Source organism: Lacerta agilis, chromosome 5 (assembly GCF_009819535.1).
Source record: "Lacerta agilis isolate rLacAgi1 chromosome 5, rLacAgi1.pri, whole genome shotgun sequence".
Classification (NCBI taxonomy): domain Eukaryota; kingdom Metazoa; phylum Chordata; class Lepidosauria; order Squamata; family Lacertidae; genus Lacerta; species Lacerta agilis.
This window is the reverse complement of record NC_046316.1, coordinates 34,857,262-35,001,440: the sequence shown is the minus strand read 5'-3', so window position 1 is coordinate 35,001,440 and position 144,179 is coordinate 34,857,262. Positions and strand designations below refer to the sequence as shown.

At 41.8% G+C, this 144,179-nt stretch overlaps 1 protein-coding gene across 1 annotated transcript; it reads right to left on the bottom strand.

Annotated features, from left to right (window-relative positions):
* Positions 1-41,692: 41,692 nt before the first annotated feature.
* DNTT (DNA nucleotidylexotransferase) lies at positions 41,693-141,759 on the bottom strand. Its single transcript, XM_033148094.1, has 11 exons — positions 141,469-141,759; positions 136,564-136,732; positions 128,296-128,412; positions 112,568-112,738; positions 111,831-111,902; positions 104,940-105,063; positions 101,534-101,666; positions 69,647-69,749; positions 60,643-60,906; positions 59,049-59,132; positions 41,693-41,822 (listed from the first exon to the last, which is right to left on the bottom strand). The coding sequence occupies exons 1-11, from the start codon at positions 141,669-141,671 to the stop codon at positions 41,736-41,738; spliced, it is 1,527 nt and encodes a 508-aa protein (XP_033003985.1). The 5' UTR covers positions 141,672-141,759; the 3' UTR covers positions 41,693-41,735.
* Between the last annotated feature and the right edge of the window lie 2,420 nt (positions 141,760-144,179).

Here is a 144,179-nt window from a genome sequence, read left to right as displayed (position 1 = left end):
AAGGTTTGTGGAATTTGTTGTTGTTGTTCAGTCGTTCAGTCGTGTCCGACTCTTCGTGACCCCATGGACCAGAGCAACTCCTAGCCTGATGAGGACTGAGAATATATCTATGCTGTGTCGTCAGCTGTAAAAGAAAAATGGGAAACCAGAGACAGGGATGGTATGGAGGGTCCTGGATGGCAGCATGGCTGGCTAGAAACTTGCACAGAGCACATTTTGTTGCAGGTCTTGATTGTCTGGCAATAATCTGGATATTGGCTACAGTAGCATTCTCTCCCTTTCCCAGGAAAGAGGCACCCTGACCTTTACAGAAAATCTCTTGTGTTGTTGACAAGAGAGAACATGTTCCTGTACACCTTGTCCTCCTGGACTGCTTTAACAGGCTAGGCAGAAGAGGTGTTGTTAGAAAGCAGATGGACCAATCTGATTTACACCCGGTAGGAAAGAAGTATTAATCAATAGGAGGAGAGGTGAGGGGAAATGGAACGGAACGTTTTGCCTCTGGAAGACAGAATAGTTTCCTGAGGATGTCAGGAGGAAGGGTTCAGTCTAGCCTTCTCCCTAATATGCTGCAATTGATTTTCTAGTAAGTTCATGGAGAATTCTGTGCAACATCCTTCCCACACCCCTAGTTCAGTCCAGGGAAGATTTTCCCACTTGGTTTTGCTGACTCTATTAAACAATTCATCATTTACACATTCACACAAAGTTTAGAAAAGATAGGGAATGCCTTGTTTTCAAAGTTATGTCTGAGGCATCTTAAACTGCCTGATCTTAATAATAATAATAATAATAATAATAATAATAATAATAATAATAATAATTTATACCCCGCCCATATGGCTGGGTTTCCCCAGCCAATCTGGGCAGCTTCCAAGAGAACATTACAATACAATAATCTATTAAACATTAAAAGCCTCCCTAAACAGGGCTGTCTTCAGATGTCTTCTAAAAGTCTGGTAGTTGTTTTTCTCTTTGACATCTGGTGGGAGGGTGTTGTTGTTGTTGTTGTTGTTGTTGTTGTTGTTATATTTTATTATTTGTACCACACCCATCTGGCTGACCCCCCCCCCCCAGCCACTCTGGGCGGCTTCCAACAAATATCCAATACATTAAAATGTCACAGATTAAAAACTTCCCTAAACAGGGCTGCCTTCAGGTATTTTCTGAATGTCAAGTAGTTGCTTATCTCTTTGACCTCTGATGGGAGGGCGTTCCACAGGGTGGGTGCCACTACCGAGAAGGCCCTCTGCCTGGTTCCCTGTAACTTGGCTTCTCGTAGTGAGAGAACCGCCAGAAGGCCCTCGGTGCTGGACCTCAGTGTCTGGGCAGAACGATGGGGGTGGAGACGCTCCTTCAGGTATACTGGACCAAGGCCGTTTAGGGCTTTAAAGGTCAGCACCAACACTTTGAATTGTGCTTGGAAACGTACTGGGAGCCAATGTAGGTCTTTCAAGACCGGTGTTATGTGGTCTCAGTGGCTGCTCCCAGTCACCAGTCTAGCTGCCACATTCTGGATTAGTTGTAGTTTCCGGGTCACCTTCAAAGGTAGCCCCACACAGAGCGCATCCAAGCAAGAGATAACTAGAGCATGCACCACTCTGGTGAGACAGTCCGCGGGCAGGTAGTGTCTCAGCCTGCGTACCAGATGGAGCTGGTAGACAGCTGCCCTGGATACAGAATTGACCTGAACCTCCATGGACAGCTGTGAGTCCAAAATGACGCCCAGGCTGCGCACCTGGTCCTTCCCCTGAAGGCACAGTTACCCCATTCAGGACCAGGGATTCCTCCACACCTGCCCGCCTCCTGTCCACCCCCAAAACAGTACTTCTGTCTTGTAAGGATTCAACCTCAATCTGTTAGCCACCATCCATCCTCCAACCTCCTCCAGACACTCACACAGGACCTTCACCACCTTCACTGGTTCTGATTTGAAAGAGAGGTAGAACTGGGTATCATCAGCATACTGATGAACACCCAGTCCAAACCCCCTGGTGATCTCTCCCAGTGGCTGCATATAAATGTTGAAAAGCATGGGGGAGAGGACAGAACTCTGAAGTACCCCACAAGTGAGAGCCCAGGGGTCTGAACACTCATCCCCCACTACCACTTTCTGAACATGGCCCAGAAGAAAGGAGCAGAACCACTGTATAACAGTGCCCCCAGCTCCCAACCCCTCTAGACAGTCCAGAAGGATGTTATGGTCAATGGTGTCAAAAGCCACTGAGAGATCCAGCAGAACTAGGAAACAGCTCTCACCTTGGTCCCTAGCCTGCCGGAGATCATCGACCAGCGTGACCAAGGCAGTTTCAGTCCCATGATGAGGCCTGAATCCCGACTGGAAGGGATCCAAATGGTCCGCTTCTTCCAGGCATGCCTGGAGTTGTTCAGCAACCACTCGCTCAATCACCTTGCCCAAGAATGGAAGATTTGAGACTGGGTGATAGTTGGCCATATTGGCCGCATCTAAAGATGGTTTTTTTAAGAAGCGGTTTAATAACCGCCTCTTTCAGTGGGTCTGGGAAGGCTCCCTCACCGAGAGAAGCATTCACCACCCGTGAAGCCCATCACCCAGCCCTTCCCAGCTAGCTTTTATAAGTCAGGATGGGCAAGGATCAAGGAGACAGGTGGTTGGTTTCACTCATCCAAGAAGCCTGTCCACATGCTCGGAGGTAACAGATTGGAATTGATCCCACGCAACTGGACTAGACAGGACTCTAGCACTCTCCCACCCCAGCCCTGCTCCCACGGTGGAGTCTACCTCTTCCCGAATCTGAGCGACTTTATCTGCAAAAAACTTTGCAAAATGAATGAAGCAGGTGGTTCCGCTAAATTGAGAACCACCTGAAAAAGTCTCCTGCTGTTGTTTTCTGCAGATGCAATAGAGGCAGTGAAGAAAGTCTTCTTCGCCACCGCTACCGTCACTTGGTAGGCTTGACATGGAGCTCTAACCCATGTCAAGTCAGATTCAGAATGAGTTATCCGCCACTGGTGCTGTAGCCGTCTCAGCAATTGTTTCATTGCCTTCAGATCCGGGGGAAACCACGGGGCTGTCCGGGCTCCATGCAATTGGAGAGGGCACTTTGGACCCAAACAGTCAATAGCCCTGGCTAACTCCACATTCCAGCGGGTCACCAGGGAATCAGCTGAAAGGCCATCAACATGGGATAAAGCAACCCCTACCACTCTCTGGAAACCATGAACACATCCTGGCACAACAGCAATATGTATTGTGGAGAGGTTGTTGTTTTTTAAACCACTCATAGGAATAAACTCACAAGTAAACTGAGAAAGGGGCAAACCATGACTGTGTCCCCAGCTGCACTACACACTTAAAGCAGTATCATATCACTTTAAACAGTAATGGCTTCCTGCAAAAAAATCCTGGTGGGAACCATAGTTTGTTAAGGATGGTGCGAGTTTTTAGAGGATCCTTAGTCACCTCACAATTCTCAGAGTTCCCTGTGAAAACGGATTGACTATTAAACCACTCAGGAAATTGTGAGGGGAATAGAGAACTCCTAACAATTCTCAGCATGCTTAATGAACTACATTTCCCAGGATTCTTTGGTGGGGGGGCATGCCTGTTTAAAGCAGCACAATACTGCTTTAAATGTACAATGCCAACAGGGACCTGTTTAAGCCACATAATAATACTTTAAATGTGTGGCTTGGATGTGACCCAAGTTAACAGGGTTGCTTGAATGTGTTTCCAAAGTTGAGCTTGCAAAACAGCAGGAGGAAAACACCCAGGGCCCCAACACAGCAGGGCTGGCTTTCCACATTTGGAAGTAAGTGAAAGTTCAAATAGCCAGGATCATAGCATCTGCCCAGTGAAACCTACAGACACAAGGATCAACCTGCTCGAGGACAAAAGCAGAAAAGGAGGAACTGATGCGAAAATTTGAGAACAAAAGAAAAAGTTGCTTCAGGATGTTTTGCATCGTTGTCCATTTTTTCCCTGTGTAATCTGCTTTAAAAAACTTCTTGTTGAAGAGTGGCATGTATTTATTCCAAAAGAAGAAAGAAATATGTGGACTATCCTGTGGGTGCCGCCCAAAGTGGATGCCTCACTCTGCCTAATGTTTGCGCTGGCCCTGGCTATAATTAATAGATCCATTCAGTGAAAGTGCTAGAATAGTTTGATGTGATTGGGCATTTGGCATACAACAGCTTACTCATGGGCATAAAAAAGCATCATTTGTCAATACCAACGTGCTCATTCTTTTGTGAAAATATTGAACATTGTTTTTTAAAAGAAAATCTCATTTTCTTTGAAAATGAACCCTCTTCCTCTTTTATACAGAGGTCTTTATAGAGGTTCACTAGCATGGAAAAAAATAGCTAATGCACGAGTCCTGATGTGTGTCAGCTTGTCATAACAATCGCGCCGCATCAGCATGTAGGATCTGCAGTTGATTGGGGGCTGAAAGGTATGACGCACAGGGTAGTTTTGTGAGATAAGCGGCATGCATGCTGGAACAGGGATGGCATTGATACTGGAAGTGGGAAACAAGATCAGCAGGAATATTGCTTTTCTAATCATGCAACATTACCAGGATGTGTGAAGCATTAGCCCTGTAAGTAGATATCATGTGTTATGTTACATTCCAGTACCAGTTTCTTGGTCTCTTGAGGCCAAGCTGCTTATTTCTATGGAAGCTGCAAGACCAGAGCATGCACAATTCTTCCTTCTCTTCCAGGCTATGTTCAAGGAGCAAATACTAGCTCAGTATTTTTTTTAACTGACTGGCAGCAGTTCTCTGGGGTTTCAAATAGGACTCTCTCCCAGCACCTACCTGGAGATGCTGGGGGTGGAATCTGGGATCTTCAGCATGCAATGCAGATGCTCTATGATTAATCCACAACCTTTCCTCTTCCTGTTGTTACAGCGACTACCATACCTTAGCTGAGAGCTTATAGAGTGTGATCTCCCAGAACCAGCTGCAAACACCACTTTAAATAGTCATGGCTCCCCACCCCCACCCCACAATTCTGGGAGCTGTTGTTTTGTTAAGGGTGCTGAGAGTTGTTAGGTGGCCGTATTCACTACAATTCTCAGAGATTCCTGTGAGGAGGGGCTGGCCGTTAAACCACTGGGAATTATAGCTCTGTGGGGGGGGGGGGTCTCCTAACAGCTCTCAGCACACTTAACAAACAACAGCTTCCATAATTCTTTGGTAGGCAAAACTCCCAGACAGGCCCAATTTGTCTAAAGGCAAATTCCTTCCTGGCCCCGAATTTAGTGACCAAAGATTTCCATAGCAAGGTCCTCTGTGGGCCTGCTCACATAAAGAGCAGGGTGGGTGGGGAATCCAGTATCAACCGAAGCCAGGGCCTGGACATGAAGAAGTCTTCCCTCTGGTCCACTCCACAAACCACACCCCCTGGCTTGCCCAGGATTGGCTACAACCATGGGTGAGCCCCAGTAGCCAGCGCACTGGGAGGAGGAAGAACCTATGTTCTCCCCCAGTTGCATTTGAACCTGGAGGCCACCCCAACGGCTGGCAGTAAGCAGGTTTTTTCCCCTTCCAGAGAGATGGGCAATCACTCGATCCCTGACATTACATTTTCAGCACCTGAACTATACTTCAGCTTGAGAAATGCCCCAAGTGCTCTGCCTGAAGATCCAGCCCGCTCTGCAGAATAGTGACAACAGCGGTGTATTCCATTACTCTGTCACTTTCTTCTGAATGTCTAAATCATGCCCACAAATAAGCAAGCACTTTTCTAATTGAAGCATTGGGAAGAAAAGCAACTTTTGATTGACCACTGGAATTGCTAAATTACCAAACTGGCAGGAAACCAAGTGGAATTACATTGTCATAATTGCTCTGGTAGAACATTGACTAGCTAGAGGTGGTGGCGGGTGAGTCAACAAAGCAATTATAAATGAACACCCAACCTACAGTATGCATGCATATATGCCACTCAAACCTATGATTATAGGGGGAAAGCAACATTTTACTGTTGCAGTTATTCATGAAGTGATCATTTTAAAAATTATCTCTATTTTTTTTAAAAAAAAAGCACATACACGCTCATAAGTAAATTACCTAAAGTGTCTTCTAGACATCCAAATGTCTGAACTGAGAGACATGTTGACTCAGAGAACTAAATGATATATGTGATCCAAAAAGTAGCACAGCTACTGCTGCCGTTTAAAAATGCATATACTATACTAGTAGTCATAATTTGAGAATAATTTGGCGCTGTGGGTTAAACCACAGAGTCTAGGGCTTGCTGATCAGAAGGTTGGTGGTTCGAATCCCTGCGACGGGGTGAGCTCCCGTTGCTCGGTCCCAGCTCCTGCCCACCTAGCAGTTCAAAAGCACGTCAAAGTGCAAGTAGATAAATAGGGACCGCTCCAGCGGGAAGGTAAACAGCGTTTCCGTGCGCTGCTCTGGTTCGCCAGAAGTGGCTTTGTCATGCTGGCCACATGACCCAGAAGCTGTCTGCGGACAAACGCCGGCTCCATTGGCCTATAGAGCGAGATGAGCGCCGCAACCCCAGAGTCGGACACGACTGGATCTAATGGTCAGGGATCCCTTTACCTTTACCTTAATGAACACTAGACAATGGTTATGGAGTGTGCAGCACATCCTCCATGATGCTTTCAGGTCTGGTGTGTTTTGCAGGTAACGATCAGCTGATTGGCATAATAACCCACAGGGAAAATCTACAGTTTCAATACTCAAGTGTTGTTGTTGTTGTTGTTGTTGTTGTTGTTGTTGTTGTTGTTGCATTTATACCCCACCCATCTGGCTGGTTTAAGATTAAAGCAGTCTAGCAACATCTGGAGAGAGAATTTTCTCACCCTCGGTGTAGAGCAGGGTTTCCCAAACTTGGGTCTCCAGCTGCTTTTGAACTACAATTTCCATTGTCCCTGACCACTAGTCCTGCTAGCCAGGGATGATAGGTGTTGTAGTCAAACAACAGCTGGAGACCAAAGTTTGGGAAACACTGGTGTAAAGGATCTAGTAAGTTTGGAAAGCTTCCAGTTGGTTTCAGTGCTGAAAGTTTAAGCTGTTTTTTGCCCCTTTTCTTATTATGTAAGGGCTACCTTTCAGTTAGACTGCTGAGTGTAAGCAGCTGAAGGGCATTGTTGGCAGGTGAGAAAAGCTTCCATGGCTACACAAGCCGCAAACTTTGTCACTGAAAGTTGCTGTAGCAAAGAGGTGGCTCAAACACCATCCTTCCCCCTGCCCCAGCCATAACCTTCCCTGTGAGCTCAGAATCAAATTGACTTGTTTTCAGAATTAATAAGTATGGAACACTTAACTGAGAAGCAGATCTCTGCATTAGCTATTTCTTCCATTTCATGTTCCGTAGCTCAGCTAAAGATTGAGCTGAGGAAATGAGATGAATAATACCACCTGCATTTACCGAGTGCAAAACATTTCGAAGGATATTATGTTCATAATGAACCGGCTGATGGAAAATCTCCCCATTTAAGGGACCCCCAATGTAAAGCTATTTGTTTCGCGAACGTTATAGCTCTATAAATGAGAGCAGGCCCATCAGCATTAACATTGCATCTGTTTAATCAACATGATTAAACAAACTTAATCAACACTGTGAAGCAGGAACAAAGAACCACTTGGGACACTTTTTGTATGTGAGAATCCAAGGTCACAAGGCAGAATTAAGGAGCAGCCCACTGGATCCAAGTGAAATGCTATTTCTCACCGACAGCATACAAGTGACCTAACAGATTTACTACCACAAAAGACTCTGATGACAGTGTAGCTGCATTTGAGGAAAAGTGGTGCGACTAGATGCAGGTGGGTAGCCGTGTTGGTCTGCCATAGTCAAAACAAAATAAAAATTTCATTCCAGATATCTGAAGAAGTGTGCATGCACACGAAAGCTCATACCAAGAACAAACTTAGTTGGTCTCTAAGGTGCTACTGGAAAGAAATTTTTATTTTATTTTGGTGCGACTAGAGTTAAAGAAGGAGGAAAATAATGGTGGTTGTCCAAAATAATCTGAAAAGGCATCTCTTCAGTGTGGTGTAATGGTTAAGAGTGGTAGACTTGTAATCTGGTGAACCGGGTTTGCGTCTCTACTCCTCCGCATCCAGCTGCTGGGTGACCTTGGGCTAGTCACACTTCTTTGAAGTCTCTCAGCCCCACTCACCTCACAGAGTGTTTGTTGTGGTGGAGGAAGGGAAAGGAGAATGTTAGCCGCTTTGAGACTCCTTCGGGTAATGATAAAGCGGGATATCAAATCCAAACTCCTCCTCCTCCTCCTCCTCCTCCTCCTCTAGAACCTGGATATGACTGATGGAACTGACTCAAGTAAACCCTGTGCCTCAGCAATAAGTTGCTCAGACGAAGGGTACAAGCCAAGATCAGCAGATTTATCGGGTCAGACGCCTCCCAGTACAATTTGATCTTATTACTGTATGTTGATAGCTGCAGTACCACCCATTAGCCATCAGCACCAATCGTGCTGAAAAACTCTTTCTGGCAAGTTGCAGGTGCTACAGTGGAGAAGGCTGCAGTCCTATAAGGAAGGAATGGAGAAAGCTGTGGCCCTGTAGTTGTTGTTCAATTCCAGTTCCCATCAACACCAGCTGGCATGGCCAAAGTTCAAGGATCCTGAGAACTGTAGCTCTACAACATCTAGAGGGCTGCAGATTCCTGGTCTCTGCTATAAACACACATATGGGATTAAACACACATTAATTGGATATGTCCCATTAATGCGACTCACTTCTGTTTAGATACATATAGGACCCACAAAAAAGTAGTATAAACACCGACAACTGGGAAACACTGGCCTGTGAGCACTCCAATTGGAAGGCATGCTTGGTAAGCCCTCACCATGATCAACTCCCGCCCGGAAACCTATGTCCCCACTGTGGAAGGACGTATGTATCCAGAATTGGCCTCCACAGTCACTTATGGACTCACTTTCTAAACCGTGTTTATGGAAGACAATCTTACTCAGCTACAAGTGATCACCAAAGAAGAAATAGGACTACACCATAATATATCTCTGCCCTGCTGCCAGCATTCTGATGTGGAGACCCAGTATAATAATGTGCATACTGGGTGGGTGGGCTTCACCTAATAAGCTCCATCAGCTGAAATACTGCACAAGGACTTCCACTTGTGCAATGGGGATTTCCCTCTTCTCCTTCCCAGGTGGGGGCTTGTGAGAACCCCCAGAACAGTGTGTGTTGTGACGATAGGGGTGACCATCCTGTTTGGCAAGCTGCAATGCTTATGCAGATGCAACATTCATCATGGCATGATATTGAATTCCACCCACTGTCCATAGAAAATCAGGCTAAGTGAAAAGGAGCTGGATTTTGCAAGGGGCAGTTCCTATGAGGCAAAAACAGCCTGATCCCCTAGTTCTGAATTTACCTTCTTGTGATTTAAGTAGGTGTACATTCCAGTATTTCCCCAGGATGAGCATGGAGCAAATAGCAAATCAAACTGAATGGTGTTCATTTCAGCTTTGTTTTCATTTGTCCTGCAGGAAATGCTTTGCTCAGAGGAGAACAAATGGGCACAAATGGAAGTCCACACATGGGCATAAATGCATAAATGCCCATTTGTTCTATTTGTGAGATGAGCCAACTCAGCAGTGGCAGAAACAGAAAACACTGGTTGCCAATTGACTTCATTGGAGCCGACACAATGTTACTGTAGCTGAAATGCCATTTATGAGAAAGTTGTGTTCTTATTCTCATATTTTAGGATTCTTGGTTGGCATTTTATTCCATTTTGCACACCCCAATGGCATTTTAATGTTATTTAATATAGGCACTTTTCAGCTAAACAATATTTATTGTCAGGTTAATAAATAGTTATTGCTTCTTTGTTGCTGTAGTCATTGTGCAGTGTATGTCTCATTAGCTTCATAATTGTCCTTAAAGAAGATAGCTATAAAATGTAAATTGAGGCGAGGAATGTAACACCGAGTTTAATATATGCATATAGATATACTCATTTCTCAAATCTAACTTGCAGTTTCAAATAAGTCTCTGTATTAAGGTGGTTAGGGGGGCCCACTCCGAAAGCACAGCCTCTTGGAAGCTGGGTAAAAAACAGAGGGCTTCTTTTCATGGGAAAGCGGTCAGGATCTAGGTGCCTATCCTATTGAATATAATATATAGTCTATTAATATTATTATAAATGTTATTTAAAAAATCAAAGTGAGAATGACTATGACACTAGAAGCTTTTTCTGACATGGTTTTTTGGGGGGAAATAGAAAAAATATTATCTCTCTTGGGGTAGGTAGGAAGCGTTTGTAAATCTTGACTCTATTAAATGATGATGATGATGATGATGATGATGATGATGATAATGATAGAAATCTAAAAAAGACACAGCACACACGTTATGGTATTTGTTAGTTCCCCAAAAGGTCATCCACATGCATTTTATTGCTATATTGAAATATTGCTTTTTCAATAGTATTTCTGTGTCTTACTCTAGAAGTCCATACATTTGCTTCATAGATGTTAAGAGTCTCAAGATTTTTATCTCCTCTGGGTGGCATATGAAATAAGCCTCTAATTGCAAATCCTTTATACCAGTAAATGCACAATGGTTATTTTTACACAGGTCCCTTGGTTGACAGCCTTTACAAATCAGAAGCATGATCTATTGTCTCCTTATGCACAACAACATGAGAATCTCCACAGGACTCCTGCTGAGCCGTTCCACCTCATGCCAAGGTAAAATGGCTATAGTTTCCAATGGCAGGTGTGACGAGGCGAACTGTCAAATTATCTTGATCTCAGGGGTGCTTAAACAGGTTTCTTGAACCCAAATGAATAATTAGTGCACATAAACAATGAAGAAACATGAGACCAAACTACTTTTTGTCAGTCATCCATCATTATCTGGATAGCAAGCAGTCTAGCCCATTCCTCTCAGTCTATTAGTTTTTGTAGCTTTCCATTCTACCCTTCAGATTCTTTCTGACATCCTATCTGCTTTCTTCTCCCCTTCCTCTCTCTTTCTTTTCTCTGTCTCATTTCACAACAACTTCTCCTCCTACAGTTGTCACTTGCTGAATCTTCATCCTCTTGCTGTTTCTGAGCTCTGCCTTTCTCTCACCCTGCATTTGATCATGTCGCTGGAGAAGATGTTGGTGTACTGCAACATCCTAAGCTTGTTGCCGGTCAAGGATACCTCTTCTGCGACTCACATAGAGGGATCCACTAGCATGTTCTTCTCTAGGCCCTTGTAAATAAACCCAGAAAAGTCACTACCCTGCTGGGAACAGAGAAGGGACATAGTGTGGCACCTCCATACTGGGTGAAGAGGGGGCTTCTCTTCTCTAGCAGTCCATTTGGTTTTTGGGTGCAGAATAGGGATGGAGAGCCCCATTGCTCTTCCACCAACCTGCTCACTCACCAACATGGCACTCCTAGTCATCTATGACTACCAGGCTAGTGCTTAATTACAAGGGTGGTTTTCAGTGGGGAGACCCCTGTTGCACCCAGGTCTTGCTTGTAGGTTACACATTCTGGCTGGGGCTGCAGGTTCCCCATCGCTGTTGTTGCCAAAAATTGAGATTTGCACATTAGATTGTTTCTGAAATTTCTGATGTTAGTAAAACTGTGTGCGGTTTTTGTGCTGCAGTAGTTTCTACAGCAATTCTTGTCCTCACTCTTGATTTCTGGAGGAATGACACCTATCCCTTCCTGTATAAACTCCAAGTCATGTTGGTTTCTATAGCTCTTAACCGTGTTAAAAACAAACAAACCCAAACTTCTTCCCTGGCTTTTGATTACTTAGACTTCCAGCAATCAAAACAGTGCATCATCCACTAGAGTAATGTGTCCTTGATACTTACATTTACTGCCTTTCACACAAATAGTTCCAACAGTAGGTAAACCATGTGCATCTGGCAGAGTAATGCTTTCCTAGTCAGACCTGCTTACAGAGAGAGAGAGAAAAAAAACAAGCACGATTGTGTGTTTGCCAAGCACTGAAGTCTTGTCAAGTGGCCAATTCATTATTCCCATCTTTGGCAACTCTGCCAGCAAAAGCTGAAGATTCAGTAAGAAGACTGCTTCTATTTAAAAACTGAAGGAAACAGGTGAGACTTTAAGAGGTTCTCAACCAAAATTCTTCATTGCCTGCAAGGGAGTTATTTGAAAGAAGGGCAAATATAATGTAATGAGGGCTCATTTATTAAAATATAGAGAAGTAGGATGAGCTCTTGAGTCCCAATAAGCAATGGTTGTATCCTTTATGCTGGCTTCAGTGCCATTTAAAAACTGCCCCATAATGCACTACATGAAGCCCAGAGTTCAAAAGCAGGTGATTTCATGGGTACCATACAGAAATATATTCACAAAAGGGGAGATTTTGAGAACACAGAATTGCACTTTTCTAACATCTTTCTGCAAAATTGTGTTCACCCAGCAATGGAAGAAATCCTTAAGTGCATGCTTAATGCTTTTATTTAAAACCAATTGGACTTCAAAGCATGGAGAAAGGACTGAGGATGAAGCATCTGCCTCTTAAAAAAAATATTACTAGCCACATTTGAAGTATTTTCCAGGCACATAGACAGGAAATCTTCTCTGAAAGTTATGTGAAACAAGAGTAGATTGGAAAGCTCAGCCATTTCTCACCTTGTACTTCCAGCTTCATGGGTTGCTATAAGGTGCTGATGGGCCATCTCCCTGTGTATATGTGTTATGATCCAAGTGACTCCTCCAACATCTGGGGGGCAGATGTTTAGGGCTACAATTTCCATAAACCACAGTCAGCATAGCCAATGGGAGCTATAGCCTAAACATCTGGAGGGCACCAGGTTGGTGTATATTCACCAACATAAGCTCAGGCAGAGGCAGTGATCGGCACACATTGTTGTGGGCCCTTGTGCAAAATACTGGGGGGGAGGGGCCTCCCAATTTAGCATCCAATTACACTACATACTTTCTGATCAGAGATGAAACATTATTATGAGTAGAAATTTAGCTAAGGATGGACTACAGAGCTTTAGAATGTCTATCTAAAGAACTGCACAGCTTTTAGAAGACATCTGAAGGCAGCCCTGTATTGGGAACTTTTTAATGCATGATATTTTACTATGGTTCTATATATGCTGTAAGCTGCCCAGAGTGGCTGGGGAAACTCAACCAGATGGGTGGGGTATAAATAATAAATTTGTTATTATTATAAATAATAAAAGTATTACTATTATAAATAATAAAATTATTATTGTTATTACTGCTACTACTACTATCAATTATAGTGCATTTTTATATATAATATTAATTGACCTGAGACAGTTATGTTAGAATATAACAATGATTTAATTTATGATAATTTAAGATTTTGGGGTTTGGTGGGCCATCTAGTCTGTGGGCCCTCTTGTGCCACACACACACACTCAATATCACCACCATTGGACAGAGGTGGGTCATGGAGGCCCTTCCGAATATCTTATGGGAAGAATCATATGGGCATAAACATTCCTTTATTCCTGAGATAAGATTCTGCAGATATAGGGAAATGGTCTTTCTTTCCTCCCTTAATCTCAAAAATAGCATCATCAACATTCCATCAAAGCTAAAATGTATCCAAATTAACATAATGAGATATAAATACTGAAGCCTATTGAACATGTCTCCGCAGATTTCTCATTTTCATGTGGTTCTCCCCCCCCCACCAGCAGATTTTAATTTCCCTCCAGCCTAAGTGAGGAAAAATAATTTTGACAGTTACTTGCTGTTAGGCAAATACAGAACCTGGTGTAACAGTCATATGCATTTTGTCAGTTTCTTTGGACATAATTATGTTAATCTGCCAGGGGTATTTTTCCCACAATGATTTGTCACTGGTGGGATCAAGCATCCCTTTGTTATCTATGAACTCAGTCACATGCAATCAGGCCTCCTGCTGAAGTCAGTTGAGCTTTGCTGCTTTTACCAAGGTCATACTCTGCCCCCCTAGCTACACATCAACCTTTCATTTCAACAATATTTTATTTTGCCCATATGCCAGGATATAGATTTCAGAACAACTGCCTCAAATAAGTTAACCTTCATTTAGCAAAAAGGAAAAGACATGGATTGGAAGCATGGAAGGTCTTTCGAATTAATCCACTGAAAATGTTGCCTGATTTCTTCTTGTTTGAGGTTCATGTTTCCTCCTGAAAGCGTGTTAATAAGTATGGTCAAAATATGCTTGGAAGTTCTCTTGTAGAAGCCCCAGAGAGATGAATGGGAGCCCTGGGCAGCTCAGCTGTTGTCAAGAGACTTTGAATTTTGAACTGAGAACCTCAGAGTGAGAGTATGGGGTCCTCACTTAATGGGCTCCCATTGTGTCAGGAGTCCAGGTTCCGGGCTTGATAACACAGTAAGCGTAGGTAATTAAAAAGGAGGATTTATTGCAAAAACAAACAGATAGCTCTGGACAGCTCCAATGAAGCCGCCCATATTATCATTCAAGATGACTCTTCTGAAGACTCCTTCCGGTTCCTACATAATATATTGAACCATCACCCCTTATGTCTCTTGTTTTGCTTCCTGTCTAGCAGCCCTCCCATTCGCTGACTCTTTGGACTTATTGGATCAGCTCCAACCACTTCCTGTTACGCCAGACTGTCTCTGTGTCTGTTCGCTCCTGTTTGAGCTTCCTGAGAGCTTTGGCTGTGTTCCAGCCTGCTCTCAGTTGTTCCCTTGGCAACTGGCAATCCAATGTCTGGGGGAGTCAGCACTGGCCACTGTTCCACCTGCGTCAAATCTAAACCACTCTGTTCTGCTGCCAGCTGTAAAGTTCCACTAGGAGCTGGCTCATTCCTGACACATTGGCTGCATATGCTTACATGCCAGAATCCTCTCTGGGAGCAGAAGGGATGTACACCCAGGCATGGCATACTTCTGTTCAGAGTGTCTGGGTGGTCAATTCATAACTCTTTGTGCCTGGTTTTCTGGTTTCTCAGCTCAACAGGAGGTATCAATCCTATGGGTACAGGAAAAGCCACTTGTGAAGCCATACCCATGCAGGATTGGATCCCCCTTCAGAAGAAACCTTAACAGCTGTTAAGCAGGAGCACCCATTCCTGCATGATACTGGCTGCTGCTCCCTCATGGGTGATTTCTGTTGCATGCAGAATATATGCATATTATATGGTAACCCATCCAATGTCACAGCTGTCGAGATGTACTCAAACAGCAAATATGGCAATTGTTCGAGAAAAAAAATGTAATTACCTTTACTACATTCTATGTTTCGTGTAATTTTGCATGCATACAACTATGGTCAGGTGCACACTCTCATCACAAAAATATAAACTCATCTCTGCTAATATTAATACTTGGCTTATCCAACATGAAGCAAGAGAATTTCTGCAGGGGAAAAAATTAATTGCTTTCCTCCTTTCTATTTGGAGTTGTTGAGGTGCCCTTTCTCATGTCTTTCCCAGAACAATTAACCTTTTGTCACGTGTACAAATGTTTGATGGCAGCCCCATGAGGTTCAGCATATGATTTGCAGGGGGAAATGTACAAAGTTAATTAGTATAAATTGTAATTTGTATATTATCGCACACAGCAGCTAGGTGATACGGCTCTCGGAGAACTTGGATCACGCATTTGAATGTGATCTGGATTGCACCAGGCCCATGTGTCTTATGCCTTAGAGGTTTCCTGACTTCATCTCCAGGGAGTCTGTGAGTTCAGTTTTACAAAAAAAATATGACTAGCCCAACAGCTGGCAAAGTGATACTGACTATAGTAAACAGGAGTCTACATTACAAAGGATGTAGGGCATAGTCATTGTATGCTGAGTTCAGAAAAGGTGGAACAATAAATGTTTTAATCAAGAAAGACAGTCATACTAGTGAAAGATGTTAGCTGTTGCTTGGATTACACTTTCTTATGTTCTATAGGGGCACAGGAACTCCCCTAACGCCAGCTCAGATCATTGGTCCAGCTAACTCAGTACTGGCTGCACTGGCTGTTCTGGGTTTCAGGCAGAGGACATTCCAAAGCCTAGAGGTATCAGGGACCTGGGGATGCCAAGGATGGAAGCTGGAACCTTTAGCATGCGAAACAGATGCTCTACCACCAAGCAACACAAAGCACTTGCTCTGCTCTTGCTGCTCTCTCCTTATTTTTCTTCCAGTTTTTTCTTTCTTTTTCGGATTTGGATAGTCTTCTTCTATGTATTATTGTATGTGTCCTATAAATGTTTATGTAACACCCTTTCCCAAGAGTTGTGTTTGGTTCCTTCCTGGCTTCATTTTAGGGGGCCCCTATTGAGTTTTCTTTTCCAATCTGCTTTTGGTTTAAAATAAGACAGGGTGGTTGGTATCCTGTGCCCCAATTGGGAGATGGGGACGCTGGTTTTACTGTCTGTTCCTTTTGTTTTGTGCTTAATGTATAGTTGTTTCAATTGTATAGTCATTTCATTGTATAAGTGTATATGTTTTTACTGTGTTACTTTTGTGGGATGCTTTGGGGAGGAGCCATGATCCTGAAAAAGGACATTGAAATCATTTTTGTTTGGGGACTGGAAATTGCAGGGTGCATATGCTTGGGAGAGTAAGTTTGTCCTACTCTTCCACTTGCCAGTTGTAATCCTGTTACAAAAGGATCCTGCAATAGTTAGTTAGTTAGTTAGTTAGTTAGTTAGTTAGACAGATACATACAACAAGGTGTTTCTTGCCATGCCCACCACCACCACCTCTCTGCCCTGTGCTGTAAAACAAATCAGCACTGTGATGATGGAATGGCTGTGCCAACCAACAAGAGTGTGGGAAGATGTAGCAGCCTGAGATTCATCATGCCACCAAATGCTATCGCAACAGCAGCAATTGCACTTTGTCCAAAGGACATCTCCATTGGACCTGTGGCAAAAGTTTGTGAGGTCCAAAACTTTACTGCTGTACATAGTTCATGATGTTCCTCAAATTGTACGTCAGCCCTACCTAATGTGTTGTCCCTGTTTAGCCACTTATTGCATGTGATGTTAAGCACATGATTTAACATTGCTAGTATTCTGTTTTACTGTAAATATGAAAGTTGTGGGGGATTAGGGTTGTTATTAGGACAATAGTGCATGGAGAGGAAAGATCTGAACCTTTACTCCTGTTGCACCTCCTGATGACAACCCCATACTTGCTATCAGGCTTGAGAGGAAAGTTTCCATTGAGCCCAATAGGAGCTTCCCTTCTGTGTCAAATACTAGCCCCCCCCCCCGTGTGTGTGTGTGTGTGTGTGTGTGAGAGAGAGAGAGAGAGAGAGAGAGAGAGAGAGAGAGACAGAGAGACAGAGAGACAGAGACAGAAAGAGAAGTTCTCTGATCTGACTCTTGCACACAAATAAATCTTCTTTAACATAGGAAATGAGTTTACTTGCAGAAGTTTGTTTTAATTGTTACAAATGACAAAATATACATTGATTTCACTCTTGCAAACTTTCTCACACTGGTCCGAATGTGAGCCTTTAAACATCTTTACTAAAAAGTAGCCTTTCAGCTACAAATCTAAATACAGTTACTCCCTCTTCCTCCTGCTGCATACTGGCCAACACCCCAAGACAACCTGCTCTGTGCATTTCTTTGTGTGTGCGTGCCATGCAAGCAGCTCCATTTGCATACAGAAACACTAGCAGAGACACTCAGGTGACAGCTCCTCTCACTACTGCCTTGGAATTTAACTTGTGACCCAAACATAAGACTCAGTGGCGTGCCACACCTTTGAGTGGAAAAACATCAGCCGTATTGGGAAGGGGGTGGCTGCTCAATGCATTCTTTATAGCAATTTGACTACAATGCAACTAAAAACATTAAACACAATTCCAACAATTACAGCATAGGCTGAAATGGTTCGACAGCCCTCCCTGTGTGCTGTGATCCCATTCCTGATTGCACTAGCCAAGAGTCATTGATCATAACAGGCTAGGCCAGCTTTCACAAACCCTGGACCCCTTCAGATGTTTTGACTGTCAACTCCCATGAGCCCCAGCCAGCCTGACTAATGGAAAGGCTGGTCTAGGTTTTTTTAAAAAAAATGCTAGAAGTTATTACAGAATTACAGTTCTATACAGTTAAATGCAGTTTCCTAAGGGACCATGTTGCTCCATATAACCCCACCTGGCAATTACACTCCTCAGATGGGGCATTGCTGAGAGTATTGCATGTCTCAGAGGTGTACTTGTTTGTACTAGTAAAGGTAAAGGTAAAGGGGCCCCTGACCATTAGGTCCAGTCGCGGACGACTCTGGGGTTGCGACGCTCATCTCGCTTTTTTGGCCGAGTTTGTACTAGTAGCCAGGCTTTTAAAGTTGCAGTTCCAGACCTCTGGAATCAGCAACCAGCTGAAATTATATAGGTACATCACGATGTTCAGGCAGCTCTTTAACATGTTTTTGAGCTTCTGGCTTTATGTCATCATCCTCATCCTCATTGAAACCCAAATATTCAGCAAAAGTTGAAGATAGAGGGGAAAGTCAAATTTTTGTTTCCAACAAGCAGATTGCATTTCTCTCGCTACTGCCCATGGGTTCCATAGGAAGCTTGTGAGAGATGTTTATTTAATAGTTCGCAGACAGCGGGAAAACTAAACATTGCTTTGTTCAAACTGCATTAGCTCACACATTCCTTTCACACCTCATGGAGTCAGTTTCAAGACAGTTGTATGTGGCAAGCTTTCTAAATTACCTGTCAAAAGGAAGGAATGTAGATGTTACAGCGAAAGCCAAAATACATGATGTGACGTGACACAACTGGAGTGTTGTGCAGTGCTTGGTAGAAGACTGAGGGCCAAACAGCAAACATATCTATTATCTGGATTAAATAAAATATTGGTGGTAGAATCGCTATTCCTCCCATCTCAGTAAATTGGAAAATAAAGAGTGTGTCATACTGATGGCACAATTTATGTTCCTTCCATCTTAGTGACTTGAAAAACAAAGGGTACTAGAGATGATCAAAACCTGAAAATCAGCAAGCCAGAAATGCCTTTAAAAATACATTGTACAATGTTGAGAGTGTATTTTATGAATGGCAGTGCTGGATAGAGGTATGCATCTACTAAAGAATTAGGGACAGCTAGTACTTCATCATCAAGCTAGCAAGCTGGTTGTGACAACCCTCCTCCCCCCCCAAAAAAAAGAAATCCAGTGTGACGTAGTGAGGGTGCTGAAAGTCCCATACGACCTAAGACTTTGCGCCTGCCCACTAGGGGAAATAGGAAGCGCCGAACATTTATTTTTTAGATGCCCCTTGTATGACGAGGTACGCAGAGACACCTTCGCCCCCCTACTGGAGAGGACTTGCTGCCCTTCCGGATAAGCCTAAACTAAATGCCCTTCTCTTAGGCAAAGATCAAAAGACAAGCTGGATGGTCACCAGATTCTGCACGCAGATTTGCAGGTGCAGTCTACCCTCCCGGAACAAATTAGTCTGCGGGGAAAATAGTTGAAGTGAGCCTCCCGGGTGATAGGGTTAATCTGCGCGCCTGGGACTGGGCAACCGGGGGGGGGGCGTCGGGCGGATCTTTGCACCCCGGCACCACATATGCTGAAGACAGCCCTGGGAAGAACTGTGTGTGCTACCTTGAGTTCCTTGGAAGAAAAGTGGGTTGGGGATTAATGATAAAATAAATGAGCAATAACTTGTATAAAAAAATCATATTTGTCCATATAGCCCAGTCTATCTGAGCTAGCTCTTCAGAGACTGAGGCATCTGTTACTCGGTCCTTCTAAATGGAGATGTCAGGTACTGAATATATTGCTTTTTCCATGTTGTAAGCCACCTTGAACATGGTTTGAACTGTTGAAATCCAACTATCCCAACTAAGACTCAGGACATATAACAAAAATATCAGGCACGATTCAGCCAAAGTTAAGCACTTTGGACAAGTAAGTACGTAAATATTTGCTTAATTTTTCTGTTAGAGTCAATCGGCCTTGGACTTATTTTTCTATGGCTGATTGTGCCCAGTATATGTTAACAGTCAAATTGATGCAACAGGGAAATGTAGGGATTGTTTTGGACCTTCGTTTCGTGGCCGGTAGGTGATGACCTTTTGCGGTAATAGAAGTGAGCTGATTTTGTTCCCTCTCTGGGAACAAAATAATGCCTTCTTGATAGCAAGATTCACATAAACACAACCGTCAAGGCCTTGTTATTGATATATGTTTGTTCTGCAAAATGCTCCACATTACACTTGTGGCTAAAGGGAATCTATCCCATGATTGTTTGGAATACTTTTGTGCACACTTCAATATGAAAAACATTACCATATAGTACCCAGATTTATGTGTCAAATTAAAAAAAGAAATGGAGGAAGAAAGCAGCTACACCAAATAACCAAAGCACACATACACAGAAAGATCATTTAATCAATTATATTTCCCTCCTTTATGGTACACTTGTGAATTATGTTCCTTTTGCATTTATAGTTAGGAACCGCAGAGCAGATGGTGAAAGCTTAGCTGAAAGTGATGCATCTATTAAAATAACCTCTGCTGCCAAGTGATCATTCATCTGAGCTGGAGGTTCTCTCTCTCTCTCTCTCTCTCTCTCTCTCCCCCCCCCCCATGCCTTTCTTTCTCTCTCATTAAGCTGTGTTGTGACTACGTTCTAATACACTGGGCAGTAATGACACTTTAAAAATATTACTCTCAAATGATGCATTATAATAAGGTTGGCTGCAAAGAATTATGGAACAGGGACAGAAGACAGAGGGCCTTTCATTCTGAACACACTTTCCCCTTCCACCCAGCTAAGGATAGGGGAGAAGTCAGTTCATGCTTAAAGGCAAACATGCAGAATTTGCAACTGAACAGTCATCCTTCAAAATTTGCATTTTTATCAGTTTTGCAAGGGATTTCTCCATCCAAGTAATTAATACAAGAATGCATATATATACCCAGGTAAAGTGTGCACACAAATGCATGGGTTGGTGAAAATAACATACAAGCATGCATTTTACAGTTTGGGAATTCCTCCTAATGTTTAAATGTTACTTCGTACTCTCAAACAGTAAGTTCTGGCTGTAGCCTCACATTGCATTTAATAATAATTGCTTATTGTCTTCTCCTTTGAGAACAGATTTAGCAATTCCCTTTTTGAGATTATTTTTAGTTTTTGAAAACTTAATAATAATAATAATAATAATAATAATAATAATAATAATAATTTATTTATACCCTGCCCATCTGGCTGGGTTTTCCCACAATAAAAGATCAAACATTAAAAACCTCCATAAACAGGGCTGCCTTCAGATGTTTTCTAAAAGTCAGGTAGTTGTTTATTTCCTTGACATCTGCAGGGAGGGCATTCCACAGGGCGGGCACCACTACCGAGAAGGCCCTCTGCCTGCTTCCCTGTAACCTCACTTCTTGCAGGGAGGGAACCACCAGAAGGCCCTTGGAGCTGGACCTCAGTGTCTGCTTACATCCAGTTGCTTTAGACCACACCCTCATAATATTTGTGTCCTCAGACCTTCATTTTGATAGCTCTCTTCTCAATCTTTTGCAAGATGCATTTCCAGAGAGGAAGATTGAAGGAGCATAAAGAAAGAAACATCAAGGCAGCAGCTGGAAGGAACTCATTCTATGTACACAACATAACACAACTCAAGAGATGCATCTAATGAGGTCTTCATCACTGAGCAGACTCTTGTGGCAGAGAACTCCAAAGCATAGCTGTCAACCTTCCCTTTTTTTGCAGTGGGAAACAGCGCTGGAATAAGGGAATTTCCCACAAAAAAAAGGGAAAGTTGACAGCTACGCTCCAAAGGTAAATTCTACCGGCTAGGATTTTCAGGTAGTGAAAAGCGGGATATCAAATCCAAACTCCTCCTCTTCTTCTTCTTCTTCTTCTTCTTCTTCTTCTTCTTCTTTTTCTTTTTCTTTAGTGCAATGACACAATGTTTATGTGTTACTTCTGTATGCCTTTTACATGACATGATTATCTGCTGAAAGGTTTACCACAGCTGAAAGCAGAAAATTTGAGAACTCACTAGCTGCTTTAAAATAAGTTACTTAACTGTTTTCACCCGAGCTAATTGCATGTCAGTCTAAGGTAGAGGTTTTTAGCTAAAAAAGGAATGCATCCTTCCAGTGCAACCCACAGCAGGCAATGTTGAAAAAATGAGGTTCTGCAATACCAAGGGGGAGTTGGTTGACCCCATTGTTGGTAATATATTTAAACTAATTCCAATTCCTTTTACAAAGGGAATCTATATTTAGTAGGCTGGAGCATAAGTGGGCCTCCCTTTATTGCTAGATAGCTCGTGCCTGTGAAAAGAGGCACCTCTGTTTTGATGACGTGTTGTTGGAGGGCAAAGAAACAGGAGCAAAAGTCTTCGCCTCCTTCAGGATGACTGTTGCTACTTTAAAGGAAGCCATCCACAGCTCTCTCTCTCTGTGTAGCACAGTCTTGCCCATCTCAGTCTTGACAAGTGAGAAGGGATGTGTGTTGCTTCGGATAGAGTGCCTTGAAGCAGCTGCTGCAGCTATTCCCAATGTCACCCCTGGATGCAAAAAACAAAACTGACCGGAAGAATAAGAAATCAAAAAATCAACAAATGTTTTATAAAAGAATGGAAATGGCTTATTGGATATTTACAGATAAATTGTAAACAGATAAGGACATTGGCAAGATCATTGTCATAACCTGCAGTTTCATAACAGTATATATTTAAAGTAGATGAATAAATGAGCAAATTAAGTTAATTTGGATATGCAGAAGATAGTGAAAATAAATCTAAGGAACTGCAGAAAGAGGGGGGAGGAAGTCAAGTTTTGAAATGTTAAAATGATTGTAAAATTTGTGAAATGTATAAACCTGAAAAGCATAAATAAAACTTAAGAAAAAGAAAACTTATGAAAATCTGGCTCAGCCTTACAATTAAGCAATCTCTGCAAATATAAACATTCACTGGAAAAAAATAATACCATGCCTTGCAATTTGAAGTCTTTATGGATTGTCACTCACAGACAGCACAAAGGCGGTGTCACTCAAATGTGAGAGAAACATGTGACCATAAATAGCAAATGAATCCATCAATCCCATAGCATAAAGGATCTTTACTCTCCAAGCCTGTTTGATTATTCCCTCCTTAATCTGTACTGGCTGATGAAGTCCTCACATGGGAAGACCATTTATCAGTTTTCGTCCACGGAGAAAATCTCTAAGCGTAAGCAGTAATACTCCAAAATGTAGCTCCTGCTTTTGAAAATGTCAGTTTTGCCAGAACTCTTCCCCCCAAAAAGATAATTCCTCAAATCAGAAAGAAAGCTTGGGATCACTGGCTTTAATATCAAATAAAACATAAAGATTCACAAGAGATAGATGTGTATCAGCTGATTGCCTGGCAACCTGCAAGGGATTTGTGGCTTAGAAAAAAGGTAAGGAGGTCTATAAAATTAAGCATGGGTAGACAAAGGGATAGGTAGATACTGTTCTGCCTCTCTCGTCACTTTAGAATTTAAGGCCATCCCATGAAGCTGGAAGAGGAAGTGCTTCTCCACGCAGTGCCTAGTTAACCTCTGGAACTCACAGCAAGATGTGGTGGTGGCCACCAACTTGCATGGCTGTAAAAGGAGGTTAGGCTAATTCAAATAAGGCTTCCAGTGGCTACCAGCCATGGTGGTTATGTTCTGTCTCTGGTATCAGAGGAAGTCTGTCTCCTTATACCAGCTGCTATGCACCAAATGACATAACCCAACATTAGGGAATGCAGGGAGACTCTCTAAAAGCCAAGCACAATGGAACAGCAAGTAGATTTCTTGGTGTCTTGGTAGCCCATTTCTAATGTTGGAGTGGAAGCCTAAGCTCTCATCCTCATGCTGTCAAGGAAGCTTCTTTTGGCCTAAGGGCTCTCTTTGCTGTCACAGTTAACTACAGGTAAGAAAATGGCCGCCATAATTGTTAAAATCCACCTGCCTTTCATTTCATTGACACTTCTCTTTCATATATAGTTTGTTGAACTTTGCACCAACTTCTTTCTTTACAAAATACTATTTTTCCAGGGCCATGTTCCTCCAGCCCTTTTAGGTTTTTGGCTCTCCTGCCCTCAGGCACAGAAGCCAGGCACTTCTCTCGGTCTGTCAACCGCCAGCACTTCTGCAGTCTCCCAAGAGAGCAAAGCTCTTCTCTTCAGACATTCTGTTACTTCTCCCAACCCCTTTTCCAATTCTGCCTTGCTTCTCGAGCTCCATTTCTTTGCCTGGTTTATCAAGTATCCTAATGGGTGTCAGGCAAGTTTTGTAAAAGAGGTTTTTTTTGCCAAAAATTTAAAATGAACCTGCTCTATTTCACAGTTGCAATGACCTATTCCCTGAACTGACTAAAAATCCTTCCAGAGAAACTGTCATACAGAATGTTTGAAGCATTTCTGAAATTTCATCATGCACTATTTAGTAAGGGAGGCACAAAATCTTTTTTTTTTTAGGGCAAAGTAATTACAAGATAAAATATGAGTGTAAAGTACCGGTAACCATAAAGACATACATAACTATGACACCTCGTATGAAGGGATGTCGGAGAATTCCAGCGTGATTCCTCCACAGCAGACAGAGAGATACAAAAATGTAGTTTTTGGCAGAAGATGAACTGCAGCTGCGTAGAAACAGTGCTACATGCAATCAATACAGGGCAGAATCAAAAACGATGGCTTCTTACATCAGAGAGAGAGAGAGAGAGAGAGAGAGAGAGAGAGAAGAACCTAAAATGGTACAAGCAAATAAGGTGAATTTGTAAATTGGGATGGGGAACACAAGGACCTCTTTATGTTACTGGATTTGGTTCCCATCATCCCTGGCCATTGGCCATAGCAACCAGGATTGATTGGGATTAGGAACCAACAACACCTTTTGTTAATGATACAAAGAATTTTAATTTTGAAATTTTTGGCAAGAAATCCCATCAGCCCCCACGATTAGCTGACGATGACATCAACCAGGTGCCCTGACAGGAGACTCTGCCCCAGGTTTCCCATGGCAACACCAGGCTACAACAGCCCCTGCTGTTAAGCAATTTTATGCTGATTGCATGAGTTATTTCACTGGCTTCTCAACAAGGCCAGTATCGGAGTCTGAAAATGGCCTGAAAACAAGCCCATTTCTGAAGCATATTTCAGAGGGGAGACTACACACAGAGGTCTGAACTTACACAGAGAACAAACTTTATTTAACTTAATTGCATTGTCCAAATGCCAAAGACAGGGCCGGATTTAGGTTTGATGGGGCCCTAATCTACTGAAGGTAATGGGGCCCTTTATATGTCCAGCTGTCCTTTGTCAACAACAAGTTTTCACTGTTTTTTGTGTTGAATATATGTTATATGGTAATTTATGGACCTACAAAACACTGTTGCTGTATGTAGGTTTTATTTTATTTGTTTTTATCTTATATTTTGGAAACGTACATCCAGTTGTTTTTTCCTTTAAATTTTTTTGGAGGGCCCAAGAGAGTGGGGCCCTAAGCTATAGCTTGTTTAGCTTATACGTAAATCCGGCACTGGCCAAAGAGCTATGTTATACTCCCCCAAAGCTTGGGTACACAAAGTGGGGTTTTTTGTTTCATATTTTTTCCATTGAACAATAGCCTCCACCCCATGCCATGTCACTAGTTGGCCCTCTTAGTTGCCCTTTGGCATGGAGGCTTTCTGTGAAACACAAGTTTCCTTGGGCCATGTCAACAAATAAATTAAATAATGCAAAAACACAGTAAAAGAGAACACGACAAATAAATCAGCAGTGTTAAAATCATATCAGATATTAAACCGTTCTTTCTTCCCATCTCATAAAGTAGTTCCATGATTTATGGTGCTTTGACACTGCTAAACATCAATCAGGACAAAATGAAAGCATAGAAACATAGAAAGCAGCCCTTTGGTCTATCTAGCTCAGTATTTTCTACACTGACTGGCAGCAGCTCTCCAGGGTTTCAGACAGGAATTCTCTCCCATCCCTACCTAGTGAGGCTAGGGATTGAACCTGTGATCTTCTGCATGCAAAGCAGATGCTCAACCCCTGATCTACATCCCATCCCCATAAAGAACCTATTGTCACACAACCATCTCAGTCCATGGAAGCATCTAATGTTCCCACTTGCACCCAAGGCCAATGCTGCTGAATTTCATGCAGGTCTCCCTCTTCACAGAAACATGTATAGCTTGCAATGAACTATGGTGGCCATGGACCAGGGTGACCATATCTCCAAAGAGCTACCATTGGCTGAGATGATTATAACTAGAGTACGCTGTGTGCTGTGTGGAAAGTGGCAACCTCTCACAGTAAACAGATTATTTGTTTTAATTGATAGCCTCTGCTAATAGCTCTGGATGGTAACTAACAACACATTTGCAACTGCATATAAAATACCTCATCACAAATACTCATTTTATACTTAGGGGTAACATCCAACAAAGTCATACTTAGAGTAAGGAAATGTAAAGGACCCCTAGATGGTGAAGTCCAGTCAAAGGCGACTATGGGGTGTGGCGCTCATCTCGCTTCAAGCCGAGGGAGCCAGCATTTGTCCACAGACAGCTTTCTGGGTCATGTGGCCAACATGACTAAACAGCTTCTGGTGCAATGGAACCCTGTGACAGAAACCAGAGTGCACGGAAACGCCATTTACCTTCCCGCCACAGCGGTACCTATTTATCTACTCATGTTGGTATGCTTTCAAACTGCTAGGTTGGCAGGAGCTGGGACAGAGCAACGGGAGCTCACTGCGTCACGGGGATTCAAACTGCCAACCTTCTGATCGGCAAGCTCAAGAGGCTCAGTGGTTTAGACCACAGCGCCACCCGCATCCCTTTACCATACTTAGAGTTTATTTATTTCAATGGGTCTGTTCTGAGTATGAACAGTGTTGGATATTGTAAACATCTGAATGAAAAAAAAGCAGCCCTTTACTCTAACCCTGATGTTCAAAGTGGAAGATAAATCCATATTGCGAGAGAGCAGAGGCTGCCACTAATACAGAATCCTGAGGCATGTCTGCCCTCTATTAACTCTACTATCATGTCCACCATGTCCACATCAGGCCATTGTATGTTTCTCCATCTCTACCGTTGAAGTTAATGATGTGGATTGAGTGGATGTTCGGAATAATGACCTCATGCAGTGTGGGAAGTGATTGTACAGGTTGCAGGGAAAGAGGGCATAAATTGACATGGACATGCCTTTGTAGCTGCCCCCTCAAGATTCCCGTTTTGTTATAAAGCTTTGTCTTTATAGCACTGCTCAGGCTTCAGACAAAATGCTCTGGACCTGTGGGCAACTAGGTCTATACCTGCAGGCAGCTATTCAAAACACAGCACCTGGTGGCTTTACAGAGCTTTACACTGGAACACGGTAGGGTTTATTGAAATTGTATGGCACAATGGCACATATGGCACCAAGTGAGGAAATCTCTTTGGAAAATTATACTTAATCTTAGCAAACAGTACACAGACTACAGATGATGATAAAAAAAATGATCTGCTAACATCTAGAATGGACACCTATCTCCACTTAGTGTGTGCTCATTCCATGACCAGCAAAGAAACATGGCAGGAAATCAGACCTTAAGCAATTCCAGGAGCGACGCAAAGGCCTTTGGAGTCTCTGTATTGTCTTGCTCTACTGCAGACCACTGATGTCTTTGAACACTGAGTTCCATGCCAAGTAGTTTTGTATAGCTATACTGCATGCTGCTGGTGCTACACTGGTCTTGCTGTGTTTTAATCTGCAGCAGAGTGGTCAGTTTTCTGACCTTGGGCTATTTTTTCTTCCGTTTCCTGAGCATTACGCTTAGCTCTGATGGTCCCCAGAGGCATCTTTTCTGGGCCCAGCATTTTCCCTAATTTATATGCTGGCACTCAGAGGGCTAATTTGCTGGAAATGTACATGGATGCTGATACTCTGCTATATCTTTCTGGAACAGCTTCTGTCCCTCAGGCATTCACAGTGATACCACATTGTTCATCTGATCAGCGCTACAAGATGGGTTGAAATATTTTGGATTTAATTTTGAGAAAGGGGTTGGACAGGAGGGTGAATCTGCCTGTCCAACCATACTTATTAGTGCCACACAGCATTCCTAACCTTCATTCAGTTAAAATGTGAAAAAGGGAAGGTGAATGAATGGGGGGGGGGGTGAATTGTGCATGCTGCCTCAAGGCTCATAGCCCAGCTTTGAGCAAGAAACTACCCACCAACAACAACCAGGGGGGAAAACTGGACATGTCATAATACCGTAAGAACATATGATGCCACTTTATACTTGAGACAGATCACTGGTACATCTGACCCAATGTTTTCTGTTCTGCCTAGAGGCATCTCTCCAGGGTCTTGGGCAAGGTGTTTCTAACATCTGCTTTTTAAAATTAAACACCCCCAAACAAATCTAACAGGGTTGTGCAAAGAGTGTTCTCATTTACAATTCCTTAGGGATGGAAGCAGTGCTTTTCCTTTAAAAGAAAAAAATGGTGCCAGTACTCACCATGAAGTTGTTACAGTAAGTGCCACACTTTTCACCAGTGGTTTTCTTCTAGGAAATAAAAATGGTGCCAGTGTTGAGTACCTTGAGTATCCCCAGGAAAAAAGCACTGGATGGAAGGATCTGGTTCACTTAGTTTCTAATTTTCCTAATTTTAAATTCAGTTCTTCACATTTTTGTCTTCAGAAATTTAGTTTTATTTTAAATCCTCGTGAAAATTCATCAGCATTTCAATGCAAATTTCCCCTGTTAAACACATTATATACCCAGTTTTGATGAATGCAACACATTTTTGCAAGCAGTTTCCCCTAATATATTCACTTAAAATACACACCTTCTCCTATTTGGTTTTGGTTTTTGGTTTTTCTTAAAACATTGGTTAGAGCACTGCATCTCAACGTTCAGATAAGTACTTCAGTTATGTGTTTCAGTTCGGAAAGTTCAAACTTGATAGATTCAACTTTAAATGCCTGCTGAATCACATTTCTCGTCTGTCACATCTCCTCCCCATACACTGGTCTTTCTGAGTGTCAAACTGTAAAGCTGGAAGTTCTTATTTTCCCATCTAGACATACTTTTTTAATATAAATGATTTTAGAACCCAGACCCCTTGGCTAAGAGCAGAAATGAATGTGGCCCCCCAGGCCTCTCTATTTGGTCCTCAGAAATCTCTCCAGGCTCCACACATCCCTGAAGACCCCCACCCCTCACTAGACCTTATGTTACACCTTGAGTGTTTTTTGCCTGCCTGGAATGTGTTCTTTAACTCTGATGATGCCTCTTGCTTATCTGGATGTACAATAGGGACGGTTGTGTGAACACGAAGAGAAACTAGGCTATTGTACAAAAGTAACATTTAAATTTGTTGCTCCTTCCACTTTTGCCTGTGGTCCTGCCCACCCCTTGAATTCAAATGAATGTAATGCCTTGATTCTCTTTTTTTATTAACTTCATTTCTCTCTTTTTGGATTAGCATCCCACCCACCACCCTGGCTTGTGACTCTTGGAAGGTTGCTCAGAAGGGAATGCTAAAAAAAGGCTTCTGGCCACTTGCTGAGGGCCACAGCATCTGCAGCAAAGGTACAAGACTTGGCTCCCTCATGACCATTCAGCTGGTGCTCATTTGCTAACAAACTGCACAACTGTTTGGCTATACCACAAATGTTGTTGTTGTTGTTCAGTCGTTCAGTCGTGTCCGACTCTTCGTGACCCCATGGACCAGAGCACGCCAGGCACGCCTATCCTTCACTGCCTCTCGCAGTTTGGCCAAACTCATGTTAGTAGCTTCGAGAACACTGTCCAACCATCTCATCCTCTGTCGTCCCCTTCTCCTTGTGCCCTCCATCTTTCCCAACATCAGGGTCTTTTCTAGGGAGTCTTCTCTTCTCATGAGGTGGCCAAAGTGCTGGAGCCTCAACTTCAGGATCTGTCCTTCTAGTGAGCACTCAGGGCTGATTTCTTTGAGAATGGATAGGTTTGATCTTCTTGCAATCCATGGGACTCTCAAGAGTCTCCTCCAGCACCATAATTCAAAAGCATCAATTCTTCGGCGATCAGCCTTCTTTATGGTCCAGCTCTCACTTCCGTACATTACTTCCGTACTTCCGTACATTCCGTACATACCACAAATGCTGTACCCTAAATTTGAATTTACTTTGAATGTGTCTGGCTAATTAACCAGCCTACACCCTAACTGTTGCTATTCATCATGGACAGCTCTGACTTGAAGGTACACATCCCTTTCAAATGCCTATCACCATTTTATTCCCTTCAGGCCACTTGGAGAGGCCATTTTGAGAGAGAGAAAGTGTCTTTGAGCATGCACAATCACACCAGATTATTCTCACATCCCTTCTTACCACTATGCAGTAACCACTTCCTGGGTAGTAAATATTAAGAGGTCTGTAAAAACACAAACCCACATTCTTCTCAGAACCCACCTCGCTGGCTCAAACGGCGGGTCTCTTTAGTTCAGAGTGGCCTCATTTTTTCTGAAGACTCTGATGTCATCTCCATTAACTAGATTGGATATATATATATATATATATATATATATATATATATATATATATATATATATATATATAATCCTTTTGCAGAACCAATGAGATATGTGGGCCTAGTTAGCCCCTTCTAGGTAAATGAAGCACACCAAATTTCAAGCAGGGGTAATTGTGCAAGGACAATTTTTAAAGTTTTCTTTTTTTAAGGATTCCTTTGTCCTTTGTAGTTTTATAGGCCATTTGCTCTATCCTTCTGCCACCTCCATACACTTCATGGTATCTTGCACTGCCTGCATGGTATACTGTTTTGCTTCACTTAAACTTTTTTAAAAAGCAAGCTACCCATAATTTATTGTCCCCTTTATGCCAACAGTAAATCTTCCACTTTGGTCCTTGAGGGTAGGTACACATATCAGTAGTCACCCCTTGCAGAGCTGTAACGCTTTCTACAAGCAGAATCATTTCTCCAGGTGAACTTAAAGAAAGCCATAATGTCCTCTTCGGTCATATTTATTAAAGCAAGGTAGCTTTAAAAAAAAAAAAGGTATATTGTCAAATGCTACTTCTGAGGACTGTTAGCAACAGCACATGAGCTAAAATTCTAGTGGAAAAGATTTTTTTTCCAGTATAGGAAAGTAAAATCAGGTATTCAGGGTTCAGAAAGTCCTTTGGCATACATTGTTTTTTAATCATTTCCATTTCAACATAAAATTCCACTTAAGTAGCCAGCAGCTGCTTTAGGCAAGCCCAAGGGCTGGCAGACACCAGTGAAATTTTTTGACTTTTCCCCTCCTTTGAACAGCAGACACCACCTGGTGCCACACTACATACTGATTTTGAAATTCTCTGCAGTTACATAAGTCACTTGCTGTGAAGTGTGGAAGTGGAGGAGATGGCTGTCCAGGAAACAAGAGTCCAAAGTCACAAGGATCCTGGCCACTGTCTTCAAAAATAACACACACACACCGAGGCACACTTGCTTTTTTCCAGGCAGGCGTTCCTACAACCCAGGGATTTGAAGTTCAAGATTAGCCCTTGAATTCAAATGGATGTAATACCTTGATTCTCTCTTTTGGATTAGCTTCAGGCAGAAAGACACAGGTGTGAGTTGGAGATGTTGGCGAGAATGGCATTCCTTTTATTTGCGTTTCTCCTGTCACTTGCAACATGAGGTGGTATTCAGCTATCAGCCTTAGGATTCCCACTTTCACAACAGGACTTTCTCTCTTTCCCACGCATGTGCCCCCTGTCCTCCTCGCAATTCTGCTAGGCTTTGAAGGAACCCCCTAGAACAGATTTAGTGGTTTGGGGGGGGGGGAGAGAAAAGGGAAGAACATTCCTTGGTGCAAGCAGAAATCCTTGAACAGACAGGAATGTCTATGTAGCACTACTCGCATACAACCAATGGGGGAATACTCACTTCCGTGGCATGATACCATCATATTGTGCATTTCCCTGCACCTTTTAGTGGCAGCCAATGAAGTGGGGCAGGAGGTAAAGAAATGTGATACTGCCCGACCTGTGGGAACCAATCCTATGTGCTTCAAGGGAGAAGACAAGATGGTACCATGGAGGTGTCACTTTCAATGGCATCCCCATGTCATATATAACACATAGCTCCACTCTCAGCAAACCATAATCTGCAGTGGTTCCAGCCCAGGTTTTATTGCTCAGATTCCTCATGGAGTGGATCTAGGCAGACATTCATACAAGATTTTGATGGCCTCTAGGATCACATTCTGGTGATAGCACTTCCCATGCCTCTCTGTGTAGCAACTTTACTCCTCTCTTTGCACAAGTGATCAAACAAGCACTGCACCAACCTTCCCCCTTCTTCCCTCCATCCTGAAATGCAGCAGCAACAGCATACCATAGGGTGGTCAGGTGAGTGGCACAGACCCACCATGTCATCTGCTGTTGAGCTAAAGGTTTGCTGAACTATTCCATCTCTTTTCTTACCTTGCTCATTCATTCATTCATTCATTCATTCATTCATTGCACCCAACCATGTTCAGCTAGCTCAACTCCTAATTTGGGTGCGAGATCCTGACTCTTGGTTTCAGCTCTGAAACCCTGCTTTGGGTTCACCACCACGACACTACAACTGAACTCACCTGCCAATTAATTCCAAAGGCATTTGGAGGAATATTCACTGCAAATGATATGAGCCAGGGGTCTGCAAACTTTTTCAGCAGGGGGCTTGTCCACTGTCCTTCAGACCTTGGGGGGGCGGACTATATTTTGAGGGGGGAAATGATGAAAGAGCACCACGAGCCCCAGTGGCTGCTTACCTGGCAGTGGTGGAGGGACAATGAGCAGCATGCAAAAGAGCTTCAGAGAGGGGCTGCTTAAAATGGCAGCCACTTGAGCACTGCTGCTGCTGCTGCTGCTGGCACCAACAAAGCCCAGCCCCATTCCTCCTCTAGGCAGGGTGGGGAGAAGCCAGGAGGAGGGAGGGAGGAGGTGCTGGAGGCTCCGGCGCTGAGGAAGGGAGAGGGAGGGAGAGGGAAAGAACGTGCATGCTGGTGATCCACACGGTGATTCCCGGACCGTCCGTGGGCTGGATTCAGAAGGCAATTGGGCCTGATCTGGCCCGCAGGCCTTAGTTTGCCAACCCGTGGAGTAGCCTGTCAATGACTGTCTTGAGAAAAAGCCATCTGGTCAGGATGTTGCATTGCAATTTCCTCTGCTATCTCAAAACTGCTTGCAGCTGAGTGCTTTCCTTTTCTGCAAACTTTTAAAAAAGCAGATGAATAATTTTTAACACAATATATCGTCAACATCCAACTGATTTATTCCATACAGTATTTGAGCATATTGCATACCACGTCAACTCTGCAACTTACATTTACCAACAGCTGTTTTTCTTTTTGGAGCAGATGGTACGTTGAGTGTACCGTGACATAATTCACATTTGCATTATCAGTCACAAATGCTAATGTGTTTGAGGAAACTGGATTTTTGTGTTGAGCTAAGATATTTTTAGTAGCCACAGCACTTTTTAGCATCTTTCTGAAATCTATTAGTTTGTTAGTGCAATCATCAGTGAAGCCCAACTTCTGCTTAAATTTTGTGGGTAAAAATTAGTTATTTTATTACACTATCTGTAATAAAGTAACACATTCATTCGTTATTCCATTTACCGGTAGGTCTGCTGCTGCTGCTGTTCACACATTGGCTTAAGTGGTCAGTATTCCTTTATCAGCAAACTGGAACTGATCCGGCAGGAACATGCAGAAACCGTGTTTCTTTGCCACTACCTTACAGAAAACTGTGGTGCTAATTTGTTTCTCCAGCCTATACTCGCTTAATTATAATAGTATGCAACAGCACACTACTAAGTTGTCATTTATAGAGTAAATGCCATATCTATTCCTGGCTTTCGTGATAGCTGAACACAGGAAATTGTGCTGATTTGGATCTTGTCCTTTCAATGAACTTCTCCATTCTTTCAGCATTCTAAAAGCTTTTGCCCTCCAGATGTTTCGAACTACAAACTCCCATCAGCACCAGTGAACATGGTCAAATGGTCAGGCATTATGGGAGCTATAGTCCAAAACATCTGATGGTTCCAGGTTGCAGAAAGCTGATCCAGGAACTCTAGATTTACTATTCTGAACTTTTTAAATATATATCCATGCAGTGCTTCTCCCCTTCTGTCATAGCTCATGCAAGCCAGCAGGGCTTGGGATGTGACACCAGTTGGGGTTAGGATTGCTCTCCCTCTCTCTCTCCCTTCCTCCCTCCCCCCCCTCTGTGTGTGTGTGTGTGTGTCCTTCCTTTCCTAGCAAATTCAGAGCAGCAGCATATTTAGAAACACATTGGGATTATATGAATGGCACTGGAGCATTCATGTTTATCTCATTTGCTGCCCTGTCTCTTTGCCCATCATCCCCTATTCCTCCTAAGTATCCACTAACTTGATTTCCTCCTCACTCAACTAATGAAGATATTCCCAATCACTAACCCTTACTTGCTTACCTTACTCATACGCAATGCCATGGTTGAATTATTCCACTTTCTTCCACCCTTTCCCATATCTTTGCCAATTAAGTAATGATTTGCCAAAATTCCCATTTACCTGCTTTGGGATGTGCATTTGCTTAGCTTATAACACTTGGCTGTATTGCAAATTGATTGCCATTTCCTAAAGACGTCGTCCTCCACCTTAGAATGTTAATGAAGGTTCTGGATGTGTGCAGTCAGCATTCAGCAGTGCAGGTGCTTTGTAAATGTGTGCATCTTCTTTTGTAGGATGTCTTCTATGTTAACTCCTTCCTCTCAGTTCAACTCTTGTTTGCCATTCTGAGTTATGTAACCAACAAAGCAGACATTTCCGTGCCAATATTCTCTGTGGGTGCTGCTTGAGATCAAAACTCCTCCCTTGTTGTACAGTGTGTTTGTTGTTGTAGCGGGAGAGATCCAGGGTTCCAAGCTGCTCTCCTTTATGGCTAGTACTTTGAGACACAGTAACTGAAAACAAACTACAATCCTTAGACGTATCATGATAGTGTGTAAGTGTACCACTACAACCAGCAAAGAGAGACACCACTTAGAAAACAGAAAACATTTGTTGGGGGGGGGGGGAGCTTTCAAATGCTAAACCTACTGCAAATCCAGACAATGAGAATTTGCCAAAAAAAGTAAAAGTAAAAATAAAAATAACCAGAACTATGAACATTTTGTCAATATTCACAATTTATTCAAGTGGCAGACTATGGCACAGAATATTGTTTAGCCCAAACCTGTGTATCTGGGCACAGAGGTGTCTTTCTTTTTCTGGGGGATGGGGGACTGACTAGAGCATATACAGAAAAAGCTGGGTCAAGTACCTTTCCCCCTTCCCACATATTTGTAGGACCATTTGCCCCCTGCAAAACTGGAAGCAGATATTCAATGACTTTCAATGACAAAATCCTAACATCTTTCACAGGCAGTCTTATATTGCAAATGAAGTTCTGAAGACCCCTCTTTTTTCTTATATGGAAAAAAAGAGAAAGGAAACTTCCTCATATTTAAAACATAAGGGGAACCCCATTTGCACATGAAATGTCTTAGAATCCCCATCTCAAGATCAAATCAATCCTCAAGGGTGTTTTGGCGCATGCATACCCACAGACACTGACACTAAATTCCAGCGGAAAAGCTGGGCTATGTATTGCGGTGCTGCTTAATACACAGGTCAAATAGTGCTATCTGTTGTACCATCAGTGTTCATACAAATAGACATCATTTGAATGCACAAATGCTTTGAGCGCCCTTTGGATTATAAGCTGTAGCATGTTGATATTCACTCACGATCATCATCTTCCCTCTCGAAGGTCCTTGCAAATGATCCCTTGCATAATGACCTTCACAGATGCAAAGTTCAGCTCTCACGGCAGCTCCCCCCATCCACCGTTTGCAGATATGAAGCTCAAATCTGAGTGAGCAAACAACCTCTCTGGCAGGTAGGTGCAGGAAGGAAGAAGGTGGACAGGAAAGATATATTAACAGGCTGTGGACATTGGTTAGGAAGCAGCTGTGCTGTGGCTGCAGTGGGACCAAGACCACGGCCACGTTGCAAACTCATGCCAATTGAAGTACAATCTCCTTCAAAATTGTGGAAGGGGGCATTCTCTCTCTCCTCTCCCCCCCCCCATTGATAAGGATGCCAAATAACAAAGGGAGAAATCGAAATCTGGCATACAATGGAAGAATCTGATGCAAACTGCTTTACTCACTTGCCTATAAAGTGCTGCATATAAAAGTGCTGAGCACAGTAAACTGTGAACTGTTTCTACATGCTACCCATTTGGAATGTTACTGCTCAGTTATAACATTGATATCTCAATGAACCTTTACTTTTCCCAGTACATTTAAGTGACTGCACTTGGCTCCTGTGTACTGTTTTCATTTTCTAATCCAAGTTTGATCGATACTATAGATCAATAGAACTAATTACACACATTGTTTTGGCTGCACCTTTGCTAGTTATCATGCAAATGGAAATCTAAAGTGACTTGGTCACCTTTGGCAAAAGAAAAAAGAAGCTCTAAGAGAAGGGTGGAGCTATGCACAGTGGTGGGGCACTTCAGCACCGAGGGGCAAAGCTGGCCACCCAGCCTTCCACATGTTGTCTGTGTGTCCCAGTCCAGCTTGTGACACAGGGTCTCCTTCCCTTCTTACAGCCCAACTTGCACTTCTGCCTGGAAAACAGGTTCTGAGAGAATTACATGAGGCACAGCCTGGAATTTCTTGAGTGAAAGCCCTAGATTGTAGCTGCACTTGGATGAAAGAAAAGCTTTTGAACCGTATTTTTGGACTGGACAATTTTTATTTCAAGAAGAGACAGGTTTTATTCATCCTGTTGCTTCCAAGTGTGCAATATTCATAACCTCAATAGAGCTGGCATCCTGGCTGCCCCATCCAAAGTGACTGAAGCCGGTGTGGTAAGGGGAGATACCAACCCAGAATCCCACAATTCATTCCATTCCCTTGGTTTTCCTCCTCCTCCTCCATCAGAGCCTGCCAACCTAAACCCAATCCCAGCAGCTATGTGGGGCTCATGACAGTGTATGATTTTGACAAGGCACTAGTCAATACAGCAGGGCATTCCACTTGCTTCCATCTCAAATCTCAGTGAGTCTGATCTGTCTCTAACCACCTTTCTACCACTAGACCAATAGAAACCTAGCTACATTAAAACATCACTTTGGTTGCAGGGAGGCAGCTACACTGCATTGTAGCAGTCCCTGGAATAAACTAAAGGTTTTTAATTCATCATTTGAGTTGGGTTGGTGAACCCAACTTGCTCTCCACCCAACTCTAGTGACTTCAGAGATGAGAAATGCGTCGGGCTGAAAGACTTGTACCCTCTGCTCCAGGTGCCCAGCAACGTGGCATTCATTTAGATTTTCTCATAAGGTAACATAAACCTCTGTGTGCATAATCACACCATGCCTCTTCAGCGAGGGCCTGCAACTCACGAGCATTTCCCATCCAGCACGACAAAAACGTCACTAGTGATGGATGTCAAGAATGTTCCAAAAGGAGGAAAGGTCTTAAATTCCATGCAGCGCTGGAAGTTTGTGGGTGGGGAGAAGAAAACTGAAACAGTCTCATTTCAAATGAAGCCATTCTCACCATACAGTGGTACCTCGGGTTACAGACACTTCAGGTTACAGACGCTTCAGGTTACAGACTCCGCTAAGCCAGAAATAGTACTTCGGGTTAAGAACGTTGCTTCAGGATGAGAACAGAAATTGCACAGCAGCGGCATGGCGGCAGCGGGAGGCCCCATTAGCTAAAGTGGTACCTCGGGTTAAGAACAGTTTCAGGTTAAGAATGGACCTCCAGAACGAATTAAGTTCTTAACCCGAGGTACCACTATATTTAATAACCATGCAAAGTATTTGATAGCAAGTTTGAGTTAGTACATTCACACTTTGAAATAGTTACAGACCGTTAGCCATCGCCAACAGCCCACCAGGGAAAGAATGTTGACAGTAAAGATGGCTTAATATTAGTCATGATGACATCCCTTCAAAAAAAAAATATGTCATGATATTCTCATGTATTTGGCCTATTTCCATCTTCTAGCCTTGTCAGGGCAGAGCTGCTTGTGGCTAGTGGGAGGCAGCAGCAGAGGCAGGCCAGCATTAAAGGGGGGGCTTCATCTTCCTCCGAGGTCTAACCGAGGAGCCTGTGGCCCTCCAAATATTTGTTGGACTACAACTCCCATCAGCCCATGTCAGTGTAGCCAATCACCAGGGTCAATCGGAGTTACAGTCCAGCAACATACGGAGGGCTACAAGTTCTAAACTCAGCAGAGGCACTCCTGGATTTGAGATTTCCGTTGTTGGATAAAGATGAAGCTGCCTTTGCTAGTATCTGCCTCTCCCAGCTCCACAAACAGCTCTGGCCTGGATCAAGTGACATTTCACAGTGTTGGTGTAACCGTGTTCTGTACAGCACTCCGAGATGGTTCTATATCTTTCAGAAAGAATAGGGATGCTTCACCTAAAAAGAAATGGGATGGCATCCCATGCCATCCTGGCTGCATGGACATCACACGTTTTTAAAGCATCTGACTTCCCCCAGAGAATCCTGGGAATTGCAGCTTGGTGCTGGGAATAGTAGTTTTGTGACGGGTAAACTGCAGTCCCCAGGATTCTCGGGGAGGGCGAGACATGTGCTTTAAATAGGGGGTTGTGTACACAACTCTACCCCACTTCAAGCACTGAACAGCAAGAGATACAATTGTTTTTAACAATTTGGCTTTCATTTATTATGAAATCAACATAATGTAGAAGTTAACACCATAGCATCACCTAAAATGTGATTTGTTGCATTTTTCTTTTATCTGTGGTTTTCAGGTTCACAAGTTTTCTAAACCAAGGCCTGAGTCTTGAATTCAGAAGCCTGAGTCTTGAAACCTAAGACAACTCACAGTTCTATTATGGTCAGGGCTTTTTTTTCCAGAGGGAACTCACAGGAACTCAGTTCTGGCACCATTCAGGTGGGTGCCATTGCCATTCTAAGAGAACGAGGGAGGCATTCACAGTGAGCTCCAGCACCTCTTTTTCTAGAAAAACAGCACTGATGGCAATCAGACCTTTCACGATTAAAGAGCTTTCAGAATTTTAGCCTAGATGCAGTTATATAAATTAAATTATAGATATATTTTCACAATCAAACGTGGCATTTTACTACCCAGGTCTAATTAATTAAATTCAACAGGAAATAATTGTGGGGTAGGCCCAAGTTTAAAATGAGACAACACCATAGTACAAAGAGTTCAAACTTGGCTTAAGACTTGGTCCACTTGAACTCATCCACTACTTTGGTTTGGAGCTGAGTTATTTCGCCAAGTTTGCATATGCCAGCTGTGTCTACACAAACCACTCTTCTTTGTTTTGTATATTTATTGTACATTTTACCGCAGCTGTTCTTCACTTCCCACAGACCCTTGGTTCCATGAACAGGTCCATTAAACTAATTGGCTGTTCTTCTCATAAGTGAATGTTACAGGACAGAGCTTCCTTCATACCTGCCATATTGTAACTGTGCCAAGATTTCATTCTTACAAAAGATCTTTGGAATTTCTTATTCATTAAAATTGAGGTCACACTTCACAGAAGTACACAGTGTGTTATCTATCTTTTTAAAAAAAATAAATTGGAAGTCAAATGTTGGCATAATGAAATATGTACTGGAAGGATTTTTTTGACAGTCATGTTTACTAACACAGCAGTACAGTACTTCTCTAGACCAGCTTTTCAAAAAGAAAGAAAAAAGTTTCAGATATTAATTACTTTTCAGAGCCACACTTCAAATCATCCTTCCATTAGTGCCATGGGTTGTTGTTTTTTGTTGTTTTTTTGTATATGAGAAACCTTTTAAAGTCTAGTGTTGCCATGGAATATTTAAATATGGATTGTTATTAACGTTGGGGATAATTTGATGGGCAGGATCCCTCAAGTCTTTGAATTCCCACTGTGAAGCTGTAGGAAACAAGCCTCTCTAAGCATTAAGAAAATATGCAGCTAACAAGAAAGTACTTATCCAGTCCCAACCCAATGGGCTCAAATGCCCATAATTTTACAGTGACACTTTAGAAATCACTTTGTAACCTCGTATTTTGGATAAAGTAATGCCTTTGCTCTGAATAAGAATATTAAAGGACAAAATGTGCCACTTACCACCCCAGTAATTTTCACTGCAGCTAGTCATTCTGCCTACATCTAAGTGCCGACACCATTATTGGACTTCAGCTTGCTGACATCTGGCCCCATTGCTCAAACCACTTAGCACCAAAAAGTAATCATATACTTATACAAGAGCTTTTGGCATCATGTTAAACACCACCTTTACTCAAGCCCACAATCCTTTATTTAAATCAAAGCAAAAGCATTTGTTTAGCAAGAACCAATGTAATTATGCATCAGTATTCATAGAGAAAAGAAGCACCCGTAAATTAGTAACCATACCACAAGTTTCTGTTGATCTGTGTGGAGGAGTGCATAGAACATGTATTTGGTTGAGTTGGGGTCAGCTGAATCTGGATAAAGACTACTGCCTGATACTTCCAGTCTGGACCTGCCCAGTAATGTTTGCTGCATGGTGTATGGAGTGATGTAAAAGAAAAACCAAAGCAAATGGCAGTGGGGGCTGCAACAGTGGCTATTGACCCAGGGCAGTGACAGATGTGAAGCTCAAGAGCAGAGCATTCTGAATTTGTATTGTTTGTGGAACCAGCCTGCTAGGTTTGTGCCTTGTGCTTTGAGCTATTCAGCAGTGGAACAGACTTCCACAAGAGATGGTGGGCTGTCCTTCTTTGGAGGTTTTTAAGGAGAGGTTGAATGGCCATCTGTTACGTATGATCTAGCTGAGATTGGGTTGGACAAGATGACTCTCAGGGTCCCTTCCAACTCTACAATTCTATGATTCTATTCTTCTCATTACAGGACATTGTATGCATAGCCTTGATTCTGAGCAAGGCTCCTTTCCTTATCTTGAAGCACATGCAAAATGCCCCAGACCGTTGCAAGGCATTTTCAGTAGTTTTTGTTCAGGTAACATTTGGTGCTGCTGGTAACATTATGGCGGTTGGTCACCTTGAAAAATTCAAGCTTCCAAAAGAGAATTATGGAGCAAGTTGCAGGATTCATGAGACCAGACCCACCCCCAAATCTCCACACCACCTTAAATGCTATAGAAATCAAATGCACAATATTCAATTAATGTAACAGACCTGTGCATGTCTGTTCATATGTAAGCTCCATTGTGTTCAGTGGGACTTAATCCCAGGTAAATCAGTAAAGGAGTGCAACCTTAATCTGTTTTTCATCTTCCTGATTCAGTTGTGTCAATATTACCTGTATACCATATTTTTCTGTGTATAACACACCCCCATGTATAAGACATCCCCTATTTGGATGGACTCCAAATTGAGAAAATGGGGAGAGATTGTATCCATGTATAAGACGACCCACAATTTTGAACATATTTTTTAAATAAAAAAACCTAGTCTTATACACACAAAAGTATGGTATAGTATGTTTTCTTCAACACTGTATTTTTTTAACATGAAAAATACAATCAAATGTGACACTTTATGTACAGATGCACTAAATTTCTTTTAACTATTCAGAGAATAACAACGCATACACCTGACTATCTATGTATATTTAATATGTGACTTCCTAAATAATAAAGACAGGCTTTTCAGGTAAATGCGCCTCTACAATATGGGAGGTTATTAATAATAATAATAAATGCTGTGAATTCGTAATAGCACATTAACAAGTCACTCTATGCATTTCTTTCCCATGGTTCAATGTAATCCAAACCAAGATGTGCAAAAATTTCTTCCTCACTTGCAGCTTTCAGGAAAATTTTCTGTAAAAATAAAAAAGAGCAGCATAAGCCTTGGGAAGGTAATAATTTTTGAAAACAAAAAACACACAATTCTATTTGAAATAACATTCTTAGCCATTTTATAATCCAACCCTATAAAATGTCTACTCAGGAGTAAATCCCATCAAATTCAGTGCAGTGATTCCCAAGGAATTGGATAGAGAATCACAGAGATATTACTAGTTACAGGTAGGTAGCCGTGTTGGTCTGCCAAAGTCAAAACAAAATAAAAAAATAAAAAAAAATCCTTCCAGTAGCATCTTAGAGACCAACCACGTTTGTTCTTGGTATGAGCTTTTGTGTGCATGCACACTTCTTCAGATACACTGAAACAGACGTCACCAGACTGTTATATATAGTGAGAGAGTGAGGAGGGGTATTACTCAGAAGGGTGGTGGGAATGGGTGATTGGCTGATGGTTGTGGAAATCCTGTTGATGACTGTTAACGACTGCAATTAGTCCTGAAGGAAAAAGCAAGGGGTGAGATGGCTAAAGATAGCTTTGTCATGTATAATGAGATAAGAATCCAATGTCTTTGTTCAGACCAGGTCTCTCCATGGTTTTGAGTTTGGTAATGAGTTGCAATTCAGCAACTTCTCTTTCCAGTCTATTTATGAAATTCCTTTGTATTAAGACAGCTACTTTGAGATCTTGTATAGAATGTCCTGGGAGATTGAAGTGTTCTCCTACTGGTTTCTCTGTCTCGTGATTCCTGATATCAGATTTATGTCCATTTATCCTTTGGCGTAGGGTTTTGGCCTGTTTGTCCAATAGAGCTGAAGGGCACTGTTGGCATTTGATTGCATACACAAGAGATATTACTAATCTTGATCTCATCAGAAAGAACCAAAAAAATCATCATCATGTTCTTAATGAAGGGCCATCCTTTTCTGGACTGACAAATGAACTAACTTTTCATAGAGTGTGCAGAAACGCAAAAATACAGAGGCTTCACTTTTCTTTATGCTTGTAATGATATTTTTGTAACTCAGGATCAATTATTTGTGCAGACACTTTAGTGTCTGCAGGAACTCTCTCCCTATCTCAACTGAGCAATTATTTCAATGAATATAAATATGACATTTATGGTTGCTAACATGACCATTAACTACACTTAATACAAAATGGCTGTTTTGCAAATGACTTCTGTCTATGAATTGCAATGCTGTATTTCTCATTCTGGTTTCAATTATCAATAAGACATGTGAAGCGTGAAGTGAACGATCTTCGTTAACATTTTAATCAATGAATCTTTGTTAGTGCACCAGGATCAAATTTCAAAACCACCTTTTAACTCATAACTTGTTTTGGCTTTGTTCTATTAATATTGCAAATGTAGCTTTTCCAAAATGATTTGACATACAAGAGAAATCTTAAATTCACAAATTATCTTTGCTGAGCACTTTTTCCAAAGTGCCCTTCATTAACTACTGGTAGGTTGTGAATGAATGGCATACTGGCTGGGAAGGTGAGCTATAAATATATTCAATTAAATACATTTGTAACCCAGAGCTGTAGGTTTTCTACTTTCTGTTCCTACTGGTTCTGATCCTGCTATTCTACCAGAACCACACACCCCCCCAAAATTTATTTGCTTTTCTGTTATATCTCACCAACATCACATACTCTGTTACATTCATCTACAAACCGAAAAGAAGAACGATAACATAAATATAAAACATAAACATGTAATAATAATAGTAACACACACACACACACACACACACATATATATATGTATTCCTCCAAGCTGTTTAAATCCTATATATCTTTACTTATACTTCCCTTCCACTCTTTCCTTGGTTTCCTGTCTACTATCATTTTAACTGTGTTTTCTTGTTCTTCTACATTATTCTCATTAGCTGACATTATCTCATGCTGTAGCATATACTGCTGAGTATTTGTTCATCCATTATGATATTTTTCTTGTTATTATATTTTTCCCATATAATCTATATATAATACCCAGTGCTCTTTTGACCAGGAGCTTTAAATCACTGCTAAATTGATACATAAGGCAACCACAAATTCTCCTACCCATACCTATTACCGACCGCAGCCATAATAAATTGAGACAGTTGCATTACATAGGATTGAGGAGGAAAACAGAATGCAGGATTGAGAATGTGCCCAAGTCTCCCAATGAAGTAGAAGTTTTAAAGGGAAAAGGTGTCTCTCCAACATGCAACCTGGGAGCCCCGAAGCAAAGGATGACCTGGTAACACACTTCACGTGTTTGACGTCTCGTGAAATGCGCATCAACATTTAGGCATGGCTTACATGACCTTGTGCTGTGATTTCACTCTGAGATATAAAATGTTTTGATGGACATTCCGTTCTTCTGCATCTCTAAACAAGTCTTTGAGCTTCTTGTAAATGGGTCCTAGAAGGTACTCAATAAAATTAAATTGCCATGAACAATCTTGCTCTGTAAGTTAAACGTTAAGTGCTGTGCACAGCTTTAAGAAAGATTGAAATTAGAAAATGTGCACATTTCAGTCCAATCTCTCACCCCCTCTCTGTCACACACCTGTCGTCCCAACTGCCTCCCCCTTGTCTCCCCCAAGCCCTCCTCACTCACAAGTTTAAGTGGTGCCACTATGAATACAGAAAGTGATAAGAAGGTGGCAGCAGAAACTGAGATCTCAATGGGAGTGGGAGAGGTGATAGCTGGAGCAGAGCACAGGGATCCTTCCTAGCACTAATGTCACAAATCTGAACCCAAATATTGCCCTTTGTGCACAGCCTTACTGAAAAGGAAATCATAGAATTCTGTGATTTCCTTTTCAATAGGGCTCTGCACAAAGGGCAATAATGAAATCATTTCTTCCTGAAAGCACTTCAAGATTCATGCAGGTGGGTCAATCACAATAAAGATGAAGGAACAAAGTGGTTTCATCTGCCTTTTGTGCTCTGAAAGCTGGGTCTTGCAAAAGTTAATAGCCATGAGTAGTTCAGATCATAATGGGAAAAGGTATTCTGTTTGTAGAAGGCACAGAAACACTTTATGCACAAAGGAACTTCACCCCTGAATTTGCCTTCTTGGAAGAAAATCAGCCAAGAAGAGATATGCAAGAGCACACCAAGAAAAGGAAGGCCTCCCTTGCATACAGTTGAGTTTGGTCTTCATCTCCCATTACCACTAGCTTGCCCCCCCCCCCATAAACAAGACAGCAGTGACAGTAGAGGCAGTTCTAGAAGAGGAAGGATAGTTCTCTTGCCCCAAACACAGCCAATTCTGCTAAAAGGAGAGGCCAAGGCCTCTTTCTCTGTGGAGCACACAAAGAGGCACTACCTCGCAGGCATAGGAAAAAGCCAGACAAGCTTGGTTCTGACCTCATCTTCCTCTTTCTATCTTCCCACCCATCATAACAATGAGTACTTGTTATAGCTGTGCACCAGTTTGGGCCAAATCCCAGATCCTGATCCATTAAAAAAAAAAAATCGTGCTTGTTGTCTTTATTACATGCACAACATAAACATTTTTCTCACGCTCCTCAGGCAAAAAAGGGGGGGCTTACAAATGTTAAGATAAGACTCCCCCGCTCTCTGGCTTAAAATCTTAAAGGCATGACACAAAAGGAAGGGAGGTTGGGAGAAGAGGAACAAAGCAAACTCATGCACTATTTGTTAGTTGCAGAGTTCTTGCCATGACCAGCTGAAATGGAAAGATTTCCATGGAGATCAGGAGCCAGCAGAGCTGTGGGAGAGGTCCTACAGTTTCTCCTCCTCTCCCTCCTCCTATTGTTACCATCTCACAGGAAACAACATGGAGCTAAGAGAGCAAGCTACAGACTGGGAAGTCCCTGGTTTGACTCTTGCCTCTGCTAGGAACTTACTGTTTTGGATGAACATTAATTTATACCCTACTTTTATGTAACAAGTGACCCGCAAACGGCTTGCAGAACACAAAGCAAAACCACCAAGTTGAGTGATTTGTGCACAAGAAAATCCCAGTCCAAATTGAAGTGATTTTGGTTGAGCTTGGATTAGGCTGGAGCAGGCTGAGGCGGCCCTGGATCACCATGGATCAGATCAGGAACACCTGGAGCAATCCAGGGCTGCAAAAGAGAGGGCTATGTCTGGGAGCAAGAGGTAGGGGGGAGATGCATGCAGGAACCTTCAACCATATGTTTAAGCATGATTTTTCAAGCCTAACTAAAGACTGTTCCCGGCCCCTGATTTGGTTCGGAGCCCAGATCCAGCTTGGCCCCAAATCTCCATGGCCTCTTCAAAGTGTGTGATCAGGTACTAAATTGGATCAGGGGAGCATACTTGCAAGAATATGATCAAACCCACGAAAAAATGTTGCTGTTGCTTCCAGCAATGATATGTGGTTGAAATCACATGAATTGATAAATTTGCTCAAAATTCATAGTAGTCTAAGAGGTGAGGAATAGTCCATGTAAAATATGCCATCATAGGGCAGGCACGAGAGAATGTTTTGCACTTATAAGGAGATAGATGTACCAGAGCTCAAAAGGTTCTATAAAGTCAAGAGCCCACTGATATTTATTGGATGTATCAGTACACTTATGTAGCCAATCCCAGAAACATCGCCACAGTTCATAGAGGGGTTTTTTGACAGACCAACAATTATTACATGAAATACGTGTAACTGAAAGCCTTTTTTTGTTATCCCAAAAAGCCTGTGGAACAAGGAACAAAGCACTCTTTTTCAGGGTTCAAGTTGGGTCCTTTTTCATTTACTGTATTTCAAGTAGACCCTACTCTGAGCTTACATGTACTGCTGGCAGCTAAGATGGGCAGAAGCAGAAAGGATGGGGACAGAAAAAGAACTTTCAACTAAATTAACCAAAAGACAGATGAAAAGTTTCACACAGAACAGTCAAACTGCCCTCTTGTCCATCTCAATATAAAATATTTTTCTTTTGAAATTCTATATGCTATTGGGTGGTGCAGATTCATATTTTGCCACCTAAAGCTGCACATATTTCTCAAGCCACAAACCACTGTGCATTTGTCTTAAAGTCAATATTCAGATTGCACATTTCTCAAGTTACGAATGCAATTGTCACGATCAGTTCATTGCTGGAAATTGCTAGGATGGATTTTCTATCTGAGACAAGAACTTCAGTTTTATGTAGATGAAGTGCCCGATAATGAGAGACACTCTCAAAGGAGCTTTTTTTTTTTTACTCCTAGCACCATGAAAATTGACTGCATGTATTGCAGCATTAACATCAATCCATCTGCATATTCTGATGCTCTTCAGCCAAGCTTCTGATTCATTCATATCAAGTCATTCTGATGCAGAACTGTGGACGCTTCCTAATTTATGTGGGGAAACGCAAAAAGCCATTGACGTCTGCATTATCACAAAACATGAGAACCACATGTACAATGTAATATCAGAACAAGGCTTAAGTCACTAGTCAGATGCAATAAACTCAATGCTCGCTAATTAGCTCTCAAAATGGTTTGAATCCAGAGAGCCGATAAGGCAGGCATCCACGGTTGGAGGAAATGAGCCCAGGAAAACAGAATAATCACCTGGGCTGTGAAACCAAGCAGAGCAGTGCAGGCTTGAAATTCTGAAGCACACACAAAAAAGGACAAAGGGTGAAGAAGAGGAGAAAACAGGATGCTGGACTAGATGGACTTTTGGACAGATCCAGCAGGGTTTCTCTGACACAACAGGCATCAGCCTCCACTCAGGCTTCTTTCATGCTCATTCTTTTAGGGTACCAAGGAATCAAGGATCAACCAACCATCTCCAGGTAAGTTATTCTTACAGGAAGTGTATTGATTTCAGTACTTACAATGGCTATCATCCTTAGCATTTCCTAGATTGTTCAACAACATCTGCATACAATCCAGTGGGGGGTGGAATCCAATCTAGAAAGATGTATTTACCTGGTGCCTCAGTTCCTAGGAGCTAAAATTCCACTGAGTGTAGCTTATGGACCTCAGGGAAAATTCACCATCACAGCAATGATTCATATAAATACAATGGCATATATTCTTACTCATTAGGAATCTGCACAGTCCTTTTGACTTTTAAACTAAGAAATAAATAAAAGTATAGTCCACCTTTTGGAGAATTTTCCACAAGTGTACAATAATATTTAAAACATTCCAATAAAACACAGATTATTTCTTCCATGGAAAATGTTAGACAATTCTATCACCCCTTAAAGGTAAAGGTAAAGGGACCCCTGACCATTAGGTCCAGTCTTGTCCGACTCTAGGGTTGCGGCGCTCATCTCGCATTACTGGTCAAGTGAGCCAGCGTACAGCTTCCGGGTCATGTGGCCAGCATGACTAACCAGAGCAGCACACAGAAATGCCATTTACCTTCCCACTGGAGTGGTACCTATTTATCTACTTGCACTTTAACGTGCTTTCGAACTGCTAGGTGGGCAGGAGCTGGGACCAAGCAATGGGAGCTCACCCCGTTGCGGGGATTTGAACCGCCGACCTTCTGATCAGCAAGCCCTAGGCTCTGTGGTTTAACCCACAGCGCCACCCACGTCCCTTACTAGACCCATATATATGTGGATCATAATTTCACTTTCAACAGACTTCTTAATGATAGTGAGCAAATTATAAAAAATGTATATGTTATACTATTTTAATGAGTCAGAGTTAATGGGGAAGTGGAAGAGAATGAAGATAGGAACATGATCCAACAAATGTCACATGCAATTAACTCTTCAATAGGTTGCAGTCAAACTTTGAAACCCACTGAAATTAAGCATGTTCAATGTTGGCTGATTATATTCCTAAACTTTTCTTCTGAAAGAATGCCTTGAATGGGAAATGTAATCAATGAATACATTCTCAGGCTCAGAGAATACTCACCTTCACAATATATACATGCAGGTGTTCTTGTGATTCAGGTATATATAGTCTTAAAATATAAATACCAAGTGAATACTGAGCCTGAAACAATGGTGTCTTTAAGTGAAGTTCTGAGCAATGCCAGATGAGGAAAAGAGTACAAATTATTTCATGCATTTAACCTTACACAGCAGAAGAGAAATATATTGAAAAATGGCACACACAGAGACACGCACACCAAAAAGGGAAGTTCGGGCAGGAAAGGAACAACAAAAGAAACATCTACCCAAAACTAGAACTGATTTAAAAAAAAAAAACCACACACACACAAACATTACATTGGAATTTTATATTCCTGAGTTTATGAACTTGCAGAGTTCCAAACATTTAGCAAAATGGAAAATCACAATGGCATTGGATTGATCTCAAAGAATTAAAAGATAATTTGGTATTAAAAGTAAATTTTATAGCTGTTTTTCATTAAACCCCTCAGCTGTGTGGCCTATTAGTCAACCTGGGCAAACAAGCCTTCAGAAAGATAACATTTTGACAAATACCATTCTGTAGCCCATGTCCTGCGTCAGAGCCCTAAGCCCTAAGTCCTACTCAATTCAATGGGGCTTACAGCTGAAGTTCTATAATAAGAATGGGTGTGAGTGTGTGCCTAAAGCAGAGGGAGCCAGTGGTGCTCCACAGATGTTTTGGATTCCAGCTAGCATGGCCAATGGTCAGGGACTATGAGAGTTGTGGGGTGGGCACATTAAGCTGTTCCAGAGACAAAGGTTGGGTAACAATAAGGCTGAAGTATATGGGGGGGGGGGGTTTAAAACAGACCACAACGTTATTGATTACAAGGTATCTGGATTCAGGTAGGTAGCCGTGTTGGTCTGATGCAGTCAAAATATTTATTTATTTTTTAATTGTCCAGTAGCACCTTAGAGACCAACCAAGTTTGTTTTTGGTATAAGCTTTCGTGTGGATGCACACTTCTTCAGATACACTGAAACAGAAGTCACCAGACCTTTATATATAGTGTGGGAGGGTGGGGTTAGGTTTTTCTCAGGAGGGTAGTAGGAGATGGGTGATTGACTCAATGGCTATGGTAAACCTGTTGACGACTGTTAACAACTGCAATTAGTCCTACAGGAAAAGGCAAGGGATAGTATGCAGATGATTAGCATATGCAATGAGACAGAAATCCAATATCTCTATTAAGACCAGATTTCTCCTTAGTTTTTAGTTTGGTGATAATTGTAATTCAGCAACTTCTCTTTCAAGTCTGTTTCTGTAATAAGACAGCTTGTAATAAGACAGCTTCTTTGAGATCTTGTATTGAATGTCCTGGGAGATTGAAGTGTTCTCCTACTGGCTTCTCTATATCTGGAGTTGGCATTTGGCAAGACAACATGGCACTGTGCCACAAAACTGTTTCCACTGCTAACTGGGGTCTCCCCTGCATTTGTGATCCTAACCAATGTCATTTCCATCACAAGGGTAAGGAGGAGGAGGAGGAGGAGGAGGAGGCATAACCAATTATCAATCATCCCCTTTGTTTATCCACTCTGCTGTAAAGGGAGATTCAGTTCCACATTATAGCATGCAAGATAGGGAAGCCTTGGGCAGATTAAATTAACAGCAAAGGCAAGAGGATCTCCCCAACACCCAACACTCTTGAAGGTTTTCCCCAATTTTAACATTGAGATATTTCTGGAGTTACATGCAGTCTTTTATTGTTGTGCAAAGAAAATTAGTAATTAATCAAATGGGATGTGCTTGGTTCATACACTTTTGACTCCCCCAAAAGATGAGTAAATCAGAAATGAGTTTGAATAGACTAAGTGATCAAATGTCAACAAAACAAACACTACAGCACAAATAACTGGATGCTCATCTTATTGACATTCACGTTTCTACAAATCCCAAAACAGCACTTCTAAGTGATTATTTTCTTGTTCCTATCGATTTCAATTACACATCCCCCAGTCCCATGAGTCTGCAGCACTTGGCAGCATCTTCCTAGAGCACTCAGGATTGAATAATCCTAAATAAAACCACAGAAAGGAAGATCCTACTGAGGAGGCAGAGACACACTGGGTTGGGGAAGGGAGAATTCACTAGACAAGGCAATTATCATGAATGAAAAATTAGGCATGAGCTCAAAGGTATGTTGGCCCAACAGCACAAGCCAACAAGCTGAAAATGTTCTTCTCAGATATTTCACTGCACAAATATTAACATCAATAATGAGTCTTCAATTGAAATATTGGGCAGAACTACAGAATTCCCCAATTACTACCCATTTTATTCAATTGCAGAGGATACAACACAGATTAAACAGCTGTAACATCCAGTAAGATGGATCTACTCTATAAAACTGAGTGGGAGCATAATTTGATTGGATCCCCACATCATATACCGGTATATTGGTCTGGCTGCTGCTCAGGACTACCCATTTGATTACCACTTATTATGGAACTTGCCTCTTCTCTTCTCCCACTTGCTTGCTTTATACATTCTAGCTGAAAAGCTAGCTTTGTCTTGAATCATTTATTTTACGCCTTTTAAAGCAAGCCCCTTTTAAAGCAAGCCCCTTTAAAAAAACAGGTATTTTAAAGGTTTCCATTGGCAATCTGTAACTGACTGAGAACTACGTGAAAATTGTGTCAGAAATCAGGTTGCAATATCTCTTTTTATCAAATTTATCTTAACTGATACCTATTTATTAAATGACATCAGTATGAATAACTTACTAATGAAGAAAGTAAAAGATTCCTGTTCAGAAGACATCCTAAAGCAGGCATCCCCAACCTGCGGCCCTCCAGATGTTTTTGGCCTACAACTCCCATGATCCCTAGCTAGCAGGACCAGTGGTCAGGGATGATGGGAATTGTAGTCTCAAAACATCTGGAGGGCTGAGGTTGAGGAAGCTTGTCCTAAAGCATGCATACCTTCGTCTATTTCATAGCTATTTGCCCAGAAGTTATGCCGGCTGCTGGTGTGCACAAAAACTGTATACAATTATTGAAACTAATTTGCCAAGTGGATGATGTGACAGATTTGGGACTAAGTTCCTGATCTTCAAACTGATTAATGGGTTGGGGGGGGGGTCGAGTCTTCTTAGCATGAACTGTGGCTTAGTGTGAACAAGCAAGTGTGCTGGTGTGCAGTGAGAAAATCACAGCCACTTTGGTGAGTCAAGAACAAGCCTTGGTTACAGCTTGTGGTTTGTTTGGAGGAAGACAAACTACAAATCCAAGGTCTGATGTAATGCTCAAACCATAGTGCAGCAGCGCCAGGACCAGAGGAAGAGCAAAATGGCAAAGATATTCTCACCATGCAGCAGCACACTTGCTAAAATTTAGCTTATTGTTATGTGCAAACTGGGTCAAGTCTGAAAGGGCAAATGAGATAACGGCATGAAATTTGTGTTGGGCGGAAGAAGAGAAGAGGTGATTTTACACTGTATTGTACATGATATATTTATGTATGTTCACTTTGATAAAACAGACTCCAGGGGTAAACAATTTAACATGCCTTAGGCCTTATATTATACAATGAATGTAAATTCCACATTTAACTGACTGACATTTTGTTGTAGAAATATTCGCATTACAGTGCATGCTTTAAAGATCTAATCTATCCTTAATCCAGCTACAAATATAACGACAAATAAATTAGATGGAAAACCATCACTCTTTGAAATGACATTATAACAAACTCTGATTGAACAAGGAGTTTTCCGAACATAAGCCACTGACTCGAAGCCCTTGAGAAAAATCATGAGGAACAGTATTAAAATATGCAGTGGAATTTATTCTAAGCAGTCTAAGCATGAATACACTTTGAAGCAAATATGAACCAGAATTATGTACCCTAGTTTCATTTGATCATTGGACAAGTTTTAGAATCATAAATTAATGAAGCCCTATATGTCTCTATAAATGGTTTTTTGTGATATCCATCCCATGAAATCTATCCTATCTAATGTGTTTATTAGATAAAACTGATTTATTTACAAATTGCTTGGCAAAAAATATTGCAAGCAATCAGGTTTATTCCCCTGTTCCTTTGGAATGATTATATGCTCACCATATTTATATTATATTGTTATATAATCATGTGGGCATAGTATTTCCCTATGGGATGATGTGGTGTCTGCAGAGGAATTCCCACGGAATGCAACAGAGCTCCATGCTCCTCCCTCACAGCACATATAGTGCAGCAGATGGTTATGAGAAACTTGGTTTAGAAGAGGTGGGTGACTGAATGGGAACAGGGCCGTCTTTAGCAGATGCGGCGCCGGGGTGCAAATATCCACCCAGCGGCCCCAAATTACCACGGATAGTGTTGGGGTGGCCGTAGCTGCACACTGCTAGCCATTGGGGGGACGCAACTCTCCCCCATGCCGCTGCAGGAGAGCGATCCCCACAGAGGCTTGGGAATGAAGTTGTGGCCCTCCCAAGCCTCCTCAGGAGGAGAGCAATCCCCGCAGAGGCTTGGGAGGCTTAGGAGGGGAGCTGCGTGCCCACCTGCCATGTGGTTGGCGGGGCGTAGCTTCCATCCTAAGCCTCCCAAGCTCTCCTCCCAAGGATCGCTCTCCTCCCAAGGAGGCTTGGGAGGGAAGCTACACACCAGCCAGCCTTACGGTTGGCTGGGTGCAGCTGGCGGGCATGCAGGGAAAGGGGAGCCTCCCCTTGCTGGGGCGCCCCTGAGAGGCCAGCGCCCTGGCACGATGCACCACTAAGCCCTATGGGAAAGACGGGTCTGGGTGGGAATATGGGGAGTATGCACAGGCATCTCATTCCCCCAGGCAACTCATTCTGGTCAGCTGCCTGTGCGTGTGCAAAGTTGGAGGGAGAAGAAATAAGCATACAGGAATCCTTCTGTATGTGAGTTTATGCAGGGAAGAATTGTGCCCCAAATCCCATGTAAACTGATATATCTGATGAGAGTCACCTTTTCCTAAGTTCGGTACAAGTTGTGTGTAAAATCCGCGGCCCAGTCTAGCTAGGCTCCAAGTGCATGCACAATCAGGCTTGCACACAGTGATCCCAGACCAATACACAATTGTGCATGTAAACAGATATCAGACTGCCTCTTTCTAGGCCAATAAGCCAGGGTTGTGCATGTTCAATTGTTCAAAGAAAGCTGGAATTCCAATGGTTGACTGTTTGGAAGGGAAAGCACATGGCTTCAGCTCCTGCTTCTTCACCAAACATCTGATGGGCATGTTTTTAGCTATTTCTTAAAGGTGAAGCCCTAGTGTAGGATCAGTAGATGCCCACATAGAAGGCTGTTCTATGAGAAGGAATGAAAAGTTTAAGATGTGTTTATTCAAAATATTTATACACTGCTTTTCACCCTAGTAGATTCAAGGGTCATGTACAAATCAATAAACAAGTAAACAAATTGATAAAACAGGGACCAAAGATAAAGACGGCTGCTGTCTTTCTCTCCAAACCAATGGCAACATGTCTGTGGTATAGGACACATACATACTCATGGGATACCAACTGTGGACATTTATATAAATTATAAATTCTGTTGAACTCAGTGGTGTATAAGGGTGCAAAATACTGCACTGGATTGTGCCCATGATCATGATGAAATTATCTAACCATTTTTCAGATGTACTTTCATTTCAGATAAATTACCCCAAAATGCCAACTGTGACAAGAGTATTAGCACCTCAGAGCTTCATAGCATGTAGATAAAGGAAAGCATATGTAAAACATTTTAAGATACAGTATTCAGATGAGAGCTACTGTTTTTCTATAACTCTGAAGCAGTGTTTTAGTTAGCTATTCTACTTTATAAGCAGCTTAGAGAAGTCTGTCCCTTTACAGCAAAAGGCTCTGAGGCTCTTTAAACCAATCTTTATCAGAATCCCCTTGGTATCAACACTCAGCAGCAAGCTTTAATTATACAAAAGTTGCTCATGGACCTCAGAATGCACAATCCATTGCCCCAATACAGTCAGTTGTGTGTCCCCATGGTTCAATGATATCACAAACACCACAATATCTGAGCCAATGGCAGTCATAGCTGGCTGACTTGTAAAAGGAATGAAGGCTCACTGTGACATGTGAAAGCCTGTTGCAAGCCCCAAGTGAAATGATTTGGTTTTACTGGCGTTAAAGAATCACTTGGCTGGAGTGGAAACGTGGCAAGTAGACACAACAGAAGCAGAGGCTCTTATAGGAAGTTATACTGCCCACCACATTGGTGGATTTGTCAGCTAACAGGTTGTCAACTGTTAGATTTGTGTTGTTAACATTTTCACAGTTTCACAGGTGGCTTCTACCACAACCTTTTGTGCTGAACATGGGATTTCTATGTTTTTATCCTAAGCAAAAACACCACAGCTAAGAATTCTGTGTGCAAAGTAATTTAATTAGTTTCAGATTTAAGTGGATTTGTACATTGCCCATGTAAAAGTGACCTATCAATTATGAATCTCTTGCAATTAAAGTTACCAACTGGATTGCTGTGCAGAAAGCTTTAATATGCAAAACAATGCATGGCTATTCTCCCCCCCCCCCCTTTTTTTTTTTTTTTGAGGAAGAGCTGAGATTATCTGAGCACTTGATTTCTAAAGCAGGCCAGGTGCAGAGAAAAACAAATTCCCAGAGTTGAATGCAAAATTGCTCTTCTGCCCAGAGAGATAAAAGCTGGAGAAGCACTTAGTAAGTGAAAGAATGTGCATCTGTTTACAATGACTCAGTGTTTAATTGTAGTAATGACTATGTGAACAACACCAATCACATTGGAAATCAATATTATAAATTTGGAATCTTTATGTTTACTTTATGGCTAATCCAGTCATTACTGCAGACATCTAAAGCAAACACTGCAGCTGTACCATGTTTAATTCATCAAGATGTTCTCTCAAGACTGACTGCCTCTCTGTTATCACCAAATAATTTTAGCTGAGCATCTGCCAAACTCTAGACTAGAGCATCCAGTTTTGCAAAGAACCATTAAAACCCCCTCTTTAACTTGGCAAGCAAATCCACTTCTAGAGTTTCTTTGTAATAAAAGCAAGTAGGAAACAAAATGTTCTATGTTCCTACGGAAAGACAACTGCCTTTAAAAAATGCAGGGCTTTTATTTATTTATTTTTAGTAGATAAGCTACATAAGCACTGCCTGGAACCCAAAGAGCCTTTTGGAAGGTTACGGGCCATATTCATACATTATGAGCCAGAGGACCAGTTTCAGATGGCATATATGAATCTGTCTTACTTACACAGAAGAAGCCAGCAGCTCCCCAAGGTCCTAGTTCTTCTACCTATGATTCTTTTAATGGGTGGGGGAGAGAACATTGGGTCCTACAGTGCTCAAAATATATAAAGGTAAAGGTAAAGGTAAAGGGACCCCTGACCATTAGGCATTAGGTCCATTCGCAGACGACTCAGGTTGCGGTGCTCATCTCACTTTACTGGCTGAGGGAGCCGGCGTACAGCTTCTGGGTCATGTGGCCAGCATGACTAAGCCGCTTCTGGTGAACCAGAGCAGTGCACGGAAACGCTGTTTACCTTCCTGCCGGAGCACTGCCTATTTATCTACTTGCACTTTGTGCTTTCGAGTTGCTGGGTTGGCAGGAGCAGGGACCGAGCAACGGGAGCTCACCCCGTGGCAGGAATTTGAACCGCCGACCTTCTGATCGGCAAGCCCTAGGCTCTGTGGTTTAACCCACCGCGCCACCCACGTCAAAGTATATGCTTCCCCCCAAAGTTATGAAACTAATCTGGCACAAACAAATGTTACACTGGACAGCAGCAGCAGTGGATCAAACAACCTCCCTTCACAGAGAGAAGGAATTAGAGTATACAATTTTGTACTGTGAATGGAAGTAAACGTTTATCTGGAGGCAGTACATGGAGGGTATAATCTCTAAGTGAAGACATAAGAACAGTGCTCTCCCTAAATGTCTCACTGCTAGACATCCAGTTTAGTCAGCTATTACTTGTCCTTCATACCCATGAACCCAGAAAAATCTACCTGGTCAATATTATAGAGGGCTCATCCAGACTTCCTTTAGTGCCACATTTCTAGGCACTGGTGAAAGCTTTAAAGCTCCATGTCTGAAGAGTGGGTTTTTGTTTTCCTTTGTCCTGGCGCTTTTCTTGTGTTTTACCACTAAATTTGGAGCAAATGGCAATAGGATTCTCCACAGGTTGTCATTTGCTCTGATTCATCAGTAAAATGAGCCCTGAAAGGATACTAGGTTAGATTGTGATGTATAACACATCTTGTCTTCTAAAGCTGTGAGCAACTCGAATAAGTAGGCCTACAGTGGTACCTTGGTTTTTGAACGTCTCCGTTGATGAACCCGCAAATAAATGCTTCGGTTTTCGAACACGCCTCAGAAGTCGAACATGCCACGCAGCTTCTGCTGAATGCAAGATCCTGTGACCTAGCTGCTGGCTACTGAGTTTTCAGTTTTCAAACGTTTCAGAACTCGAACAGTCTTCCAGAACGGATGACATTTGAAAACCAAGGTATCACTGTACCTCTTACAAGCTTCTTTCAAGTTGTAAGTGAGATGTGGCCTATTTTCATTAATATTAGGGAAAGGCTGCAACCCTATGCGCACTTTCCTGTGAGTAAATATCATGAGAGACTGACTTCTGAAGTAAACATTTATAGAATCTTTATAGAAAACACCGTCGCTATCATTATTATTCATTGAATTTGTTAGTCACTTTAGCTTGCCCAGGGAAAACCAAAGCAATTTACAACCAACCAACCAGACCAAAAAACCTCACATAGATACATCAAAACCAAGAGGAAAAAGAAATACATTTTAAAAACATCCTGCCAACTTCTAAATGGCCATAGATAGTTAAACGCCAAAGGTCTGGTTATAAAGGAAAGTTCTGTTATGCTCCATTCTTCCTCAGAGCAGGTTACCTCTGGTTCTCAGACTAGCTGTGTTTCAACAGCCAAACTGCACTATTGGCCTTTACAGAATATTCTCTAGGCTTTGCTCTATTTTTATGAGAGTACGTCTCCCTTCTTTGTGTGAGGTTTGTATAATTACTTAAGTCTCTGTTTGCAAGAACAATGTAAGCTCATATAATATATTCCCTTGAGGATTAAAGAAACTAGAAAAATGAGAATGGGGGGCCTTTTTTTCTCTCAAGCTCCAGCTTCTATTCAGAAGCTATTATTATCTAACTACATGTTTGAAAGGCAAGGCTTTGGTTTTCAAATCCATTTAGCTAAATCAGATGAAAATGTTTCCATAGGTTGGCTAAGTGAAATTTATCCATGATGGGCAAAGCAATCACTTTCCAAACTATGATTACTTCCTGATGGGGAGCTTCACTCCCCAACATGAAATCAAACAGATGCTTTAGAAGTTGGCCGCAAAACAGAAACGTGTCCAACTTTTGAAAGAAAGAGAGCTATCAGTCACTGGTTTCATTTGGATGATCAGATTTCAACTTAATAAGCCAAGATATGAAGGATTTTTGTGTACCCACACATAGCTGCGTTGCCCCTCCCTTTTCAGAAGCAGTGAAACAAGTCAGAAAACTGCAGTTACCTATGGTTTCCCATTGCATCCAAAACTGGGAACAATGCCTAATGGCTTCCAAACAAGCCAGAATATCCAGCCAAATTTAAACCATAGCTTCATATCCTGGTTTATTTGGAAGCCAAATTGAATCCCCGCGATGGGGTGAGCTCCCGTTGCTCGGTCACAGCTCCTGCCCACCTAGCAGTTCGAAAGCACGTCAAAAGTGCAAGTAGATAAATAGGGAAAGTAAACGGTGTTTCTGTGTGCTGCTCTGGTTTGCCAGAAGTGGCTTAGTCATGCTGGCCACATGACCCAGAAACTATACACTGGCTCCCTCGGCCAGTAACGCGAGATGAGCGCTGCAACCCCAGAGTCGGACATGACTGGACCTAATGGTCAGGGGTCCCTTTATCTTTAACCATAATTTCCAATTACAGTAATTTCCAAGTTTCAGTACAGCAGGAAACTATAGTTAACTGCAGCTTTCTGACTTGTTTCACTCTTTGGCTAAGTGACGAGTGAATCATCTGCATGTGGCTGCAGGAGACTTGTTCATATCTCAGTTTATTAAGCTGCAAAATCACTGAAGTGTGGCCATTGCATCAGCAAACATAAATAAAAATATATAGTTTATTTGCACTTTTTGCATACTGCTGCTTTTGTGAAATATTTCACAGTAATTGCTTACTGACCTTTAATTAACCTAGCAATAAGAGGTCTATTGGCAGCCATTAGAGTTTTCTGGGAGTTAATGTTCTTACTGAAAGAATTGGATGCCACTGTTTGATACAACTGGGTTGAGCCAAGACAGACAGCACACAACATAAAGGAAGCTTTATGAATTCAACAATGCCATTTGAAGGGGGGCAGAGACATACCTTGGTTTTATCATATAACGCATGATTATCCAGCATCATTTTCTTTTCGTGGGTAGCATATCTACGCAGGTCACGTTCAAATTGCTACACAGACAGAAAAGTTGCAATGATATGATAATAAACCAGAATGAATCTCCAAATTCAAACTCGCTGAAATGACACCTTTTAAGAAGAAATGGTGTTTTCCGATTTCAGTAAAAGGGGAAAAAAATGCATTCATAGCATACGATTTTCCAAAGGCTCGTGTTGCAACACACTTCCCTGACTTGAAATTGATGCATTCAACGGATCTCCATCAATTTCAGCTACTTTGAAATACTGGAGTAAGACTGATCCGTTAGAGCTGGCATTAAAAGAATGGGGAAGGCAAAGTCACCATCTACAAGGAAGTCTGTCAGGATCCCATTACTGTACAGATAACATTAAGAAATATGAAATTGCGATCATACATTACCCTCTTCTCTATAATGAATGTAGCCTGCAGTTCATGCGAGCTCCATAATGGAAGCTCACCCAGAGGGACTGTTTTTTGACATGCAATACTACATCACATTAGCTTTGTCTGATACTAACTGCCTTGCCGATTGTTATAGTTTTATAAGAAGAGATAGTTTAATTTAAACACATACCGGACTCCATTTGCTTGTGACTCACACAATTTGTCTGAGTCTAAAAAGCTTAAGTGTTTGCACTTTTCCAGTGAGCACAGAAGTTTGCAAAGTGCTTGGCTGCAGCTATCTGCCTTAGAGGCATTCAAGCTGCTGCCAAAGGAACACACTGAACATAGCATTGTTTTCAGGCTTATATAGCATTCCAGTGCATGTCTGTTCAGAAATAAGTCCCATAGAGTTTGATGGGCACATTATTTCTTGAAAGGAGCAATAACTGGGCATATCAGGTTCTCTGTCACAAACATGAATACTATGCAATATGGAAAGGGAGACATTGGGGTTTTCCAGTTCTGGTGCTTTCATTAAGGGGTCTTAGAAACTAGAAATTCCATTTTTAAAAGGATAACAATACTCAGCTGTCTTTTCAAAGAAGTACATTTGTAGTTCTCGTGGTTGTTTGAGAACGTTTGGGGAAAGTTAGCCACAATCTCAGGGGGGAGAAATGTCTAGAGAATGGTCCCAGCTGGCTCATAATTGCTGAAATATTTCAAATTCCACAAATCCCCAATGTGCCAAAGATTCATGATTAATTTTAAAATTAGGACTGATTTTTTAACAACTACATTTTCTAACAATATAAACAATTTCTGAACACCTAGTCCTAGCACAACCTCGTATGGAACCAGTACTGTGTAAACGACAGAGAACTGAACCTGCACCAGGGTGATCTGGGTTCAAATCCCCAATAAGCTAAAAAGCTCAATGGCAAAACATGGTGAGGTCACTATTTCTCAGACTATTCAGAAAATAAAAGAGCACTCTCAACTCTTTGGTAGAAGAATGAGATACACATTTAAGAATAAATCACCCCCCACTGTGGACAATGGGAATGAAATATTGTTCAGATATATGGATCTTCCTATTATGCTGCAAATATTAGAATTTTGGCTGAGGTTTCAAATTAAGGAAAGGAAGTTACTTACCCTAGATCCACTCCACCCTAAGAGTGCAAATGCATATTGTTCAAAGGGGCTTACAACGAGATCCACACGAATTGCTTTCCAGTCCTTCTTTCCTTCCTCAGCAGTAGCAACTGATATAACAGAGTTGTCAGAGTCCACTTTTCCCTTGGGTAATTTTAAAATTATAAAGCACTTCTGAAAATTATCTAAAGCATCAACTTTTTTGCTCGGCAACTTTTTCTTCTCAAATGTAGATTCAATGAGATCATAGTATAAGACCAATCCCTAGAAAAAACACACAATTCAGATAATTAACTAATAGCTGAAATCAGAAGACTAGCAATGTGGATTAATGCTTGATGGACAGCAAGTCTTAGGACCACCATACAACTATCTAAGAGTCATCTTGCCCCAAGACGAGGAGAAAGAGAAGACATAACAGCCTAATGAGCTGCCTAACCATCAAGCTTTCCATTGTTCCAGCTGAGATGGTCACTTCCTCCTCCAACCATAACCATAAGGACAATCTCGCTCTGAGTGGATGGGTGAAGAGAAAGCAGAACAACACTCTAGACCACCATTTAGTTCCCACCAGATGAAGGGGCCTTTCCCTTCTTCAAACACCACCTAGAGACACAACTTTTCTGGAAATTTTGGAGCCATGGGTAGTGGGGGAGTTTTCCAGGTGGTGGTGGAAAAAGAAGGATTTTTGAGGGGGGAAATAAAAATATGCATTTCTTATTTTTACAGCCCTTTAACTTATTAAAAGCCACTTTGTTAATTCTCACATTTGAATTTACAAAAGAGAGAACAATACACCCATGCCAATCACCTGCCGATTGGCAGCCACCACTATTCTACTAGCAGGATGCAAGTTGTGCTTATTATGTGGGGTTTTCAAGAGAACCTTTATTGAGCCATTTCTACTGACACTATTGATGCTTGCCCGCTACCCATTTTTGTCATCTGCTGCAATGTTGCTGTTGCTGTTGCTTTTGAATTTTGTTTTCTGAATCTCTTTCCTGTGACATGTTGCAGTTCATTCTGATGCCTCAGATAGCAGGGAATGGGCAATCTCTCTTCTGCTTGTGTTCCTGCAAAGCTGCTGCCAGGGGATTTGGAAGAGTCAACACTGTGCTAGATGGGCAAATGGCATAAGGCTGTTTCCTATATTCCTGCCAACAAACGGCTCTTCCCCGCTCCACCCCTTCCCTCTTTAAATTAGATTCCAAATCTGTAGGTGATGATTCATAATTTTATATATGTAGATCATTCCAATCTTATGCTCATGGATTGCAGTATGTAATTAGCTCCATCCCCTGAAGTAGCACCTGGTTCTGTCCCAACCCACTACAGTGGTACCTTGGTTTACAACCATAATCCGTTCCAGAGGTCTGGTTGTAAACCAAAACAGGTTGTAACCCAAGGCATGCTTTCACCAATGTGGCCTAAAAAAAAATTGCTTGTAATCCCCCAAAAATGGGTTGTAATAATAAAAAAAGGAACACGCACTTCCAGTTTTGACGTGGTTGTAATCCAAAATAGTTGTAATCCAAAACGGTTGCAAACCAAGGTACCACTGTACTTTGGTATGACTCTGGACATTAAAAAAAAACAAAGCAGATCCTGCAAACCTGAGTCTACCCACTTGTTCCAGGGGCAAAATCCCATCACTGTGATTTTAATTTTTAACCACATTTTTGCAGATGCCAAGAGAAACCCCTGAAATGATTCATTCATTACAGGAATCTTCACTTCCAGCTTTGTGGCTTGGACCCTTCCAGAGAGCACTTCACTCCCTTAATCCAGGCAATTATAGGCCATTAAATAAGTTAGCAATAAAACATAGGTATGAAACATTCTTTCTCCCTTGCTGATTTAATAATATAAACTCAAGTGGATACGGTTTCAGAATCTGCGGATGGTGCTGTGTGGCAAATATGATGAGAAAGGCATTTCGGGAATAAACGGCTCTAAGTTATTCTTTACTGCCTCCCTATCATTAAATGGCTTAGCAATTTGTAGAAGTAAGTAAGAACACACAAAGGCTAGAAACCTGCAAATAACCATATCATTGCTTTTCTTTTTCTTTTCTTTTTAAAAATGCAATTAGGCAACAGTTACATGGATGCTGACTTCAGCAAGCAATTGAAATCTGACTCAAAGTCAGAATGCAACTTTTAAACAGTAATCAAGGCCTAGGATATATCCATTGAGACAATGTTTCTGATTAACTTAATTTGACGAGGCACCGGACAATACCCTTGTTTCACATAACACAGCTGAAGCAGCACTTCTCTAGGTTACAAATGGGGCCTTTTGTGAAGGCAGCTAGCCGTGAAAATCTTAAAATGCTCTAATCTGAGCATTGTAGTCTACAGAATATGAAATAAACCACACTCTTATGTCAGTTCTTAAAGCATCTCTCCCTACTCCCACCCCCATTTTAATATTCCTTCACTTGCAAAGGACTATATGCCAGATTTAAATTTTAGTTACCATACAGACCATTTTAACATGGAGTTCAATTGTTCTGCTCCGTGTTAATACAAGGCAGTATTTCTGGCCTTTGGATAGACTTTTTAACATTAAAAAATGAAAAGTTTTTTCTTATATGAACCAACTGTGTGTCAAAATTGCACTAGTTTAAACATTGAGTCAATTGCACTAGTTTAAACATTGAAAAGGTTCCTCATTTTTTGAGCAATAAAATTATGGAAGCTACTGCAGGGTTAGCTTATTATCTAGACTAATAGGGTACCATTCAAAATATGTCAAGTCACCTTACAGCTTTTGTGAAGACTTGAAATTGTTTCAGCCGTTTTGTATTATGTTTTTAGGGTTTTGTGGTCTATTTTTAAGGTTTGGGATGGGGAAACCATTTCATAAAGTGTTGTATAATGGACAGATGGCATACTGATGTTATTATGTGATCGTATTTATGGATTCCAAATTGCATTCCTATTTTGTTTGCTGTGACTCACCTAGAAGCTTCAGTTTAGGTGACATACAGATTTAATTAACAGAAATGTGGTTCTTTTAGATATGGGCTGCTCTATGCAAGGGGGTGGAACATTCACAAGTTCAAGAGCACCAATGAAACAGAAATTTAAGGGAAGAGAATGAATCCTAAATACTTGAGGACACAGAAACATAACAAATTTTGTAAAATGTAAACTTAACCAGGTCTGTACTCCCCTTTGGATTGAGCAAAAGGGTGGGAGGTGGAGTTGAGATAATGTAAAAACTAGCAAATGGCATTGGGTAGAGAGAACTCAAAGTGTAGGGAAAGTTAGAGTTGCAATTAGGGCGCTATGAAGAAATGGCAGAAAGCAGCCAGAAGGCTGGAGTTGATGCAGACTCCCAAAAAATGGCAAATGAAGAGCAGTATTTGTTACTCCAGTGGACAGACAAATCTGGGACTCAGATCCACCTTCTGCCACTGCCATCCAGCAAGCTCCAAGGTAGCAGTGAAGCTGGAACTTCAGGGTCGATCCTAGGGTCCCTTGTGCCCTTGGCAAGGAGCTGTATTGGGGGGGTGACCTTGGCACAGAGTTTGAGACAGAGCGGAGAGGATTGTTTTTTGCATGCCCACACACGCTGGACCTGCACCCTTGGCAGGGGCCAACCTACCCAACCCTAAGGTACGCCCCTGAGAAAATCCATGCTCACTTTTCTCTTAAAGGAAATGTGTATTAAATGGAACAAACTGTGAAGGCAGACCCCATGTGGTGAGCCTGAGTTGGAAACTTAGTGGTTCAGCTGGAGCAAGCTAGATTCTTCCCTGTACTGGCGATCTTGACCTGAATGCCTTACAAATTATACTCAATAAAGTTGTGGCTTTCTCATCCCAGAGCCTTTTGTTTGTCTCTTCATTTCAATTGCTGCAGCAAATGCAGGCGTATTAACCATCCAAGACATGATAAATTATTAGCAGTTGATATACTACTGGCCCTGCTTTGTAAGCCCTCACCCAGCAGAGTTTACACTAAAAGAAAAAAGTCTAGAGAGGCATCGTTCATCATCGCAACATCTTAGAGCATGCCAGGCCTCAGCGAGTGTAAAATGGCAACGTTCCATTGGCTCCCAGAGACTTTGTGCCAAGTCAGACCAGCTGAGGATTTGACCTAGACTCTCTTTCTAGCATAGCTTGACAAGCACAAATGCGTCCATCTTTAAACAGCTGCTAAATCAGTCGGCATGAGTGAGACTAATTGTTTCACGTAGCAGGAAACCACTATTCTAGCAACAAGAACAGGAGAAAATTATTAGGCTGGAAAAAATTACAAACTGCATAATTTTAGGGTCCATCTAATGTGCAAATCCCAAACTATCATTTAAGAGTTTGTTTTCAGTGACCAAGTTACAGCTTTATCCAAAATTGATTGTGCTGTAGAAAAAAAAAATATTAAGATGACTGAAAAAGAGTTTTTAGCATCACTGGATTTTCAGACCACCCATTCAGTTAGGTATGAAGACTTTTCTCCTCCCACCCATTCAACCCAAGGAGGTTTGCAATTAAAAACCTGTCCTAATTTAAGAAAGGGCAATTTACACACAGATGAAAAAACTTAAGGATAAAACCATGCTAATCCAGGCATTTCTTTTTAATCACAATAGTTAAACAATTATAGGATAAAATTCCAAGAACCCATGTATATTTGTATCCTGCCTTTCCACAAAATGGATATCAAGGTAGCCTAAATCAATGCTGCTGCTACTACGATAAAATAATAAGAAAATACAATATGAGAAACATAAAAAACAAGGCAGGTAAAACACAAAATATACCATTGCTGACTATCTAAAATAAGAGAAATTATACAAATTTACCCGAAGTGCATAAATGAATTCAGTTTTCCTTGGTGACAAATATTATTTCAGCCCTGAATATAGGTAGCCCTGGTGATATTACACCAGTGGCATAGAAATAACTCCAGCGATTTTAGAAGGGTATACAGCAGTTTTGAAGCTCAAAGAGCTCCATGGACACACATTTAATTGAAGTTGTTTTCAGAGTACTCTGAAGACAATAGCTAAAAGCCTATAGATTTCCAATAGGACTCAAGATATTGATTCGGAGCCAAGGGCTATGCTTACAAAACAAAAGACATTATCCAGATGCAAGACTACCATTGACTTTCAATGGTGATTACTTTGGATATTATGCTTCATATTTCCGTTCCAAGGAAGCACATTAAACGTAGCGTGCAGTGGGGGAGAGGCAGATCAATGTCTCCTTCGAGCGACGGAGCCTGGTAGTACAGATCATAAAAGCAGGACAAGAGAGAGCGTGGCTAGACAGTGGGAGCGGAGAGGCAACATTTTTGCTCTTGAGGGGTGTATTCCTTCAAGGGTACCCTATCAGAGGGCCATGATGACTATGGGCAGGGTAGGGGCTAAGATTGGACAGGGCCACCATCTTTTCTCTCTCATTTCTCTACCACCCTTTACTAAAGACATATAATTCTCCCACTCCAGGCCTCCTATAGAAGGGTATTCTGATTGTGACACCAACTCCTAGAGGCCTCTATGTTATTATCCCAAGCTATGCACTGAAATATAACACCAAATATGAAGGCTCTCTCAAAATTTGCTTTTGTTGTTGGCATCCGTCTGTCTGGAGAGACAATGGAGTGTGCCTCCAGAGGTGAAGTCAAACCATTGGAGAATCACAGCACCTGCTGTGGCTGCAGAGACCGGTACTTCGTAACTGCTGCCTCCCACATTGTTTCTCCTGTGTTACCGGCACTGAAGTGACCTCTCCGGGGTGCAAGCCTGTGGGCAGTATTATGGAGGTCCTGGGCTGTGCATATGACAAGACTCCAACTCTCGGCTTCTCTGATGTGGTCCAAAGGAAAGCAGAGCAATACGTTTGGCACCAGCTTGGCTGCAGGAGTTTCCGGAAGGAGGCGTACAAGACGCCACCCAACCGTCTTCGTTCCTGGCAACTCCCAGATCATTGGGTGGAAGAACATTTGCTTTAAAGTGCATCAATATATACTAATGACTGGTCTATAGCATTCCAGATGGCAACCCACAGCAAAGTCATTTTATAAGGCCCATGTGGCATGTTTATAAAAGCATTATTGTAAAAGATAATCCATCAATTGCAATGCAGCTTTTCTGTTGTATTGTTACCCTTTTAAGTTGAGAGGCCCCTTTTTAGCCTCTGTTCCTAGACTCGCTTATCCCCAATGATGCCACATCAAAAAGCATCATGGGCCTGACTTACCCCATTTGTTTTCAACTGCCTTTAAGAGGATTTGACAACGTTAAACTTTCAGCTGAGGAAAAGCAATGCTTCCAAACTACTGAACTGATGGGAGGGGTAGGTTTATTCATTGTTTACAAGTTAAATGCTGCAGAATTCTTTCTCAAGAAAACAGCTGAAAGAAAGTCAGCACTGTGACCTTAGTGGCTTTCTTTTTGATGCATTTTGGGCTTTGAAGTTGTTGCACGAAAGCAGGAAAGGAGTGAATACAGAGACAGGCTTGCTGTCACAACTATAAAAGCATGCTTTCCATTTGCATAGCAATCAAAGATGCTTTTCAGAAAAGGCAGGGAGAGTATAGGTCTTTTTGTCTTTTTTTTGCATTTTGATATTTGTTGACAGCCCATTCCTTCAGCCCTGATGGTAGGGAAAGGACTTAAGAGGACTGAAACAGGGTTGCAATCAGCTGAAAGAATCATTAGCGAGGCAGCAGGTTCATGCTTTACAAACCATGGTAATTCCCAGGAGAGTACCGTAATTGATTTCAACTTTCCCAATTGACAGATCACTATGTTATCACATATTCTGCCTTACTGTCCTTGGCTTGGACATTTCATCCTCAACTCAAATCTTCATTCATGCATCTCTAAGGGACGTGGGTTAAACCACTGAGCCTAGGGATTGCTGATCAGAAGGTTGGCGTTTCAAATCCTTGCAATGGGGTGAGCTCCCATTGCTCAGTCCCAGATCCTGCCCACCTAGCAGTTCGAAAGCACGTAAAAAGTACAAGTAGATAAATAGGTACCACTCCGGCGGGAAGGTAAACGGTGTTTCCGTGTGCTGCTCTGGTTCGCCAGAAGTGGCTTTGTCATGCTGGCCACATGACCCGGAAGCTGTAAACCGGCTCCCTCGGCCAGTAACGCGAGATGAGTGCCGCAACCCCAGAGTCGGACAAGACTGGACCTAATGGTCAGGGGTCCCTTTACCTTTAAGTCTGTGCTGTAAGTGCTGAAAGCACACTCTTTCTACAGTGGTTGTTGGCATCCATGTGTCTCTGCTTTGAAAATTACAGTCAGTTTAAAATGAGGTCTATAAAGGACTGGCCCTATAATCTGGCATGGAGAAGCAGAATAGCTAGCAGAAAAGGAGTCTCATCTCGGTAAGCCATCCAAGAAACACAGGAGTAAAATTTATGAGTGCTCTACTGAGAAATGCAGTGTTACAAAAGGCAAGAAGAAAATAAAAAAATTTCTGAAGCTACTGTCCTTGAGAAATTTCCTTTAGCCATTCTCCAAAAGTGACATGCCTTTAAAATGGTGACTATGGGTCAAACTACAAGCCTGCAGCTATGCATGTGCTTTTTCTCTTATACTCAAACATAAGTGCAAAAGGGCAAATCTGGATAAGGCTCACACAGGGAGGGGAGGTTTAATTATGTCCTCCCTCCCCAGCTGCAGCTGCCTCCACGGCAAATAAAAACAAAACTTTCTCCTAGTATCTGATAGTTACAATAAGGTTACCAGCTCTTTTTCAATGAATCCGGGGACACTTTTCAACTTCAATGGATTTTGTATGGGGACTGATTTGTAAATCTGGGGACTGTGCCCAGGAAACGGAGGTGTCTGGTAACCTTAAGTTACATCATTTATTATTATTTATTATTTATTGAATTTGTATATACCACACTTCATCTGAAGATCACAGGGCAGCTCACAAAAATACAAAATGAGAACACAAAATACATAATAAAACAAAAAACCCAATAACTTCCCCTTCCCAAGAAACACATTTAAAAGGCATTTAAAAAATAATAATAAACAAAATCTGGACAATTTAGAAGTATGCTATTTCATATTATTGTCTAACAATGACTGTTTGTTTTCTTTTTATTGCATTAAGGTGCACTTATATTGAATTCTTGGTATTATGAAACTCATAGTACAGTGGTACCTCGCAAGACGAATGCCTCGCACAATGAAAAACTCGCTAGACGAAAGGCATTCGCTGACGAAAGGGTGACTCGCAAGACAAATTTTTCTATGGTCGTGCTTCGCAAGACGAAAATTTCAATGCATTCCTATGGGAATTAAATTCCTATGCATTCCTATGCATTCCTATGGTCGTGCTTCGCAAGACGAATTTTTCGCAATACGAAATGACTCGCAGAACGAATTAATTTCGTCTTGCGAGGCACCACTGTAAATCATAATCCAGACACTGACCAAACTCTGATTTGTCTTCAGCCAAATTTGCCTTTGTTTTGCTGCATCATGTGACATTTCAGACCATCCCCTGTGTTTATCCCACCTCCCTCTGATGCCACCATTGCTCAATTCCTACATTGCCTTTTATTTTCAATAACTCATCCTTTTTCTTTTAATAAAAATACACGTAGCTGATACAGACCATAAGGCTTATAAGCCATATCACTGCTCACCATTCAGTGACCTGAGGCATTTTAGTGACGTCACCGCAATCTGAGTCAGAAGTATAGTGTTGTACGACTGGATTTTACTTAGAAAATAAAATTCAGAGAAAGAATATAGTCATGTATCAACCCAGAGATTCTGCTGGTCATTCTGACAAGCAAATGAGCAATTAAGTATCTCTGGTCAAGAAACAGCAAGATGAGCAGAATGAAATTAGCACCCTTTTCTATTTAGCAGCCCTCACAAATTAGCACAAGCCAATAAGTGTGATTGAAAAATAACTTCTGGGGTGTTGATCAGAGCAGATAAAGTATTCAGCATCTACGTACATTCATCAAGCTGAGAGTGCTGAACACAGTGGTCTTACGACAATTTGTCCTACCTGCTTTTTCCAAAAGTCAATCACTAGGTGTAACAATTCATCCTCCTGACTTGATCCTGGAACTGTGATCAAAAAGTCTACATCATGTCCAGCCTTCTTGCCCCTGTCAATAACAAACAAGCAAAGCAGAATAAAACTCAGAGTCTTTGGGAGAGAGAAAAACACCCATATAACTTTCTGCTGAGATCCAAGTCCAACTTTCAAAGACACACACCCCCCCACCTGGGCCTTATGAAAACAGCTTGCAGGATAAAATGATAGCAATGTTTCTTAAAACATAATCAAATTGAAATCTTCTATTTCTTTCACAAGGACTGTCACTGTTCTTTGTTAAGCAATAATTTAAAGGGCTTGATGTATTTCATCTCTTATTCAAACTAGATAATACAGATCTTTTGGGGGCAAGGTGTGATGTTGCTTCTTTTTCTGTTAATCCTGAAAAAGAAGGCATTAGTCTTCTGTAAAGGAAATAATAATTGAGATACAGATACAGATCTAGACGTGTTTTATTAATCCAAGGCAGTAACTTTTGATAAGCCTTGCAGTCCTGTCACCATCTAACGTTCTGGTTTAAATGTTGATGGACATTTTAATTACAAAAAAAGTGTCTAGTTGCAGGTAATTTTATTCTCTTTCTTTTCTGCCCACAATCCAGGTATTTCTTTCCTTTTGCAATATAGGAGTAATGAAGGTCTTTTGTGTTTCAGTATTAATAATAGCTTTACTGGAGTGCCTCAAATTCTAAGCACATTTATTTATATACCTGTCTGTAGCCAAGCACAGATCTCACCTGCTATTGCCATGGAAGAACAAAGATGAAGCACAAACACATCTGCAGAGTGTTACTGAGAGGCTCGGCCTCAATGTCATTTTAAGCATGCCCCCTAACACCTTGGCCCAAGAGAATCCCCATGCTACCTGCAATTGGTACATCATGCAAAGGCTCAAGACCACCAAGGGCAATGTTGTAGTTTGACCCTGAATGTTCAATGTGAAACTCTTAATAGTTATTCATACCAGCAAGAGCCCTCCAGAAAATGAAGATATATTTCTATTCTTCCTGACCTCTAACTAATCAAGTCAAAACAGACCAGGCACCAAGCAGCTTGACATATTTACAGGCCCGGTTAAGGAAACTCCGTGCTTGCTGAGGCACTGCCGCTATTAGTAAGCCACATTATCACCCGTAAGCAGTGCTTTTTTTCTTAAAAAAAAAAAAAGTTAAGAGGTACTCTCATTTTCCTACTCATATTGAAGTACTGCCCCTCAATGAGGCCAAAGTTAGATTCACAAAATGTTTAGGGGTATGCGTCCCCCAAGAAGAAAAGCACTGCCCATAAGCATGCATGACTTAAAGTTAGAACTCTCCAGCACATAATAATTCCATCTGCACACCACATGCCTTAGTATTCATTGGTTGCAGCAGGAAACTTGGGTCCTAATAGTACACACACCAGCATGTTCTCCAAGTAATCATTAGGACTGGTCCAAGGCATTTTGGTGCCTGAGGTAGAGCAGCAGATGGCCGCCCCCATAGTACCCAAGGCCAGCTAAATTATTTCAGAAGCTGAGGAAGAAAATCCCACAAAGTTCCCCACTTCCTGGGGGTAAAAATACAACAATAAATTTGATAATAAAAAAACTTGCCAGCCTTTCATAACCTGCTTTGCCTAATGATAAGGCCAGCCTTGCAGGTCATTCTCATCCTTGTTCTTGGTAGCCCTCTCCCTGAGTGACTGAACCTATAAGAGTTTTCTGTTCTTGGTCTTTAGGGTAAAGTCTATGGGATCTAGCCTAGCTCAGAATGTTACATGCCTTGCCAGCTTGGTTTGTTTATCCAGTGTTCCTCCTGTCTTTACAATTTCTACGCCAAATTTTAATTAGGATCCCAGTGGCCTCAAGTTCCCCTTTCAAGCCTCTGTCTATGGAACCTCACATTGCAGAAGGCTCCGGCCTTCAGTGACCTGCAGGGCTCCACTAGTCCCCAGCTCACCATAATCATAGATTGCTGAAGATATTTCCACTGGCTCAGCACCTAAGACAATCCTGACAAGGGGATCTGAAGGGCAGGAAATGTAGTAAGTGAGGTTCCTGGGAAACAGAAAGCTTGGGCGAATGAGCCAGTAGAAGAGGAAGAAGAGTTTGGATTTGATATCCCACTTTATCACTACCCAAAGGAGTCTCAAAGCGGCTAACATTCTCCTTTCCCTTCCTCCCCCACAACAAACACTCTGTGAGGTGAGTGAGGCTGAGAGACTTCAGAGAAGTGTGACTGGCCCAAGGTCACCCAGCAGCTGCATGTGGAGGAGCAGAGACGCGAACCCGGTTCCCCAGATTACAAGTCTACCGCTCTTAACCACTACACCACACTGGCTCTAGTAGGCCACTGGATAGGAAAAGGAAAGGATGGGATGTTTTGAACACCATTGGAACATATATAGGAGACACTAACCTATGAAAGGCCTACTATATCCTACACGTTGGGCCACATCCACACACTAACTTCCCAAAATTGTGTTTAAAAAAAATACAAAGTGAGCCAGCAGACTTACTCTAAAAACCAGCCACAGTTTATCATGAATTCCTACAAATACAAAAAGCATGGTAAAGTAGGCAGGAAAGCTAACCCTAATTCCTTGGGCATCTCCATTATTTATTGAATGAGGCCATGGGAGAGAGATCAACTTGGGTCAAAACCCTGGTGTGCCAAATGAACCTATTCAAACCCACTAGCAGATACCACACCCAGTGATTCATACTGGGCTGTACAGTATTTATTATTAAAGTCATGGGTATAACAATCAGACATAATCTAATCAGTTTTTCTTATTTATATGGTACAATCTGTTCTGAGGTGTTTTTTGTTTTGTTTTTTAAAGAATTTTATCATAGTCTCTCGCCTTACTGTACATTCATCTTAACTTGACTGCACTCATATTTGGTTTGGGGAATATATATACTTTTATTAAGACGAATGATCAACAATGACGAAGTTATAACTCAAGTTTGTCAACATGACACACTGCAAATTTGTCACCTCCCAAGTGATTTTTTTTCCAAGGGGAGGTGGGGAGTCTCTTGAAAGCTCATTTAAAAATATAAGCCAAGATACATTTTACCAAAATTCAATAAGTTTAACATACCAAGAGGCTGTGAAGACCAAGAAGTATTCCACCTTACAAAATAAAATTATGCCTGCCAGTGGTGGGCTTTGTAAAACCCTTCTGTAGGACTCTGGAGAGTTACTGCTAATCATAGTCAACAGTACTGAATTACAAGGATGATCAGTGTGAGTTTGTAAAAAGTTTCTAAGGAGCATAGGAAGCTATCTAATACAGTGGTACCTTGAGTTAAATACGCTTCAGGTTACAGATGCTTCAGGTTACAAACTTCGCTAATCCAGAAATAACGCTTCAGGTTAAGAACTTTGCTTCAGGATAAGAACAGAAATTGTGCTCTGGCGGCGCAGCGGCAGTGGGAGGTCCCATTAGCTAAAGTGGTGCTTCAGGTTAAGAACAGTTTCAGGTTAAGAATGGACCTCCGGAACGAATTAAGTACCTAACCAGAGGTACCACTGTACAAAGTCCGATCATTACTTCATTAATTCATTGTTGTCTACATTAGGCTTTCACAAATGGTGCTTTACAGATGTTTTGGACCACAACATCCCTGCTGGGAGTTGCCCTCCAGGTGTTTTGGACTATGACTACCAGCATGGCCAGTGGTTAGGAATGATGGGAGTTGTAGTCTGAAACATCTGAAGGGTATCAGGTTGAGTGAGGCTGCTTTACATAGACTGACAGGGCTTCGACCTACATGAGGATACTGGGGATTGAACATAGGCCTTCTGAAGAGATCTAGCACTAAGCTTTGGCCCTTCTCTTAAAACAACAACAACAACAACAACAACAACAACAACAACAACAACAACTGAGCTATGACCCTTCTCCATATGTAAAATGTGTCAAGCTACAGCCCAACCTGCAGGCTAAGGGTTTCCTACAGGCAGCATTTGAAAAAGACCAGGATTGAATCAGGGATGTCTAGAACTTCTATCTAGTGCTCTCCCAGCTATGCTGCTTTGACTGCTTTGGCTACTGCACTTAGTTTACCCTCTGGTCTTTCCACCAGCCTACTTTCTTACCAGTCTTTTTGCCTACTGCTCCCCTGAATCCCTGTTCCAGCCTTCATCATTCATACATACCATACATACCATACCATACCATACCATACCATACCATACAATAGATTCCCTATTTTAAGTGGCTTATGGAAACATGGACATGACAATTTTGCCATAAACCCACACTAGAAGTGGAGAAGATGGAATTAAAGTATGCCTGCCTTAATGTGAAGCAGAAGTGTGCTGAGTCCTGGGGGGCACTGGATAAGTGTTGTCCTGTTGAAGCTAGAAGAACCACTAACTACTGGAAAATCTGGAGTTTAAATAATATCCTCAGCTAATGCCTCCTAGTAGGGAAGAGAGGGACTTTGAGATGAGCAAGTCCCGTCTTTCCCCCAGAGTTCCTGCCCATTTCGCACCTTGCCCATCCTAGTGAGAAAAGGGCTGAAAACCGGCCATCCTGCTTGCTTAACAAAAGGGTGAAAGACTTTGATGGTGAGTCATTATTGGAACCTTGCCATCTCTGTCTGCTATAAGCACCTTACCATTGTGTAGATGGATCCCGCTGGAGTGGGGTGTCCTGTACTTTGCAACTAAATGTGCATATGTTAATATTTAGGTCAGAGGTGGGAGAACTCAACACATGCCTGAATGCCTTTCAGGAGGATACTGGATTCAGGCTTTTTCCAGGGTCTCTGAAGTTCATCATGGAGGGTCATAGCATAGCTGTCAACCCTCCCTGCTGTTCCCCACTGCTTGGAGTTATGTCAGTCTTATTATTAATGCCATGATCTACAGCAATAAAACCACAGCACACACCTATTACACTGCTAGACACCAGATTCTCTCCCCACTTTCATCCTTTAGATTAGGGGAAAACACTGTGGTAGTCATTGTTAGGAACTATGTCCAATCTTGAGCTCATACAGGAACTGGAGGCTCCACCCCTTTCTGATTTTCAGCTAGGCCCAGATCCAGGCAGGCGCTCCCATCATAGCTGTCAACTTTTCCCTTTTTTAAAGGGAAATTCCCTTATTCTGAATAGGATTCCTCACAAGAAAAGGGAAAAGTTGACAGCTATGGCTCCCATGCCCTTTCATCTCCTCCTGTGTGGCCTCAAATACAGGGAGCAATGGCTCTGAAGTTCCATCCTGGCTCAATGTCTTCTCTACTCCTGTGACCCGTGGTCTGAGACCTAAACAAGAACCCAAGCAGTTGGTGTGGGGACCTCCAGTCCTGAGGCAGGGATGCCCAGATCCAATGGTTTCTCAGGACCATTGGCAGTGTGGATATCTGCTGGTGAAGTCCTGCTCCCCATGCTCCTCATCCAAAAATACCTCCAGTTCCAAGGCTCAAGTGCAGAAGGAGATACATGGCCCTTCTGGAATCTAGTTTGTAGGAAACAATGTCCCATTAACTCACTGTACCTAAATACATCACAGTGTATATGAAGTACTTTCTACTCTTGAAATACACTATATAAATGCTAAGTATTTTTATTAGTTATGTGATGGCTTCCAGAGTGAAGGCTTCATTGTTACATATAAAGTCATTTTCTTAAGGCATCATTGTGAAAGTATCACATGAAAAAGGAAGCTGAAGTAATTATCTCTTCTGATGCAGTTTAAAGAATAGACGCTCACCATATTTAGCTGGAATTTGAAGGAGTGCTATTTCTCCCCCTAGCATATTACAAAAAGTCCACTAATGGAAGGACTCAAACACTCTTTTTGTGAAGCATGACAATCTGTCAAAACCTCGCAAACTATTCAGTAATTTTCATGCTCATATAGAGTTCAAGTGCTTACAGGGGGAAACAATGGACTTCAATTTCTGTTCTTGCCTCCAGGTAAACTAACGGTTTGTTGTAAGCCCCCCCAACCCTTTGAACTGTAAGAAAAAGAGCTAACAAAAAATAAAAAGTCACAGGCCTGCAAGATTAAATACTTACATTAACCAGATATGTGACAAGAAAACATAAACGGAACGTAAAATGCAGTATCTGCAGAGTAAATTCAAGATGTTTTGGAAAGTTCCAGCCTTTAATTTGTCCCTTGATGGCACTGAGACATTTCAGTCCCTCAGAAACAGTTAGATGTTTTAGAATTGTAATTTATAACCATTCCTTTTAATAACTAAAGATGTTGTTATGGAAGGTTATGCACTCCAGGTTCAATTTTGACTAGAAAGCGATCACTGCCCTTGCTAGGAGAAACAAGAAAAGATACACAAATATATATTTTGCACCTCCAAAATATTTTGGCAATTTTATATTCCTGTTATTCAATATGATATACAATATATCCTACTTCGATTGCTTATAGATTTCAGTTGGAAATAATATTTAGGATGGATATGCTAGCATGATGGTTAGAATTTGTGTGCTATTAAAAATGTTTTACCCTACAAGCAGCATTTCAGATGCATCCAAAGCTATTCATGAACTTCCCTGAATCACATTCTTCACTATCAAAACATTTTATGAGTTCTGTGATCTGAAAGCAGTCCATATAGAGACTAAACTATGAAAATAATACATCATAATGTATTTTATTACTACTGCAGATGTACAGCATGCTATTCATTTTCTTCAACTATATTAAAAGCATGATGCTCTACATTGCTCCTAAAATAGTCTGGTTTATTTACACTATATTCATTTGAGGATTTATATTTAGGCTGCAACCTTATATATGCTTACCCGGGGCTGGATTAACCATTAAGCAAAATAAGCACACGCTTACAGCATCAAGGTAAGGGGGGCACCAAAGAAACTTTAATTGCCAGATTTACCATGGACCATATGGTACAGCTGAACCATGTTCCACAAAAAAGGCTCCCACAATATGTGTGTCATAGGTTCTGTGCAAGGGAAGGTTTTTAAAAATGTTTTATTGTTTTTATATGTGTTGGGAGCCACCCAGAGTGGCTGGGGCAACCTAAATCATCATCATCTGCAAAGGTTACAGAGATGAACATGAGAGCCTATCACAGCATTTAGAGCCAAACTACTTGTGACACAAATCCTATCATTTGTCCTTGAACACAGGCCTTTTTCTTCCACAAGTTGCCAGTGGTTGGCTGGGGTTGCACCCAACTGGAACCTTGGTACAGCGCGGTAGAGGACTTTAGCACTCCCCGTTCCCACATTCTCATTCTGGGTTGGAAGTTCTGTGCCAGGAGTTTTCACTGAAAAAAGCTCCTGCTTTCTCCATCTTTCATCCAACCAAGCAATAGGCATGATCACAGTTTGGGGACACCTGAGGAGGGTGTGGAGAAGAGGCAGTGGGCAATGTGGCCTGGGGGGGGGGGAGAGAGAGAGTAGTCTAGAGCAGGCTTCCTCAACCTCGGCCCTCCAGATGTTTTTGGCCTACAACTCCCATGATCCCTAGCCAGAAGGACCAGTGGTCAGGGATGATGGGAATTGTGGTCTCAAAACATCTGGAGGGCCGAGGTTGTCGAAGCAAGGCAGAAGAGGCCAAGCAGAGAGGCCTGGATGGCTGCTTTCAGTCCCTGACCTGACGGACTCCCCTTCCCTATTCTTGAGCTTCTGGAATCATGCTTCACAGGTTACTGATGATGAATAACATTTTGAGCGAAGAGGATGATGAAATAAGTGTTAGATAACGTTGCATGCCTCCAGTCAATTGAGAACAGGGTCGAGACTAACAGATAGAGGAAAATACATGTTGTGATTTCCTACTCAACCCAAAAGCTGTGTCCCTCAGCCCCACTTTCTCCTGCAAGAGGCAGCAACAGAACTAGCTCTCACCTTGTAGGTTTGAAATCCTTGTAAAACTGAAGAAACTGGAAGTAAAGAACCTGCCCCCCCCCCACTAACAGGCCCTCACTGTGTTTTATTTATTCTTTTTAAATAATTCTAGTAGCGATGTGAGAATGAGGCAGAACAAGTGGTGGAGGGACTGGGTAGAGCTGGCTTTCGAGCTGTTAACACTGCTATAAACTACAGGTATAAGCCACCCGTTTTATTTCTTAAAAAACCTAAGAATGAGAATTTCACAAATTCAAACTGCATTAGCAGTGCTAATAGATAGTTTTACCTCAATCATTTCAGTGCCTATTGGGTAGATGGGTGAGGGAGAACCAACTGGAAAATAGCCTTCAGAAAATGATAGCTATTAGGCAGCTGAAATAATTTAGGGTTATGATGGGTGTTTTTTTAAAATAATAATGATAATAATATTTATTTATTCCACAAAGGAGCCAATAATCAGCCAGGAGAATCCCAGACCTCAAACAGCTGAGTTACTCAGAATGTCATGTGTAGAGTTTGGACAAAGCCTCACATGCAAACACCAGCCAAGTTTGGATCTACTTTCTTGAATTTTAAAGAAATATTATATTAGAAGAGATTCAGTTATAAGTGAAGAGGATGAGATCAGACATGTGGAAATTTGGAAGAACTTTCACAAGTTTGGAGGGCATTGATTGCTTGTCATTCATACTGGTAATTTAAAGAGTTGGGTTTGTTTATTTATTTTTCCTCCAACTTACTAGCTAATTTAGTAGCTGGTTCAACCTATAAAATGACTTCTACTGCTAGCAACTGCCGGAGTTAACTTGACAGTCTCCCCCACCACCTGGTGGGTTGTCTCATGCTGCGGTGAGTAAGATGGTCTCTTTCATCTTGATCTCTTGGAAGAAAAATAATATACATGGCTGTATGGAATAGACAGGGCTGTCTACAGCCACATGAGCCTGCCAGCATGCTGATATCATCTGCCAAGGCCATTTTCAGTTTTGGCACCCTGCTTATGGAATCCTTGCCCCCATGGAGGCTCACCTGATGCCCCGACTCAAGTCTTTTTAGTGCCTGGTAAAGGATTTTATTATCCCAGGTTTTTATAACACATTTTTAAAAACTTATTTTATTTCCACTGCTTCTCTATTTTTCACCATTTCGCTGTTTTCTTGTTTCAATGTGTTGGGTGTTTATTTCACAATCCCTATATGCCACCCTGGGAGTGATAACATGAATGGTGGAATATAAATCTCCTAATCAATTTTTTAAAATTTTTAGATGGAACCTGTTCAAAGCTTATTTTCATTATTTTAGCATTATTTCCTCTGAAACTCTTTCTTACTAGAAACTGAGCAAGTTACTGAAGTCCATTTTTTAAAAAATAAAATCCAATAACCTTTCAAAGTATATCTTTATTCTTTATTACTAGAACGCATTTAACCTTATTGTATTTTGCATTCCATAACCTTTTGGGCTCCAATCCTGTATCTGCTTACCTAGGAGTAAGCCTCGTTGTCTTTTAATATCTAAATCGTACTCAGAGTAGATCCACTGAAATCAATGAGCTGTACCCAACATTCTCTGCCTGCTAGCATTCTCTTGCACTAGCAAACAGGTAAGTTACAATGTTGTGCAAAAAAAAAAGGAATCAAATGCAACAGTTGCACAAGCAGTAACTTTTTGTGCAATCTATTGTGCAACAAAGTTACTAGCAACTTCCTTGTGAGCTTTTCTTGTGCAACAATGTCTGGCAAAAAATTCACCAGCGGAACAAGTACTGTATACCATTAAGTGACTTTAACTTAGCACCACACTGGATACAACCCAATGGATACGACTCATTTCGTTTGATGCAACACAGTGGAGCTTATTTCTGAGCAGAGGTGCATAATACTGTGCCATTAGTAACTTTTTCTAGAAAAATGAAAATTCCTAGATTCCCACTCCCCTTTTCCATTAGGAAAGAACAAGCATTGACTCTTGCAAGGGAAGGCTGAAGTCCACACCAGACTTCCTGTTCCCACAGGAAGTAGCATGCACTGAATGGTCAAATGAAGCATGGTTGTTTCTGGTCACATGTGCATTCAAAACAGCTTTTCAAAATAGCATTTGGATTCATGCTATCCGTGAAATGGCTGCTCACATACTTTTAGAGTAGGAAAATAAAGGTTCCCTAAGCTGCAAAAGCAAACAAATCAGCAGCGTCACTCCGAACAACAGCAGAGAAAAACACGGGAGAGAACAAAATGCCAAAAGTTGCCATTCTTCCTCCCCAGGTTTATCTTCCATTGCACACTTTCTGTTTGTTAATGAACGGGGAAGCAAAAGGAGAGAAAGAATTGTGTGAGTATGAAATCCCAGGCATTTGATCATATAAGCTCTGTACTGAGCTCACCTGAGCATTTGCTGCATGATCTCTATTCCTTCATCTGCCAACTGGGGACAAAGATGCAAGATTGATGACAAAGCCGGAGGCAAGATTTCATTTTATAATTCATCATGATATATGGTCAGAAGCTACAGAGAATCATGAGAATATGGTGTACCAAAACACAGAATGACAAGACATCACAAAGGTTGTGTCTAAAATAATTCATTATAGACTCAAACCTGCATTCTTTATACAAGGGGAGGGGAAACCTCTTTGTGGTAGGCTTGGGACTATCACAGAAGAGACATGCAATTCAGAGTTTTATATGCCTAGAGCATGGAGAGGTATGGAGCAGTGGCTCTTATAGTACATATAGCTGAAACAATATCCAATGTCAGCACTAAACAAGCTGCTGCCATCCGATTAGGTATGTCCAGTGCTTTATTATGGGGGGACACAGGCGTATGCATACCCCTAAACATTTTGTGAATCTAAGTTTGGCCTCATTGAGGGGGCAGTATTTCAATATGAGTCGGAAAATGAGAGTATCCCTTAACATTTTTTTAAAGGAAAAAAGCACTGGGCATGTCCTATGAATGTGGAAGGCCATTCCAGAAAATAAGGCTGTCCTGATGCTTGTACACCATTAAATCCCACTTATCTCCCAGGACTCTCTTAGCATTGCATATCCTCCCGCCAAGCCTTCTATTTAGAGTTCTGATACTGAAGTAGATTTCCTGCAGTTTCAGTGTTGTGCCTGTACCAAAGAAAAAGGAAAGAACCATTCCATAGCGGGTATGCTATTTAGGCCTAAACTTCTGTTTATTTCAGTGGAGTCAAATATTTTATTGGCAGGAGCAGTGGCAGGTGCATTTTAATTCATTGTTGACAGCTCTTTCATTGTATTCCTTTAACAAATGATAATTTTATTGTATAAGACCCTACTGGCCTCAACGCTTGCACATACTTTTGTAAACCAAGAAAACTTGAATAAAAAATATCTTTTAAAAAAAACAAAAAGCACTGCAGTCTGCAGGTGGGCAACTTGGCATTTCCATCACTTGGATGCTCTAGAGCATGGGTAGGCAATCTAAGGCCTGAGGGCTGGATCCGGACCAATCGCCTTCTAAATCCGGCTCACAGATGATCCAGGAATCAGCATGTAAAAACATGAGTAGAATGTGTCTTTACATGAGTAGAATGTGTCTTTTTAGTTAAAATGCATCTCTGGGTTATTTGTGGGGCATAAGAATTCATTCAATTCCGTCCTATATATATATATATAGATAGAGAGAGAGAGAGAGAGAGAGAGAGAGAGAGAGAGAGAGAGAGAGTCCGGCCCCCCACAAGGTCTGAGGGATGGTGGACTGGCCCCCTGCTGAAAAAGTTTGCTGACCCCTGCTCTAGAGAAACCTCTTTCTCCCTATTTGTGGAATGCTCACCTCAGGGAGGTTCACCCGGTGCCTTCATTATATATTTTTAGGCGCCAGGCGAAAATATTCCTCTTCAACCAAGCTTTTGGCTGGTTAATATTCTATCTACAGCCTTTTAAATGTGTCTGTGGGGGTTGTTTTGTTGTTTTTGTTTTAATTTTTTACTTGTATTTTATCTTGTATTTTATTCTGTGAAGTGCCATGGAATTTTGTGATGAAGAGCAGTATATTAAATGGATGATAGATGACAGATAGATAGATAGATAGATAGATAGATAGATGATAGAGAGAGAGAGAGAGAGAGAGAGAGAGAGATGATAGATAGATAGAGATACCTATGTGGATGATAGTCTCAGGGGGGACCAACTTAGAAGCAAACCTGGATAAGATTGCACTGCAAATCACTATATCTATCTGCCTTTAGGCTCACACACTTTTTCTATACAAGTGACCAGCACCAACCCATCTGAGTGTGGGCACTAATGACTTCACTAATAAAACAGAAATGTTATTTTAATGCTCCACGGGTGCCAGAATGACTGAAAGTGGCTCTGTTTGATGATTAAATTTGGTAATAATTTCTACTTCTACTTAAAAGCTGTTCTCTTCAGAGTCAAAAGCAGCTATTTTCTTCCACTCAGCATTGACAAATTAAAATGTTAACACCTGAACAAACAAATATATTATCATGTTCATTAACAGCTCTTGCATTCTCTAGTAGAAGACAATAATGTACCATCAAAAACCAATTTTCCATTAATTTTTTTTTCTAGAATTAGTTTTAAAATACCCACCTTCTATGCTACTTCCCTCTCAGCAAAAACTATTTACACTTACATTTGTTTTAGATTAATACCACCTTGGCAATAAGTGTTGGTACGTAAAGCTTGTGCTCTGTGACGATGACATCAGCTCTCTAAACCTCCTGCACTAACATTACACTGGATTCACCCTCTAGCAGTCATATTTTATTCATTTATTTTCTTATATTTATATTCCGCTGTGAAATCCAAGCCAGCACATGTGTGAGTACTATATGGTATTTATTAACAATGGCACATATTATTATTCACAGTCACTGAATATAATTATCGCAGCTGTCGCAATAGGAGCTGCACAATGCTTTTTGCAAGGGTTAATGCGCCCATTGGATTTAGCTGTTATGTTAAGCTAAGAATGAGACTTTCACTAGCAGAATGGCTGTTGCACAAGTGGGGATGCCACAACTGGGTATCACCCAGAGCTTTTTTTATAATCCAAATGGTGAAAAGCTGAAGAAAGTCATCACATTCATTTCAACATGCAAAATTATAAAGAATTCTTAGGCAGCCATTTTATCTGGAACTAAGCTGATTGTAGACTGAAAAGTGCATACTTTAAGCATATAAATGTTACGCTCTTTAATTATAACCTAATGCTGGAGGCTTCTCCTGTTTGGGCTTTGGTTCAAGTTGAAGTTTTAATACTAAAGCTCCAGACTAGATAATTCCTAATTCTCCTGGAGTCTCTCCAGTACTTTACCATCCAAAACCAGAACCGTGCTTAAGCTTTGACTTGCTAGTCTCAGGTTCATGTAAATAACACAACTGTACCTGGAAGCCATCCACAGAATTTCAGGCTTTTAAAGCTTATGAAATGTAACATACCAATCTGTCACTGTTTTATATGAAGTCATAAAATACATGGCTCGAGTTTTCCTTTTGCTGTCTTGGCAGATCTTGTAAATTGCATTCCTTTCCAATCAAGCATTTCAAATGACATCATGGCAACTTCCTGCATGCATAAATTTTTGTGAGTGCCAATCAATGCTGAAGGGATGTGGGGGGAGCAGAAACCTTCTACTTGTTTAAATAAATAAATAAAAGACATACACCTCGGTGAATATTGATGCATATTCGGGGACCAGCTGTACTCAGCTGAAATGTTAAGAGCATACAGTCGGCAATTCTCAGTCTTAAAACATCTATCTGGGTTTTGCATACACGCACAAAATAACTGTCAGCACATTTCCTCACGCTTTGCAGCAAATTTTCTAATAGGTGAAACGTCCTGTGTGACATGATAAAAGAAACTGGACAATCCAGAATTCAGACCTTTCATTTGAGATTAATTCTGATCTGTGTTCAGATGTGCCCAAATCAGCCTCAGCCACCCTGATGGATTACCTGTACTGAGAATGGGACAAGGGGAGTAGATCTTGCCCCCTGCTTCTCAATCACTCTGTTGTTTTGATGCTGTTGATCATGGACCAGTTCCCATGGGATGGTTATTGGGGGACTGTGTCTTACAGTGATTTTGATCCTTCCTATGAGGTCAAGAGCTCTTCAACTGCATGGCAGGTATACTGTTGTGAGATGAAGTGCACTATTTTATCCTCAGAACTATTTACTATTTTTATGAAGTCATATATGAATACTATTTAGCATTTATATGGGGTGCTCATTAGATTTGCAGCAAGGTGCTAGCACTATGCTGATGACACTCAGCTCTGTTTCTCTATAACATTTAAATCAGGAAAGCTTGTGCAGGGCTTGGACTGGTGCCTGGGTGCAGGGCTGGACTGAATGAAGGGAAATAAATTGAGTTTGAATACTGGGAAAGCACAGGTTCTGAAGGGAGGGTTTCCTGTGTCCAAGAAATGGGTCAGCTGCTTGCCCTGAGTGGGGTTGCCCTCCCTCTGAAGCAGCAGGTACACAATTTGGGAGGTGCTCCTTTATCCAGTTTTGTTACCAGGAATCCAGTTGACCCCTTGTGGCTAAAAGTGCCTTCCACCAGGTTCTTCTGGGGCAACTTCTGTGGCTATTTCTGGACTGGGATAGCTTGACCACAGTATCCAAGCATTGATAGCATCAAGACTGGGTTACTTCCCTTGGTGTTGGTGCTGGAACTCCAATTAGTGCAGAATGCAGAATTATTCTGTAGCATAACAGCTGGCAGAAGTGAGATCCTACCAGCACATTATAGTAGTTCTGTTCAAAGATCTGCTCAGGTTGCTGATTTACTAATTGACCAAGCTCAAGGTTTACATACTAATGGTTGATTAGTAAGATATTAAGTCCTTAATATCTTGGGACCCATTTACTTGAAGGATTATTGAATTATTTGAGGGATCACTGATCAGTTAAACTCAGTGGGTAACCTGGGGCCAGTCTCTGAGCCTAACCTACCTTGTTGTTGTTGTTTCAAGGACAAAATGGCGAGGAGAAGAACCATCTACTTTCTTGGAGGAAAGGTTGGATATAAATATAATGATAAATAAACAAAAATTTCAAGTACACATGCTCTCAAACCATGTAATTATACAGCTCAACAAGAGCTGCATAATCAAAGATTCAATACAAATCCTTATCTGACGACAAGACAATGAAGAGATCATTACTATTGCTCAAAGGCCCAATGAAACAAGAATATTTTAACCTGATGTCAGAGCCAACCGAACAGATCCATGTTGATGATGACAAAACCAACGGGGTCTCCCTGGCAGACCTCAATTTATAGGTACTCTGGAATTTTAATCATTTCAATGAGGATGGGGATCTTGTAGTCCTCCAACTGTTGCTGGACTACAACTTCCATCTTCCCTGGCCATGCCAGTGGGGACAACATGGATTTGCTACTTCTGAATTAAACAATTGACCTCACCAGCAGTGGCGTAGGAAGGGAGGGGCAGGGGGAGTGGAACGCCCCGGGTTCCATTTCTGAAGGGGTGACAAGAGGGCACCCCATGGGGGTACCATTGCACCCCTGCCCACAGCCGTGGGTGAAGGATCCTCCGCGCAGCAGTGCCTCTTGGTCTCTCTCTCTCTCTCTCTCTCTTGCACGCTACAAGCCTAGGTCACATTTCTCTCCCCCTCCCACCTATCGGGCTTTTCCTTCTTGTGCAAGCGTGAGGGATGGGGAGGAGGTGGGGGCGGCTACGTTGCCTGCTCCCTCTTAAAGGCGCAGTGCCAATTCTTTCACTTGCCTTGAGTGCGCTCCTGCTGTCAGGGCAGAAGCGACGAGCAGAGCACCTTGCCTCCCTCACGGCTGCACCTCTGCTGTCAGTGAGCAGCTGGTCCTCTCCCCCCCCCCAAGCTCTGGATTTTTGGGAGTCATGGGGGGGGTCAACACGCCATTACCCCCATTCCCGAGTCCTGGCCGGAGCCTGGAGGAGGAGGCAGGAGGCGGGGAGAGGACGAGCTGCTTGGCTTTGCCAGCAAAGCCGTGCAGCTCCCTCCCCCCACCAACTCTCTTTCTTTGGAGTTCTCATTTTTCTTTCATTTTCTTTTTTGCAAAAGTGTGTGGGGCATCTGAAGATTGGAAGCACATGTAAGAGGGTTGGGGCATAGGAAGGGGGGCGGACATTCGGTGCCCACCCGCGACTCCCAAGCCTACCCCGAGCTGTCGATGGGGGGGGGGTGGAAAAAAAATTCACACCGGGTACCACCTGGGCTTGCTACACCTCTGCTCACCAGTGCCAATACCAGTCCCAATACCAGTGCATTTCCTTATCTCCATAATCAAGGTGGTTGAGGGTTCTTATGCTTGAGAACCACCCTGCAGTAAATCCCATGGTTAATATTACATTTTACAGGTATGGCCAAGGTTGATTTCTGTCTCCAGGCAAAAAATCCCCTCCAGTTACATATATATATATAATATAATATCCATTTAAGTTGCACCCTCAGATTGCCTCCAAGCCCAAATCCCCCACTTACTTACATGCAGCCACACTGGATTTTTAAATGTTAAAAAACTTAACGAACAAAAACATTTCCAGAGAAAATAAGTTTAAAAGACCATGACGTGTTCCTGCCTTCTGTTTTTGGGATAGATGGTAGCTACAAAACACACAGCTGCACTCAAATCCTGGAGTTTGCCTTTGTTTACTATGAGCATCTCCCGTTTCCAATAATCGCCTACTTGGGAGTAAATCCCATTGAACTTCTTGGGTAGCAACCTGCATAAGAGTGCCTTGCAAAATAAACCAGAATTCTGTATCCTGGGAGTGGGACATGCTACTCTAGGGTTGTTGTTTTTAATCTCTCTAGGCTCAATTATCATCAGCATTCTGCAAATCCTGGAAATTCACAGGTCCTTGTCAGCTCATTATGGTGAGGTTAAAAAAAAAGTGTGTGTTTTAACTTTTCAGCTAAAATACTTGTGCATACTTCAGGAGTCCCCGGAGTGTGAGAAGAGCACTGCCTTATTTTATGATGGCCCAGTTTTGCTTCTAAACAGTTAGGCACTCTGCTACCTCAGTTTGCTGTTAATGTTAGAAGGAATGGTAGAACACATCTAGTAAAGCCTTTTTAAGGCTTTTATTACTTTTTATTCAGAATTTCACCAGCAGACGCCTCAATTTTAAGACTATTTTTTACATTTCCAAAGTTCCCTGTTAGCACATAATCTGCTAACCAAAGTTACTAAATTATAAAATGGATTAGTGGGAAGAGTCAGATTTGCTCAAACAATAACCAAGTGATTGCTCCAGTTTCATTAATAATGTAGCTGCGGAAAAGAGAAAGGTCAGCTGCATAAAAATTATTTACTGAAATAAGTGGACAGTGTTTCAGGTTATTAATTATGAAAGTTCTGTATTCTGAAAATCTGATTTTATTATGCCATTTGTTGCAGTTTTTAAACAACTGGTAGAAAGGGGGTTTTTGTTTGGGTTTGGGGTTTTTTTTTAAAGCAAGGCAATTTCAATTTACTAGTTCCAATTTTTATTATCCAAAAGAGAGTTGTTTGTTTTGGAATTATATTTCTATTCTCCTTACTCAGAATCTCTCTCTCTCTCTCTGTCTCTCTCTCACAAACACACACACACAAATAAGTTTGAGCGATGATACTCTATTGCATAGGGAGGAGGAAGAAGATGTTTTTATTTATCGAAGCTCTAATAAAAGTAACAAATTACTTAATGGCAGCAATGTTTGCTGGGTTAATGCAGTCTGGTGTGCTGGGTGAAGTGTGCCTTCAACTCGAACTCCCTCTGTCTGCTTTGAAGCTTTTCAGTGATTTATTTCATTGTCTCACTTACCGCTGAAACTTCTAATAGGCTCTTTTTAAATGCACGTCTGTTTTAGCATGTCAACAAACATAGCAGTGTTGTTGTTTTTAATCCTTCAAAAGATAATGCTGTCAATCCATCGTTCTGCTCATGCTCTGATGGATCTGAGGCAACGGGGCGCTCCGGTGTAACTGGGCTTTCCTATTCCTTTTAATGAACAGAGAAGATCTATCTGGGTTCATGTCCAGCCACCTCTTTTGAATGGAAATGGAAACCCAGCAGAATATATAAAATATATTTAGAAAGCTATGCTAGTATCCAAAATATAAAATCTCGCTCTCGCATTCATTTGAAGTGGACCAGCCCCATCAGAATCAGCCATCCATAAGCAAAATGGTTGCTATTGGCTTCCAGCACAATTGTAGTAGAAGTTATGCAAACATGACAGCTTTTCTATTAAAGTGCTCTGAAGTGAAAAACAGATTACTTAAATTCAGCCAAATGAAGAAAATCACACCGGTTGGACAGTCCTTTAACATAAAATGGGAATTGTGTTCCTTTTCGCTATGAATTGGTGCAGGGATGGCAGTAATGAGTGCACAGCTGTTTACACAGCTGGTGAAGTCAATGAGACATGAAAGGGACTGATTTTGGAAAGTTAAGTTGTCTAAACTTTGGGTTGTTTACTTCACTGCTATTATTCCCCCCCCCAAAAAAAAATAGGCACCTGAAATTCGATATGCTCCATCGTATGTGTTGTTGTTTTTTGCTTACTTCCAGAAATGGGCCACCATTTTTGGTACCAGTGAATGTGATCTTACCTTTTAAGAGATTCTTTTAAATGACTTCATGATTCTATCTAAATAGTGTTGTGGGTTTGCAGGGAGCAATAGTCCCCTAAAATTCCTCAGTGCCAGGTTCTCCCCATAATCTCTGAAATTAGTAAATGTGGCGGGGTTTGAAGTCAAGCCATCTTCTTCAGGAGATTGGCTTAGATAGGTGCTATCAAAGAACATGGGAAGAGTAATTTCCCTAATGATATGCAAAACATTCAGCAGCAGACAAGGATAGGGTGAAGTTCCTCTCTCAACTGTTAGCAGAAGACAATACTATTGTGAGGGGAAGGCTGCTGTGGTAATGGTGGTCATGATGTCACCACAGGGAAAAAAGGGGTGAGGTTTGGGGGGCAGGGGTTTCCTGGAAGGATGAACAGGAAGTGGGAAGAACTCAATGCACTTTGGCTGGCAGAGACCAGGGACTGAGAGACCAGGGACCGTGGTTGGCTGCTGCTATGGACCCAAGCTTGCTGAAGCTATGAATGGAGCAACGAGAGACAATCTTGGGGTTTAATGTTCTGACCCCGCCCCCCTCATTTTTAACTTTTTGGCCTCTGTCTATTAATCAAAAGTTCACCTCATCCCACTCAAACACTGCAATCTGTGGAACTGGCAAAAATGTTCATTCCACATTTGTAAGGAATCAATCTTTTAGTGTGGCAGGCAGCTCCTACACTGTGGAACTCCCTGCCCATTGACATCAGGCAGACAACTTCGCTATATTCTTTTCAGTGCCTGCTTAAACCATTTTGGTTTAGGCAAGCCTTCCCAGACAAGTAAAGATGGTGTGTGTTTTATTCTATAACTTTAGCTTACGCTGTATATTTTAAACTGTGGATTTTCTTCGTTTTGCTTTTAAAGCTGATTTTTATTGACAATTTTAATATGCATTTTATATCTTTTGTAAACAGCTTAGAGGTTTTATTTACAGCTAAGCAGTATAGAAAGGTTGTTAAATAAATAAATAACATAATATAACATTTTGTAGGGACTTGGGAATTAGGTCTCATACATTGGATGATAAACGAACTCCTGTTGAATGTTTGTACTGAATGTAATTGTTGTGGCTTCCGCACCATCCTAATTTGATTTGTGCAAATCATTTCCTTTAAATTGCTGTTGCTCTCGGAGGTCACAATTAAATTCATCCATATGGATCTACCAGCAAATTGGTTTCACTGAAACATTGCTAAGACTTCTTTGAGACTTATTCTCTCTTCCCTCTTATTCTCTTTGTACAGTTGTTTCAAATATTGCAACCAGCCTTCTTCCACACTCATCTGGTCCTACTTGTTCTGTAATATTCCCCAAAGGTCTTGCATCACAAAGCTGTCCAGGCAATATTTGAAGCTGAATGCAGAATTCATCATGTAGAAAGCTGGCACTGCTTATTTGCAATGTCCAAAACTTACACAAACGTATCCTTCTTTAAAATATTACCAGGGTTTTAGAACAGTATCTGTACAGAATGCATCTACTCACTACTAAAATTCAGGGTTTCTGTTGTATTCTGAATGTGGAAGGTTGGACCCAGGCCAGGATAAGTATTTTCCAACCTGAAGCAATGGGGAGAAATTGAATCTGCCCCTTTCCATATACAGAAACTGGCAGGACAGCCAGTTGTATCTTATTTCTCTGCCACTACAAAAGCATTCACGCAACCATACCTAAGGGCAACAGGCCTGCTCAGGGCAGCTAATGCAGCCAATGCAGCTCTGTTTTCCAAGCAGGGTTGGCCCACCTGTTAGTTAAAAAGAGATTTTTGCTCAGGTGGCTGACTGGGAAGGCCAGTGGATTTGCCTGGCCAGCCAGCCACCACAGTTTAGCACTAGGAACGCTGATGCCATTTCATCAAAGTGATCAGTGGGACTCTTACATAGTTTTTTTAGTGGTGCTGGGTCACCAACTCTTTGCTATTATAGTCATGCCTTGGTTCTCGAACGTAATCCATTCTGGAAGTCTGTTTGACTTCCGAAAGCGTTCAAAAACTAGGGTGTGGCTTCCAATTGGCTGCAGGAGCTTCCTGCACTCAGTTGGAAGCTGTGGAAGCCATGTCGGACGTTCAGGTTCCAAAGAACATTCAAAAACCGGAATACTTACTTCTGGGTTTTTGGCGTTCGGGGTCCAAAATGTACGAGTATCGAGGCGTTCAAGAACCAAGGTATGACTGTATATGTGAGGTGGCTCGACAGAGTGCCTCCCTCACTCTAACATGGTAAATACTGCTTCAAGTGGTAAATAGTTTACTACTATTAGGCATTAAAGAATCCTTCAGCATCAGGTATTTCACTATAGCAAGATACTGTCTGGTGTGAAGTCCTGGAGAGCCTCAGCATGCTCAGTGCTGCTGCAGTAACAAAAACAACAAACAAGGCCGGGTCAGGACATTTTGCTACCTGAGGCAAAGGACACAGTGACACCTCTTCCTTTCCACATTCAGAAGCTAAATGGACTGGCAGCTGAATCTTACTTCAGCACTGATGATCTAACAGTGCTCTGTATTGCATCTGAAGGCAGCCACTCTCAATCCCACCTTGTCTCCCAATCCTCTGCTGCCTGAAGCAGCTGCCTCATTCTGCCTAATGATAAGGCTGGCCCTGACAAAAAGGAGGACAGTGTTCAAGGGCAGCCAGAGGACAGAGGTGTCATCAGGTGTCAAGAGTGTCTTGCACCAGCTCAGCCTCTAACACTTCTCCACGCCCCACTGCCTGAGGTAGCTACTTCATTCTGCCTAATGGCAGGCCAGCTGTGATTAAGGGCAGCAAAATGAGCAATCTGACCATTGATGCTATGATACCTATTTACTATTTAAACATGGGAAGATGGAGTTGCACCCACATATTCAGAGCAGACCCATTGGAATTAATGGACCTAAGTTAGTTGTGACTATTAATTCCAGTGGGTCTACTCTGAGTAGGCCTATTGTTGGAAGCAAATTCCCTATGCAAGGAAACTATTTTTCTTGCAAAGCCTCCACAACCCCACAGAAATAAAATATTGACACTGAAGAAGGAATGTATTTATACATAAGATGAAAGAGGAACAAAACAGCCCTAGAATAGCAAGAACATGTCAAGCTTTTTGCTTGCATTGCTCAGGGGAAGGAATAAACAATGCTATTTAAAGATGAGAGGGTTTGTAAAGTGTAAATGGTAGATAGATCAGAAACAAAGAAAAGATGCCAGCTTGCTGCTGCTTTTGATTAGGGAACTTAAACATTAAGTTTGCCCGTTCTTGACAATTAACTCTCTTAATCAGTCCCAGCGAGTAAGAACAATGTTAAGGGTGGTGACTTTGCTACCAAAGGCTACTGCTGATGGGGTTCTGGGTCCATTGGCTCGAAAAAAAGGTGGCATTTCCTATTCTGCTTCTTCAAATTGCACATCATCCCATTACCAGGACACAGCTGAGGATGACCAATAAGGCAAATGTTGCAGCCCCTAAAAGCACAAGAGCAGCAGCAGGAGGAGGAGGGTAGGAAAGATTGCCATTTGCAGCAGGGATGGGCAGGATACAAGCTTGCAGGATCCACTTCATTTTTTTACTAGAACCCCATGGTCTGACAGCCACAGCCAAGTGCATAATAGTGGCTCAGGGGGCGGGGGAGCCAATAACCTCCTGCACCACATGGCCTGCATATACAAGCACATCAACCGCATCTGAATTATTAACATCAGATATTCCAACATGTGCAAATGACTCACCAGCAGAGCTGCACAGAGCGTTGGTCAAAGGCAACCAATTATGACTCTTAGTTTTACAGGAGAGGGGTGTTGATGGTGACAGAGAAGCAATTAGCACAAGGCCAGCCATGGAGGAGAATCATTTTAAAATAAATTTAAAAAGCTATTTATATTGGGCCTTATCTGACGTTCTGGGTCTGCTTGTGCAAGAATTATTGGGCTATTTGCACAGCAGATTGTGCAATCCATTGCAGAGTAAAGTTACCAGCAACCTCTTGCTCACCAATGTTCCACTAGCACCAAACATTTCACCAGTGGAACAAGTATACTGCTAAGTGAATTTAACCCAGAGCTGTATTGGATACAACCCATTGATCTGGAATCAAGAGGGTGGTCTGAGGGCACATGATGCAGTCACCTTGCAGAAATTAAGCTGGTCTGTGTATAGTCAGTACCTGATTGGGAGACAGACTACTGATCTATAAAACCCTTGCAGATCTATTGCAAATCACCCTGCAGAGATCTACCTATCTATCTACCTTTTGCCCATCCTGGATTTGAGGACCTTGAATATCAATTGCCAAATTTAGAACCCAAAGATGTGTAAATCTGTTTAATCTCCCCCCCCCACCCAGTGTCCATTTAGCAGTTGGAACATTCCAATTATAATCTTCCAGTGTATTGTCTGTTCTCGCAGTTTTATAGGATCCAACTATGGAACTATGCAGGTCTAGCTGTTATGGTTTCGCCAAAGAGTGGAATGACTGCTTAACCACTTTAACATGCAATTGTATAAATGTATGAATCAAATGGGACTCATTCCCTGGTAGGTGATATAGGATTGCTGTTTGAGTTCATAGCACAGCTAAGCTCTTTGCAGTCTGTCAGACAAGCATTACGTTATGTTATTTACATTAGTTGTATGCATAAACCTTGCCACATCATTGTGCATGCACTCTCACACCCTACAAAAGTCAAACAAGGGGCACAGAGCCCAGAAAAGCTCCCTGGTGAATCCCTACAACCACTACTTTTTTGACACTCTTTCAGCCAAGATTACTTGTTGAATGAAATTTTAATGGGAACTCCTGAAAGAGCTTTGGTCACTGTGTGGACTAACTCCCTCCATCCAAGATATGTGTGAGATACAGTAAGCCTATCGCTTAAAACCTCAGTAATCTTTAGTCTTTGATTTGATCCTATAAATAATAAAGTGCATGTCCTGAAAAATCAAAAGCTCCGGATCTCCGCTTTCGTTCTTGGAAAACTTGCAGAATTTCTCACTGTCTCATTCTTAGACAAAATAACTCTGCTGAGGCTACAAGCATGTAAAAGGAGAAATGAACAGAAGACCACTGCCCTCTTCAGATTACTAGAAAACCATTTGATAACAATTCTGTTGCAAAATACTGCTAATCCCATCATTGATCTTGGCTGAGGTTGGTTTGTATAGAACATCTTGACATTCCTCCCACAGATCTGAAAGTGGTACATTCTTCAGAATGATCCCCTTCCATGTTACTGTCAGGCAACAATAGCTTGTGCAGTCTCTCTTTAAATAAAAACAACATTTTTATGTAAGTCAGATATTTTCACATCTGCCTTGGCAGTCTCTGATCATAAATTATCAGAACACATGATCAGCAGACACTCAGTATTTGAAACAGAAATTCTAGCACTTAAATTCATCTCAATAATTCAGTTTTAGTACAGCTGACATATACTTTGGCTGCAGAACCACCAAACCTCCACTGTAGTGCATCACACATTCTAATAGTGCCTGGGGGCAAGTGAGTTTAAGTAATAGCAGAGTGTAACATCTGAGAAGATAAATGTCTCAAAGCAAATGAGCATGGCTGAATACTTTCCTTTCCATTGCAATACAAAAGTGTGTGTAAACATGGTTGATAAGAAGCTGCCCGTGAATACTGCCTGAGTTCTTCCTAAGGCTGAGCCAAAATATCCCAGATACAATCAGAGTTCCTCAAAGGGTATCTAATCTGAACTTCTGTCAATGCACAAAATTCACCTGCTGCAGCATCCCTGAGAGGTTGCATTCTACCTCTGCTTAGAAACCTCTCGTGAGGAAAAAGACCATCACATTCTGGTGGAGGTTTTTTCCCACTGTCAAACTGTTCATGCCAACACCAGAAAATTCATCCTAAATGTTCAATACAAACTCCCTTCCTTGTAACTTTAATCCATTGATTTCAGCTCTACTCTCCACCATCTCCACCAACTTGGACTACTTTAAAAGGAGGATCAGACAAAATCATGGCAGGCAAGACCGTCAGGCTCTATACTGCCTCAAGGATCAAAGGCAGCATGAAAGGATTGCCATGACTGAATACCTCTTACTTGGGATCACAAGTAAGAGAGGGGCGGTTGCATTCACATCCTGCTGGTGGTCTTCCCATAGGCATTTAGTTGGCCACTGTGAGAACAGGATGCTCAAGCAATTGAGCTCTTGCTTTTGTTTAGAGTGAAGAAGTTTACAAAAAAATAAACCAACAGCAAGGATGCCTGCTGTTGCCAGAAGTAAATTTAGTAAAAATAAAGTCAAACAGCAATAGTGATAGTTACACAAAAATGGCATGAAGTCAGACTTCAGTACAGCGTAGTCATGGTCCTTTAAACATGCTTGCACAGGCAGAGAGAGAGAGAACCCCATCATGTCAGAATTAGGGTCGTTGCTTTCCCTGCTTGATATTCAGGCTTATATTCCTCTCACTATCCCCACTTCTAAGTACAGTGAAGGTTTTATCTCAGTAGGAGTCTCCACTTTGTAGAGATGGTTTTGAGAGCCTGTCACAGAGAAATTAAAATAAAGCTGAAACAACGTTATTGTGAGCAAATCAAATATGGTGCTGAACAAACCAAAGGGTTGCAGTTGCTCTCTCAAAGTATCATCATAATGCCATTATTTATAAGCCTATGTGTCTTTAAAGCACTTGAATTGGCTGTGAAGATATTCTATTAAATCGTATTTCATGAACACAGAATAGATGGCTATGGAGACCACAGGGGAAGTTCTAACTTTGTTTTGAGATTGCACTATACGCAAGGTATGAAAAGAAAGAAAAGCCAATCACGGTTCTTTGCATTGTTAACTTGTTGTTTCCCATTCACGTTCATCAAGTGATTTTAATTGAGCAAATCATTTTCTTTTAATAATATTTAACAGGCTGTTTCCTTTGCATACTCAACAGACACAAAGAGATCCCTCCCCCCCCCACCAGGAGTTCATTCACTAAAACAGGGATCTCCACAAGAAGTGCTATTCTTTTGACATTGCTTCTTAATAAATGGATTAAATGAGCCATGAATATTGGCATTTAACCAATAATAAAAACTATCTTTATTTATTTAAAACGTATCAGATTTGATTCGCCTAAAAGGGCTAATTGAAAAGGCTATTCAGGTCAGCTGCCGGTATTAAAGTCGACTGAATCACATTAAATGCTATTTAAAGGATGTGAACTGGCTAAAAGAAAAATTAAACCGGGGCCATTAAAATTTAATTTGACTTAGCAATGCCATTAACATTTTGGTTTTATGCAATGGCAGGCTTTCTAAAAATATGTCCGTATAATTTAGAAGCCCGGAGTTGTCAAGTGGATGGCCCTCATGTAGGAAAAATGATGATGTGTGACCTTAAAAGAAAAATTATAGAAAGAATCAAAGGTGATAACTTCATTGGCTCCTGTGGGTATTTGACAGCTTGCTCTTATGCGGCATGCAGATGAATGCATTCACCTGAACTACTTACAAGGAGATCTCTCTTTTCTTTTTTTTAGACCCATTTCATTCACTCCACTCCATTTCCTGTTATTGCTTTGCCGTCCTTGTTTGCATATCATCACCAACACTCTTTGAGACGCCACAGGAGACCACAGAGATGGGCAGTTATGCATTGAAGATAATTGCCAACAAGTGCGTGTCTCACTTGTAAGGGTCACATTAATCGGCAGCCAGTCCCTTGTAGAGTTTCTGAAGATGTCTGTGCAGTAATAAACATCTATCAGCTTGCTTGTGATGAAGAGCATTAAAGCATGCCAGTGAATTATGTTAGCATGCAAGGGACTGCAACCTCTCCAGTATGAAATGGAGTAAACTCCCAATATGACAGTCGCTGAATCCTGTACCAGCTGCCTGAAGATGAAAGTGTCATCCTTTAGTATTCTTTATTAACATTATATTTTATGGTATTTTATTGATTTTGTTATTATTGATGTGCACTTTTATGAAAACCACTTTGGGTTCTGGTCAACAATCAACAAAGTGGTTTATAAGGTTCTGATAAATTTTGGGTGCACTTAAATATCTAACAGAAAATATTAGATGCACTAGAGGTTGCAAAAGCATGGTCAACCTCATTTCCCCGTTCTTCATTGCTCTCCTGTGGGAAATGGAAGCAAAGATCTGATCGAAGAACAAGGATGGAGAAACTGGAGTCCTCCAGATGTTGCTCCCTAGCCAGCTTGGCCAGTGGCTATGGATAATAGAAGTCCATTCCCTATCCCAGATTTAGAGGGTTTTCAGAATGAAGGGAGCTCAGCTTTCTTCTCTCTTCCCTGAGAAGATGGTGCTTACCGTAACTCTGATCCTACATGGTTCCCAGCAGAACCACAGCTTAACTTCCTTCTCTCTAACACTGAAGGACAAGACAGAAGGAAAATAAGTGTTACTGAGCATGAGCTGTAGGGCAGGGTGCAATGCACCTCTCTGACAAGAGAGATGCCAGGATCAGCCTCCCCAAGAGCTCAGTTCTAGGAAGTTTACTTAGGGTTCGTCCAAATTTCTGCTTGTCCTGTGCCAAGAAAGCAAAGGTCCAAGTAGTTTTCCATTTGCCCCTCTCCTGTCCCAGGGAAAACAGGCTCTTTAGCCTGGTTATTTGCTGGAAATCTGATGGCTGTTGGCTCCAAATGAGCACTAAAGAGCTGCTTTCTACAGGGGAAAGCAGTGGGAGAAGAGGAAGAACAGATAAGCCCTTGGATGTTTTCAATGAAAGTGCCGGTCAGTACACAGAGTCTCCCCCACACAGTTGTTCTAGACTGAACCCACAATAAACAAATCACAACAACCATTTACATGGTTTATTGTGTGGTGTGTCAAATGCAAAGTGGAAGTAGCCAAGTGAATACTGCAATACATGCTTCCAGGATTAAATGTATACACTACAGCACACATATTTCTTCCAGAAGTGATCACTCTTTAGCAGTAATTAACAAGGCAGTTCCTGAGTGGTGAGCAGCTGTGTAGACCTACATTAGGGTTCAGCATTGCTGAGCAGTACCTGAGGCCAACACTCCATCTGTTGCTGCCTGTTCACCTGTCATCTCTAAGTATTTGAGCAATAATAGGAGCAAGAAGGAGAAGTATTTCTCCTTCTGGGCCAGGAGGGAGAGGGCAGGTAGTGACCATAGGAAATAGATGCATCCACTCATGGAGGGAACCTCACTGAGGATGTCTTGCTTAAGGTCTCCCAACATCTGGCATGGACAATGGTGCTTGGATAGGGTTTTCTTTTTCCTTAAAGAAAAAAACACACTGCATTTTGGTTATCTTGGGCCACCTTCTGTTCCTAGAATTGGAGGTGTATTTCAGCACCACTATGCAGGCAGCACCACAAAGGCAGCATAGGGTTGCCTTTGCAATGCATCGCAGTGGTTGCACATGATGTCAACTCTCAAACAGGAAGCAGCTCAAGAACACAGAGCACATGTGATTTAGGTGATATGGAAGCACCGTATTAGCACATGCCCTTGTCTTGTGTGCATGTCTCTTTTGAGATTGTCTCATCATTCAGAGTTAGTTTGATGCTGCTCATATGTTATGCACTACATAACATGTCACTCAATTCTCTCACAGTAAATTTTTGAAGACGCACCAGATCAGCAACTTCTATTAAACACATCCGCAAAGAGCTCTCTAGACTGAGACTGAATGTATTTTTGGTGGGTTATACAACAGAATGGATTGGTGGGGTCCCTGGGGGAAAACCCTGATGTGCAGTGGAGTACTTTACCAGAGGCAGAACTGAGGGCATGGAACATGTCCAAAGGCTCTTCTTAGCCTCTGTCCTTGACAGTACAGCCAAATCCCACTAGGATTTGTTTAAGTTAGAGGCGTGTGCAAACCAATTGATTGTCTCAAGCGTCCATGCAGCAAAATTACCACAATGCTCCCTTAAAGTAGATTTGTTCCCACAAAAAAGGGAAAATAACAGCTTGACAACACAGTTGTCGTCCCCAGAACTGCACAGTGAAGAAATCTACAAAAATTACTGTCATTTGCACTTGAGCATCTCAGTACAAATTCTCTTTTCCTTTATTACAGCTAATGTTTCAGACAAAGGAAAAGGCGTACAGAAATCACAGCTTGGTACAAAGTGGCAACATCTTTTACTGTGTTGACATCCAAGTACCATACAGACTCACCTCCCTGGCTGAGATGGTTTTCAGCCAAGGATTTACTTTAGATCTATTCTGGCTGGGTGATATATGGCAGGCTGTACTCCTTTAATCTTTAAAGCGGCCTTTCCCAACCCAGAGTCCTCCAGATAGTTTGGACTACAATTCCCATCAGCCCATATGGCCAATAGCCAGGGATGATGGGAATTGGGAGTTAGAGCACCAAGTTGAGAAAGTCCTAAGCTTCTCCTTTGTTCCAAATTAGGTTTGAAAGAGAAGGGATGCCTCAATATTGTTTTAAGAGTGAGAAATAAACAAAACTTCCTTAGTGACAGGTTTAAAGTCTCATGCTTCTTGTTTGGTATAAGGTGGTACCTACCTATTATTGTACTGCAGCACTGCATAATATGTGGCAGTCCACATTGATAACTCATAATATCATGTGCTGATTCTTAACACCTTTGCCAAAATGTGTCTACTGATCTGCTTTGTTCAACAGCCTTAATAAATAAACAATAAAATGCATTCCCATTGACGGTGTGGGTGGAAAAGCAGGAGATATATTTAGTCTTTTATCACAGCTGTTCTAAATTTACACAAGACTTTCTGCTTTGCCATTTGTTTTTCGAAAATCACCCAGATACAAGTGTGATTGCTGAAAGGCATTTTTATCATCTCCCAGCCTGGTACACCAGACAGACACAAGCTAAAAGTTGCAAATCACAAGGGGGGGGGGGGACATTTGAAATTCAGCTGGGTTTTTACTTCCACTACACATGCACAAGTAAAAGTACAACTTTCATGTAGCCTAATCCCAACCATATTTACTCATAAGTAGGGCAGGGGGAGATTAGATTCAGTTTGCATTGAAAGGCAAACCAGCCTAATTCGTACTTTTTGAAACAATGAGCAAAGCAAACCACAGTCAGTCTTCAATATTTGTGCTTCCCTTGATTTTGCAATGCAGTTCTCCAGTCAAATAATGTGTACAAAAGTGCATATACTGGGGCAAAGAGTGCACAAAAATGCAAATGTTAGTGAAATTAATATACACAAATGCATTGTAATAAGGGAAACTGCTTTGGAAAAAAAGTATATTATTAGGCAAAATGCCATGAAACATATGTATGTTAGGAGAGATTCACACTGAAATACTAATGAATATTCATGACGGGGTGTTTTCTTTTAAATCACAAACTGGTGTGGAAATGTGGACTGGAAAAATAAGAAACAACAATGACATATTTGTCCATGCCTACTCAGAAGTAAAGTCCACTGACTTCAGTAGTGATTACTTCTAGATAAGCGATTTCAGAATTATGGCCCAATAGTCTGAAATCCTAAGCATGCATTTTGGGGAGTAAATTCCATTGACTTCAGCTGAAAGATTAATGCTTCACCTGAGAATTGTGAAGTGGTACATTATTCACATAACTGTACCATGTATTTCTAGGTACAGATTTACTTTGAACCTGTTTACTTCCTGTACTTACCTCAGGCTGCAATGCACAAACCAATTAAGGCATTATATTTCAATGTAAATCTAATTTGGTGTGATTTACTGTCCATAGATTTGTGTTTCATATCTGCTTGCCATATTTTATTTGTTATGAATAAGAGCTAACCTGTGGCTGACATAACCTGCATTTCACATCAGGTCAGTGAAAAACCAGCTTGTTTTGTATGTAGGCATTTAAGAGAGTAGAAATGGTTGGTTTGGTCAGAAATGGCCTCTGCTGAAAAGTTTCATTGCTTCTGAACTGAGCAGTATGGCTTGACAGCTGATTCATGTGAAAAGATGGGAAAATGTGTGTGTCAGATTACTGTCAGGAATCTGTTTCCCTCCTTTTTTAAAAGGAAGTGACCTCTGGTTGAAGAACTAACCATGTTTTATCTTATCACCTGAAGTATCTGCCTCTCTGGAGTGTCCTTTCATGTGAAGGAAATGTTGGCCAGAGAAGGAACCACACTTCAGCACCACTGAGGGACAATTCACAGTGGCACGACACTTTTGGCATAGTATAGCATGGAAAATGGTTGAATGTTAAAATCGGTGCTGAAATTATTGCTTGATTTCTTCACCACAAACACAGATGACAGGTCAGTACCACCATGGAACAACTGGCAAAACATTAATTTCCAACTCTGACAAACACTTAGCTAAAACTCAGTTCTTTGCAAAGCAGAGATATACAGTTAAATCTCAAGATATATAAATGCAACACATGGGCTGAACAGATTGCAGAGAACTATCTTAGCTTCTGCTGTCATGTTTTGTTGATGTGGCATGTGTAAGAACCTTGGGGAAGAAAGTTGGATGAGTAATATATGCTTCACTTTCATATAAATGTACTTCAAAAGGTACAAAACAGAGAAACAAACAGCAATCACGACTTCACTGTGCTGATAAGACAGCAGATTTACAGAAAACACACCCCTCTTTCTAATACAACTAGGAAACAATGATCCACCCATTAACAAACTGTCTTGGGCTTCAGACCAATTTTCCTGAGGTTTAATACTTTTGGGATTATCAGGCTACCAGGTAGCGTTTGTATTCCCTTGTCAAAAAAGCAATATAGGGGAGAAATCATTTAAATAACAGAGAAGCAATCCTAGGAATCACACACATGTCTAATAAAATATAACATTGCAGCAATAGACATATCTGTCTCAGAAAGGTCACTCTAGCCTTCAGAGCTGCTTTGAGAGTGTTGCCCTCAATCTGTCCTGCCTCTGAGACAGATGTGCGTGTTGCTTCTGTACACTGCTAGGTATTTAGATTGAGGGCCAAAATAGACGTGATAACTTCCCGCCGCTTGCCGCAAAAGAGTTGGTTGAATCTATGTGAGCTTTCTAAGTGACCACTTGCAAAAACTCAACTGCACTTTTGCAGAGTCCTCCTCCCCATCCCTCAACCTCCTCTGAGTCTTCCTCTCCCTGTCCCCCCAGTGATGTAGCTACATGCGCACAGAGGATGAGAATTCTTTCCAGGAGGCAGTTGGAATCGGTGTGGTGATGGGTTCCCAAAACGCAAATGTAACACCCTATGGGCAGTAGGGGCAGTAGACACCTGGGCCATGGAAGCTTTTAATGACCTGGTTTTTGGAGCGGGGGAAGGATGACTGGTGGGGGGCAGCTTCCTTGAGGCCTAGGAGGATGGGCAGTAGGTGAGATTGGTCCCAAGAGAGCTTTACCTCGCGCATCACCCTTTGGGACATGATGTCCCACAAATCAAAGGTGCCCCAAAGGCTCATGGTTCATTATACATACCTTCTGAAACCACCAGTCAAAGTTACCAAAGCACTGGGGGAAAATCTCCGCACAGATTCCTTAACAATTAGGCTTGCTGCATCTGCCTCTGCCTTAGATACACAGCTAACAAGGTCTTCATAGTGTAGTAATCCTGAAAAGCAATTTAAGTTTGGTATAATGAGCATAGTCTAGTGGACAACATATTAAGCCTGAAAATCTAGGAGGCCTAAGTTCAAGTCCTAGATGAAGCAGGGACTAATTGGATGTTGCTCAACTCACTGTCAGTCTTTGCTTGCCATCTAATCTAAAAATTAGCTACCTCGTAGGCTTGGAATAATGATCATAATATATTATGGAAATGTACCAAGGCCAATAAATAACTTTTACTAACAGTTCACTCACCATTGTTGTTTTCTAACCAAAAGCTGGCTAATATTCCATGAATGTAAATATGTGTGTCACATTTCCTGCAAAGTAGTGATATCATTGCAGGAAATTTCCCCTAAGCGACAGGACTCAGTGAGATTTTGATCCTGTGCTAAATGAGTGGCATTTTTCAACTAAATGCATACATTTTACCAGGGAAAAAAAATATTTTTTTAAATAGAATGCAGGGGAAAGGAAATATCCAAGATTTTGTTTTATTTTAAAAGAGACTATTTATTTTGTTATATGACAATTGTGTGTGTTCTCTGTTTCAAAATAAAAGCTCCATTAAACACCACTGAAAGATACATAAGCTCCACAGGGTCAATCATTTTACAATATTTTAATCTGCCTATCCCAGAAGGTTTGCTCATTCAGGCAGCTCAGATCCTAATACACAAACCTGCCGTGATGTTAAGATCTGCCGTGCAGCCTTTCTACAAGTCCCTGCTTCCTATATTGAATGGGTGGGTAGAGTTTTCTCTAGTGATCTTTGTCTTTGGAAAGTTTCACAAATAAGACTTGTTTCACACTGATGTTGCTATCCTTTGGGTGCCAGTGTGTTAGTTCGCATAGAATTGCACTGGTTTTATTCAGGTTTTGTTCTTTTCCAGAGTTCTGTCTGATTATTTTTGATTGGTTACTTTATACTGTTGTTATGCAACTTGCTCCATGAGGTTTCCTCCCATCCACACAAAAAGAGGATGTAAAAATATACGTAATGATGTCGAGTGCAATAAGACCATCCTTGTTTTCAAAACAGAAAAGTGAAGTCTTGAAGAATGAGTTTTTTCCAGTTAAGGGGGAAATGTGGCTCTCTGTACCTATCGGGGCATAGCAAGGGGGGCGTAGGGGGCATTTCACCCCAGGTTCCATAATGGAGGGGGTGACAAATTATCAAGGAACAATTATTGCCCTACTAGACTTTTTTTTAAAAAAAATGCCTGCTCCAAAGGTCTTATCTTACTATACTAGGGATTATATAGCTATATATGAAATTTCATGCATATCGGTTAATATCTTGACCCTCCTCCACCCAAATAGCTGTTTACTTGGCTGTTTTCCTGTGTCGTGAAGGCTGAAATTTCAGTCCAGTGGAGCACTTACTGTTCCCAACCCTAACCCTGTGGAAAGCCATCTAATTAGACTTTAATTTGATTTTGAGATGTTTTTAGGAGGTAATTTAATTATTGTTTGATTTTATGCCAATGTTATGTATCTGATGTTAGCCACCCTGAGCCCGACTTTGGCCGGGGAGGGCGGGATATAAATAAAAGTTTTTTATTATTATTACTTGTTATTATTCCTTTGTAAGAAAATATGAAATAATGTAAAACCATTTTTGCGTGGGAGGGGGAATCAATGGGGGGTGGCGACAAGAAATTTTCTGCACCGGGCACCACCTGACCTTTCTACGCCTCGGGGGGGGGGTGAATTTTTTTTTTACCCCGGGTACCAATTTACCTTGCTACGCCCCTGCTACCTATTGTACTGCCAGTGAGATGGGGGCAGCATAGGAATAAGAATCTGAAAAGAAATGGATGGGTATCTCCAGTCAAGGAACTTGCACTTGGCACTCTCATGAGATCCATGCTTCAGATTATGCTCCAGGAGTCTGGCAACACTGAAAACACAAAGCAGGACTACAGAGTTTATGTAAAGGTAAAAGGTAAAGGACCCCTGGATGGTTAAGTCCAGTCAAAGGCAACTATGGGGTTGTGGTGCTCATCTCACTTTCAGGCCGGCATTTGTCCACAGACAGCTTTCCGGGTCATGTGGCCAGCATGACTAAACTGCTTCTGGTGCAATGGAACACCGTGACGGAAACCAGACTGCATGGAAATGTTGTTTACCTTCCTGCTGCAGCAGTACCTATTTATCTACTTGCACTGGCATGCTTTCGAACTGCTAGGTTGGCAGGAGCTGGGACAGAGCAATGGGAGCTCACCCTGTTGTGCGGATTTGAACCACCAACCTTCCAATCGGCAAGCCCAAGAGGCTCAGTGGTTTAGACCACAGCGCTACCTAATCATTTGAGAGCAGGGAGCCTTGGGGGGGAGAACACACTGGGGAAGATACGGACTGAAATTGTTCAGTGATTAGTTTTCATACAGAATAAACTCATTCGACCCAAAACTTGCTTCTTTTTGGAACCAGAAAAAGGGCCACTGAAACAGAAGGCCTCAAATAAGAAGTCTTTATTGTTGTACATATTATGTAAAAAGTATACATTTTTGTATACAGGTATATGCTGCAAAATGAGAGGTAACCCACTGAAATGGCCAAACAGTTTTGAGTATGAAGTTTCATTTAAAATTCTTCCTGAAAACTGAACCGACGGTTATTGTAAAATTCCAGAGGCTAGGCCTTTGGCATAAATTCATCTAGAACTCTATTTTCTAGCTCATGGTTGGCATTGAAGGATTGATGGTTTGGGTTTTGTATTTGCTGAAGAAAAAAGTGAACATTTAAGTAAGGAGGAAGGGAAGAAGAAAAGATTATCATCAAGACAAATAAAACAAATAAATGGCACTTTCTCTCTGAGCACTGAGCTACCAAAGGAACAGAATTTGACTTATTTATAGCATAAAATCCAATTTATGTGATTCTTGTGCAGTTATTTTGTGGCTTAGAACAATATTTGTTGGCAATACTAATTTATTTCATTTTAACAAGAGGATATTTCCTATCAAGATAATGTTTATTGAGATAAAATATGAAACATCTCATTTTCCAACCTAAAACCAATCAGGAGAGTTTTCTTTATATTACCCAGGATGATTGACCTTGTAATTTATCATGGGAAATAGAGATCTTCAAAACAAGCATGTTCTTGTAAAAAAACATTCAGCTTTATTACATATTCTGTGAATAGCCAATAAATATGTAAGACATATGTGGATGAAATAGATGACATTTTTACACTCATCAGTAATAGCTATTCTGATCCATGCTGCTTTCAAAACTTAACCTAGATTCCATGGTAACATGACATTACCTGCTCTTTGCATTCTTGTCAGTTTTAAGTTCTTGTCGCATTTTACTTCTTCCAGTGTCCGGAAACCCATCCTGTACCACTTCTCAGATGTCTTCAGTCCCACTCCAAAAACAGAAGTGAAGAGCTACACAGAATGGAATGGTGCTCAGTTTAATGAGCTATGGGTCTTTGGGATAGCTGTGGACAACAATGCTTCCATGTTTCCCTCTTTGGCATTTTAGCACAAAGTCTCAGCCCCATTGCCCCTACTCGATTGCAAATGATGACCACAGAGTTCATGTCTGGTAGGATTCCATGAATTATGAAGATGACAAATACTCTTAATGCTGTTGTACGCATTCTGTAACCTTTCTTCCACTCTTGGGACAGGATTCTCCTAATACACCTTGCCAATGGAAGCCCTGCCAAGGCAATTTCCCCCCTCTCCTCTCCCATGTGCCCCCTCCCCTATACATTGGCTTGAGGGTGTTGGAAAAGCCCCCAGAACAGCACACAGGAGGAGAAGAAAAAGGTGTATTGTTCTATCTGGCAAGCTACAATGTTTTCACAGACAGAACATTGGGAAGGGTTTGATGTTTAGACAGTATCATAAAGATATACAAGGTATTTCGTTTAATAAAATGTATTAAAATAAATTATTTTCAGCTTTACGAAATGACAGGAAAATGGCAATTTCAGTTTCTCTTCTTTAGGGATAGCAATAACTAAGACCTAATATTGGTGATATATCGGATGCTGGATCAGATTGCGGGTGTGGCAGGAAAGGCCTACATTGTGGGCTGCCCTAAGCTGGTCTTCTTTCCTGCGCATGCTGAGAAGGTGAACTGGGAGATAAATCTCTCGTGTCACCAGTTGTCAGAGTCTTCAGGTGTCCCACCTGCTTTTTTGCCATGTAAGCTGCTACCAATAAAGTTGTGGCCTGTTTAACCAAGACATGTGTCCATCGTCATCCTTCTCCTTCTTACGCATTGCCTGGATTTCACTTTCTCTTTCTCTTACTGTCTTCCCTTAAGTGGGACTATTGTCCTTTGTTCTCTCTCTTTGCTGTCTGATGCTAGAGAGAGAGGGAGCCATGTTGAAGAGCTCCATGTGTATTATATGTAATAAAGTAGGTTAGCCAGCATACTGAGTTGCTGTGGTCTGTCACGCAAGCTGGGCAAAACTCTGCAGATCCAGTAAGTGTGTTGATGTCTTCTGGCATCAATCACTGAGATGTCCGGGGGCTGTGGAAGGCTAAGAAGCTCCCGAACGATCGCCCAGGAAACAGGGAACATGCCAGTCAGGCATGTGTCTCTGCCAGCGACCTACTTGTGAGTAGGTCATTTCCTTACCTCAAACGTTTTGCCAACTCTATGATTCTATCAGATATTCAAGAAACACCATATAGCTAGCCAGCCAGAAATAGGGACTACCCACTGGGAGCTTCTCCTGTGCAAGTCTTACAGAAATGAACAGGACTTATTGAAAAGCACATCCATACTCTTGTCTGAGTCTTATTCCTTCCATTCACTGAAGCTTTTACAGGAGAAAAGTCCTGGTGGATTATTCCAAATAATGCATTTGACTAATTGACAATTGCTATACAGTGGTACCTTGGGTTACATATGCTTCAGGTTACATACTCTGCTAACCCAGAAATAACGCTTAAAGTTAAGAACTTTGCTTCAGGATAAGAACAGAAATCGTGCTCTGGCAGCGCAGCGGCAGCGGGAGGTCCCCTTAGCTAAAGTGGTGCTTCAGGTTAAGAACAGTTTCAGGTTAAGAACGGACCTCCGGAATGAATTAAGTACGTAACCAGAGGTACCACTGTAGTAATATTTTATAGGAAAAGTGAAGTGCAGCAAACATTTCCAGATATGAATCCTACATGAACAATGCACTTTTATATGTATTTTATCAATGTGGTGTTTCCTCAATGCTTCACAGCCATTTATTTGATTTGAGAACTGTCTGTAAAGTCCCATTATAATTTGCTTCCTAGTGAGTCCAGCCTTTGAAACATGGACCATGCTAATTTTATCTTGTCTTTCTAATGAGACTATTTTTTTAAACAATTACGATAAAGAAAAGAAGGGGATGGAAATCCTGGACAATTTAAAATACATATTACTCGATATTTAAGATATAAAGAGTGAAATTACCTACTCTTTGTGGACAGCTTTCTGTTTATGAGGAAGAGTAATTGTATTTTGTAATCTCATTTTTCAAAAATTATTTAGATTCTTATCTATTAATTTTTAGTACTTTGTTTGCTTAGTGGTGTTTTAATGGGATCTAGAGGATTCAAAGAAGTTGTATTAGTTCTTGTGTAAAGATTAGAATGGTTTTCTTTTATATATTAAAAATGGGCTATCAATGATAGTAAAAGGAAACAAAATTAAAAACTTTTCTTCCTCTAAAGAATAGTGTCTCTTTTAAAACTGTGAGTGAAGTTAGATTCACTGATAACTGTCTTTCTGTTAGTGAGTAGTTTTACCTGCACTTACACTTCAGGACAAAGAAATTTCCTTTGAAATTAGTCTCAAAGGAGTCAACTAAACTTACTCGCAAGTAAAAATTAATCCTGATGACTTGTGCTTCTGCTTTTTGCACCTTCAGTAAGATGGGATGGAGAAACTTGCACATCTCCCCAAAACCTGATGTTCAGATGTGTATGAATTTTGTACATCTTATCATAAGTATGTACGTTTCCCTTATGCCATTCTTGGGGCCAGTGAGCCTTTAGCTCCTGGAGGCGGGCCAGAGGGAAGACTTCTCCACTCAGGTCTGCCACCCAGGCTCAACCCCCACCCTCAGCTTGCCCCTGACTGGACAAATTCAAATGGCAGCGAGCTGGGGAGGCATTCCAATGGCAGGCCACCATGGTGAAGTCAATTTGACCATCGGGTATGTGAGGGGCTGCCATGCTGGGCTACAACCACCACCTACCTTCCAGACCAGTTAAGAGGCCATTACCAGAAGAATAAAAATCAGAAGTCAATTGTGAACAAACCCCTGTACAAATTCATTTACAAGAACAAGCAGACTGAAATACCATTCAGCACCCATTTGTGGCACAGATGCCTAGGACAGAGAACTCCAGGGGCCATAGAGGAGTTCACAAAACAAAATTCAGCAAAGGAGATGAGGATGTTGTCATGCTACTGGAGTGTAGGGCATGTACTGTAGAAAAGTGAAAGCACCCTACTTCCCAAAAGCATCCAAAGCAAGATTACTCATTCTTTGGAAAGTATCCACAGTGACATTTGTGAACCCAAGAGGACTTACATGCCAAGTGGGAGCAAATACCTGGTGACCTTCATGAAGACTATTCCAGGCACACTGTCACATCTCTCATGAAGCAGAAAAACGAGATGCTATAAAAATTATTAGAGCTCATGGCAGCACCCAGAAACAAGCTTCAATGGAGGCTACAAATACTCTACACAGACAATAGGAGGAATACAAAGGAAAGGAAGTGAAAGCCTATCCGCAGGAACAGGATACGAAACACTAGAGAACCATGCCATGGCCACCTGCTGGATCTGAAATTGCAAGGGATGCTACTTTTTCCTTCCTATCAGGCAGCAAAATGTATTGGGCTGGCCCTGCAAAACTAGCATGGCAGTGGGTGCCTGGTGTTCAAGTGGAAGAGCCAAAGGTTTTGCCAAGAGAGGGGAAATGTTGAAATTTCATCCTGCAAAGTAATCTCAAATCTGCCCGACAATGAGGCCAGGAAGCAGAAAGAGGCAACAGCAGGAGAGAGCCAAACCCATCAAAATGATAAGACTTAGAAGCTCACCCTGTTGCTACCTGGACAGAAAACTACAGGAGGTAAATTGACATTTAAAATAATACTCAGTGCAGAAGAGGAGTTCCGTTTATAGATGTGTGGCCAAAGAATATGATGAAACATTCACCCGAGTTGTAAAGCACATCACTATAAAAGCACTCCTAAGTGTGGCAGCCAGAAGGGGGATGCAGATCAAGGACCTAGGCATAAATATTGCCTTCTTGCCTGGTGTCATAAAGGAAGACACTTACATGGACCAGCCACCCCATTTATTGGAATTAAAGGACAAGAACCTCATGTGTAAACCTCAAAAGAGTGTCTGTGGAATTAAACTGGCTGCTGGAGCATGGAATGAGAAAATAAATTAAGTACTTACCAAGGAATGATTCATACAAGGTAAAGCCGATCCAAACTTGCACTCCAGAAAACAAGAGAATAAATGGACATATGTGGGCTGCTTTTTCATTGTTGATATCATGATTTGCTTTTAACGAAAGCGAGACAAGCAATGGAATAATATGCAAATCAAATCAACATTTTGAAATGAAAGACCTGGGAAACATCTCAAATCACCCTAGCATCCAGATGGAAGGAAGGGAAGACAGGAACTTTAATTGAAAACAAAAAATATCACAATCATACTGGGACATTTTAGCTTGAAAAAGATACAAAGGTCCACTCCAGATTGTAACTATTTTGTGGGAGGAATTCAATCACATACCGGCAGATTCAAGTACTCTGGCACACTTGCACTACAATGTACAAGTAAAAAACAATGAAAACTGATGGGAAAATGTGCTAGAAAGTGTGGGGCAAAAACAATAGATTGATGGAAAGTCATATAATTTCCACACAAATCAGAACCATTGCTCAATGAACATCAGACATCATAGAACCTCCATGCAAGCTTTGTGCAGAACAAATCAGGATGAATGCTCAAGTGAGCAGCTCAAACAAAGTGAAAACCACCATAGTAGTAGGCTGAAGTAGGCACCACTTCAAGCTCCACACAACAACCTCCCCTGTCATCCTTTTAATAACAGGCAGCAACATGCAGCACTGTGTAGCCAGGGAAGCAACACAACCCTGCCCAGCCCAGCCCACTGCCCACTACTGATGCTGTTACATCTATAGAGATAGAGCTGGATCTGCAGTAATGTTGTGCAGGAAAAGTCATAGCACAAAGTGACTGGAATGCAGTGAAAACAGGGATATGGTAGCCAAGGGGAACAATCCACTCAAAATTGCAACTGCCAGCAACTGTAGATTAAAAGAGAATTGAACATGTGGAGGCTGACTAGGCTGGGGGTGCCACCACTCTCAATCCATCAACATGGGGAAGGAACTATTAGCTGGACCAGTTGAAAAGATGCAACTGATACACCTTCCTCAATGGAAGAATAATATGTGGCAGGTGCAAAAGTACATCAGGAAGCCATTTAGATTAAATTTAAGACTGGATAGACCTGAACCAATATGAGTGTTCAAGCACAATCAAGAATCCGAAAAGGTTTAGCAGGCATCAACAAGAAATTGTTGACATTCAGTATTGTCCATCTGAAGAAAAGATTGCAGATGTGCTCTGGAATTTACAGAAGAATGGTACACATACCATTGAAAAGGGATGCAGAAGAAGTTACAACATGCAAAGAGATTCAGATCATTGGTCTTCAGTTCATGGTTTGGGACCTATTATTTAGTGATAGCTATTATTATTATTATTATTATTATTATTATTATTATTATTATTATTATTTAGTGAGACTAAAGTGAGTCTCAGTTGCAGTACTACCATCATATAGATAGATGATTTAAAAATTAAGAAATGGGTCCCCAAAGGTATGTTTGGGAAGAAGAAGAAAAAGAAGAAGAGGAGGAGGAGGAGGAGGAGTTTGGATTTGATATCCCACTTTATCACTACCCGAAGGAGTCTCAAAGCGGCTAACATTCTCCTTTCCCTTCCTCCCCTACAACAGACACTGTGTGAGGTGAGTGGGGATGAGAGACTTGAAAGAAGTGTGACTAGCCCAAGGTCACCCAGCAGCTGCATGTGGAGGAGCGGAGACACGAACCCGGTTCACCAGATTACGAGTCTACAGCTCTTAACCACTACACCACACTGGCTCTCTGAGTTCCTGGTCAGAAAATGTAAACAAAAAAACCTACTGATCAATGTATACTGTCTATGAACATATTTTGTTCCTTCCCAACAGTAGGTGGGGCTGCAACCTGTCTTGTGAGTTGGCTAGTGCTTGTTTGTTTCTCTTTTTTCTCTGATCCAAGTATTTTCCTTTCTATCTTTTTGCTCCTTTTGTTCTTCTGATGTCAAGCTATGCAATGCTACTTGCAGTTTCTGGTTGTAGTAAACTATTTGCAGAATGAAATTCTGTTACGTGTGTGTCTCATTTTTTTCACAGCTGTATTACCACCCCACAAACTGTTCACAATCATGAGGAAATTAAGTGTGGTGTAATTGTTCTGAGGGCTTTTTTAATTTTTAAAAAAACCCACCTCAAAATTATACTCAGTTTCTTCTTAATATCCATTTCCCCCAAATCCAACTAACCTCTATGTGTGAAGAGAGAAAATGTTGCTCAGTTGACATATATAATTTGGACAGTCATAAAATTTTTCTTTGATGCCAGGATTCATGTGTAAATGTCAAAATTCACCAGACCTTGAGCATTCAATGTAACATATTTTATATATTAACTTTGTATGTCAGTCACCTCGGAATAACTTTGGCCCTGAAAGGCGGCACTGAAATACTGGAAATATTTTAAAAATAATAATAATAATAATTTAAATCTAAATTAACATTTAGTATTTGTTTTCTTATAGTTTCCATCTAAGTAATTCTTACAGGTTTGAGAACTTTAATAGACATGTGATGCTCCCTTGCCTGTAAAAGCTATTTCATTTGTTTCAACAGACAGAACATGTACACTTAAGCAGTCATTTTCTCATTTGAGCCATTGACTGAAATAATAAGGTTTCCCTTCATGTCTGAAACCAAGTGACTGTGCACATTGAGTGGGATGGAAGGCAACATATTAAGGGGGCAAGCTAGAAGATCAATTCTATGTGCAAAGAAAAAGAAAAGAGCAAAATAGACTTACTTTTATTGATCTATAGTTTTCACTGTTTAACACGGCATTCACTCGAGGACTTTCCCCATCTTCTATTATATCCTGTATATATGAGATGCATACAGATCTTTGTTGTAGGAAAGTTTTTAATAGGGTTTGTTTATAGGAGAATAAAGTCCGATGAGGTCATGTTTGCAAACTTACCACCCTCAACTTCTGAAAGCTTGGCAGTTCTGTTTTAAGATGAAGGCTGCCGTAGATGTCAACTCCCTGGGCCCTGGGTGCCCAAGCACCCACAAAATTCCCCATGAAGGGGCCAAGCACCCACAAATTTCAGTGCCAGGGCTGCACTGTTGTGGGGCCAAGTTGGCACCCCTGAAGGCTGCAGTTTAAGTCGTGAGGTCAGGAGAGCTGAAAATAATGCTAATATATTCTACAGCTGACAAACAATGTCCCCCCTTTAGTTCCAGATAGGACATGGGTAGACAAATCTAAAAAGCTTGGGCATTAACTCTGGAAGTGTATACTCAATTCTGACCAAACTAAGTCTCCTATGTATTTTTTACTCTAGGAGGCTTACCTTGGTCAGAATCAAGTTAACGCTATATGCATTGTCTAGCATTTGTAGTCTTCATTTAATTGGGTTATTATTCATCCCACAATATATGTTCTTTAATTGTTTTTTACCTTCATTCAACAATTCTGCTAACGTCAAAACACTAAAAAGATAATGTATTTGGTTTTTTTTAAAAGGCATTATAACTTACCTCTATGATCCCTTTGACTTGTTCTCCCATCCAAGGCAATCCTTCAACATCACTTACTCTAACGACAGCAAAAGGAAGAAATTTCAACACAGAAGCAGCTCTTCTAAATGCAAGGCAATGCCCTTCATCTTCTCTGAACTCATAGTTTTCAGCCAGTACTTCAAACGCATCCTTGGTGGGGCAATGAACGAGGACAGAAGCAGAGAATGAGTTGTTTAAAAAACTGACACTCATACATTCCATACACAGAAAGTTTAAACTTGCAAGCTGATGCACAGACTTCCTTAGAGCGCAGTGAATGTAGCATAGCTAGTAACTGTCTGTGACATTTTGCTCTTAGGTATACTTAATAAAAGGACCTTTCCATGGACTGCTTTGTGGCTTTTTGACCTAGAGAGGAACAGGTGACATATCACCGCCAATTTGACCAAAACTCCAGAGGCAGGAAAGGTGAAATACTGCAGTTTCTGTAATACTGAGAAATCTGCCCAAATCCTCTTTGTCAAGCATGTCATGGCATGACATCTTTGTTTCTTTGAAACAATCAAATAAACAGGCTATAGCAGGGCCAGACTGAACTAAGCCTGACTTGAGGGGGGAAATGGTGGGTGAGGGGGAAGAGTCAGTAGGTGCAAAAATTGATCTGGGGCTCCTATATATTGAGCATTGGTCCTGATCTGCTTTCACAGTTCTTGTATTTATTAAGCATGCATTCTGGTTTGTTTTACAAAGCAGCTATATGGCAAGGAGCATTCACGCTGAATTCATTTCCACGTCATTTTCCTAACCACACAAAGTCCATTTCTTTCTTTCTTTTTAAGTGGGCTTGTTCTGCTAGGACAAAAGAGTGCTTTAATCCACTAACTGCACAAACCTCCCACAAAATGGTAATAGTCTGGAGGTGCCCAGAGAAGAAGAGTTTGGATTTGATATCCCGCTTTATCACTACCTGAAGGTGTCTCAAAGCGACTAACATTCTCCTTTCCCTTCTTCCTCCACAACAAACACTCTGTGAGGTGAATGGGGCTAAGAGACTTCAAAGAAGTGTGACTAGCCCAAGGTCGCCCAGCAGCTGCATGTGGAGGAGCAGAGACGTGAACCCGGTTCCCCAGATTACGAGTCTACCACTCTTAACCACTACACCACAAGGGAATGAGGAATATAAACAAGCACAGCCTGGATATTTCTTTCCTTTTCTTTGATAGGGTTCCAACTTCAGGCCAGTAGTTTCAATGGAAACACTTCTTTGCAAGATGATGGGCTCTTTCTAACGAAAAGTTATAGGTTGCATTTCAGCTAGCTGAAGACCTTTCATTAAAGCTCAATGTGTTTTATGAGTCGAACCTATGTGAGCACTGTTGCATTCAGTGGAACCTACTCCCAAGGAAACTACACATAGAATGACGTTGTTCTGATCCTAATACATTGGTTGTTATCCTATGTAGTATTGCTGTTTGGGAAGGGAGTGAATAAATAATGGCTCGACACATTATTGGACTCTGTGGGGGCTGTGATTATGGGGGCTTTCGTGGTTAGCTCCTTCACTTCAAAATTCACCACTACATGGCAGTGGTTTTGTGTTAACTGGTCCTCCAATGGGCCTAAGAGTGTTGTCACTGTTGGTGCTTCTCGGTGGGAGACGGCCTTCTCCCGCCACCAGTCCTCCTCCGGAGTTCCAAGCACGACATGCATCTGAAAATGCATGCATGTAGTAAGCAGCAGTCAGTAGAAGCCAAGACTGAGGATTTGTGGCATCTGGGTTTAGTGGTTTATTTACAGGATCGAAATAAAGAACAGTGCCATCATGGCGTTTCTCTTCTCCTCTGAGAGAGAGCAACAACAGAACAGAACAAAGAACAAAAGAAGACGGAAGTGGCGCACAATTCCTTCCGTTCTCATGCTTCCAAAGAATGGAACACACAGAGCATGTGATCTAGTAGTCACACACTCTGCAGCATGGGAGAGAATGAAAATCCTGACAGTCATGTCTTATCTAATAACATCTGACAAACCTAATGGTATCCTTATTCTTGGACCCCTTTTTTACAATTAAAGCAAGAAAACTCAACCAAAGAACAGTCATTGTTCTCAGTGGACAACATAATGTGCTCTCTCAGTTCAGTAAATGTGTTACCTTGGCAAATGTGAGTTTGGAGAAATGCATTTGCCAAGATAACATCTTGTTGCAGCCTCAAACTAATTTGGGAGTCCAGCTTGGGTGACTGAAATGCGAGGAAAGTTCGCAAGTGTCAAATCCTTTTCTGTTAAAGTGTACCGGACTAGGACGGTGCATTATTTCTGTTGACAACAATGTATGTTATGTTCACTCATTGTCGAGTTATGTTTTCATTGGGGGGGGGGGGATAACCAAGAAAATGCCAGGCTTGTCAGATATTAGGCAAGACATGACAAGAATCTTAGGTCTAATGAGAAAACAAAAGCAAAACCAAAAATGTCTAGGGCACACTGTAACGTCTGGCAAAGTTAGATAACATACTGAAATGTTCAAGTGGCAGATCAATGTGTGTGTTTCTTTAAAAAAACAAAAACCCTTGGCTTTCAAATCTTTTTAAGTATACTAGTCTTTCTTAAGATGATCAGTATTTGAAACAAAGTACTTAAGTGACTGGACTTAATTTTCAGGGGTCCCTTTACCCTTTACTTTTTTACTTAAGTGTCACAAAGTTCACTGGATTTCTGAACTACTCTTAATTGCCAGGTAAGATGAATGTAAATTAAGTTTATTCTGGGACAGTCTCTTATGTTCTTCTGTCAGAGGATGATGGGATTTGTAGTTCAGCAACAAATAGAGGGCCATTGGTTAGCTATCTCTGTTTTAACTCTTTGCCCCATCACAATCCCAACTAGGACCCCTCACCCTATAGGAGGGAAACTCACCAGCCCCAAGTGCACCAGCTATTCATAAAATAAATAATGAGCTGTAGAAAAGCAGGCAACATGACAAATGTCATGTCTAGTTTGGGCTCTGGTACACTATTCATCCAAACCATGTTGTTTACCTTGAATGGTAAAATATGACTTCTGCAAATTGCAGTATAAGAACTAGATTACAGAACACTTTGATAATAAAATGAAAACTCTTATTTAAGCTTGTTTCTGTCTCTTTCACATGCTTAGAAACAATCAGCTTTCCCCTACGCATTTGACACCTGTTTTCCCTTCCATCATAGAAAAACATGGCAGATGTTTCACTCAGAGAGCATACTGTATTATGTTTTGGGAAGTCTCATTTGCCTCCTTCTGCTTTTTTTGCACTTTCAGTCAAGGTAGAAGAAAGTTGATCTTGCTACATTTTGACCCAAATACCTCTGTTTGTAACTAAACTGCCTGTGGGGGGGGGGTGTATTGAACCTCAAACATTTGCAGGGTCTTTCCTTGAGGAATGCATTATTACAATGCCTTTAAAAAAAATCCGATTCACATATTACCCTCTTAATGAGGAAACACATGTAATAAAGACCTGCCCTGGAAGAAAGGAGCAGATGCAGTCCTCCAGATGCCAGCTTAAGTAGAAATGGCTGGGAAATGCATCCAAGCACACTCAAGCTTGCTTCACCTTGCCAGATGCTCTTGGCAAATCATGAGTTCACCAGCTGCTGTTGCTGCTACTGACTCACCTTCCACAAGCTCTATTATCTTCCCATTTGCTCTTGCAGCGATTGCTTCCTCCTGAGCAAATGAGGATATTACCACCACCCCTTCCAATATAACTTCATGTAGAGCACAGAGAGGAGAAAGTATTGCTGGCAATTTTATTCTCACTTTGGATTATGATTGCCAACCGGGGGGGGGGGGTGGATAGCCTGTCCGTTAAAATGAAACGGGCCTCTTGTCAGATTTGTGTGTGTGTAGAAGCCATAATTTCAGTCTAGTTGTCAGACTTTTTTGAGGAGAGGTCTATTATTATTATTATTATTAATTTTTTAACATTACAAACATCCATTGAAACAAAATAACACTGATACAAACTTGGGCTTCTCTGAACCCCCAGACTTCCTCCACACACACACACACACACACACACCTGGTTTTCAAAATGTACATTTTCTATCTTTACCGCATTTGATTACATTTATCTAACTTTAATTTAATCCCATTTTTTAGTCTTTTGGTTTTTGCAGATTACAAGTGTTATAAAAAAAATCCTGCTAACATCTTTAAGCGTTTGCAACATTCTTTAATATAGTCTATGTATTTTTTTCCATTTTGTATTAAATTTGTTGTCCTCTTGGTGTCTGATTCTTCCAGTCATCTTTGCCATTTCAGCACATTCCATCGTCTTCATAAACCACTCTTCGTTAGTTGGTGTTTTCTCTTCCTTCCATCCCTGGGCGTAAAGCATGCTCGCAGCTGTCGTCATATACATAAGCAGTCTTTTCATATCCTTTGGTAATTATTCTCCTATTATACCTATTAAAGGACAAGTCTCAGCATACTTTTCACAGAGCATATATGCTCAATCTGTGCTGCCCACACGCATGCCCTAAAGTGCCCACACAACATTTCATATTCTGTTAAGAGGGACTGCAGAGTGCGAGTGCCGCCACCACTGTACCAACGGGACACTGCAAACATGACCTCCTGACAAAAACCCTTAATTCCGATATTATTTTATTTTATTCTTTGGTAGACTTGCAAAAAGACTCCTTGCTTTCCGCTCTGTTCCCCCTTCCCCCTTTCTTCCCACCTAGGATGGTCCTGTCCTCTGCCTGCCCCTCAGAGCTGGCGCGTGAGCTGGGCTGGGCCCTCGGCAGCCTCTCTTTCTCCTTGCCTGCTCTCCAATCGCTGCTATCAGCAGCCCAATGAGGAGGCTGGCAGCAGCAGCAGCAGCCATGGTAAGGCAACGGGATGCTCTCTTGCTGCCACTACTCAGGAGAAGCTCCAGCTCATCCTGAGCTCGGCGGTGGAAGCAGCAATGGCAAGGGAAATAGGAACATTCTAGGATCAAATGAGAAACTGGAATGGCTTTTGTAATTCCGGGACTGCCCCTGGAAAATTGGGACACTTGAAGGGTTTGTTATTGAGACACTCCGATAGAAGACTGTCCTCTACATAGTAGGGCACATGGGGTTCTTAAGATTTAGTGTCAGGAAATAACGTAGTCCTGGACAAAGCAGAGTTAACCGCAGGTTTTCTGGAAGCTTCTGGCTGTAGAGCATTAACTGGACAGCACAACGCAGGAACTCAGCAACTCACTTGGATAACTATATACAGTATTTATTGAAGCAACTAGTATCCATAAGTTACTATGTACAGACTTTACAAATAAAAGAAACAAAACATAAAATCTCTCCTCTCTGTCTCTCTCTCTCAACCTTCAGTACACCACTAACAACCAACCAACACCTCTCACACAGAGCTCATTCTTTAGGAACTCATTGACCAATCACAGGTCGTTGCTAAGGGTCTGGAGAGAGAGCAGATCTTGGCTTTCTGCCAACTGGTAATTGCTACAGAGGTGATAAGCTGATTTTCTGCACGTAGGCACTTTGAAATCTCTAACAGGGGTGGGGTTCAATATTGTGCTAAGCTGAATACCCCATCAGCACAAGCACTGCAGCTTGCCAAAAGGAACAGTCACTCCTCTCCTCACCCTGTTTAGAGGTTCTCCTGATTTCCCCCCACCAAGCCTATTTCAGGGGCACTGGAAGACAAGGGGAGAGGAGACTGTGGAAAGCCCCTCTGCTCAGCCGGAAGCCCTTTCACAGGGCTTGCACCGACGGGACTCCTTAGATAAATCACATCAGTGGTCACCATATTCTACAGTGAACAAATGAGCATCCACCCTGAAATGCTTTCCACAACGCCAGAGATCCCATGGCAAACATGCAGGGATTCCTTCGCCCCAATACAGTCGTACTTTGGAAGCCAAATGGAATCCGTTCCAGAAGTCCATTTGACATCCAAAACCAAAGCGCGGCTTCCTGCAGCCATTGGGAGCCCAGTCGGATGTTCGCTTCCAGGTTTGTGGCGTTCGGGAGCCAAAACATTCAAGAACTGAGGTATGACTGTATCATGGAGAGGAGTTATCTGGAGGCAGAACTTTTTCAAATAATGCCAGTGCATTATGGGTGTAGCAAAGGACATCACGGTTCGTACAAGAAATACTGAAAGCTGACTTAAAGAACAAAGGCGATCTACCAGTAAGTGGGGAAAAGAAAGAGAGGGAAAGCTATGGCCCAGTCACGTTGTTTAAGCTATCAAGATAAATGATAGAAACCATAATGCCATTGCTATTTTAGGTAGGCTACTTCTTGCTTTCTGCTAGTGGGTGGACAGGTCTTGGGGGAAAATGTGTTACTGCCTTAAACTGAGAAGAAAACTAAAATGCCACGTCTACTGAAATATTCTTGACAGTCAGCTAAAAGATGTCATCAAAGCCTTCATTTCAGTGATGTTTTCATTACTCTGTGTTTTCTCCCAACTATCCAGAGCTCATTAAGACATTTTAAATAAACAATCACACTAGCGTTTGAATATGTATTCCTCCCTAAACAAAACACTGCCAGCAAACGCTGAACGAAATTGTAGGACTGCCTTTTCCCTGTAAGACACATTTTGGCATGTTTTGATTTATTTGCTCAGGATTAAAATAAAATAAAAATCTACTTCACCACCTCTATCTCTTTTCACTGCCATGTAATCAGAATCAAGGGAGAAGGGAAGCAATGCTAACTGTTTGGATTTAACAAATATTTAATTGGCTTGCATCCTAGTAGGATACCACAACAGTATATGATACAGATAATTTTTACTGTCTGTTAGCCTGGCATAAACATCCTAATAAAAAGGATATCTTCCATGTTGTGTATTAAAAAGCAACATAGCCGAACACCCTAATAAAAAGGATATCTTCCATGTTGTGTATTAAAAAGCAACATAGCCGAACACCCTAATAAAAAGGATACCTTCCATATTGTGTATTAAAAGCAACATAGAAAAACAGTTCATTTACATTAATCTAGTACAGAGGAGAACCCCAGATTCCTGCAGTGCTGCAATATTTCTGGCCCATGCATCACCTCCAAGAGATTTTAATTAGTTGCAAAGTTGATCCAGTTTTTACCTCTTATAAAAGCATTTTACAGATGTCTCCAACTCTAGAAGTTGGCAATAAAAAGATTACAGTTTCTGTTTTTGGTATTAACTATACAACTAGGGATGCAGGTGGCGCTGTGGTCTAAACCACTGAGCCTTGGGCTTGCCGATCAGAAGGTTGGTGGTTCGAATCCCTGTGATGCAGTGAGCTCCCATTGCTCGGTCCCAGCTCCTGCCAACCTAGCAGTTTGAAAGCATGTCAAAGTGCAAGTAGATAAATAGGTACCGCTCTGGCGGGAAGGTAAATGGCATTTCCGTGCACTTCTCTTGTTCGCCAGAAGCGGCTTAGTCATGCTGGCCACATGACCCGGAAGCTGTACGCCGGCTCCCTCGGCCAATAAAGCAAGATGAGCGCCGCAACCCCAGAGTCGTCCACGACTGGACCTAATGGTCAAGGGTCCCTTTACCTTTTATATAACTAAACAAAACAGCATGCTTGTCGTTTGCATATTTTTTAACTGCAGAGGAGAAAATGGCCACAAAGGTCAGCACCAACCATACCTAAGAGGGTGAAAGCTTTCCATAAACGAATCAGAAACAAATACAAAATGAATTCCAAAACTGCATAGAAATTTGCAGAAATAGATCTCAAGACTTTGTCAATCATTTCTTTCATAGGCTACTTTCCCAGTGGATTGGGTCCCTCGTACAGGACCGTCCACATTCAGAGCAAGCAACTTCTACATAGTGCTAAGTTCACAGAGACCATCTATCACTTTATTGCTTCAACACATCAGTTTGTGAATTTCTCTTCCCTAAACACTTTCTACACTACAAAGAAAATGTTATTTAGAAGATATTGTCACCATTTTGTCAGATTTAAACTGCATTTAAAATAATTTACTTGTTTACCAAAGTCAGTGACACAACAGACTCTTTTAGGGAAGGGGGCAAAATAATGAAATGCTATGTTAATAGGGGGGAAAAGAACAATCTCCCATCACCCACATACCGGATATAGTAAGGCAATTGGTATTCTGTCTATAGTCAAACATCCACTTTCTTATTCTCATGAGTAATGGCCCAAGGCATGTACAATTCAAAAACTGTTTGTAATGAACCTCAGGATTGCTCCGCCCTTTGCGCCAGCCTTAACTACTTTCTGTTCTCAGAATTAAATTGTATTTGTCTATAAGAAAAATGTCCTTCTGCATTTTATTGCACTTCAGTATTAATATTCTAAGCTAACCAACCTTCTTGGAGGGTTGGGGTGAGAATAACAATGTTTGTTTTGGCTCATAAAAATCAGACTGCAGGCTTGAGCTGTGCCTTATGGAAAGAGACAGGAATGCAACAAGGTCTTGGTGCTTTAATGTGTGAAGAATCCTTTGCTCGGAGAGGGTAGCCAGTGACCATGTTACTGATTTATTACAGAAGCAGAGAAAGAAATTAAAGACTCTCCAGATGAAAGCTACCGTGTGATTTTACACTCTCGGACATTTATTAATCCTTCATCATGCAAGAAGACACATGGGGCTGCTGTGGAACTGCCTACAGGTTACAAGTTACATTTTCATTTTTGAAACTTAAGTAATAGGTAAGGCACAATTAGCAACCTGAAAATGCTACATAAAAGGGGGGGTTCTGCTCAAAATTCACCCACCTTGCACACATGTGTGAGACATGCACATCTGTCTACAACTGGTCTGGGCAACCTTTGGCCCTCCAGAAGTTGCTGGACCACAAATCCCATCTCATACCCTCCAACTGCTCCTATTTTCCAGGTACAGTCCCAGAATTATGAAAGCCATCGAGCTCCATTCTGTGCTCTGTGCAAATAATCGCGGACTTATCAGCTGAAAGCCATCCTGGCTTCTGATTTGATCCTGGGATGTCCATCCCCCCCCCCCCTGGCAGTGCCACCGCCACCAAGCTCAGGGAGGAGGATGAGCTGGCACTTGTCCTGAGAGGCGGTGGCTGAGAAGGATCATCTGACCTCCTCCCTTGGGCAGCTCGTAGCAGTTTCTGGAGAGCAGTCGAGGAGGGAGAGAGGCTGCCATTGCCGAGGCCCACCCCAAGAATAGCCATGGCAGGCTAAGGCAGGCTGGAATGGGGAGAAGAGATACAGTTTTATTTTGGGAGCTATCCTTTGTTTCTAAGGTGCTGATCCTGTGCTGGACAGCACATGACATTGTGTGGATATTTGGGTTGTATCTTTGCTGCTTATGTTCTGTTTTCAAAGAAGTAAAAGTTTGAATAAGATTTTTATGGGTCTGGACCATGATTTCTTCCCATAGGAGTCAGTTCTTACGCTTCCAGTCACTTCAAACTGTGCAATATTAATATCTGCTTTCTTTCTCAGTCTTTCCCGACTGCTCAGTTTCTCCTTGGGCCATCCAAAATGGCCTGTAGCCACATCTGCAACTCTGGCCTCCTTTATTCCATCTGGCTGTCAGGTTGGCTGATGAGGTAGGTCCCTGGGCCCACATTCTTTATTATCCAAAGCATTAGAGCTTGTGGCCACTCTGCCCTGGTCCACACCACAGTGTGGAGGAGTGTGGAAATTTTACAGCCCTGGGCATCACCTGACAATTGTGATTTAGGGTGTAGCATAGCACAAGCTTTATCCCTAGAATTAGACACTGAAAACCATGACTTGTAAGAAAAGAAGATTTCTTAAGCCTCATTACATGAGAGTGGCTGTGGTGTTAACAAAACACCTGTTTTCTTGCTCGACTTGAGAGTATGGAAAATGGCACATTTAATTGCAACCGCTATTCTACAAGAGAGCTCAAAAATGGGGTTTTAGAGTCCCGCGGGTCACTTCTAAGTGAAAAATCCCTGTCTTTATCAAAGACCGCACAGCCCAACACAGACTGCGGTGCTAACATTAAAAGCTAAAAATAGCAACAGCAAGAAAAAAGCTATCGCCAAGTTACAAAGGGAAAGAAAAGGCAATATATTTATATCTTAAAATAAAGTGGTTATAACAAGATGCTATCACCAGCACATAATTCAAGACAGTTTGGACCTAATTTGCAGGCTATGTGGCATTCAGCCAGAGACAATGCGTCATTTAATGGTTGGTTGCCCACAGCTTGTATAAGTAAATTATACTGCTGCCTCATCGCAGCTCCGTATTTGCACAGAAAATAATCTTTCGGAACATCTTTTTTCTGAATGTATGAATTACAGTGAAAGCACAGGCCCCAGATAAAAACGCTGCGGGACAGAAGTTTAAATGTAAAACTATTGCTATGAAAATCCTCCCAGTAAATGCTGTTCTTGCATTGTTCTTCACCACAAGATGTTAAGTGGTCCCACTGCAATTTACTAGTCATTTTAAGGTGTATCTACTGTGCAAACCTATTTCAGTTTTGCACCTATTTAACTTGTTAAGGTCTCTCCTGCCCTGCAACAAAAATCATGGAAATCATGGCATGCAAAGGTGGTAGGAATTATCTGTTGAGATCCCTAGTCTCCCTCATAGAACTACAGCTCCCAGAGTTTCATGGGAGTGCAAAATCAATTTATAATGTTAATGTAGGTGGTATTACATGTGTAGAATTAACATGCAGGCAGGGGGAATCACAGCAAGTGGGCATTGTGCTAATTCTTATATTGCCCTCTAGTCTATATTTAGAACTGCTTTTATTCTCCAACTGTTGATCTGTTAACAGCTGACTAAGCCTTAACATCTGTAATCATGCATTGACTGGTTGTTCTGATGTAGAATCTCCTGAGAAGGAAAAGGGCTTGTTTCTGGCCCTGCTCTCTGCCACTTGGGCCTGGTTGGCATGGCACACTAAGCCAGGACTGGAGAACCGCTAGCCAAAGATGGTCCTCCAGACCTCCTCATTTGGCTCACAATGCCATTTTCAGGAAGCTGTGCCCACCTAAGGGCTTCAAAGGAACAATTGGGAGCTTAAATCTCCTGGTTATTCCTTTGATTGAGAAAGGTATGTTCCCACCCACCCAGGTGGGAGTACACCTTCAATCCCCCACCTCAAACATTTCCTCCATTTGGAGGAGAAACTTGGAGGGCACATCTGAAAGCCTTTTATAAACATAGCTGCTGAAGGATGTTCACAAAGCCCCTGTAGTTCACAGGGAGAAAGCATCTTACACGCAGTGATGGCTGTAGCACTAGCAGATGATGCAAATGACTATCTGTCCACCTAAGAAACTTTAACCGCAAGTGAAGATATTTGCAAAGTGAAGGGCTTATATCTACCATGAAAGAGACCTCTCCCCCTTCACAGCTTTTCAGAATAGTGGAAGCTCAGGAGATCCCAAAGCAATAAAATATGCTTCAGAATGCAGTTTTATTACTTGCAATGAACTGCTTTCAAATGAAGAGAATATAATAAGTAAAAATAATAGTAATAAGTATCACACAAACTTTTTTAAAAAATAAAAAAATTACACATCTGATTTATTTAGGTGCTACAGAATGACCCACTGGGGTGTAGTTAGCAATTGTTTAAAACTGCCACTGTTCAGCCTTTCAGAGTTTAATTTTACTGACCTTTAGAATGATGGATTTGAGAGCCAGCTGGACTATATTTTGAAATAAGAAGGAAGACATAAAAATTATATGCATGTACAGCTGCAATGGACAGACTGGGCACACCCTCTCCTCAGAGGCATCATCTTGTTTTGCAGTGTTGTTGTTCATTATGGATCACTTCCACTAACATGTCCTGGCATGGACACTGCTGCTTGTGTAGCCAAAGCAGCAACATCTACACACAAGAGGGAGATATCGGCATGCTTGGAAGAACCCCAAAGTACCCCCCCCCTAAAAAGGGAAAAACCCAAAAGGGGGAGGGAAAAGACCAATGAGGACTGAGCATTCTCAGTAGCCTCTGAATGCTGACTAACCATATGACCTATTATTGATGGAGTAAATATATAATATTTTATTTGACATTAACATTTAAAAGACAAGGATTAGGCCTATTCTCAATGGAGGAATTTACTGAGCTCAAATATCCAATAATGTCTCTTCACTGTAGAAGGCAACAAACAAGGCAGAAAAAAGGAAAGCCTTGAACATGAGGAAGGAATAGGCAAACTCGGCCCTCCAGATGTTTTGGGACTTCAATTCCTATCATCCCTGACCACTGGTCCTGTTAGCTAGGGATGCTGGGAGTTGTAGTCCCAAAACAACTGGAGGGCCGAGTTTGCCTATGCCTGACATGAGGCCTACACAACTTGCGAGTCACCAAGACAAATTATTATTACATTTATAAACTACATTTTCTTCAAGGAGTTCAATACAGTGTGCATTGTTCTCTCCTTGGAAACAGCTGCTATGAGCATATTCTATCAGCCCTTCACTGGTTGGAACAGCTCCCAGTCTATTTCTGGGCCCAGTTCTGTGTGCTGGTCTTGTCCTTTAAATCATGTCCTGCCTTGGGACCAGGGTACTTGAAGTATGACCCGCCTCCACATTTACCCACTTGGACATTTAGGTCCCCATCAGAGGCTCTTGCTTGGACAGGAAGCTTGCTAAGCAGCATCGTTTTAAAGCGGTCTGACCTAATTAACTGGTCCTGAACTTATATGCAGATCAGTGGGGACTCAGGTGGCACAAGAGGAGCTTGGGTAGAACAGCGGGGGGGGGGGGTTGTTCATTCTGCCACCCTTCCCAGTCTGACACTTGAGTCAAGAGCAGGGTTGCCACATTTGATTGGGCAAAATACAGGACAGGTCAGGGGGGAAATTGGAGAGCTAAAAAATACTTTACCTGGTGCAGAAATGACTTCAAAGCAAGCCATTATTCTCACTAGCTCTCCGACTCTGAGTCTCTGTCTTCAACCTACCTGCCTCTGCCCACACAAAAACTATTTCCACCTGTTCTCCACCAAAGCCATGCATACCCCCCCTTCTCGTTTTCCAAGTCTGACCCACTCTCTGCCCACACAGTTTTGAGGAGGAGGAGGAGCTTGAATACATGAAAAAAGGCATCCAAACAGGACAGAGGACACTTTTCTCTTTAAAAATGGACAATCACATTTTTCTAGAGGCAGGTGGCAAGCTTAGTCAGAAAGCTCAGCATGGCTTGTGTTGGGATCTGTCTTTCCCAAGAAGATTATAATTCCTCACCTCCGCAGACTTTCTACTCATGTTTATTCTCATTACCACTTAACTAACTGTTGAGCAGACTTCTGGAATTCATTGGAAATACCTATACAGTGGTACCTTGGTTTATGAACTTAATCCATTCTGGAAGTCCGTTCTTAAACCAAAGCATTCTTAAACCAAGGCGTGCTTTCCAATAGCAGCAGGAGATTCAATTTACAAATGGAACACACTCAATAAGAAGCTAAACATGTTCTGCTTCCAAGGCAAAGTTCACAAACCAAAACACCTACTTCCAGGTTTGCAGCATTCTTAATCCAAGTTGTTCATAAACTAAGCTGTACTTAAACCAAGGTACCACTGTATATCTGTAAGCAGTTGCTTGCCTTCATACAAAGTAGGCCTCATAAATGGTTCCAAATTATGCTATAGCAGGCTTCCCCAACCCAGTGCCCTCCCAATGTTTTGGACTACGGCTCCCATCCTCCTTAGTCAGCTCCACCTTGACTTAGTATTAATTGTGGAAAACACAAAAAGTGTCATGGCTGTTACTTTAACAAGGGACATGAGAGAGAAGGAGATTCTGGAAGCAAGTTCAGATGCGGCATGAAGCAGGCACAAAAACTATATAATAAATGCCCTTGTTTTGAGCTGTCAGTTTAACGAGGTGGGGGGGGATGACAAAAGAGCTTAACTTTTAAAAAGCCAAAACAAAGCAATAAATCTTTATGTTTAGGCATATCTGAAATAATATTGTGGGGGTGATATTCAGCCAATGATTGCAGAGGAAAATTCATAACAAAGGAGGACAACACAGCAGCTTGAACAGGCTCTGAATTTTGAGTAGCTCGGGAAAATGAAATTCAACATTCAGCTGGAGTCAGTTGCAGTCTGTAGCCCATCATAGCCAATCTGTTCCTCATTTTGGTAGAATGATTAGAATCCTCAGGGCCTAACAGAGGATGCTCATACTCACTTGACATAACACAGATAGAGCAGAAAAACTTTACTATCTGAAAGCCCATTTCCCAGCTATTGATACTGTGGGGGAAAGGACATTTACATGGTATTTTTCACAAGTTCTCAAAAGGTTACACAGTTCTCAGTAACGTTTCCAACCCTATAAAGTAGCCCAAGAGTAATTAACAACAGCAACAAATGTTACAAATGGTGGGGGGTGGAAAGGTTTTGGCTGAGAGAGAATGGTTTGCTTAACTAAGCTGAATTCACTGACCAGAACCACATTGCAACTAGCCATGCACTGAAATGAGGCGTGCACTTGTTTCGGTGTTTGCCGATCACAAAACAGGACCATTTTTTTTTACTCCCATGTGGCAGGAAAGCTCTAAAAAGGTTAATTGGTAATAGCAATGGTGGGACAGAAAATGTAGGTTGAAAATGCCAGTGAGGCACACATTGAAATAATCACAATAATGCCTAGGATGGTTCCAGTTACAGGTAGGTAGCCATGTTGGTCTGCCATAGTCAAAACAAAATAAAATAAAAAAATCCTTCCAGTAGCACTTTAGAGACCAACTAAGTTTGTTCTTGGTATGAGCTTTCGTGTGCATGCACACTTCTTCAGATATCTAGGATGGTTGTTCATCCTCTGCATTAGCTGTTGCTGCTTCCTGGGCAGCTATATGAGCAATGTATTTATGGTCTATAACTAGTTTCTCAAGCTGCCTGTTGTTTAGTGTGACCATCTATTCTGAGAAGAAAGTTAGATGAAATTGATGGACTACGCAGGCAGAACTGGATTGGATGACAGGGAGAATTCGAAACCAGTGGGACCAGAAATTCTTGAAAGATTGGAGTAAATATACAAGTTATCTGAAAGGCAATTGTAACCAACTGACTACGCTTGTAGGACTACAAGAAGTTTTGTAAGGAGAACTATATGAAATATTGCAGAAAAGATTTATGAGAATGGATTTTAAGATACGGATTATTAAAAGTAATAGTTAGGATCAAATCTAAGATTAAGAAAGGAAATTCTTTCCAGTAGCACCTTAGAGACCAACTGAGTTTGTTCTTGGTATGAGCTTTCGTGTGCATGCACACTTCAGCTCATACCAAGAACAAACTCAGTTGGTCTCTAAGGTGCTACTGGAAAGAATTTCCTATTTTGTTTCGACTATGGCAGACCAACACGGCTACCCACCTGTAACTAAGATTAAGAGATGAGGTTTGAAAATCCTCAGACGTGGTTGATGGAAGTCTCAGCCTAAAATTAGCCAAAATGTTGTATAAGATGAGATGAGATGATATGTTCTGTTTGGAAAATATATGTAAAAACTAATAAAAATGTATATTTTAAAAAAAGGGAAAGAAGAAAGTCCCTTCTCGGTAGTGGCACCCGTCCTGTGGAACGCCCTCCCATCCGAGGTCAAAGAGAGAAGCAACTACTTGACATACATAAAATACCTGAAGGCAGCCCTGTTTAGGGAAGTTTTTAATCTGTGACATTTTAATGTATTTTAATATTTGTTGGAAGCTGCCCAGAGTGGCTTGGGGGACCTAGCCAGATGGGCGGGGTACAAATAAATAAATAAATAAATAAATATAATAATGTATATTACCGTGAATTTTTTGTTGTAATTATTTAAAGTTGTCCTCCTTTGACAGGCATATTGGGAGACACTATCTGTACCAAGGACTGACTGCATGGATGAAGTAGCAGAACACTTTTCACCCACCTAGAAAGAGAGGAGGAGGAGGAAATGGGCAATTTGTCATTCTAATAATTACCTCAAAACCTGATTACCAAGTTTCTATTTCTCTAGAGTACATTCAGTTCCTTTCTTGCCATGCTGCAAAACATTTCAAGCAAACAGCCCCAATCTTCTGTTTCTCTCGTGAAGACAATGTGCTTTTGAACAAACCCAGCCATATTCTCACACCATCTTTCTCTTATTCTGACAGCAACAGTTTCAAATTGTGATGCTCCCAATATAGAACGCCACAAATGCCTCTTACTGCCAGCTATGGGAGATACCAAATGACCGCAGCATCATTTGGCCTGTGTCTGCAGGATCCATAGTGGGACCAACACCGGCGATAGAATTTTCATATTATCTCCCATCATTCCCAGGCATGATGCTTTTTATTCGAGTACTGGGTTACCATGGGAACACAGGAACCTGCCTTATATCAAATTAGACCATTAGCTCAGTATTATCTAAACTGACTAGCAGCTGTTGCCCAGAAGTTGTTCCAGGAGATCCCAGGGTTCATACCCAGGACATGTAGCCCTTCTCTCAGAGGGCAAACTTTACATTTGCCATGAAAAAGTTGTTATGAAAAATGTCCCTATGGTGACCAAATGGCCATAAGACACAGATTCTGGATAAAGATAGGGTTAGACCGGAAGGGTGGAGAAACATACAGCCTGTGGGTCACGTTCCCTTCCGGGCAACGTTCTCAGGTTCATATACTAGTGCGGAAGGTCAGAGACAAAACTGAGCAAAACAATGAATATAATTTTTTAGCTTTGTAGTGCAATAGGCCGGTTTCTTAATACAACACACAACCCTCTCTATCCTCAAGCAAGAGTCATTATTAGAGTTCAAGGACACATTCCAACCAAGCAAAAACACTAAAGCAGGACGTAAATCAAGGGCTGGCGAGGGGAGTGGCCTCAGGAAAGAGGGTGTGGCTAGGGAGATCCACACAAAGTGACCTAGAGAGCCACAGTTCGCCCCTGAGCCTGAGGTGTCCTACCCCTGGGTTAGAATGGCTAAGTCATATTGCCACACATGCACTGATTAGTATTACATCTTCTCCATGCCTGTGTTGTTTATCCTAGCCAGTACCCAAATGAGGAAAAGACATTGCTTCCTCCTTTCCCAAGACAAGAGGGCCTCCATGTTGAGCTGATACTGTAACATGGTAAAGTTGTCAACTGAATCCCAGCTGTCCGGCAAGAGAATCAAAGAACGCGTGGCTTTTAAGTGGTTTCCTCATGCAAAAAGCAGAGTTTGACAAAGAATTGATTCTTAAGGTTGCTTGAGAGACCTAGTACTGCTCGCCTTCTTAATAAATATGATTCACAAAGTCAGATTACAGAGCATCTCAGTTTGGGGGTGGGGGAGCACCCATTCCAGATTGGTTCATTCTGTATTGACACATTTAAGGACAAATGTGTAGGAAACCAGGTATAGCGTGAAAAGCTTTCTTCCATGTCTACGTCAGAGACATGACTATAATATATGGGACAAAAGACTTTTGCCAAATTAGATAAGCCCTTTCACTAATAATATTTCATCTAAAAGTTGCCATTATATATGATCCAGTGGAGACTCGGAATTCATTTACTTGTTCAATGGCATTTGTATTAGGATAATTTCTAATAGCGGTAGTAAGCGCAGCTTTCTGGTAATTTTCGCTGTGTGTTTTGAAAGGAGGAAAATTAGTGTGCGTGTGTCTGAGCCTGCCTTGGCAAATAGCCCAAAGGGATTCAGTAGGTTGCGACAAAATCATTCAGACTTGATAATAATGCAATCTGTGAATTATACTTTAATGGTGGATTTTAAACTGCAGACATCATATCACAGCTAAATGGGCTGCCAGAGACCCAATGCCAGCTAAAGAAATTCAGAAGACTGCGTGGGAAATTTCGGAAGTTAAGTCATCTCTTAACTTTGTAAAACTTACAGCTTCTGAGTTCTCTAGTTTCAATGATTTTATGCAAGAGCAGGCTGAAGAATATGTCAGTTATGTGCAATTTATGACCTATAGCTTCAGTTTGCCTGGTATAACATGATTAAGTATCAACATGGCCTGGAAAATAATTTAATCACCTTAAACAAGTTCATTTCAATATAAAACTTATACTGTACTCTCTTAAGATTTTAGTTAATTCCAAGAGCCTGTTTAGACAGAAGATTTTGTAACATATATAATCAGAGATGCTACATTTTTGGAACAAGGAAATTGCCGGTTAGACATGCTCCAGTCACTTCCAGATTAGACATATGTAATGCATTGTTCATGGGACTGCTTTTGAAAAGTGACCAGAAACTTCAGTTGGTGCAAAATGTGGCATGAAGACTTAGGATAGGAGCCTGGTTAATTTATTATATTACACTAATACTGCATCAATTGCATTCTGCCAGCTTTTGAAGACACAAAGAGATTGGAAACAGAAAATCACCTCCATGCTGGGACCTGCAGGGGATGCTGAGATCACAAAATCATAGAATATAGAATTGTAGAGCTCAAAGGAACCAAAAGACTCATCTAGTCTAACTCTCTGAAATGCAGGAATCACAGCTACAGAATCCCTGACAGATACCCATCCAACCTCTGTTCAAAAACCTCCAATGAAGAAAAGTCCAGCACCTTCCAAGCTAGTTTGCTCCACTCTAAAAGAGCTCTTACCGTCAGAACATTCTTCCTGATGTTTAGTCAGAGTCTCCCTTCTTCTAGTTTGAATCCATTGGTCTTACCCTCCACAGGTCTTATCCTGTGAAGCAGCAGAAAGCAAACTAACTCCATCTTCCATGTGACAGCCCTTCAGCTCTGTGAAGATACTGTAGCTGTCATATCACCTCCCAGTCTTCTCTTCTCCAGGCTAAACATACACAACTCCCTCAACCGTTCCTCATGTGGCTTGGTTTCCAGACCCTTGATCATCTTGGTCGCCCCACTCAGAATAGGGACGGTTGCCCAGTATCTGATCCTAGCTCTGTGCAGCTTCAACAGGGCAAAATCAAGATGGGACAACCCTCAGCACCCTGCAATCAGGCGTACTTCTAGCTCTCAGAGGAGAAGCTCCCAGGATATTGTGTGGCAGGATGTGAGATCCAAATGGGTTTTTTGTTTTGTTTTGTTTTAATGCTATTGCTTAATGTTGCCTAAAATCTGCCACCTGAGATAACCGCCTCATTCTCCCTAGTTGTAGCATTATCTCACTGCATTGTCCCTCACCTCCTGGCTAATCCTGGCCTTGCCTCTTCTCACTGGACTCCCCTGCAGTGGCAGAGTCCACACTCCAGTAGAGTCCATTATTTTGTCACTGACCCTTGTCTAAAATTAGCTGATCATTGTAAAACAAATCTCCACTTCATGTTGCTCCAATTAAATTACAACAAAATTAACTTGAAAAACCCTTTAAAACCAATTAACCTTTATTTCAACTCTTCCTTATTCCTGGAGGCAGCAGAAAATCTGAAAGACCATTCTGGTAGCAAAACGTCATGGGCTGGTTTTAAACATGCTTAAGGCAAGGACTTCCCTGCCTTCTGTTCAATTTCAGTGTTTGGTGTGTTGTTGTTTTTTTAATTCATTAAAATTCTAACTGCTTTGATATGTGTCGTGATTATGAAAAGTTCATTTGAGATGGATTCTAATTAGCCTACTTGTAAAGAATGAAGCCAGAGTTGTTCCTACACAGGAAAGCATTTAGAGCATGAAATATTTGCACCTTTTAAGCCATGGGTAGGCAAACTAAGGCCCGGGGGCCGGATCCAGCCCATGGACAGTCCAGGAATCAGCGTGTTTTTACATGAGTAGAATGTGTGCTTTTATTTAAAATGCATCTCTGGGTTATTTGTGGGGCATAGGAATTCATTCATTCCCCCCCCCCAAAAAAAATATAGTCTGGCACCCCACAATGTCTGAGGGACAGTGGACTGGCCCCCTGCTGAAAAAGTTTGCTGGCCCCTCTTTTAAGCCATAGAGAAAAGGATTGTGTTGCAGCACATTTTCTGGCACTACCGCTTGAAATTCTGGTGGAGATACCTATTACAAAGCATGGAAAGAGCATTGCATCAGGTCTGAGAGAAGCCACAGCCTGAGGAAGGAAAGAGTGGTGTGTGGTGAAATTTTTCATAGGGAAACAGTTAGGGACAGAGGCACCAGCTTGGGAGGGCGATTGGGGAGGCGATATCACAACATCACAATACTGTCAGTGTGAGCATCGAGTCTCCTTCTCTAAGCCAGGCTGAAGCTTCCCGGGCCTCTGACAGGATGCTAGACCCTGCTGTCTCCTTCCCAAAACTGGGCTGGGGGGCTCTTGGAAGAAGCTTCCTGGGCTTTGGGGAGGAGGCACCAGGCATTGATACTTTAATACTCTAATTTACCGGAACTAGTCTAGTTCACTTAGTCCACTGACTGTGCGCGGCTGGAAGGAAGCCAGGAGTCAGCCAAACACCCAAACATACAAGAGCTCAGAAAAGGTCAGGGGTCAGATTTAGGAGGACCACTGTTGCTCACTCAGGCAAAGTGCCCATTCCTATCAAGGAGGACCCGGTGGCCATTTGGCCAGTGGATGGCAGGAGCCAGTCCAGTGCCAGAAACTACTTCACTGCCCTGGAAGATGATCCGAACTGGAGATCACCACACGGATGGCTGCAGACACAGCTTGGGGGGGGGGGGGTTGCCAGTTCTATGGTGGTTGCATATGGTGGTATATTTCTTAAAGCAGGCATGGGGAAGCTGTGTCCATCCAGACGTTGCTGGACTCCAACTCCCAGCAACCCCAGCAAGAATGGCCATTAGTTAGGGATGGTGAGAGCTGTAGTACAGCCAAATATGGAGCGCCAGAGGTTCTCCACCTCTGAGGCAGGTATGATCACAAGGGCAGAGAAACAAAATCACAAACTGCTGGGTGCTTTATAATGCTGTGCAGGGGTTTTGTGCTGATGAAGCCCTGGTCATTGATTCGGCGTGTGTTATGTACTGAGTTGAATAGGATCCAAACTGCAGCAGTCTGATTGGTCCTGGAACAATAGGATTGAGATTGCAGCAGTCTGATTGGTCCGCAAGAGCCACCCAATCCAGCTCCAGGTGGAAGTGAATCCGCACTCTGATTGGCATACAGGAGTATCCTGGAATTAGCCAATCACGTGGGGCCCATTGTGTAAATAGTGTATATAAAGCAAACGTTTTGGGGAAACTCCATTCCTCACTACTATGAGCTGAATAAAGAGCATGAAATTCACACTGGACTCCGAGTATCTTTCAGCGTGGGAAGTCAGAAGGCTGTGTGTTTGTCATTAGTGGAGCGTCCCTGGTACAAGGGACAGTCAGAAGGGACTTTGGGGCTTAGGGAACGAATGGTGGAAAGAAATAGAATGTGCAGAAGGCTCAGTGAGACCAAGGGAGCAAGATAAACAGGAACAGGCTGTCAGGAAGAAATGGCTCATATGGTGAAGCTCACATCTCAAAAAAAAACCACCCCAAGGGCTATATCCAACTGAGCTGCATTCAGAGTTTGTCCATTTAAATTAACGTGCCTATGGTCAGATCCACGTCATACATGGCCATCATTATCCATGGGTCAACTCTGAGTAGAACTAACCATCTCAAATCTTTGACATCTCTCCTGTAGTTTGGGGCATAAATAGCCCAGTTGAGAGAAATTGCTACCATAAATTTGGAAAGCTCGGTTATTATACATCAAATCCCTTAATTGTTATGCAAATGTATATAATATTACTGAATTACTTTCTCTCTGTGTGTGTGTGTGTGCACTCACATACATACATACATACATGCATGCACACACAGAGAGATTTTCATTACCTGTTCCTGCATTACATCATCCATCTCTACCTGAGCTTTTAATCTTTTAGCACAGCCCCTCATGTAAGCCAATACCGGAGCTTAACCTGTATAAGTCAACAAATGTATTGACATAAACAGGCATTATCCAAAGTATTGACTATATTCTTTTCTTCAACAAATCCATTGGCAATATTTTTTAATATATATATAAGCGCTGTACAATGTCCAGTGCCTGAGAGCAATATCGCCATCTGGTGGGCGCATGTGGATTTTGCTAACACAATACTTGGATTGCCGACCTTATTTTAGACACATGCTCAGGGCTCACCCAAAATAGAGTTGTTACTTCTTAATAAAGTTTAGCAAGTTATCCGAGGTGTGCAACACCTGTACTGAACAGAGTGATCACAATATCCGGAACAAATGGGTCAACTGAAATATCCCAAAGAAATCTGGGCCTTGCAATATCCTGAAGAAATTAGGAAACTGCAATATATTTTTAATCTGCTCAGGTGATAGAGACTCGCATCTCAGCAGAGCGTTTAAATTATTGATGGTGCCAGATACATATTTCTCTATCAATTGTCATTCCCTGGCTCTGCACTCACAAGAGATACTTCATCGGAAACTCTGCTCCAGCTAGCATTCTCTAACTATGAGCCATCCAGGTTCTGTGAACCGAAGTGATACTATACATTAACAGCTTGTTCACACTTAACGGTGCTGCCACTATTCTCTCCATGTAATTATCCTCTGACTTGCTCACACCCACAATCTCTTAAAGCGCAGCATTCACCTTTGTAGCTGGACAGCCTTGCAATCCCTCCTGTAGTCATGATGGCACTTGCTGAGCTTGCCATGATGGCAGAAATTGCTCCTGCTTTTTATGCCCATTCTTTGGGCATTGTAATTGACAAGGGATAAGGACTACACATAAGGAGTTCCAATAGCAGGACTGTCCTAATTCCTATTAAGCAATTACTTTCTTCAAGATATCCACAGAGCTGCATTAGGCTTAAATGAATATGAACAATGTCCTGCTTGTGGTGGAGGCTGCTGATCTGGGGGGGGGGGGGAGGAAGTAAGTCACAAACACAGCTGGGCAGATACAATTAGTGGTGTGGTTCTCTGGCTTGTGGCATGAAGCACATTACTAAAGTTATAGGGAAAACAACAGCGCTATAATGTTCAAGACAGATTGGAGAGTTAAATTGAAAGTTCCTGCATTGAAAGCATTCTGCAAAAGAGCAATATTTGGGGGGGAGCAGGGGGTTCTTTGGGAAGCTACCACCATGTCCTCTGTTCTGTCGGCTAGCTGTGACCAGGACATGAGATGGGGCAATTTTCTACCACTATGTTTTCCATTTCCCCGCTTCCATTGATAACAAAAGAAGGGAATGATTAGCTCCAGGGCTGATGTCATCTTCAGTCAGGGGTGCCAACTTGAATAAAATATTGGGGGGGGGTAAGCCCTGCCCTGCATAATTGATCACATGACATGGTATGCACACACACCATTTGAGTGGAAATTCCCCTCAGTTTTGGTCTGGCCCCCTCAAATATTTTAGGGGAGGCGGCAAAGGGACCTTGGCTCCTATGTCTCCTATGTCTTCAGTCCAGCTTTGAGGGACATGTCAGCAGAATGAAGGGGCTTAGGATCCATGACCATGAAAGGCAGGGTAGAAAGGGTCTACCAGGTTGAGAGACTGGGAGAAGAAGTAGGCTCCCAGGTGGGAAATGGGAGAGTCCACTTCTCTGTATGTGGATAAATGACAGAAAATGTGTTTTTTAAAAAGAAAAGAAAAAGATACATCACCTGGTCTCAGTGGCAGCAGCCCCCTACCCACCCAAAAGCTGACCAACCCAGAGTTTGGCATTTGGTAATTACATGCGCACCACCATGCACTTTGCCACAGATTATTTATTTATTATTTAAATCTGTATGCTGCTTTTCCATACAAATACGCTGCAAGATCACCACAGCTGGATATCAGGGAAATTATGGAGGTGAGTGGTCAGAAGGGCTGAGAAGATCATGTGTACCAGCACTGACTCTAGGCCATTATCTGTTTGCTTCATATTTCTCAGGGGGCTTCCACAGAGAAGGAAAACAACCCCAAGCCATGTTTTGGCAGGAGAATAAATTAGGTAAGCCAAGTGTGGCTGTAATCCAACAAGCAAGTTAAGTACTTGGATTTCAGCCACTTTGGGTTCAATGAAGCCAGGCTTCAAATCCATTTAAACCTAAGTATTCTGTCCCGATCATCCATTATTTGTGGTTTGACTTTTCCAACATGTTGCCCAGGCTGTTGATTTCACACTGAGTCCACTTTACTTACAAGCCGATATTTCTCTGAATCCACCGGCCTTCCCACCTCCAGGCAGGCTGTCAACCACGAGACATCCAGGATCCTGAATCTCGCACTGTCATCCACCTTCTGTGCTTGTAGCCATTTCAAGATCTCAGCGCAAGAATTATTCTCAGTCACAATGTGTGTGACAGAATCACTAGGAAAGAAGCAAACATAAAGAAAAAAGTGTTTCTCTCAGTTATCAGGAATAACGTGGAATTTTGCTGTCCACAAAATGAACAGGGGGAAGTGATTTGACGCCACGATGCTTTCGATGACACCTTCAGATTGGACTGTCCTCTGTCGCTCAGTATCAATTGATGCCCTTAAGGCACATTTCCCCCACCACCACCACCATTGTCTGCAGCACTGAAAACATTTGGCCTGACCACATGCTGTTGCAATGAAGAGCCTCCTTAAGGCTACCTGACAGCCTTGAGAATTAACGGTGTGCCTGTTCATTGACTTGGAGCTTCATAACAGTTAAGAGACAGTTGGGTTAAACACTTCAAGCAATGCCACTCTTGGTATTTCTCAATAAGCTGTGTGTCCTCAAGTTTTTACATATGGCAGCTGAAAACTAGCTCAAGACTTGTGCCTGATGCCCACAGGCTTGTGATCTTCAATATACCAGTCCTCTGGTTTAATCCAGGCAGAGCAGGGACTGCATAGTGACTATACCTTTAAAGGACATTTGAAGCACATTCTTTCACTCAAAGAATTCTGAGCACTGTGGTTTGCTAAGGGTTTCTGGGAATCGTAACTCTGTGAGGTGTAAACTACAGGGCCCAGAATTCATTGAGGAGGAAATGTGCTTCAAATGTGCTTTTCGAGGGATAGCGTGCTAAGCCGTTTAAGACACTTACCAAAACTTGTTTCTAAAATTACCACCCGAATAGGATAGCACCTTCTCACATAATTTTAGGTGGCATAAGCCATGTGGGAAATATATGGTGAGGCATTAACTCACCAAATGCAAGCAAGATCCAATCGATCAAATTTAGCTGCAGTGGCACAGTGACTTGACTTGCCACAGCAATGCCTTCCAGAGAATGCTGGAATATGTTGACAGTCTTCAAGGGCAGCCCCACATAGAGTGCATTGCAGTAGATCAGATGAAAGTCACTATGACATGGATTACTGAGGCCCGGCCATCCTGGTCCAGGAACAGCTGTAGCTGCCAAACCAGCCTAGTGTGACCATAAACACCTCTAGGCATAAAAGCCACCTGGGACTCCAGTGACATGACTGGAATCCAAGAATTCCTGCAGACTGTGAACCTGTTCTTTCAGAGAATTTCAATCCCTCCAAGAACAGGTTGTCCACAAAATTCCCAGATACTGGAACTGTCCATCCACAGCCTTATCAGGATTCAGCCTCAGTATATTGGTCCTCATGTAGCATGTCACTGATTTCAGGCACCAACCTCTCCTGATTCAGATGGAATGGAGAGACAGAGCTGTACTAATGACCTGGTGCTCCAAAAAGCCAAACAGCAGCTCCCAGTAGTTACATACAAATGCTTAATAACGTTAGGCGACTGAATGGATAATTGCAGCCAGGACCCCACAGGACAAAAGCCATGGAGCTGAACAATAACCCTGCAGGTAGGAGTGAAACCATCACAATATGACCAACTATTGCCTTTGCCACTACACCGTGTGCCTGACCTGGGTCAATACCCACCACTATGTTCCTATAACTGATTTCAGAGGAACAGGACTCATTGCCACAGACACAGAAAGCTTGGTTTGCAGTGCAAACTGCAGGCTGCAGCAGGGAGGTGGGTAGGATTGAGTTCTCTACCAAGTTTGCTGGGAGCCCAGTGCAGTTATCAGGGCAACTGGAGAGATTGGGATGGTGCACTCAAGGGCAGAACTACACAGTGAAGGTCATGTGCAGTTTGACCCTAATACATCTTGAAATGCCAGTTCTGAAATTCCACTAGTCAGGCATATTATAGAAGAGAGGATCCAAAGAATTGCCATTCTGCTTCTGCTTTGGATTATAAATTGTTTTAATTGCTTGTTTTATTGCATTTTTCCTTGGATGTTGTAAGCTCAATTTTTTTTTTAGTGGAAAGATGGGATATGTTTCCTAAATTAAATATGCATCTGAGTAATCAGATTCACTGGGCATCAATGTTCTTATCAACACAGAGCTAGGTTCTGCCTTGTTGTCTCAACAACAACAAATTTCCGTTAGAGATGTTTAACTTCTGCTTCCTGTGGTTTATATCCCTTTATATAAAATGTGCATATTTAATGTATATGTATTAAGCTGACAATCTGGGAACTTTGCCATTTCTGCACTCACAACAGCAGCAGCTCAGCCAACAGTGCCACAGTTTCCTCTGATACTTTTACAGCTGCATCATATTCTTGACACACACAAAAAAAAATGTAAGAAGTGCGGGATTTCCACAGATATTGTTGACAATATTTTAAAATCGACGGTTAAATGGTCTTGGTTGAAGTGAATTCAGAACGGATGCAGGAAAACAAAGCGATGCATTCCATTTCCTCACTAACAATACAAAGCATATTTGCAAGATTTTCTTTCTCCACCTTTTCCTTGCTCCAAACAGCCAGTGTGGTGTAGTGGTTAAGAGCGGTAGACTCGTTATCTGGGGAACCGGGTTCGCATCCCTGCTCCTCCACATGCAGCTTCTGGGTGACCTTGGGCTAGTCACACTTCTCTGAAGTCTCTCAGCCCCACTCACCTCACAGAGTGTTTGTTGTGGGGGAGGAAAGGAAAGGAGAATGTTAGCCGCTTTGAGACTCCTTCGGGTAGTGAAAAGCGGGATATCAAATCCAAACTCTTCTTCTTCTTCTTCTTCTTCTTCTTCTTCTTCTTCTTCTTCTTCTTCCAAAGGCATTACTCTGCCATCACACACACACAGGTATCTTTCCTAGCCTGGAAATGCCAAGGATTAAATCTGCACTGCATGTGTATGACCTCCACAAGCCTACAGTTACTCTGCCCCAAATAACTTAATAGAGCTTCCAGGAACCACACCAGCCCCCATTAACATAGGCTTGCTTTGAATTCTGTATCTTGGTCACACTAGATAGAGAAGGTATGGGAACCTGTGGCTCTCCAGATGTTGTTGGCCTACAACTCCCATCATTCCTGATCCTTGGCTATGTTGGCTTGGGATGATGGCAGTCCAACATCTGGAACATCCATTTCACCATCCCTGCACATTCTTTTACATGTACAACTGGTATTTGTTAGTAAATAAGGTACAAGCATGTTTAATTAAATTTCATCATACCATCATGTTAGGTCAGGAACCATTGTCTGTATGGAAGGAGGTCGGAAAGCCATTGCACTCCTAATATTCTACTTGATTTGAGAGATTCTATTTGAAAGAATTAAGAGCAAAAATGATAAGCAATCTTGCTACACTGGTGACCTAAAGCATGGGAATGACAAAAGAGGTTGGACAACTGGGACAACTGGCCAGACAATCGTTAGTCACCAGCCACATGATGGCAAAGAATGCACACAGTCTGTTGTGGATGCCATTGACCATGATTTACCAGAAGAGAAAGAGAAGTATGTCTGTGTTTACTCAAAAGACACAGGAAGAGAGGCCTTTATTTGCAATGCTCTGTTCAGCCCAGATCAGAAAAGATTTAAAAATAATGACAGAATGGAAATCTGTTCAACTCCAAGGCACATCAGCCTCTTAAAAGGTGCATTTGAAAGAACTGCCTATTCAGACTCTAGCAGAAAGGGAGATAAAAGATTTTATGAGTGAACTCTACAAATACATTTAGGTGCAGAGTTTAGGGATGTGTCGGCACACAACAAACGCAGGAAGATAAAGAGTGTGTGTGTGTGTGCTCAGGCTGGTGATCTGAAAATTGTTCAGAAACCAATTTATTCCTTTATCATTAAAAGAATGAAATGTCTGAATAGTCTTCTGAGAAGCAGCAATGTAAAATGAAGGACTCTTGTTGCTTCAGAACTAATACGGTAACTTGTCTCATGAGGATTTCAGAATCTGAAGCCATTTATCATTGTGGTTCCCACATTTTCCTATAATTTTTCTAAATGGCCTAGAGACCCACTGAGGGGGGGAAAGGCGGGAGCTCAGTCGGTAGAGTATGAGAGCCTTAATTTCAGGGTTGTGTGTTCAAACCCCATGTTGGGCGAGATCCCTGCATTGCAGATGTCCTTTTGGTCCCTTCTAACTCTACAATTCTATGATTCTCTGCTGAAAGCTAGGAAGAAGACTCACATGAAGGTCATCTGGGCAAGCGCTGAAGCTCAGTAGCACTACATGCTTTGTATGCAGAGGGTATCAGGTTTAATCCCCAGCATCTTGATCACCTGAAACCCGGGAAAGCCGCTGCCAGCCAGTGTTGACAATACTGGGCTAAGTGGACCAATGGTATGATCCTGTATGATGCAGCTTCCTATGTTCCTACGGGATGTTCGTTTCTTGCAGCAGTCAAGAATTGTAGCCTGTGCATATACACAGAATGCACCTCTGTGTGCATTTGAACATTCATTTCCTTGAAGCTATATAGACATCAAACTAAATATGTAACTCGAATGCTAAGTGAAGTTTCACAGAAATGTTGCTAAACAGCCCACTTATTCCACTTATTATTCAATTCAGATCTCTTTGCTTCGTTATCTTCCTGACAATTTCCCAACCTTTTAAGCGACAGAAAAATTACTAAAAGACATCTACAGAATATCTAAGCGCATCCTTGCACGCTAAGGCTGCAATCCCATATCCCTACTTACCTGAGATAAATTACTTCTGAGTAGACATGCATAGGACTGCACTGTCAGCAAAAGATGTTAAGCTCCAAGTCTACATACAAAGGAATCTAATGAATGGTGAGGGTGGAGTGGTGGCTTTTTTTTCCATACCTTAGCTCATTTTCTACCCTGAAGCCTTTTCTTCTTGCTAAATCCATCAGGAATGTCCTTCTGCTCATTCCCATCTTCTTCTCAACAATAAAAATGATTATGTCATTGAACTGTATTTTGTAGCTGCTCACAGGAGCTGAAAGTTGCATCCCTTTCCACTTCTTCCTCATGGGAATAAGGCCTGTAGCTCTGATCATATTCATGACACAATGCAGACTTTCTCTTGTTTGTCTAAACCAACGCTTCACTCAGAAAAACCAGCTTGCACTCAGCCTGTCTGCCCAGCCAACAGGCAGCTTTTGATGGCACCATCCAGTGATGTCATTTTGCTCTATTTCTCTTCCAGGCTCACAAGCTCAAAGCTATATGGGAGTAAACACACCAGGCTTTTTTTTTCAGACTCCTTGTGATTCAAGCAACTTTTACAACTTTCTCTAAAGTCAGAAAGCAGAAAAGGTAGTGCAGTTGTCACTCCCAATTCTGTTTGAAAAATCTGTCCGAGAACATAGTGAAGCAGTTTCAGAAAACTTTGGTTTCAGCTGGTTTGAAATAAGAATATCATCAGTACAGTGAAATGGTACTGCTAGGCTTCTTTCTCTTAAGCAAAGGCTAGGAGTGTGCCCCAACCACAAGACTCAGATCAGATTGCAGTTTGGTGCTTCAGAAAACAGTCTGACTCAGTCTGAAGCACTTTGCAGGCTGCACAATTTGGCTCGGGATCTGTGGCAGAGTCAACTTCAGGAAAAGCAATCCCCCCTCGCCATTCACTATTGGGAAATTTTAAAAATAGCCACGGATTTTGTGTGCAAGCTTTAAAATTAATTGGAGGGGATCAGAACTGAAACAGATTTGCTTTCCTCTTCCAAAGCACCGAGACTGAAAACTTGGTAAAATCCTCTCATCTGATTGCAAGCTTGATCTAGCCACTAAACAACAGAGTTCTCCTTACTCTTTCTCCTGCCACAGGGTTTTGCTTTATCTAACCCCTCACAGCCATGTCCCAATCCTGGTGTTTTCCATTTAGCTGTACAGTATGTAGTACTGGGTGGTCCAATGTGTGGCCCACAATTGTGTTCTCCGTAAAAGCATGGTTCCATCCTGACACATTTTGCATTGTACTACCTTGGATGTCCTAGTCAATTCACAACCCCAGAGCAATCAACTCGTACTAGAGAAACTCTTCTGAAGAGGCCAAATACAGTCTACAGATTTGTGGTTTAGTATCATGGCTTAATATTCTCAACCTATAAAGGCTGTTCATTAGGATACACACCAAAGAGTCCTGTGGCAAAATGAACAGGACCTCCATCTCATATGATCCATGACATCCCTTGACCCAATACAATATACCTATGGTCAATGCACTATGGGCCAGAGCTCTGTGCTGTATTGTGGACCATCATGAGTACTGGACTTATTTCCTATATCCAGATCAATACATGAACAGAGAAAGATGGTTATATTCCCAATGCATGCTGAAAGACCACACAAATATTACATTAGACTTTTTAAAAAAACACTCTCCCTTTATGACCACTTTCAGCAGGTGTGGAACGAAGTTGTCTAGAGGCTGGCGGGAAGCCAACCTAAAGTGAAAACGTCCCTACAAAACTTCCAGTTATCTGAGTCACAGCACCATATGCAATATCTTACTCTTCACCACCCATGACTAGTAGTACAAAACCATAATGGCCACAGAACTGTTTGTGGTACAGGGTGTGTCTTAGACTTCCCTTAAGCCTTTTGTAAGTGAAGCTGCTTGAGTGCAGTGTGCAGCACAGGGATGATAAGGAACACTCAAGCTTATTTAGCATCTAACTTTGGCTGGGTTCCACCTAGCCCACTAAGTCTTACTCACAGTAAGCTGTATAAAGCTTGGTCCTACACAGAACGGGGACATAGGGAGATTTCTCCATCCTCTATCTTTCCCAATATTGTCTACTTCGACTGGCAGAAGCTTTCCAGAATCTCAGGTGGGGTGTTTTAGTCACAGCACAACTGTTCATTGGTGCAGACTATCGCCACCATGTTATGCTGCTGCTGAAAGAATTGCACTGGCTTCCTATTAGCTCCCAAGCTAAGTTCAAGGTGCAGGCAGAATCACAGAATCATAGAATTGCAGAGTTGGAAGGGACCCCTGTGGGTCATCTAGTCCAACCGCCTGCAATGCAGGATTCTCAACTAAAGCATCCATGACAAGACAGCCAACCAACCTCTGCTTTAAAAACTCCAAGGAAGGAGAGTCCACAGCCTCCTGAGGGAGACGGTTCCACCGGTAGTGGTGCACAAAGCCAATATTATAATGCCACTATTAAAATCTATGGTGTAGCCGCTTTTGGAATGCTGTGTTGAGTTCTGGTCGCTTCACATCAAAAATAAAATTGTGGAGTTGGGAAAAGTTCAGAAGAAAAGCAACCTAAATGATGAAGGGTATGGAGCAACTCCCCTGTGAAGTAAGGTTATAGCATGTAGGCCTTTTTAGTTTAAATAATAAATAATAATAATAATATATTTTATTTATTATTTTATTATTTTATTTTATTTATTTTTTATTTAAAAATAATGTATTTTTAATCTTTGTTGGAAGCCGCACAGATGGGTGGGGTACAAATAAATTATTATTATTATTATTATTATTATTATTATTATTATTATTATTATATTTATTTGTACCCCGCCCATCTGTGCGGCTTCCAACAAAGATTAAAAAT

What these genes read in the sequence shown, in the direction of transcription:
- DNTT (XM_033148094.1), bottom strand. Translation starts at nt 141,671, where the DNA reads ATGAATATGATCAGAGCTACAGGCCTTATTCCCATGAGGAAGAAGTGG. An exon ending in ATTCAGAGAAATATCGGCTT is followed by an intron (nt 128,413 to 136,563) that starts GTAAGTAAAGTG and finishes CTCTCTTTCTAG; the next exon opens with GTGGGTGAAAAGTGTTCTGC. An exon ending in ATTACAACAAAAAATTCACG is followed by an intron (nt 112,739 to 128,295) that starts GTAATATACATT and finishes TGCCCCACCAAG; the next exon opens with GATGCGTTTGAAGTACTGGC.